The 142,475-nt window shown below is 37.7% G+C and overlaps 1 protein-coding gene across 11 annotated transcripts; it reads right to left on the minus strand.

Moving 5' to 3' along the window:
* Window positions 1–14,100: 14,100 nt before the first annotated feature.
* Window positions 14,101–68,117, minus strand: LOC136218525 (oligoribonuclease). Of its 11 annotated transcripts, none has more exons than XR_010683820.1 (11): window positions 67,646–67,918; window positions 67,440–67,572; window positions 67,107–67,217; window positions 57,171–57,247; window positions 52,892–52,973; window positions 52,764–52,819; window positions 35,784–35,870; window positions 25,538–25,628; window positions 24,494–24,626; window positions 23,061–23,246; window positions 22,721–22,943 (listed from the first exon to the last, which is right to left on the minus strand). XR_010683820.1 is itself a non-coding variant. In XM_066005444.1 (11 exons), the coding sequence occupies exons 3-10, from the start codon at window positions 67,543–67,545 to the stop codon at window positions 24,508–24,510; spliced, it is 729 nt and encodes a 242-aa protein (XP_065861516.1). In that variant the 5' UTR covers window positions 67,546–67,572; window positions 67,646–67,749; window positions 67,962–68,103; the 3' UTR covers window positions 22,721–23,246; window positions 24,494–24,507. The 11 variants fall into 11 exon arrangements, 10 of the variants coding, with proteins under 10 accessions (XP_065861518.1, XP_065861516.1, XP_065861514.1 ...); XM_066005444.1 differs by adding an exon at window positions 67,962–68,103 and having other exon boundaries at window positions 22,721–23,246; window positions 67,646–67,749; XM_066005442.1 differs by adding an exon at window positions 67,958–68,102 and having other exon boundaries at window positions 22,721–23,246; window positions 67,646–67,749.
* Window positions 68,118–142,475: the final 74,358 nt, after the last annotated feature.

Raw genomic sequence — 142,475 nt, forward strand, 5'->3', positions numbered from 1 at the left:
AGACTCGGGGTATAAATAGCACACAAGTGGCGACACACGAGGTATGTGCCAAAAGTTAACTTATACTTGAAGCACAAGCATCATAACATTTTATTTTTGGAATACCAATGTGTTATGAAACATGGTGACATATATGGCATGCCTTACTTGGTTTGACTACTCTGAAGGTACATCAAGTGTGCCTAAAAAGGTAAAGGACATATGGGGGGTACATCAGTACAACATCGTATTTTTGAAATGTTGATGCCTTATGTACAGTGTGGCGACATACGGGGTACATCTTGAGGTACAAATAGGACATGATGATAACTTACGAGATATATGTCGAGTGATTAATTTGAACTCGGGGTACAAATAGTACAACATCGTAATTTTGAAATACAGATGTATTATGTACGATGTGGCGACCTACGTGGTATGTCTTGAGGTACGAATAGGACATGACGACAACATATGAGATATGTGTCGAGCAGTTAATTTGAACTTGGGATACAGACAGTACAACATCGTAATTTTGAAATACGGATGTATTATGTACAACGTGGCGACATACGTGGTATGTCTTGAGGTACAAATAGGACATGATGACAACATACGAGTTAAGAGGTTAATTTGAACTTGGGGTACAGACAACACAATGATGTATTTTTGAAATACGGGTGTATTATCTACGACATGGTGACATACGTGGTATGTCTTGACTCAACCATGTTGAAAGTACGTGAGGTATGCTTCATGATGCAAATGATATAAGGGGATACATCGTGACAAACGAGGTATGACTAACAAGTGTTTTGGACAAGGTAAAGACGTATAAGATGTTGGGGTTTTTATGTCGTATAGACAATTGTTTTACGATATAAATATTTTAAATGAATTGTTCTTTTACATCATTTGTTTTAATAAGATATAGTATGTTTAACTATATAAAGGCATTCATCTTTTCGAACTAATTAAGTCAAATAAAAGAAAATCCCGAAGTTTATTTAAAGTGATTATAAAGTGTTCATACAAGCATGGAGTGAGACCAAACCTTATAATAAACTAATAAACTTAAAACCACCCCAAGTCAAGTAATGTGTTTACGGGATTAACATAATACTATTGAGACTTGCATGTAATAATGTCGTCTATTATAAACAGAGAGTTGATCTCATAAGCTTTAGATATGGAGATATCTAGACAGTTACATGGATCCGGTGAAGGAGTTCATTAGGATTAGGGACCCGACTTGAGATAACAGGATGGATGGATTTATCCTATGTCATTGGTATTAGTAGGTATAAGTAATTCTCAGACTCAAATAAATATCAATTAGTGATTCTGGATTATGGAGTGTGACGCTTTGACTCTGTTCAAACACAATCCATAACATGAAAGATCCTAGGGTGTGTGCGGGCAGGCGTTGGGTATCACACAAAGTAATTGCGGAATAGTTAATATTAGATTGAGCATTCATCACTCCTGATAAATGGGAGATGTATCCATGATTGCTTGTGGAGATTTGACTCTAAATCCTTGCAAGGTGATATATTAAGAGTCGAAATGTAGATTTCACTTAATCTCTCTTTTCAGAGTCAACTCGACCTGAACAAGTAAAATGAACGTATTGTTATATGTAACTTGACACTATCCATAGTTACAAGATTCGTTCAAGGATATAGCTGGTGAAGGATCGAATTCTACTAAACCTAATACAAAAAGGTCAATGATGGAATCAACCTGTCTTCTTATGACTCTGGGGGAATGTTTACGGTTCTGCTATTCACAGTCCGCGCACTCATTTCGATATACAATAGGTTGAATGTAATTTTGGAAATTAATTCAACAAATGTATACGGCTAGTAGCAATAAGAACCTAATGGGTCACACATAAGACTTGGAACCAAAAGAGGGTAAAATAGTAATTATTGAATGGAGAGAGAGGGGGGCAAAATATACATATAGTATGTATATTAATTTTGTTTAATTAATTTATTTAGATAATTATAATTAGATTATAATTATGGTTAAATTAATTGTAGGATAAAATTAGTTAGGTGATTTAATTTGATTATATCCCTAATTGAAAATATTATCCTATCACAAATAAATAATAGTATGTATATTTTGTTTAATTAATTTATTTAGATAATTATAATTAGATTATAATTATGGTTAAATTAATTGTATGATAAAATTAGTTAGGTGATTTAATTTGATTATATCCCTAATTGAAAAATATTATCCAATCACAAATAAATAATATAAATGTTATTTATATTATATTAGATATAGATATAGATAATATTCATATTATCTAATTAGAAGTATTATTTGGAATATGACTCTAATTAAGTGTTTTAATTCAATCTAACTAGGGATTGGAATTAAAAGACTATAAATATACCCCCCCCCCCCCCCCTTTTACCAAAAGAATTCGGCCAACACATATTAGGGAGGAAGAAAACTCCGCTCGTCTCCATTCAATTAATTCCTATCTTTGTTTTCTCTATCCTTGATCTCGTGTTGATTTATTAGAGGCAATTTTCTTTGATTGCTATTCATCGGTTGTATTCTAATCGTTTACTTGTTTGTTTTATCTGTGCTCATGAAACTCGGGATTAAGAATTGCGGGCACTTCGTTTGCAACTGTAGATAGATCATCAATAAAGGTATTTCTTTTTATCCCTCTTTATATAAAATAACGTTTAATGGATCTTGGGTTAAGGGAAATAGGTAAAAAAATTTATATTTCCGATGTGCCTGTGTTTGCGTATTTTCCGTCATAAGATACATCACAATATACGTGGTATGCCTCATGACTTATGTATAAGATATGGTAAAGACATACGAGATACGTCACAACATACGTGGTATGCCTCCTGACTGGTGTATATGATAGGCTAAAGGTGCATGTGATATGGCATGACATAGGTGGTATACCTCCTGATGGTATATAATCTCACATAGCATGCAATTAGATCGATCTCTTCCAACCTTATTCCTCCACCCACACGTGGTTCAAGTCCCTTTCCTGGGATTTTTGGCTTAGGCTCATATTGCATTATCTGGAATGCGTGATACAATGTATTTGCGAGAATTAAAACACTCATCAAACAATCGTGACTCGTTTGGCGTTCTGATGCTTTATGGAGTCTATGTCGATCGAATGAGGTTATTGCTTAAATGCATCATTTTAAATTGACCCGCGAGACGAATTACACTTAGGCTTAACCCTTTTAAATGCGTCTCGGGCTTGGATAAAGAATGAGTCATTTTAAACAAGATTGTGTTCATTAAAATAGCTTCGTTCCATAGTTGTATCGTCATTTGTCCAAGTAAATTGTATTTCATTTTGATCCAATTTTGTATTATGACGGGATTAGGACTTTGAGGGTCTAATCACGTGTCTTTTCATTCCCATTTCATTTAGATTCCTCAGAACAAAGCTATATTAATGAACACATCTGTTTCTTTTCAAAGTGATATGAAGTCTAACGTAAAAACTCTTTGTGTGATTCAACGTAGACAAATTGTGAGTCTTAGATGTTGTTTGACAAAACTGAAAATTAAACGCTGAAAAAATAAGTACTGAATTTTAAGTGTTGAATATTATAAGTGCTGAAATTATTAAATGATATAAGTGTTTGATAAATATTAAAAATAAGTGTTGAATATTAAAATATTAGTTGATAATGTTTAACTTAAAATTTTAAGTTAAATATTTTGACTTATCAAAATAAGTGATATGTAGCTTAATTGAATAATTTAAGTGGTTAATAAAAGACCATTACCAAACACACTTAAACTAAATAAGTGCTTAATCTAATAATTTAAGTGATTTTTGTTGTTATCAAACATGGCCTTATTTAGCAATTGACGAGGCTTTTATTTATGACTTAGATCATCCTTGCTAGAAGTGAATCTCGCTTCTCTCGACATGGTTCATGTTATCCTAACATGGTTAGAGAATTTGAATACAAATATCTGCTTGATTTTATGTTCATTAAGACGGGCTATAGTCATCCACATTAACAAATGCAACTCAACTAAATAGTCGGAGCGATCGAACTATTTGGCAAAAGCATATTTTCGTTCATATGACATGATCACGTATTTTTAGTTTGACTTGGCTTAATAGTTTTAGGCGGCATATATACCGAATCGAGGAACATATTGACGGGTCAATTCATTTTCTTTAACCATGTTGGGATTGACATGTACTATGACAAAAAAGGAGATATAGGTCGTACATTTACCAAAGCCGTATCAACAAACACACACACCTGTTTCTTTTTGGAACGAAACAAAGTCTAGCGTTAAATCCCATTTTGCTTGATTCAGCTTAAAAAGACAGATGGTCTTAACGAGGTTTATTTTAAGACATTCTTAGTAAAAACGAACCTCGTTTCTCTTTGACATGATTCATCTGAACTTAATATGGTTAGAGAGTTTGTATACTGACATCCATTTTATGTTTGTTAAAACGGTATAACCACCCTTATTATCAAACGCAACTCCACTAAACGTTCATGAGTCGGACCATACTTACCGAAAGCGTGCATTTTGGTAATAGTCGGAGCGACCAAACTATTAGGCAAAAGCATAGTTTCGTTCATATAATACAATCATGTATTTTTAGTTTGACTCGGTTTAATAGTTTTGGGTGGTATACACACCGTATTAAGGAACATATTAAAGGGTTCATTCATTTTCTTTAACCATATTGGGATTGACATGTACCATGGCAAAATGGAAACACGAATCACACATATCTCACATCAAAATCATTGTAATGGGTAATCCTAAGGGAAACTTCTAAGGCAACTATAAGTAGGCTTGGAGCGGAGGGGCCTCATAACGAAGGCCAAACTATCCCTTATCGAATGGAATAAGATATCTTGGCACTTGATCACAAGGGGGAACTTGCGCTAGATTCTTTCGAGTGACAAATGGACCTCGATAGAAGTTTTGTGAAAATTACCCAAAAGGTTTGTATAAATGAGTATGCTATACGAAAAAGAATAACATAATCTGTCCCTATTAGTGCTTAATAAGTGTTTTTCAGAATCAATTTCTCAACTTCCCCAGTAGAGTCGCCACTGTAGATTTCAAGCCTCGACTAGCAGACTCGGGGGAATGAAATCGTTGGTCGACCGTGTGTTATCAAAACGAATTCGATGTGGTCAAATTGCTAGACAGGACCGAAGTTTGGAGGCTAGTAGAGTTGCCACTCAGTTTAAACAGGAAAAAGTAACTGGATTCCTTGCAGGAGAAAATTGGGTACGTTATGGGAAGGCTAGAATTTTCACAAAAAAAAAGTAGCTATGCACCCCATTACCGCCCGGTGAACCACCAACCTCCTCAGCAATGCCGATAAATCCATAAAATCAATCTTGGTTGGAGAAAGGGGGAAGAACGATCATTCTATACCTGGAAGATTGACATTATAAAAGATGGGGGGCATTGTCAATGCTCCCTGGTAACCATTAGCCGCTTTATCAAGTGGAGCAAGGAAAAATCCACCTTTTTCTCGGCCATGGCCACAGTAACGAAGGTCATTGACAAAATCAGGGTGGACAAAGGCACACAATTTAACTCCACAGCTCTTGGAACTTACCACCCCAAACAGAAAAATAGGCTTCGGTTCGCTTCCTTACCATATTCCCGATCCAATGGGATGGTGGAAGTCACGAACTAAAAAGGTTAGGACTCAAGAACAAGAATTGGGTGGATAAGCCGCTACCAGTTACATGGGCTTATGATCTTTGGAAAGTAATAACAGAAACCCCAATATCCTCTATGCTACATATCAGTAGATCTCGGAGGAAACTAGCCGAATGGAGCACTGAAGCCTCACATGAACCCAAAAGGAAGGCCCATTCCAAAAAACCCAAGTGTATTGATATATACACTCCACGATAAAAGAGAATGGGCGGAAGGCTAGCATCCAAACATTCCTATACAATAACACTTAAAAATTACTATCAATTGAAGGTTCGGCAAATACCTCGTTTATTATGCTTTATTTAAACATAGTGACATGTGCTCGTTCATATTGCTACGAATTCTCAATAAAAAGACATTTTACAATCATACTACTGAGTAAATTAATCAAGAATTCCTTAATCAACCATATTAAAGGTCAATCCTATGCATGCTAAAAGGATTTCGATCAAAGGTCTTAAGTCGAAAAGATTCTTCGATATAATACACTCACTCTAAAAACAAGATACATGAGGTATTTTCTCAAAATAACCATTACACAAAACAAACGAATGGACCATATGGTTAATAAGGGATGTTTCATACACACTTGTAAAAGAAAGCAGATGATTAAAAAATGCACTTCATTTACAAAAATTGTTCAGTACAATGTAAAAATGAGGTTACAAAAAGAAGAGCAATAAAGAGATAAGCTCTAACATCCTGGTCCAATACCATGTAGATATTGTCCGCTTTGGCCCAAATCCAACACCTTGGGCCTCACGGTTTCGAAACGCGTTTGCATGTATTGGATACACATCTACTAATAAGCCCCAATCACTCCCTATCCACTTCCGATGTGGGATTCAGTTCATTCCTGTTGTAGACGAAGCCTGCCTCGACAGGCTTTCACCCACAGGAGGTCCGTCATGACTACTACGGTGCTGTTTGGACTCAAGGTCCACTAGAGAAAACGACTAGCTCGGCAGGGCCGGTGTCGGAGAAAGAGTCGCCACCCAGATTGTTGGTCCGAAAATGTTACTGAGATTCCTTGTGGGAAGCAAGTGGGTTCGGGAAGTTAGGTACGCTTGATATCTCCTCGAAAGGAAATATTAAGCACCCCCAAAATCGCCTGGTGAATCCACTGGCCTCCTACTTAGCATTTCTAAATACAATCAGGCTATTAATAACTCTTTTAAGCTTTTTAAATTCGTTTTGAATATGATTTGTTTGGAAAAAATCATTTTTTTACATGTCATATTTCACATTTGTATACAAAATCAAATAAACAACAAAATATTACAACCTAAAAGCAATGAAATAAGTGCAAAATTAAATACAATTACATCCGGGCATTCCCGGGTCTTCAATCCGCACCAAAACAATATCGTCACATACTCATATCCACCAAAATAAAAGGTTAGAAAGAAATAACATAGTTATATAATTAATTATGGTGTAAAAATGGACAAAAGACTAAATTGAATAAACTTAAAAAGTTTATTTAGGGACCTAATTGAAAGAAAAAAAACTTTAAATTAAGGACCAAAGTGAATAAAAGATAAAGTTCTAAATTGGGGATTAAAATGAATAAAACAAGAAGTTCTAAATCAGGGACTAAAACGAATAAAATAAAAAGTTATTAGGTTAGGAGTTAAAATGAATAAAAATAAAGTTATTAGATTATGAATTAAAAGAGAATAGAAATAAAGTTATTAGGTTAGAAATTAAAAATAAATAGAAAAGAAAGTTTATTATAACTACTGGTACCTAAACGATCGGGAGATCAAATTTATCTCGAGTTGATTCGTTTATCCCAAATCATTGTTATGAATAAAAAGAATCAATTAGATCAATAATATTAACTTGTAATATTATTAATATCAGAGTAAAAAATAGAAGTACAAGAAGGGTACATTAATTGGAATAAATGAAAAGGCTCACAACAAATGATTTAACTGATAAATCATTGATTTAGGGTTAAATTAAATCAATTTTAGGGATCAAATATATACATAAAATATATTTGACAGCCTATTGACAATAAAAATCAACAATAAAAATAGAATAAGAAAAAGGGATCAACAATTAATATTTTACAGTACCAAATATTAAATAATAGACAAGATTTGTCCCCCAGAAACCTTTACCAAGGTTGTGGGATGATTGGAAAAATCACAAATAATGGAACACGGGTGATGAACGCAAAAAACTAGAATTTATTCGGAGTAGTTTTGTAGAATTTCGGCTATCTATCAGTGTATATCCGTCCTATTTTCCTCCTATTTTTCATCCTCCTTAAAGCTGATCTAAGAGCTGCTATTTATAGGCTTAAATTAGGGTTAAGGGTTGAAATTATAATTATTTAAATATGACAGGGGCTAAAAGGGTATTTAATCAACCTTTTTAAAAGGTTGTTGCGGAACCAAAAGTGAAAGGAGGAGGGGACAAGACTGACGTCATCCTTGACGCCGTCTGCCATGTGTCTGGCACGGACCAGTCACGCGCCGACACGTGACCTCCCTCCTCCAATCACTTTTCAGATGAGTTTTGAGGGGTAAATTTCATCAATGGTGTACAACCTTTACTCTATTTCACACTTTGGTGTACAACCTTCAATTTGTCTCACTAATATATACGAATTTATAGGTGACCTCCCACTTTGGTATACAGCAGGTAAAAATGACCGGTCAATGTAAAGTCAACGTGCCACGTCACCTAATATAAATTTACTTTTATACCCTCTTCTTCCCCTTTCCTCCTTCACCTTTCCCTTTCTCTCTCTCTACCTTATTTTTCATTAAATATTTCTCTTTCCCAACTGTTGTTGAAAGTATTTCCTTTCCTTTGATCTCAACAATCACCATGATCTTGGAAGTGGCGAGGAGGATAAAATTCTTGGAAGTTGTTGCTGATAATAAATACTTTCTTCTTTTAATTAAAATATTGATCCATGAAAAATAATTGAAATCACAATGTTATCTTAATGATGGAGTCCAATAGATTTATATGAAAATAAAATAAAAAATTATAGAAAGACAAAAGAAGTATTTGCAGTAGATTACCTAGAAAATGGAAAAGCTAATAATAATAATAAAATATCCTATGCTCATTAGCAGACAAAAGAGAACCTGATTACTCAACAAAATCGAATGGATTTCGACATAATGGGAGCTGGTGGAAGAGCAAGCCTCATTCAAATTCCATTATTAATTCCTTTTTCATCCGGAGTTTTGTTACTTATTTTCACCTATAATTTTTAATAATATAATTATGTTTTATATCATCTACAGTATGTTGTGTTCTTCAGCTATTAACTGTTCCGATAAGATGAATTTCATGTCCATAGTTGCTGAATATGACCTTGATTTTGGACGGAAGAATTAAGTTGGAGATGGAAAGTTGGAATCAGAGATCACTGTGTTAAGAAAGGGAAATATTTAATGAGGAGAAACAAGGAAGGGAGAGAAGTTAGAAAGAGAAAGGGAAAGAGTGGAGGAGGAAGAAGAGGGTATAAAAGTAAATTTATATTAGGTGGTCAAAGTTTGACTTTTTGACCGGTCAAACTGTTGACGTGACACGTTGACTTTGCGTTGACCGGTCATTTTTATCTATTCTATACCAAAGTGTGAGGTCACCTATAAATTCGTATATATTAGTGAGACAAAGTAAAGGTTGTACACCAAAGTGTGAAATGGGGCAAAGGTTACACTAATGATGAAATTTACCCGAGTTTTGAGTCCAAAAATACCTTTAAAGACCTCCGTTTTCGATGATTTTTGTTCCATTGGCCTCGTTTCAACGAGACGGACATTTTGTGTCTAATAACCTAAGGCTAAAACTGACCCGAACTAAGGTTATTTTTTATTTTATCCCGAATTTCACCTAAAAACTTCAACTAGTCATAGATTCTTCGTTGGACCTCCGAATTGAGCCCGGAAAAATTCGTTGTAACACTCTCCGAGGATATGACTCACTAAGATATCCAAAAGTTCTATTTGTTACTCTAAAAAAATGTGGTTTTGAATGGAAAAAGGTTGACTTTGACTTTCTAACGAGGGATTTTTCCGTGATCCACTTTCGATCATATTTCCAATCATCTTTAAAAGGTTTTCATCACAGGGCTACGACTCCAGTGTCTACAGTTGCCCCTACTTTATCATGCATTGTGAGTTGTGTGCATTTTTAGAAAACTGAGTTCAAAGCAGATGTTTTGAAAAACGGTTTTTGCCCATACTTTGAAAAGGTAGAAAGAAAATGTGTGTTATGGAACAAAGAATGATAAAGTAAATACTCATCTGGAGTTGGAGGATGTTGTGATTGATTCATTGATCCAGTCTCTTAAACGATTGGGGAGAAAATGTACATCTGATTATTGATCCCTTCAGCGATCTCAGATTGTAGGTCTCTTCAATGACCTGCTGTTGTGGATCTCTTGAACGATCTCTGATTTTGGTCTCTTCAACGACATGTGTTTGTAGATCTCTTGAACGATCTCTGATTGTAGGTCTCTTGCACGACCTATAGTTGTAGATCTCTTGAACGATCTTTGATTATAGGTCTCTTGAACGATCTGTAGTTGTAGATCTCTTGAACAATCTGTAGTTTTGGTCTCTTCAATTACCTGTGTTGGTAGATCTCTTGAACGATCTTTGATTGTAGGTCTCTTGCACGACCTATTGTTGTAGATCTCTTGAACGATCTCTAGTTATAGGTCTCTTGAACGACCTGTAGTTGTAGGTCGCTTGAACCACCTGTAGTTGTAGGTCTCTTGAACGACATGTAGTTGTAGATCTCTTGAACGATCTTTGATTGTAGGTCTCTTAAACGACCTGTGATTGTAGATCTCTTGAACGATCTCGGAATTTAGATCTCTTGAACGACCTGTGATTGTAGATCTCTTGAACGATCTTGGATTTTAGATCTCTTGAACGACCTGTGATTGTAGATCTCTTGAACGATCTCTGATTGTAGGTCTCTTGAACGACCTGTAGTTGTAGATCTCTTGAACGACATGTAGTTGTAGATCTCTTGAACGATCTGTAGTTGTAGATCTCTTGAATGATCTGTAATTGTAGATCTCTTGAACGATCTTTGATTGTAGGTCTCTTGAACGTCTGTGGTTGTAGATCTCTTGAACGATCTCTGATTGTAGGTCTCTTCAACGACCTATGATTGTAGATCTCTTGAACGATCTTGGATTTTAGGTCTCTTGAACGACATGTGATTGTAGATCTCTTGAACGATATCTGATTGTAGGTCTCTTGAACGACCTGTAGTTGTAGATCTCTTGAACGATCTTGGATTGTAGGTCTCTTCAATGACCTGTAGTTGTGGATCTCTTCAGCAATCTCGGATTTGTAGGTCTCTTCAACGTTGTAGTTGTGGATCTCTTCAACGATTCCAGATTGTAGGTCTCTTCAACGACCTGTAGTTGTGGATCTCATAAGCGATCCTGGATTGTATGTCTCTTCAATGACCTGTAGTTGTGGATCTCTTCAATGATCCCAGCATGTAGGTCTCTTTAGCGACCTGTCCCAAAAGTTGATCACTCTTGTCAAATAATCCACTTGTGAGCTACAAAGCCCCACTCTCCCTTCGGGAGCCATCTGGCTTTGCTGAATAATTGATGATAAATTTTTCATGTGCCCCAACTCTTCCTTCGGAAGCCATCTGATCTACAGAAGACCAAACCCCATTCTCCCTTCGGGAGCCATCTGGCCTTGTTGAATTGATGATAATTTTTCTTGCGACCTAACTCTTCCTTCGGAAGCCATCTGATCTGCAGAAGACAAAACCCCACTCTCCCTTCGGGAGCCATTTGGCCTTGTTGAATTGATGATAATTTTTCTTGTGACCTAACTCTTCCTTCGGAAGCCATTTGATCTGCAGAAGACAAAAAACCCCACTTTCCCTTCGGGAGCCATCTGGCCTTGTTGAATTGATTGGAATTCTTCTCGTGGGCTGACTTTTTCTTTAGGCCGCTATTGAGAGAATTTTTCTGCCTGTTGACAATTCTGTTTTTTTCTTAGGACTAAATTTTCTCATTCAATGCCCCTAGATTCTCTTGCTTCAGAAGATGTTGTTTTCGTGACGATCCCTGGAGTTTCAGGTATTCCCTGCAACAAAGCAATATGCCAATTTTCTCGTAGAGTCGACATTGAATTAATTGACAAATGTGTAGTGATGCGTATGTAGCCTAATGTATGCATGTATGCATGAATGAATGTGTGTGCTACACGTGCATTTTACTCTGTGTCGATACATTGGTACATGTGTGAAGAATATGCATGAATGGATGAAATGATTCCATAGATTCTCTTTTCCAAACTCGAGAGATGGGGCATCTTTAGGATCAATGAATGATGTTTTGATGATATGCCCCAGTTTGTGAGAGCTTATACTATCTACAAATGACTAGGATAGATAAGACTGACATGAGAAGCTCTAGGGGCAAGGTTTCAGCTTGATGAGGATAGATAGGTCTGACATGAGAAGCTCTGGGGGCGAGGTTTCAGCATGATGAGGCTCATATCTTTTTTCAGGAAGTGTTGATATATTCGTTTTCCCCTAATTTTTGCCTGAGTCGCCCTTTTCAGGTCTTCAACTCAGCGGGATCTCTCTGTTGTTCTCTATATCTCTTTTTGCCTGAACTGCCCATAGGGGTTTTCAATTAACCTTTTTAACATCTCATAGTTTTTTCTCTATCTCTCCTTTTGCCTGGACTGCCTCTTTTGAGGTTTTCAATCCAACATTTTTTTTTCTTTATTTTCATAGATGCAAGAGAAATTGGGTATTTTGAAGTGCATGGACCCAAGAGTCATTTTTTGTTGATTTACATACTTAGCATCAAAGGTGAGTTGGTTCTCAGTCTTTTGACCAGTGGAGAATCCTTCTAAACGGGCTGACAGTTGATCAGATCATGTGGATGTGCCCCTAATGGAGATTGCAATTTGTGTGCTAAACAGAGGTTCATGTGGGTGGATGCCCCTGAAAAACCTGAGGTGAGGCCTCATTTGCATGTATATTGGGAACACCACCATTGGTAGGGAACCCTTGTTACACACTGCGTTGGCCAGCCTGTATATACTGATAAGGAATGAAGGAAACGATATGTTCCTCAGTTTGGACCGAAGTTCGCTACCCTTGATGATTATAGAGGCGAGATGTCAAAGTCGACTCTTGAGAGGACAACAGAGGAGCAGAGAGACCAAGCTTCAAGGAGCATATAGAGGGAGGTATAGTCTCTTCTATCCAGATCTTATTTATTTGATTTTCTCCTTCTTCTTTTTTGAAATTTCACTTGTGGTGAGATATCTATTGATTTAAACATTTCATCGTATATACAGCTTCTAACTGTTCAACTCAAACAAAACACTTGGCAAATATACATTGAATTGTTCCTTGCTCAGATTCCTAACCACTGTTAGTGAAGTGCGCCTTTTTAGGTTTTTACGTTTTAGCTATTTTATTTCCTCACTTTTGTTCCCGGAATTTTCAAATGAATGCTTTTACAGGTTTTCGCTCATTAGGAAGTCCCTTATTGTTGCATAGGTCGTCCTTTAAGGATTTTCAACCTATCGGGATTTTTTAATTTTTTTTTCTTTTTTGCATTTTTTATGAGAAGGATTTCTTGGCTTCACTGAGGGTGATCGTCTTCCTGAACTTGTGGTCGTCCTTGTCTTCACTTAACTGCACTCTTGATCTTGGCTTGAAATTTCCATGTGTGATATGAACTTTTGAGAGCATGATTGATAGACTCCAGATTTTCTTCCTTGACTAAAATGAGCTTTTTCTTGAAGACTTGATTAGCCACATGTGAAGCAGTATTGATCTTTTATTTTCCTTGAAGCCACTTAGTTGACTGTGTTGACTTTTAATCTCATTCGAATTCTGAAGGATCTTCTTCCAAGATGGCTTTGGATGACTTCATCTTCATTTATTATTGTTAGACTTTGCCCCTAAATTTTTCTGGCACCTTCTTTGTAGTCTTGGATTATCACATCATGGATTTGGACCCTGTTGTTCATAGAATAGGGTCAATTATCATCTATGGGTCGGTTGATCCTTTATGCTTCAATATGAATAGGGTACCCATGGAATTGGAGGTGGCCTTCTCACAGAAATCTTAGTGCTTGAGAGTAGTATGATTTCGGCTTACTACTCACCTCTTTGAGCCCTCAATTATTGGTTGACCTTCTTTGTGTGCAAGTAGGTTAGAACTCTTCGCTTAATGAATTTAGGTATGGGTTATCATTGTAAGGCCAAGGAAACCCTTCTCATGATTTATTTTGTTTATTCACTCCATTAATTTTCTCGCTCAGTGGTTAAGTTCTAAGCAATAAGTATGTTTTTGGGATTTTCGTCCGTGCCATGATAAAAATGGAAGTGTTTCAAATGAGTGAATGTCAAATGCTGATATATGGTGCAGATGAGAATGTACAAAATTATCAATATTGCACAAAAACAAAATTTTATTGAGAGTAATTCATGATGTCTTATTGGACAAAAACAAAGATAAAAGATAAAGACTAAAAATGCAATCCTCCATTCTCATGCTGCTTCAAGGAGCTTTAGGTGCCTCTACTCCATTAGCATCCTCAATCTTGAGAGCTTCTTCTTCAGCTCCTTCCGCTTCATTATAGAGTTCCTTTGCTCAAGGCATCGTTGGAGGATTCACTTGCGGAAAGAATCTGGATCACTTATCTTCCCGCATCAATGAGATCTTGAATCTCATGCTTCAGCCTACCACAATCATCTGTCTTATGACCATATTGTTGGTGGAAAATGCAATATCCATTTTCCTTAGCCTGAGTAAAAGGTGTACTTGGGCAACCCGTTAAGGGAGAGAGCAACCCTTTTTGCTGCAGTCGGTTCAACATCTTTGATAACGATTGATTAAAATTGGAGAACCTCCTCCCAGTTACTGCATGAACATCCATCACCTTTGTAGACCCACTACTTCCACTTGTACTTCCTTCATAACTAGCCCCGATCCTTTTAAAAAACGGCTTCTTTCCTAGCTCAAGATCTGATTCTACTGATAGGCCACAATCATACATCTCTTTGAATCCAGAGAAAGGCATATATCTTATCTCGTTCCTGATGAATGGTAGAGAATTTTTTTACCACCATTTGAATCTGATCGGCTCCCTCGGGCTTGGTTTTCATTAAGGCTGCCTTAGCCCTCCATCTCCTTACATAATCCGCGAAAGACTCACCTTGCTTCTTCTTGGTGCTTTCAAGCTCCTTCAAAGTCACTTCTAGTCCAGCATTGAAGCCATATTTCCCCACAAATGCCTTAGTTAGCTCTATCCAATTCTTCTTGATTGAGGGGGACAAGGTGTGGTACCATGTCAAGGTTGGGCCTTCTAGATAAACATTGAAAAGATCTACAATTTGATCCTCTATCAGTGTTGTCAAGAGCATGATTGTCATATAAAAGGTGGCATGAGCAGTGGGGTCACCTGATCCATCAAACTTCTTAATATCAGGTAGCTTGAATTTATTTGGCAGACCGCCCCGGGCCAAACGACCCCTCCAATTGAAGACCTCATCATGAGTTGAACCATCTCTATTCAGGTTTTGAACCTCATTCAATATTTCTTCTTTTAGGGCTTTATCCCTTGCAGCAGCATTCCTCTTGATCAAGTAATCAACCATGTCTTCCTCATCTTCGATATGAGTCTCTGGTCCTTTAGATTGGGGACCTATGTTATTTTTTAGAACAAGAGCGATGACGGCTTCTATCTGTGCCCCCAGAGTGTTGAACCTGTCTTCCATCTGTTTCATTTTCTCCTCCATTGTGTGGTCAGCCATCTGATTGATAGAATTATCTGAGTCTGAATGGTAAGCTGGTGTGGTTGAGCGGACTAAACGAGAGCCTTCACGAACCCAATGAGAATATATGATGGCTGCAACCACAAGGTATTAGATATACACGTGATGCATGACTTAATGCATGATTCGTGGTGTGTGCTTTTTTTTATTTTTATAGAAAGAAAGAAAAAAGAAAACAAAACCAGCAAACAGTTAGTCATAACACACATAACAGATATCACAACATTATTCCTTCCAACCTTATTCCTCTCATACACGTATTGGTTCAGGTCCTTTCCTAGGATTTTTGGTTTTGGTTTGTCTTGCATCAACGGGGGATGCACGAAACCGATGATATGAATAACTCTCAAAGCAATGTAAATCAATCATCATACAAGGCCGGACCTTAGTTCGCCTTTAAGATAGACTGTATCAGTTTTTTTAGGTCACGTGGGACCATGGGATACGACGTGGACTATCTTAATGGTTAGGGTCATGTTTAGGACAAACTATACCAATCAAGTCTATAGAATTCACATGTTTCATCATTTGGAGTTTTAAGCCTCCTCAGGGTGATTTCCAAAACTTGGATATAGCAAAGGTCGTCCTAGACAAGTCGGTGTCTTTTAAAATAGGTTATGTCAACTTTATTTTGAAAGTACCCTTAGGATATAAATGAAATCTCTACTGGGGTTTTCTCTCGTTTCAAGTATGACACGTGCTACCTTTAAATGACATGTTTGTTTCGTTTACTATAGGTTGTACCAACCTTGACCTCCATTATCCTTTTGATTTGATAGAGGTAAAAAGCTCTTTTGAGTAAATGGAGACTTCGGGTGTAGTACACACTATACTAAAAGACTCGAAACCCTATTCTTTTGACATAGATTATAGCAAACTGAAATTTCAATTCTAATATGACATGACTTGGACAAAAGATGCCAAAGTGGTCTCTTTGAATCATGGTTTGTACCAACCTTAGATTTCATTTTCCCTTATTGACGAAAGAGGTAAAATCTCTTTTGGGAAACGTGAAATTTTAGGTCTAGTATAAGTCATGGTTAAAGAGACTACTTAGTTCCTTTCAAAATATGTCATACTAGATTAGAATTTTGCTCCTTTCAGGTTTGAACAAAGAGGTAAAATCTCTATGAAAGAGGTATGAAATTTCAGGTATGTTATAGGTTATAACAAAAGACAAACAAAAGGCCAAAATACAATTGAAAATCAAATCATTATTAGGGTCATGCTTTATCCTAGAGGAAGTAACTAAAGCCATTACATGAGGTTTGGTTGAGACATGGGGACCATTGCAAAAAGATCAAACTATTCCTTTCGAATGGAGTTAGAATAGTCCAAAACTTTTTACAAAGAGGCATTGACACTAGGTAGGCCCCAAGTGTCGAATGGATATTGGAGAACTTTCGTGAGAATTGCCCAAAAGGTTTTCTTTTGTATGCAAATGTTATACGTGCTTAAAAGAGAGTAAGAATAGTTCAAAAAGTACATAAGAAATTACTTTTCGGAATCAACTTCTCTTTATCCCCAGCAGAGTCGCCACTGTAGACAAAGCCTACCTCGACAGGCTTTCACCCACGAGAGGTCCGTCATGACTACTACGGTGCTGTTTGGACTCGAGGTCCACTAGAGAAAACGACTAGCTCGGCAGGACCGATGTCGAAGAAAGAGTCGCCATCCGGATTTTTGGTCCGAGAATGTTACTGAGATTCCTTGCGGAAGCAAGTGGGTTCGGGAAGTTAGGTATGCTTGGGGGAAGGTTAATATCTCCTCGAAAGGAAATATTAAGCACCCCCAAAATCGTCTGGTGAACCCACCGGCCTACTACTTAGCATTTCTAAATACAATCAGGCTAATAATAACTCTTTTAAGCTTTTTAAATTCGTTTTGAATATGATTTGTTTGGAAAAAATCATTTTTTTACATGTCATATTGCACATTTGTATACAAAATCAAATAAACAACAAAATATTACAACCCAAAAGCAATGAAATAAGTGCAAAATTAAATACAATTACATCCGGGCATTCCCAAATCTTCAATCCGCACCAAAACAATATCGTCACATACTCATATCCACCAAAATAAAAGGTTAGAAAGAAATAACATAGTTATATAATTAATTATGGTGTAAAAATGGACAAAAGGACTAAATTGAATAAACTTAAAAAGTTTATTTAGGGACCTAATTGAAAGAAAAAAAAGACTTTAAATTAAGGACCAAAGTGAATAAAAGATAAAGTTCTAAATTCGGGATTAAAATGAATAAAACAAGAAGTTCTAAATCAAAGACTAAAACGAATAAAATAAAAGGTTATTAGGTTAGGAGTTAAAATGAATAAAAATAAAGTTATTAGATTATGAATTAAAAGAGAATAGAAATAAAGTTATTGGGTTAGAAATTAAAAATAAATAGAAAAGAAAGTTTTATTATACTAGTGGTACCTAAACGATCGTGAGATAAAATTTATCTCGAGTTGATTCCTTTATCCCAAATCATTGTTATGAACAAAAAGAATCAATTAGATCAATAATATTAACTTGTAATATTATTAATATCAGAGTAAAAAAATAGAAGTATAAGAAAAGTAGATTAATTGGAATAAATGAAAAGGCTCAAAATAAATGATTTAACTGGTAAATCATTGATTTAGGGTTAAATTAAATCAATTTTATGGAACAAATATACACATAAAATATATTTGACAGCCTATTGACAATAAAAATCAACAATAAAAATAGAATAAGAAAAATAGATCTACAATCACTATTTTACAGTACCAAATATTAAATAATAGACATGATTTGTCTTTCAGAAACCTTTACCTAGATTGTGGGATGATTGGAAAAATCACAAATAATGGAACACGGGTAATGAACGCAAAAAGCTAGAATTTATTCGGAGTAGTTTGGTAGAATTTCGGCTATCTATCAGTGTATATTCGTCCTGTTTTCTCCTATTTTTCGTCCTCCTTAAAGCTGATCTAAGAGTTGCTATTTATAGGCTTAAATTAGGGTTAAGGGTTGAAATTGTAATTATTTAAATATGACAGGGCTAAAAGGGCATTTAATCAACCTTTTTGAAAGGTTGTCGCGGAAACCAAAAGTGAAAGGAGGAGGGGACAGGGCTGACGTCATCCCTGACGCCGTCTGCCACGTGTCTAGCACGGACCAGTCACGCGTCGACACATGGCCTCCCTCCTCCAATCATTTTTCAGATCAGTTTTGAGTCCAAAAATACCTTTAAAGACCTCCGTTTTCGACGATTTTTGTTCCATTGGCCTCATTTCGACAAGATGGACATTTTTGTGTCTAATAACCTAAGGCTAAAACTGACCCGAACTAAGGTTATTTCCTATTTTATCCCGAATTTCACCTAAAACCTTCAACTAGTTACACATTCTTCGTTGGACCTCCAAATTGAGCCCGGAAAAATGCGTTGTGACACTCTCCGAGGATATGACTCAATAAGACATCCAAAAGTTCTATTCGTTAGTCTAAAAAATTTGGTTTTGAATTTAAAATGGTTGACTTTGACTTTCTAACGATGGATTTTTCCGTGATCCACTTTCGATCATATTTCCAATCATCTTTAAAAGTTTTTCCTCACAGGGCTACTCCAGTGTCTACACCTATCCCCATCGTCATCCCTTAGGACCGCTCCTTGCTCAGGTCGTCTACCCCGGCGCCACCCACTCCTGACCAGGTTGTTACTGGCCCACCAGCTTCTGCCTGGTTCGTCCCCCAAACCACACATCGTACGTGGAGAGTCGGCTCTAATATCAATTGTAGTACCCTGGTCCAATACCATGTAGATATTGTCCACTTTGGCGCAAATCCAACACCTAAGGCCTCACAGCTTTAAAACGCGTCTACTTGTATTGGATATTCATGCCTTACTAATAAGCCTCAATTACTCCCTCTCCATTTCCGATGTGGGATTCAGTTCATTCCTGTCCTCATCGTCATCCCTTAGGGCAACTCTTTGCTCAGGCCTTCTACCCGACGCCAACCACTCCAGACCGGGTCGTTACAGACCCATCAACTTCTGTCTGGTTCATCCCCGAACCACACATCGTACGTGAAGATTCGACTCTGATACCAATTGTAATACCCTGGCCCAATACCATGTAAATATTGTCCACTTTGACCCAAATCCAACACCTTGGGCCTCAAGACTTTAAAACGCGTCTACATGTATTGGATTCATGTCTTACTAATAAGCCTCAATCACTCCCTCTCTATTTTTGATGTGAGATTCAGTTCATTCCTGCCCCCATCGCCATCCCTTAAGGTCGCTCCTTGCTCGGGCCTTCTACCCCGGCGCCACCCACTCCGGACTGGGTCATTATAGGCCCACCAGCTTTCGCCTGGTTCATCCCCAAACCACACATCGTACATGGAGAGTCAGCTCTGATACCAATTGTAACACCTTGGTCCAATACCATGTAGATATTGTCCATAAGGCCCAATGGGCCTCATGGACAATATCTACATGGTATTGGACCAAGGTGTTACAATTGGTATCAGAGCTGACTCTCCATGTACAATGTGTGGTTCGGGGACGAACCAGGCGGAAGCTGGTTAGTTAGCCATTTTGTTAAAATCTTAACATACTTAATACAACCTGACCCTTAAGAATTTAACAAAATTGTTAACTTATCATTCATATTGGTTGAGATTTCACTAATTTTGATATGTCGGAGGAAAATGTTACTAAATAATATATGAGAAGACAAAAGTCAATATTTTGAATAGATCAGAAAATAAATATCATGAAATAATAAGTCAGAGGGTTAAAGACCAACATTTTGGTTATTAATTAGGAGGCTATTAATGCTTGAAGCCTTAACAAGAATTATATGACCTTCCCAATAAAAAAAATCAAATGATCCCATGATATCGGCGAACTCTTAAATCAGAAAAGATAGGAGGAAGGAAAAAGTTCATAGAAAAGAAGAACTAGAAAAAGTTCATAGAAAAGAAGAATAAGAAAGTTCGCTATTTTCATTCATATTCATTAGCTAAAATTACATAGGTTTATAACTGTTTACACCTCGAGAAGCTAACAAACTGCATGCATGAATGATGGACTCATGTAATCGTCCCTAACAGACTCAGGTACAAACACAAATTTAAATACTCTAAATGACACTAATTCCATTCTCCTCAAGGTTCGCATCTAGAAACTGTTTTATTATGTCAAAAGCAAATTCTCAAGTAGTATCTAAGACTTCTTCTGTCACACCATTAAATTAGGACCTCGCAACTTAGTTTCCTTTTTTTTCTATTTTCCTATCTAAGACTTCCACTAAAGTACGAGTATGAGCTACAAGTTCAGGTAACTGAGTGGAAACCCTAGCTTGTTCTTCCTTTGTAGGGACATGGGGAAGACTTGGATGAATTGAAGAGATGTTGGGTAATTTGATCTTGAGAGCAACTTACCCCAATTATATCTTCTGCTTGTAAAGACCAAAATACAAAGGTGACAACTTTTGATTGGTGTGTTGATTGCTTTGTACTTTGCTGCATGTAAGGTTGCAACTTCACAAACACCCAATCTCCAATGTTGAACTCCTTATACGTTCTGTGAGAACCATATTACTTACTGCTTCATTTTGTGTTGAACTCTATATAACTGATGTTTCATTACTTGTAAGGCCATCTCCATGTCCTTTAGAAATCGATCCTTTGATTCCATAGGAATCTCCAGGAAAATAAGAAATGTGGATTGGTGGTGTGACTTTATATACACAATTTCAAAAGGAGTCATCTGAATGGATGTATGATAATTGATGTTGTACCACCATAAAGGAAGCTCATTTTCCATTGTTTAGGATTTCGACTACGCATACACCTAACACAGGTCCATAGGCACCTATTCACCATCTCAGTCTGGTCATCTGTTTGAGAGTGGTAGACTACTAATAGACTTTAGCAATGCCACTCCATGCAACTTGAAAAGTTGTCTAAAAAGAACTTAGGAAAATTAGGTCTGTATTACAAACTATGGAGGCAAGTAAACCATGAAACCTAAAGATGTTGCCTAAAACCAACTGACCGTTGCAATTGTATATGGATAGGTCAAGCTAATATGTGACATACTTGCTCAACATGTCCATTACCACCATTACAACCTCCTTCCCATTAAACTTAGGTAAACCTTCAATAAAATCCAAACTTATCCAGTCCACATGTCCTCTGTTATTAGCACTGGAGGAGTGCTTATGTTTTCATATTTATAAGTCTAGCAAATTAAGAAGTTTTTAATATAGTTTCTTGCATCTTTCTTCATGCCCTTCCAATAAAATAGGAGTTGTAAGTAGCGTGGATGCCAAAAAGCCCCTAATGGCTAAGTCATGCATTAGTTGAAGCAACTTGGTTTCACTCGAGCAGATGAAGCTGTTGGGAAGTAATTATATTTATTTTTTTTTGGGACATTTTTATAATTATATATATAAAAAAGAAAAAGTACGAAAAAATGCATACGGCTACCCCAATTTGCGAACAGAAACATATAATTTAAAACATTATTTACAAAACAAATTATTGCAAATTGCACTATTAAATTCTAATTGCAACAAAGCATTTTTATCTTAAAAAAATATTTTTACATATCAATTCGATTTTTATAGTTATACAGCTGCAATTCAATTTTATCAATATGTAAATTTATTTTAAATAAAATTAAAAATACCTCTATTTGCAATTAGAAAAACCACATGTATTTTTTTTTCATACTTCACTTTATTTTCTTTGAAAGTGATGTTTCACAACAAGACAAAAATAAATAGTCCCTTAGTTCAAAATAACTACGCTAATTAACTAAATTTTCTTATTTCATATTATTTGTCAGATTAAATTTTCAAGGCAATATGTTCCTATTTTACCCTTTTTAATAAATTTGACACTAATTACTCCATCTTTATCTTAATTAATGAGTGGAGGTATTCTAATCCATTTCCTATAGATTTAATTCAAATCAATAATCTCCTTAATATATACAATTTGGTTAAATGTGATAATTGTTTTAAAACTGAGAGAATAAATATTAAAATGAGTACTCACACTTCAATTTTGGAAGATTATTGATATGATAATGAATTTTATAATTACTTATTTTAATGATTGAACATTATTTTTTTTATTTAAAATGACATCATTTGGTTAACCATTATGAAAAATGAGTAAAAACTGTGAACCAAAAAAACCAAACTGAAAGTATCAGTTAATTGACATTAATGGACCGGTTTTGATTTTAATAGATCAAAAGCCTCTATGTATTCTAACAGAGATGTAGTTTGAGTTAGGCGCTTTAGATTTGTCATTAGCTCCTCTTCATACACCCCTTCACCAACCCTTCACTGCAGTGGTGTACTCTTCCCAACAGGGATCATCTAACCTTCATGACTGTGTTACTGAACCAGAGGAGATTGGTTTACAGTTGGATTTAGGTGAAGATTTAGAAGAATCTGAAGTAAGATCCTTAATATGCATATTGGAAAACAAGACTTTAAGCTCATCAATTATTGTACCATGCTATTTAGTGATTAGCTCACTAAACACCTGCTCCTGCTTCTCGTTGCTCTCCATGAACATACTCTTCACTATTGATTTGATATTCTCCTCGATTTTCTTAAGGTCCTGTGACCGACTATTGTTGTCCATGGTGGTTTGGATATGGCGAGAGCAATGTGAGTTTTGGTGAGGAACGAACTGCTCTGATACCAAATGATATTAGTGAAACCTTAAACTAGAAAAGGGAGGAGGAAGGAAGAAGTTCAAAGAGAAGGAAGTTCTGTATTTTCATGCATGTCAATTAGCTAGAATTACAAAGGTATATAACCATTACCTCGAGAAGCTAACTAGCAGGATGCAAGAATGACGTCCTAACATACTCGACTAACGACAAAAACATTAGAATGCAAATTCAAATGCTCATAACAACAATTTATTGCATTCTTTCTTACATCATCCTAATAAAGAAGTTAACTTGTTGAATCAATGATAGTTAAACATCCACGAATATGATTAAAGTTTCCAAAAAATCTAATTGTCCCATCTCAAATTCCAATCGGTAAAGGGTGCAAATTTGTCATTCAATGTAGAGTCCTATCTCTTCGATTTGTGTGGTCACTAGCAAACTGTTACATCAACAAAACTGTCTCCAAGTTGGCCCTTCTTTTAATATTTATATTTGCTATCAAATTTCGATCAAATTACTAAAGAAGCCTGTTAATTATTACTCACTTCATTCCTTTATACAAGTCATTCTAGGGTATCTCACATAAATTAAGAAATACAATTAATATAGAATCAAATTAATGAATTTATATAGGTTAACTAAAAAACAATTCTTTCTCATGTAATGGTTGGAGAATAAGCCTTGGAATGTTAAAAAAACACAGATCAAGACAAAATTTTAATGCTTAAATTTTTGGAATGCTAGAACGAGTTATATTTGTAAAAGACTCATTTGCTACAAGAGATGATTTTGACATTAAAATAAGCAAGTTCAAGAGGCTAATATAATATAGATCACTGTAAGCAAGTTCATGGAACCAATAGGTCATTTTAAAAATACAATTGACCAATAGGTCACTTTAAGCAAGTTCAAGAGACTAACGTGACACTGTGTAAGTTTAGAGGGGCAATCGATTTAAGTTCAGGAGTTCTCTAATGTATTAAGCCTAACATTTATGTTATGGTAATTTATGGTGGACTAAACTATCATGTTTATATTAGAATGCTAATGCTATACAGGATTGGAGCAAAATGTCAATGCCACCATAGCTATCAGCACATAAATTTACCAAATAGACGCATGCATGCATGTTTTCTCTGTGCACACAAGTATCATATTTCCATAAGACTGCTAGAATTTGGATTCTACTTCTAGGGCCTATATTCTGCACAGTTAACATTAAGAAAGAACATAAACTACTTAACAAAAGCTTGCATATATCACCTGAGCTTTTCACATCACTTCTTGGACTTAGCCTTGAATATGTTCTCCTTGTAGTATCTGAGCTCCTCAATGCTTTCTCTAATATCGGCCAAAGCCCTATGTTGGTTTTCCTTTCGAGGGGATCGCTTATGATCTGTACAGTAATTATCATTCATAATTAAACTAATTTAGTACATCAGGGCATTTTTGTTCATGTACGAGGAAGCATATCTCACCAGCTATAATCAATCATGCAAGAGGAAACCATTTCAGTCATCAACCTTCACATTTCCAATATGAGATTTGATATTCCAAGAAACTCTTAAAAAAAAACTAAAATTTCTTATTGCAGTAATTATGCATTCCCTAAACAAGTGATTCGAGAATATGTCAAACTTTTTGACCAAGATAGAAATACCACCTCCATGTGTACTTTCAGCAATACTAGCATTAGATGTGTTATGCACTAAAAATTTCTACAACTGGTTAAATGAACTTTGTTCTAGTAAAGAAATTCTCTCTCAAATTTACAAACATTAGCCAACCAAAGACATAAAATTCAAAAACATACTAAGGTAAAATTGCTGAGTCATTACTCCCTCTATTCTTTTTTATATGCCGTTTAAGGGTTTTTCAGCAAAACCAATTAAGTATTAATTACTCTATTCTTTTTATATGCCGTCTAAGGTTTTTCAACCAATTAAGTATTAATTACGGTATAAAAATGTTTGATATATCCTTATACTTTTATCCTGAAACTCTACTTTTCATGTTAAAATTCTTCCATATAATTTATTCTTGCTTGATTATAGATTTTTTTTTTTTTTTGCATTAGCACTAATAAGGGTAAATTTGAGAAATTTTGTTTACTAAAAGTGCATAGGTGATATAAAATGTCATATAAAAATGAACAAATTAATAAACCTAAAAAGTAAAATAATAATAAAAATAATAAAGAAGGGAGTATATTTCTCCCTCTGCCCACACAATGACACAAGTCACAGTACAACACTCAATCCCACAAGTATTTATGTTACAGGATGTGCATGATGATGTAGATATTACCTCTTGGATACCAGCGGATGCATAAAGCCGTAAGACTGCTGACATCAACAAGTTGATGAGAGAAGAGACTAGCTAGATCAGGCATGTATTTCTACGAAAATAGAAGGTGGCAAACGGTTTAGGAGGAGAACAAAATAAAGTTGTACTAGAATTTGACAAACAAAAGCTGGTGAACAATTTCTTAAAACTGAAAGAATATCCAAGATTAGCATCAAGGTAGCAGTTATAGTCCACCCTTTTCCTTAACAAGTAAGAAACAGAAATCAGGAAAAGCGTATTCATACATACAGTTATTGTAACAAAGGCCTAACTCACCCCAAAAGGTATGGATTGCCTCACATATTTAAGGAGCCATATAGCTTCTTCATTTAGCAATGTGGGATGTCTAACACGCCCCCCTCACGCCCAATTCATTTGGTGCGTGATGCTAATATCAGCGGGAGCCCCAACATTGAACCATGGCTCTGATACCATGTAAACAAAGGCCTAACTCACCCCAAAAGGTACCTCAAAGGGTAAGGATTGTCTCACATATTTAAGGAGTCATATAGCTTCCTCATTTAGCAATGTGGGATGTCTAACAGTTATGATGAATAGCTAACCACACATTGATCATAAGCCCTAATTTTGAGAAATTAGATGAATTCTCACATTTGTAAAGAGAGAATTAATTCTTCTTTCAAACCAGAAGTAGTTCAGCAAACTATTTTTATGGAAACTGGATAAAGATTGTACTTGCATTAAAAATTAATCATGTAATATATTAAATCATGACCATGGGGAAAATTGCAGGGTTTATAGATTAACCTTCTTAATAGAAATGTTTTGGGACAACTGACTGGTGGATTCAGAATCAGGCCTGTCCATACAGAACCCTTACTTCTCAGCCTGTTTTAATGAGCTTGAATACAAATTATACGTCTTTAAAGACAAATTCTGGGTGATCTTACCTCTTAAATACTTATGGAGTTACCCATCCAAAATTTCACATCGAATTTGATCAAATGGTGTTAAGTTACTATTATCACAAGCAACACTACCACTACCCTTGAGATGGATCTTTGGCTTGCTTTAATTATTCTCTCTCTAGAGTCTCCTACTTGGACGATGCACTATTTCAGACATGCATCTTTCCCCTCATATCATCTAACATTATCTGCTTGGTGACATGTACTAACATCTCCTCCTGACCATAACCTATCTGCTTCGTGGGAAGAAGACTTGCTTCATTCAGCACCCATTACTATCTATAGTCCCTTGACTCACTCTCGCTTAACTATATCATTAATTACCAAGAAGCATACTTATCACACTCACATTTTCCATGAGAAAGCCATGAACATATGATCCTCTCTATATTGCCTATCAAATGGAGACAACTTATAATACAAACATGCCAATTAGAAATTGCTTGATCTTCCTATTACTATGATGCCACATGTACCACGTTACCTATGTTAAAAGATCCCTAAACTTTCAGTCCATTTTCATGTGACAAAGTTTACAACTTTGAATTAAGTCTTACTAATTGATTATTAAAAGAGTAGCTGGTAGACCATATACAAGAGGTGTATATTAAAGAAAGAAAATGAATTCACTCAAACAAAGTCCATATTGATCCCTACAAGAAGTTTAAATATATAAAGAAAAATGTTACGTACTGAAATCTGACGTAAGAATTTAGAATAGTAGGAAGAGAAAGAAAGAAGAAGAGAGAAGGGAGAAGAATTTAGGAAGAAAAGAAATACTTCATTAATTAATTGAAGCCCAATATCTACAGCAATTCCTCCTAAATAGGAGAATATGGCAGTTACAAGTACAGCTGTAACATCCCACCAACTTGTTATAACATCCCACTAACTTGCTAATACTAAATACAACCCACGAAATAACAGAATAGAACATAAGAAACACAATAATGAAATAATAAAAATAGAATTGCAATAGGAAAATTTCACAATCAGTCCTTAGACTTTTCCCCTTCGCTGATATGTGACAATACCCCCTCCTGTACTGCATTCTTGTCCCCAAGAATGATAGAATTGAGGAAACTGAGCAGCCACGGTATCTTCGGACTCCCAAGTGGCATCGATAGAAGGCATTCCAGCCCACTGTATCAACATTTGAGGCACAGCCTTCCCTGCAATTATAGCATTCCTAGTATTTACTACCTTAGCTGGTTGAATCACAAATTCTCCCCCAGAAACCGGAGGTAGAGTAGTAATTGGTGAGGCAGTGGTAGCAGGCTTCTTCTTCAAAAGTGACACATGGAAAACATTATGGATTCTGCAATTAGGAGGTAATTCCAATTGATAAGCAACCTTCCCAATACGATTTAGCACCTTAAAAGGCTCATAATACCTAGCAGATAACTTCATAGACTTCCTGATTGCCAGAGTGACCTGCCTGTAAGGTTGCAATTTCAAAAACACCCAATCGCCCACTGCAAACTCTCTGTCTGTCCGTTTCTGAGCTGCAACATTGGAAGTCTGAGAAGGCAGGATGGGAAGTTGGGGAGGAACTCCATAGAGAGCTTGGAAAGGTGACATCTTAATAGCACTGTGATGAGTACTATTATACCAATATTCAGCGAGACTAAGCCATTTAGACCATTGTTTAGGCATTAGAAAACACATGCTTCTCAAGTAGTTTTCCACGCATTGGTTTAATCTTTCAGATTGACCATCGGTTTGAGGGTGATAAGCACTACTAAATAACAATTGAGTGCCTAATGACTTCAACAACTCTTTCCAGAAAACCCCAGTGAAAATCATGTCCCTGTCAGACACAATGGATCTAGGCATACCGTGAAGTTTAAAAATGTTATCCAAGAAGACTTGAGCTACTGTGGCCACGTTAAATGGATGAGTTAAGCCAATAAAATGGCCACCTTTGGAGAATCTATCCACTACTACCAATATGGTATCATACCCGCAAGACTTGGGAAGCTTCTCAATGAAGTCCATTGCGATGTCCTTCCATGCTTCATTAGGAATAGGCAAGGGTTGAAGAAGGCCAGGGTAGGCTAAGTGGTCTGCCTTGCACCTTTGACATGTGTCACATTGGGAAACCTAAGTTGTCACTGTTTGAGAAAGCTTAGGCCAGTAGAAATGTTGTTGTAGCCTTGATAAGGTGCCCTTCATACCTAAGTGACCTCCCATAGGCGAATTATGACAAGCTGCTATTATCTTTTCTCTCAGGTTAGTACTAGATCCCACATATAGTCTAGAATGATACCTCAAGAGTCCATTAGAGTAAGAATAAGGAGAATGTACCGAAGGTTGGACCAGTAATTGAGGAATCCATCTAGAAGCTATCTCATCCTTGTCATAGGAGAATTGAATTTCTTCCATCCAACTAGGAATCCCCATAGACAATGCATGTATGCAGCAACTGTTAATTTCCTGACCCTCCTGTTGTCTAGATAGGGCATCAGCAGCCCTGTTTTCACTTCCCTTTTTGTATTGAATTATATAATCTAGACCCAGAAGCTTTGATATGCCCTTGTGTTGCAAGTAAATATGTAATTTCTGTTCCAGGAGATGCTTGATACTCTTATGGTCAGTCTTAATGATGAATGTGGTATTCTCAAGGTAATGTCTCCATTGTGTACAAGCTTGCAAGATGGCCAACAATTCCCACTCATAGGCAGAGAGTTTTTGATTCCTTGGGCTAAGAGCCTTAGATAAGTAGCAAATTGGTCGTCCCCGTTGCATCAATACTGCTCCAATGCCCATACCGCTAGCATCACACTCGATTGTAAAAGGCTGGTCAAAATCAGGGGTAGCTAAAACTGGAGCTTGAGTCATGATGACTTTAAGCTTTTCAAAAGCTTCTTGGGCCTCTACTGTCCAATGGAAATTATCTTTCTTTAAGAGCTCGGTCAGTGGCTTACTGAGTACGCCATACCCTTGGATAAATCATCTGTAATAGCCTGTTAAACCCAGAAATCCTCTTAAACCCTTCAAGTTGGTAGGAATGGGCCAATATTGCATTACTGCTACTTCTTCTGGATCAGTAGATACAACTGCAGCAGAGATTATATGGCCTAGGTAGGCGACATGGGACACCCCAAATTCACATTTGGATGCCTTAGCAAAGAGCTGGTTGCTTGATAGCAATTTGAATACCAACTCTAAGTGCACCAAATGGTCTTCCTCTGTATGACTATAAATAAGGATGTCGTCAAAGAAGACCAACACAAATTTTCTCAAATAAGGCCCAAAGATTGTGTTCATTAAGGACTGAAAGGTTGCAGGAGCATTAGTGAGCCCAAATGGCATTACAAAGAATTCATAATGTCCTATATGGGTTCTGAAGGCCGTTTTAGGAATGTCCTCGGTCTTCATTCTAATTTGGTGATAACCGGCCAACAGATCGATTTTAGAAAAGATTTTGGCTCCCCTCAACTCATCAATAAGTTCCTGAATGACTGGAATAGGAAACTTATTTTTTACTGTAGCTTTATTTAATTCTCGATAATCCACACAAAACCGCCATGTTCCTTCTTTTTTCTTAACAAGAAGCACATGGGAGGCATAGGGACTTGAGCTAACTTGAATTACCCCACTGCTTAACATTTCAGCCACCAACCTCTCAATCTCATTTTTTTGGTGGTGTGAATACCTATAGGGTCTAACATTAATGGGGTCAGTGACATTTTGTAGAGGAATGGCATGGTCATGTGATCGTGAGGGGGGTAGGGTAGTTGGTTGTGAGAACCTGGTGTGATGTTGCACTTTAGGAATTTAAGGTTGTTCAGGTGGTGGTTCAGAATGTTCAGTAACAGTCATCAAGAATAACTTAGAGGTAACCCCTTTCCACCCCTTGGTTACTAACTGGTTGACACTTTTAAGAGACATTTGTTTAAACTTAGGTGCTTCAGTCATGCCCTGCAACTCTATAGGTTTACTATCCTTGTGAATGACGAGTCTATTAAATTCAAAATCAAATGTGACTGGTGTGTGACTTCTCATCCAGTCAGAACCGAGTATGAGATCATAATCTCCTAACTCTAAAACTCTCACAGGGAAATGAAATTTAGAATTAGTCATACTCCAATAAAAATCATTACATTTTGAATTTACTCTGTTGTCTTCCATCTGCCACTGTCACCGCTGCAGGCTTAACTGTGAGAAGTGGTAATTTGGCCTCTATAGCTACCTTTTGATCCACGAAGCCCACTGTCTATTAGGATCATAATGGCTCGTCTTCCGAATGCTCCCTTCACCCTTAAGGTATTGTAATTTACACCGCCATCAAGTGAATTGAATTCCTCAACATAATTGGCCTCTAATGTCTCTACTATCCTCATCTTCCTCGTCCAAATTCAGGGCATGAAGCTTTTTGGTAGTACACTGGTGTCCAGGGAAGTACCTCTTGTAGGTAAGGGCCGGTAAAAGGGGTTTTGGATCAGGTGGTTTTGGAATTAATGTGTTTGAGGCATTCTGAGTAAGGTTAATCTCCTTAATATGGCTCTCCTGCAGTTTAGCCTTTTTGATAGCTGTATAAATGTCTGTAGGTTCAAAAGACCTTAACGCAGATCTTAACTCAGGCAGGGTGCAGTGGCTCCATTTTGAGTTTTAATGCTTCGAATTGATCCTGGTACTCAGCCACTATGGTAGACTGCTTGAGGTAGGTTAGCTGTTCCACCACATCTATGGTATCAGTATCCTGGAACCTTGATCCAATTCTTAAAACACTTATCTGCTTTTCCTTGTAGATAAATCCCTACCAAATCCAGTTTTTTCTCCTCCGCAACTTCGAAAAGCTGGAAGTATTTGATGCACTTACTGAGCGAGTTTTCCACCTCAGCTCCTTCAAAGGCAGTAGTTCACATTTAGGGAGCATTTTGTTAAAAAAACCGAGCTTTGGGCATATTCTCTCCATTAGTGTTTGGGGTTCTAAGAAGTCCTCTGTCAGTATGGCCCGAAGAGTTTGGAGAGCCTCCTGAAGAAGAACTAGGGTTGTTTCGAATCAATTGGGTGAGAACAGAGATGGAGTTGAGTTGTTCTTTCCTGAACTGATGTTGTTCAAGGATGAAAGCATCGATCTTCTGGTTCTGTGCAATCTGCACGTCCCGAAACACAGCCTGTATGGTGTTCAGTTGAGTTGCTGTAATTTCAGCTTGCTCCTTCATCTGGGCGGTTATCGCTTTCACTTGTTGATCGAGATTCTCCATGGATTTCTTAACAGCTGCTCTGGTTCGTTTAACAGCGATCACTGACCATCCACTAAGAATAGGCCGGAGGAAAGCTATCTCTGATACCAATGTTACGTACTGAAATCTGACGTAAGAATTTAGAATAGTAGGAAGAGAAAGAAAGAAGAAGAGAGAAGGGAGAAGAATTTAGGAAGAAAAGAAATACTTCATTAATTAATTGATGCCCAATATCTACAGCAATTCCTCCTAAATAGGAGAAGAAGGCAATTACAAGTACAGCTGTAACATCCCACTAACTTGCTAATACTAAATACAACCCACGAAATAACAGAATAGAATATAAGAAACACAATAATGAAATAATAAAAATAGAATTGCAATAGGAAAATTCCACAATCAGTCCTTAGACTTTTCCCCTTCGTTGATATGTGACAAAAAACGACATCCTGTTCATATTCTCTGGTTTGAGATCAATTCACTCATTTTAGTCCCTTGAGCACCGATAAGTTCAATTAGTATCCACTAGTTTTGTGATAAATTACATTGTTGATTTTTATTTACTTTTTGGAAATAGTAAATTTTGTATAACCTTTTTATGATTAAATCATGAGTAACTTTGAGAGCAGTACACAAACTAAGATAAGTATATATGTTTTTTCCTGTTCAAGGTTTTCATTTTTGTTACGGATCCTATTCTTGTTTTGAAAATAAAAGCTTCATGTTAGTTTTCTAAGTTCGAAGTAATTTATAAACTATAATTTTGAAGTAAGAATATTTCCTTCGAAATATTGTTTTATGACCTTAATTAAAGTAAGAATCTTCGAGTCCAAAATATTGTTTCCTGGTATAGTTAAATACTAGGAGAAGTAACAAAAATATAAAGAAAAAGTTAGGTTCATACTTTATTATGTCAACCATTTTTCAATAAGATTCTTTCAAATTTATTTTGGAGTTTATATGTGTATGAAGTAAATTGGACTCCTTTTAACGACATAAATTTTTGAATCATCAGAAATATGATGGATTAAACACTGGAATCATGACCATTTGGGACACAAAAACACATTTCAAAAGTTGGACGACCAACTGTGCAAATTACCCAATTTGATGCATTAATCCAAAAGTTCCTCACTAACTTCCCAAAAAGAATAATGCAAGAAAGCATAGTATGACTTACAACAAAGGAAGGATTTTTTGTTCTTTTATTCACATAACGAGAACACACTAAAATATACATCCTGTTTCAGAGAGAAACTATATGAAAAATTACATTAAAAATCAGAAAAATACCTAAACTAAGATGATATGAGGGATTAAAAAATTTCTCATGAAAAATAAAAGGGAAAAGTACAAAAATAAACCTTGTGGTTACACCTGTTTTCGATCGGCACCCTTGTGTTTTAAAAGTTTGCAAAATGGTACATTGAGGTTCATTCCGTTACCAAACACAGGCCAAATTGACTAACGGTGTTAAAAGTCAAAGGGAAAAGAGTTAATTTAGTCCTTATATTTATTTATTTTATAAATTAACCCCTCTTATTATCTAATTATCACAAACAAATCCCAAAATTAAAAATAAAAATCAAGTACACTATCTTCTCCATCTCGCTTTAATTTCTTTTCTTTCTCTCTTTTCTCTCTCTCATCTTTTTTAGTTTCTCTCTCTAAATACAATTGAATTTCTATCTCTTTCTAAATCTAATCTTTAATTAGTTTACTAATTAAGGATTAGTTTACAAATTTATGCATATCAAAACCATGTATCTTTCTTCTTCATGATCATCATTCCACGTTCCTCCTTCCTAAAACCCGATTCTTAAGAGACTTTCCCACCCTTTTATCTTCAAATACCCATCATCACCTCTTCCACTAATTCGAACTTCACGAAGATCATACTCCTCTATTTCGCCCCTAACTTCAAACAATTCATACTCAAACCTCACCGAAATTGCAAGCGGTTAATAACTGTGTGCATTGGTTCTAGCTCAGAAGTAATCGATGAATTAGAGCCCCAAACTGCGTTAGATTACGGAAGTGAGTCTGGTGGAGAAGAGAAGAAAGTGGAAGTTGTTAGGTCTAAGAGAGCAGAACTTTCGAAGCAGAGCTTATGGAGATCAAACACAAGCTTCGCGGAGCCAGGAAATTGCAATTGGAGATCAAACACAAGCTTCGAAGAGCCAGGAAATCGTAATTGGAGATCAAAGACAAGCTTTGCAAAGCCTGGAAACTGAAATTGGAGATCAAAGACAAGCTTTGCAGAGCCAGGAAATTGAAGAAAAAGAAGAATCTCCTTCACAAGTGGCGATTGACGCAGTGTGGCTAAGTTCAATGGAGGAAAAGTCAAAGAAATTACCGAAATTGCTGAACATCAAAGATGGGTAGCACTTGTTCTATCTTCCGAGTTCCTAAAAACATTATGAAACTCCACTCCCTCTTTGTCACGATTAATTCTAGTTTTTTAGAAATAGAAATTCAATTGATTTTAGAGGGAGAAATTAACGAAGAGGAGAGAGAAGAGAGAGAAAGAAGAACAAAAATAAGAAATTAAAGAGATGGAGAAGATGGTGTATTTGATTTTTAATTTTTATTTTGAGGTTTATTTGTGATAATTAGATAATAAAGGATTTTAATTTATAAAATAAATAACTATAAGGACCAAATTAACTCTTTTTCTTTTGACTTTTAACACCGTTAGTCAATTTTGTAGGTGTTTGCTAACGGAATGAAGTACATGGTACCATTTTGTAAACTTTTAAACCACACGGGTGTTGTTCGAAAACAGGTGTAACCACAAGGTTTATTTTTGTACTTTTCCCAAAATAAAATAATTACTGTACACACTCTAAATAGTTTGGCTAAAATAATTATACAACAAGGTGTTCTAGCAGATTTGTTGCAAGTATGAACGTGTGTTGAGACAATTTTTGATGGGGCTAATCTTTAGGTTTATATAAAACTAGTAAATTGCTTCCAGAGGATATATAATATACTGGTAAAAGCTTGTTATTCTATTGAACATGAGCTCCTTTTTCCTTGCAACAGTTCTTTGTCCGGAGGATATATAGTATATCCTAAATTTTTTTTTTCAGGAGGGAGGGGGAGAGGGAGAAAAAATTGCAGTAACATAACATAGAAAGCAAAAGAAAATAGCGCAATGTACTGAAAGCCCACAATTAATCACACACTTCGATTCTTGGAAAAGTAAATGCTATAAAAACATATCAAAATTCTTTGCAAGGAAAATATTATTATCAAAATCCCCTCCAGTCTATAGAGTACTTAATCCCATGAATATAAGAGGTGCACTTCACCAAGCATGTCATTTATCATATTTATGAGGAAAGACAAAAAAAAAAAAAAAAAGGCTATCTATCAGGTATATCCAATAGACACGCAGATGGCTATTTAGATGCTATTACCGATAGAGATTCTAGGATAGAAATCTACAAGCCATTAACAGTAACAAGCATACCTAGGGTCACAGTTGGTGTAATAGAGAATCGATACTCAGAACTCACTTTAACACGTTAGTATCAACCAATGAACACACAAACAGGCACAAAGAAGAGAAGGAAAAACTGAGATATTGTATTGATAGTAGAACTATAGAACATAAGGATTACAGTAACAGAAAAGGATAAATGAACTGAGATGAACCCAATCCCCCTCTCTAGCAATAATGGCAGAGCCTCTGCAAAGCAGCCAAACAGTAATATTATCATAATCTTCAATACCTAAAACATAACTAATTCCTACTTATACTCAACCTATTACCCAAACTACCCTCCAACTCATCTTCCCAAATAACCAACCTCTGCTAGACAGCTCATTCTCTACAGCTCACCCCTTCCACAACATTCCTACCAATGGCTGGGCCATCTCTATCAAGGACTAATATAATTTTGCTGGGCTGAGCTATTCTCTACTCAAAGGGTGTATCAAGTGCCCCTTTCAGATAATATGAAACTCTGCACACCTTAGTATGCCAATGTACTTCAGGAAATCATTTTGATAAAAATGCATTGACAAGCAATAATATTAACTAAATCTACTAGATAGAAGTGAAGGATATGAGCCAAGTACCTTTAAAAATAGGAAATCCATATATACTGAATTTCCTGCTAAAAGGGGTGTATACGTACCAACATGTCTTTTAACAAATTCTATAACCTGCATGATCACACATATAATCATATCAAATCTGTTTTTCTTTTTCCTAAGAAGCTCTTAAGTACATAATTTTCACCATTAAAAGGAAAAAACAAGAAAACACAAATAATAAGATAAGCTGAGGAGACGATGGTAAACAAAGCAACAAAAACTTCCAGAATCAAATCCCAAATAGACTCAATATGAAAAAGGAACAAGAGTATTATTGGTCGGGTGGTGCTTATAGAAACATTACAAGTTCTACTACAAAATTATCTTTACATCACAGAGCAAATTAACTTGTTTTCTAAAAGATACAATCTTATAATTTTGGGAAAGATATCAACTTATACTCATTTTGAAAAACAATAAATAAGTAAAGAAAATACTAACATACTTGTTCCTTGCAAAGAAAGAAAACTACTGGAACCAAGGACGAAGATAACAACAAAAGTGAATGATGCATAATGCATCTACAAGCTATAAAACCATATGATCCATTTATCATCAAGATCCACTATATAATATATATGTATAATTAAAAACCAAAATAAAAATTGGAGTTAATAACGCACAGCATGCAGTTAAATACTCTCAGATGATTGTGTTGTGGTTGGAAAGAGTGGAGAATGCTCAAGTTTAAGTACATTTTCAACTGCAATTATTCCCAAAATCTTATTGTTCTTATTGTTAGGAATCTGTTAATGAATTGGCACTTCTTACTAGGTCCGATGCCATGTCTACAACAATGATGGTCAAGAAAGCATTTATTGCAATGGTTGGCAACATGGAAACTATACTGTATAGGCATAGTTGTTAAAGGCGCCAAGGGATCCTGGAGCCTAGGCGCAAGGCGAGGAGCGTGCCTTAGAAACACGAGGTGCATAAAATAAAATAAAAATATATACTCTTTTACTAGTTAAGCATAAAAAAAAAAAACACATAAAAAGATAATACTAATAAATGCAAAAACACCAAATTAAGTTCATACTTCATAAAGACACCTATACTTTACTTCTTAACCTAAAATACCTAACTATAACTAATACTGCTAAATTAATAACCATTCATTGTCAATCAAAAAGAACACACGACAAAACTAAGAATCATCATCATCAAGATCATCCTCCAAATTAATATGGTCCTCTCCATATACTTAACGTGACTTCTTCTCCTAACATATACTTAACATGACTTATTCTCCTAATCTTTCTCTATTCTTTATATATTTAATTATGACTGGGACGCTTCATATTCTTAATTAAATTAAGGGTTAAGATTAATCTTATTTAAGTTAGATTAGTGGTTGAGATTAATAAAGCGGTTAGTTTAAAAAACTGTAAAAAAACCCTAAGTAAAACTGCCGGGCGCACCAGGCTCCAAGGCGCGAACGAGGCGCACAAGGCGAGAGCATTTTTTACAGCGCCTCAATTTTAAGGTTCAAGGCTCAAGACCTTGAAACTTGCTCGAGGCACGCCTTTAACAACTGTGTATAGGACAGCAAACTACTTTAACTGCTTTTACTCAAAGCTGTTACCTTGGAAATTCTAATTTCATCACTACCCATTATTCCAGAACAATCATTTCTTTCAACCAGTTACAGTTTACTTCACAGCCTGCTCAATGCCCAAACAAGCTATGAAACCCTAGATTCTTCCTAACAGCCACTACTAGGAAACAAAGGAAACTTCTTTTGCCCCATTTTCTAATGATTAATTCTTTTCAACCCTGAAAACAATAGTGCATGCATAGTCCAAGCTAAAAGACCTTAAATGAAAGCAAGAACTGCAGCAGAGTTATATAGCTGTCTGCCATTCCCAGTTCTGACTTGTAATTTCCTAAACAATTAAAGATTCCACCATTAAGCAGGTTTCCTAAGTGTAACTGTAAGACTTCTTCTATATCAAAGCATGTTGCCAAATATTTGCTCTTGCACGGTATGGAATGTTTTGTCTCTCAATTTGCTATCAATCACTGATGGAAACTCTCAAATAGAATAAGACTTAAGTGACATATAGAATAAGAAATAAGAATAAGAATGAGATGAGCAAAACCAGATTGCTTGTATTGATTAGGAAAATGGAAATAAGAAGGAGATAGAAACCAGATGCTAAACCAGCACCTCCCAGGGAAATCCTCCCTCTCTCACCAGGAGCCAAAATAGAATATAAGATTTGCCCAACTTCTCACACCTCACACATACCCATATATCAACCCAGCTCAGCTCAGCTCAACTCCTAGGATTTGTAACTAACTTATGTCACCTCACCATTCCTTGCTGTCATCTTCCTTCTAGAATAAACATGAAATATCTTTGGGCCATTTGTTGGTAGCACTTCTCTATCAATACCCCTCCATTTTGACTAGTCTTGTCTTCAGGACTTACTTCAGGAAACTGACTACGGATGGCAGCAGAGTCTTCCCAAGTTGCTTCTTCTTCTGCTTTGCCCTTCCAACAAACCCGCCACTGAGTTATGGGATCGCCATGTTGGACCACAGAACGGTGAGCAAGAATGGACTCTGGAAAATAGAAGTCAGAAGAATCCAGCTCTAATTCAGAGGGAAGAGTGGCCTCAATTTGCTGAGAATGAACAGCTTTCTTTAATTGGGAAATGTGGAAAACAGGGCCGGTACTAAAGGCTGCAAGCCAGATGACCCAGTTTAGCAACAAGCTGAAAGGGACCATAGCATTTAGCGGACACCTTCTGATTGGAACGATCTGCGACGGATATTTGGCTGTAGGGATGGAGCTTGAGATAAAATAAACCCATTCCACCACAGAAAAAGAAACATCCCTGCATGTTTTCACTTGCGCTTGTGCATGATATAAATGAACCTTAAGTTGACGGAAAACGTTTCGATCCTGTAATTCCCTCCGGACAGATTCCACCTGAATCTCACCTGGGAGGAACTGAAAGGAGACAATCCAGCAGAGCTGTGGAAAGTCGAGTTATACCAAAATTCGGCCAAGGCCAACAGCAAAGCAACACAAATATGATTCCATACAACGGTTCAAGACCTCTGTTTGCCCTTCCATTCCAGGATGATAAGAAGAACTCGTGAGGAGCTGCATTCCTTGTAACTTAAACAGCTCTTGCCTAAAATGGCCAACAAAAATCAGGTCCCGCTCACTCGAGATTGACTTGGGAATTCCATGATGCCGAACCACCTCCCGGACAAATATTTCGGGATGTTTTTGGCTGAATAAGGGTGTTTCAGCAAGATAAAATATTTTGACAAGCAATCCACCACAACCAACAAAGCATCATATCCCCTAGATTTTGGTAATCCAAGAATAAAGTCCATCTAGACATGTTCCCAAAAATGAGCTCACGCATTTCCAAGGGTTGTAAAATGCCTTCGAGAGCTAAGGAACTAGCTTTACACCTTTGACACACATCACACGACTGAACAAACATTTGAATTTCAACAGCTATGCCCAACCAATAAAGATTAGTCGCCAAACACCTAGAAGTTTGATAATAACCCGAATGCCCTCATGTTTTGGTACAAGGAAACACTTCAATCAACTTTGGGATCTGTAATGTATGTAATTGCATATAGATATTAGTGTAGGGACCTATAAGCATATTAGTTCAGGGACCTATTAGCATCTATACCACTTTGTATATAAATACCTATTGTTCCAATAATACACTATTGAGTTTTCTCAAACTACATGGTATCAGAGCCTGCCCTAGTGTGCAGCGTTTTTCTTTTTGTGTTTGCCCTAGTGTGCAAACTGATTTAGGGTTCCACCTTCTTCCGATTAGGGTTTTTCCGGCCATCACCTAGCCTCACCGCCCAGCCCAGCCGTCTACCCATCCTCCGATCGGCAGTTTCGCGGCGGCCCGGCAACATTCCGACCGGCGAGTGCACCGCACGCGCCATCTGACTCCGGCGACTCTCCTCCACGCGCCGGCGCGTGACGGCGCGTCCGGCCACCTCCGGCCACCGATCCGACTCCGACCAACATCGTTGGCTTCGTCTCCCTCCGATCGGCCTCCCTGTCCAGTCGATTTTGTGTTCCGGCGACTTTTGTTTTCGCACCCGTGAAGGTTGGTCCCTGTTTGTGTTTCCTTTTTGCTGAAACTTGTTGGGTTGTGTTTCTTCTTTGCTAAAATGGCTCAAGACAAAGATAAGAAAGTTGAATCTAGTAAAAATGTGATTAGTAGCATTATGATCTCTCCTAAGATTACTGATCATAAATTGACGGGTTCCAACTATTTAGACTGGTCTAGAACAATTAAGATTTATCTGCGTAGCATCAGAAAGACCCGTCATTTAATTGATGATCCTAAAGCAGATGATGAGGATTGGATGGGAGATGATGCCTGTTTGTTTTTGGGTATCAAGAACTCGATTGATGCGTCTATTATTGGTTTGGTTAGTCACTGTGAGTATGTCAAGCAACTTATGGACTATCTGCAAAATATGTATGCTGGGAAGGATAATTTGTCTCGCTTATACGATACGTATAAGTCCTTCTATACTACTGATCGTCAGGGTCAATCTGCTCAGGATTACTATATGCAGTTGAGGGCAATTTTTCAGCAGTTGAATGAATTGCTGCCTTTGAGTACTGATATAAGAGTGTTGCAAGCTCAACGGGAACAAATGTTTGTTCTTCGCTATCTGTGTGGACTTGGTTCTGAGTTTGAGGGTGTCACTTCTCAGATTCTCTCTAGTGCCACCATTCCTGATGCTGAGGAAGCTCTTAGCCGTGTTTTGCGAAGTGGGCTGGTTCTGTCACCCACTCCTGTGGTTCCTGCTTCCAGTGTTCTAGTCAGTCACAAGCCTTCATCTGACCGCTCTTATAAAGGTCCGACTAAGGGTGGTACTCGGGATACCAGATATCCAACTGAAGGGAACAGAGTCTTTCGGGACACCAAATATCCAACTGAAGGGAACAGAGTCTTTGAGTGCTATTACTGTCATGAGCAGGGTCATACCACGCGTACTTGTCCCAAACTTAAGGCAAAGGGGCAGCACAGGCACCGGTCTGCTCATGTTGTTACTAGTGATGCTACATCCTCTGGCCCGATCTACACCCTTACTGCAGATGAATATGCTAAGTATCAAGACTCATTAGCTCCTCAGCATTCTACTTCACCTATCACTGCTATTGCTGATTCAGGTAATTCTAATAAATGCCTCATCTCTTCGTCTTCAAAATGGGTCATTGATTCTGGTGCAACAGACCATGTGACAGCTAATTCTGAATTGTTCACCTCTCATAATAAAAAATTTCCTTCACATGTTGTTATAGCTGATGGTACACATTCCCCTGTTATTGGTTCTGGCACTATTAACCCAACTTCTTCTCTTTCCCTCTCTTCTGTTCTTAATGTGCCTGGATCTACATTCAATCTAATTTCTGTGAGTCAGCTTACTCGTTCACTTAATTGTTCTATCTCATTTTTCCCTGATCACTGCTTATTTCAAGATCTCATGACGAAGCAGATTATTGGTAGTGGACGGGAATCTGGCGGTCTCTACGTCTTGGATACAACTGTTAGAAGACCGGTTGCCCTCTCTAGTGTATCCACACCTTTTGATGAACATTGTCGGTTGGGACATCCTTCTCTACCACTGTTGAAGAAATTATGTCCTCAATTTCAGGATTTGTCTAGTTTAGATTGTGAGTCGTGTCAGTTTGCTAAACATCACCGTTTGTTTTCCCCTCCCCGAGTCAATAAAAGGTCAAGTTTTCCATTTGAATTAGTTCATTCTGATGTTTGGGGTCCTTGTTCCGTTGTGTCGAAAGCTGGTTTCAGATATTTTGATACTTTTGTGGATGATTATTCTCGAACTACTTGATTATATTTAATGAAAAATCGTTCTGAATTATTTACGCATTTTACTACCTTTTGAGCTGAAATTAAAACACAGTTTAATGTTTCTGTTCATACACTCCGAAGTGACAATGCTAAAGAATACTTTTCTGGACAATTTCAGTCTTTCATGATCCAGAATGGTATCCTTCATCAATCTTCTTGTGTTGATACACCATCCCAAAATGGTGTTGCTGAACACAAGAATCGTCACCTTCTTGAAACTACTAGAGCTCTTTTGTTTCAAACACGTGTTCCTAAACATTTTTGGGCTGATGCTGTCTCTACAGCATGTTTTCTGATCAATCGTATGCCTTCTTCCGTGTTACAACGTGAGACTCCGTATGGTACTCTCTTTCCTCATAAACCTGTGTTTCCTGTGTCACCTCGTATTTTTGGGTGTACTTGCTTTGTTCGGGATGTTCGTCCACAAGTCACTAAGCTTGACCCCAAAGCCATTAAATGTGTCTTCCTTGGATACTCTCGTCTTCAAAAAGGGTATCGGTGTTTTCCTCCTTCTCTTGATAAATATCTTGTGTCTTCTGATGTCACGTTTATGGAACATCTTCCGTTCTTTTCCATGGCGTCTGATATCTCCACAGGTGATACTGATGTTGATGATGGGCTGGTCTATCAAGTTCACCAGGTCTCGGATGGCTGTCCCCCTAAGCCACCTATTACTCAGATATATTCACGACGTGAGAGACCTCCTGCTTCTGATCCAGTACCAATTTCTGCTCCGCCTTCAGATCCTGCTCCTGAGTCAAGCCAAACCACTGATGAACTCCCCATTGCCCTTCGTAAAGGTAAAAGATCTTGCTCCCATCCTATTTCTGCTTTTGTTTCCTATGAGCGCTTATCTTCTCCTTCACAGTCTTTTGTTGCTTCCCTTGACTCTACTACTACTCCTAAATCTGTATCTGAGGCGTTATCCCATCCGGGCTGGCGCCAGGCCATGATTGATGAAATGAATGCTTTGGATGCTAATGGTACTTGGGACTTGGTAAATTTACCTGTTGGTAAGAAACCTGTTGGATGTCGTTGGGTGTTTGCTGTGAAAGTTAACTCTGATGGTTCTGTTGCTCGACTAAAGGCTCGTCTGGTTGCAAAAGGCTTTGCTCAGACTTATGGGGTTGATTATTCTGACACTTTCTCTCCAGTGGCTAAAATGGGCTCTATTCGTCTCTTTATCTCCCTGGCTGCCCACTCTAATTGGCCCTTGCATCAGTTAGATATCAAAAATGCTTTCCTACATGGGGACCTTCAAGAAGAAGTTTACATGGAGCAACCACCAGGGTTTGTTGCTCAGGGGGAGTATGGCAAAGTTTGTCGTCTCCGCAAATCTCTATATGGGTTGAAACAAAGTCCTCAAGCATGGTTTGGAAAGTTTAGTCAAGCAATTGAGGTTTTTGGGATGAAGAAGTGTAAGTGTGATCACTCTGTCTTTTATAAACATTCTGCTTCAGGCATCATTCTCTTGGTCGTCTATGTAGACGATATTGTTATTACAGGTAGTGACAGTTCAGGAATCTCGTCTTTGAAATCATTTCTCCATGGTCAGTTTCATACCAAAGATCTAGGAGCTTTGAAGTACTTCTTAGGAATTGAGGTGTCAAGAAGTAAGAAAGGAATTTTCCTGTCTCAAAGAAAATATGTTCTTGATTTGTTATCCGAAACTGGAAAATCTGGAGCTAAGCCATGCAGTGCACCTATGACACCGAATGCGCATCTCACATCAGAAGGAGAGCCCTTTGAAGACCCTGGAAGATATAGGCGCTTGGTTGGAAAGTTAAACTATCTTACAGTGACTAGACCAGATATTGCCTATTCTGTCAGTGTTGTTAGCCAGTTTATGTCATCTCCCACTGTTGATCACTGGACTGCACTGGAACAGATCTTATGCTACTTAAAGGGAACTCCTGGCCGGGGCTTACTTTACAAGAATTATGGTCATACCCAGATTGAATGTTTCTCCGATGCAGATTGGGCAGGAGACAAAGATGATAGGAGATCCACTACCGGTTATTGTGTTTTTGTTGGAGGTAATTTAATTTCTTGGAAGAGTAAGAAGCAACATGTTGTTTCTCGCTCTAGTGCAGAATCTGAATACCGAGCGATGTCTCAATCAGTGTGTGAGATTATGTGGATTCGTCATCTCCTCTCCGAACTTGGTTTCGACGTCACCACTCCGGCAAAATTATGGTGTGATAATCAAGCAGCGCTTCATATTGCTTCCAATCCTGTGTTCCATGAACGTACTAAGCACATTGAAATAGATTGTCACTTTGTTCGTGAAAAGCTAGAAGAGAACATCATTGCTACAGCCTACATTGGCACAAATGAACAGCTCGGAGACATTTTTACCAAAGCCTTAAATGGGGTTCGGGTAAATTACATTTGTAACAAGCTGGGCATGTCAAATATCTATGCTCCAGCTTGAGGGGGAGTGTAATATATGTAATTGCATATAGATATTAGTGTAGGGACCTATTAGCATATTAGTTCAGGGACCTATTAGCATCTATACCACTTTGTATATAAATACCTATTGTTCCAATAATACACTATTGAGTTTTCTCAAACTACAGGATCCAAGTCGAGTGTCTGGAGATGACTAGCCGATTCTTGCACATCTAGGTGCCATTGAAAAGAGAATAACGGGATGCGAGTTAGGATCCTGTTGCAAATTAGAAACTATTTACTATAATTGAGAATCGTTCTTAACCTCATCAAGCAATTGAGCCCCTTGCACCCAAACAATGGCGGTTAATTCCTCAACTTCAATAGAGGAAGGAACTTCTTCATCAACACATTTGGATAAGGCGTCTCCTATTCCCTTTTCCAGGCTTGTAACAGATTGAAAAGTTATAGCAAAGTACTTTGGCTACCCAATTTTGTTGATATGGAGTAGTAATCCGCTTTAAGAGGAGATGTTTGAGGATCTTCTGATATGTAAATATAGTAAATTTTGATCCCAAAAAAGGTAGGGTCGCCAATGATGGACAACCAAAGCCATGATTTCTGCTAAATTACAGTACGAGAGGGACTCATTGAAAAAAGCAATCGGCCTACTATGTTGCATCTTATTCCACGGCTAGAGGCATCACATGCCACCACAAAAGGAATTGAAAAATCTAGTAAGGCCAATATCGAGGCAGAAATTGTGGCCAACTTCAATTGGTTGAAAGTGGATTGCGCTTCAGCAGACCACTTGAAAGCATTTTTCTTTCTTACCTCAGTTAGAGGGCGTGTAATGCTCCCATAATTCCAGATAAACTTACGATAATAACTGGTAAGGCCCACGAAACACCGGACTCCTTTCACCTGCTTAGGAACCTGTTATTCTTCCACTACTTGAACTTTCTTAGGATCCATGGAGTCATCGGAACTAGTAATGATATGTGCCAAATATTCCCCAGATAATTTACCAAACTCACATTTCTTCTTGTTAACGAAGAGTTGGTTCTTGGAGAGCAAACTCAAAACCGATGACGAACGTGATAGTGTCATTGGCTATTGTCTACCGGTATATCGTCGAAGAAAACCAGAACAAAGTGTCGCAAGAAGGGGCAAAATAAATCATTCATGATGGCCTAACATGTGGGACAACGCGTTAGTGAGGCCAAATGGCATAACAAAATATTCGTAGTGACCATCGTGAGTACAAAAGATTGTCTTCTAAATACTATCCTCTTTCATTCGTATCTGATCAAACCCCAACTTCAAATCCAAAGTGAAAAAGGTAGCCCCTCTCAACTCATCAATCAATTCATAGGAATAGGAAATTTATCTGGGACAGTTACCTTGTTCAAAGCTCTGGAGTCAACACACTATGTCAAAAGTTATCCTTCTTTTTTACCAAAACTACGAGACAGGAGAAAGCACTTTTGCTTCGACAAATGACTCCGATTTTAAGCAACTCCTGAACTTAACAATCAATCCCCACCTTATGATAGGCACCGATAGAGATGAACACAAACCAAGCCCTGTGCAAGTACTAAATGGATCGGCAATCCCGAAGATTCTTAAAAGACAAATAGATTTTGGTAAGCAAGTCAACAAGGCTAGTTTGTTCTGTAGGAGCGAACCTCTATGTTGCTGATTCAAGTCTGTGTTTCTCCTCTCCAACACTTGCAACGTTGAAACTTAATCTTCAAAGTGAGTTAACCACTTCTTCAAAGATGAATCCTGCACCAGACTCTGTGTGGTGTTTTGTGCCCTGGGACTTAAAACGCATATAATGGAGTTCCCAATGGCGTGTAACCTCTCCCAAAGTCTTTAGCCATTCTATGCCCAAAACCATATCCAAACTACCCATGTCGAAAACTAGAGCCTCTACCGCACAATTAAACGCACCAAAACTGATTAGAAGTGACATTTTTTTGAAATCCGTACTCGGTGTCCATTGTCCAATTTGATCATCAACCCCACGAATTGGGTAATAGGAATATCTAGAGCTATAGCCAATTTCCTGGATAGGAAATTATGAGTTGCGACACTATCGACCAAAATGTCGATCGGAAAAGCCTTCAATTATGCGTTTAATTTCAGAGTTTGAGATTGAGTCACTATGTGCTACCATGCTATTGAACTCAAAAAATTTACTCACCACCATCATCTACTGGAGTAGTTTCTTCTACTTCCTCCTCTATACCAAGAATTTCACCCTCATCGGAAAGAGCTTCATCGTCTGCCAACAAAATTACTTGGAGCTTCGCCTCTTGATGAAGAGCGAGTTAGGTTAGGGGCTGAATTAGAAGATGTAATGCCTTGGATATTGAGAGAAATAACTCCTCCATATGAAACTGTCTGTTGAAGGATACGGTTTGGAGGTTTAGATTTAGGTCGCGGGTTATAACCCGTTTTCATATCAAAATGGTTTAAATAGGAGAATGGAGGGACTTACAATTCATTGCATCGGAACGAAACTCAAAACACAGATGTCACGCTGAAAACTCTTGCTCGAACGGATACAGAAATGCTTGAACGTCTTTAGCAACATACATCGTTGCCAAGCAATTCAAGCCGATGAGGACGCGCAGTCACTTGATTTTGTCTTGCAATCCTCCTAAAAAATATCCCAAGGCAAGTTATTCTAATAAACAAGGAACCAAGGAAAGAAGATACTCGAAATCTTCTATATAATCTTGAATGGTGCCTCCGCAGAGTAGAGAGTTGTTCACAGGGGTTCTGGATATCCAATCCGCTAAATCGCTTAAGGAGCTCGATGGTGAAATGCTCCCAAGTCAAAGAAGCGTGAACCTCTCGTACTAAAGCAAACCAATGTTCTGCCACACCAATCGAAGTTACACTGTGGAGTTTCATATATTGAAATCCATCCACGGGGATCGTACCCATTGAACTTAGGCAACTTGACCTTCTTAGTGACTAGCTAAAGTCCATCATTGTGTCTTTTCGAATTGTGTTGGGACAACTCATGGTCAATGGACTTGTGGAGCCCGGAGTAATGAGTACCTTCGTCATCAAATGACTTTCCTTGGTGCTTCACCCAATGCATCATGTAAGCCATGAACTCATTCTGTTTATCTTTCTCTGCCTCAATTGAGTATTTGATGCCCTTCACATCGATCAGTAAATCATGTACATCATTCTGCAATTCCTGAATTTGTTCCTCATGAGCATCCAATCGAGTTTGGGTTCGTGTTTCCATGGTTGGATCAGTTCTTCTCCTTCAACGAATCTGACAGGTCGGACCAATGATGGAAACTCGCAAGTAGAATAAGATTTAGTAACAGATAAAATAAGAAAGAAGAATGAGATGAGCAAAACCAAATTTATTATATATATATAAAATGAGGAGTCTAAAAAACACTTAGCAGAATATTGGAGCTTAGCAGGAGGCTTAAGTGTCGTTTTAATAGAATTTTGGATTTTCTGATTCTAAATAAATAGAGTTTCCTGGTATACCGGCTCCTTTTCTTAATACTGATATCAAAATAAAAAGACTTATTAGATCAGATTTCTCTCAATCTTCCACGAACGTTCACAACACTGCCGTTCTACTCTCATCCTTTATCTTGAACAGTTTCTAGAGACAGAGAGTTATTTTAAGTGTTTATCCCTAGCATATAAAGTGGTTGGTGGTGTTTCCTCAGATCTTCATATGGTTTCTAGCCTATTTCAACACATACCGCCTTTCTACTTTTTATCTACTCTCATTCTTATACCTATCAATAACCATCAATCTCTTCTCCCTGACTAGATCTCTTCATCCATCAGTTGGCCTTTGTAAGGTAAGGTTAGTTTCTCTAATTACTTTTTTATGTTAAGATTCGGCTTAATAGAAATCTAATTTTACTCTGATTGTTTGTTAAAAGTATTTTTGGTTATCATTAGAATTTATTTATTCTACTTATTAATTCTGGTTTGGGCAGCTGCATGATAATCGGTTACTTCAATCCAACTTCCGCTATCTAAATTCACACTCTGATTGTCGATAGGATTGCCGCTTCAATTGCTTAATGGGATTGATGAATGCTCTGAATTATGGTTTTCTTAAATTGAACTATGCTCATGGAGGCTGCTAAACCTTTACGAACTCCGGCTTCATCCGCTTCTGGTTCGATTCTTATCCCGATGATGCTTTGGATGTTTTTTGCAACTTCTCTACAATTCTTTGGGGACTTTGACATAAGGTAATATTTTTCTAACATTGGCTACAAATTTATCTGAAATGTTGTTTTTACTACTGACTGTTAATTCTTTTTACTAGGTCGGGTTGGAATTGTTTCCGAGAGATTATGATATGGAATGCCCATATCCTTTCAGAAATTTCATTAGGTTGATTATGCTCAAACGGTTGATTATGCTTCGTTATGTTCTCTTACGAGGATTTTTTCTTTTTACAGAGTCGATCTTCAAGGTAATTAAGAAATTTGGATCCTTTGTTTCTTTCATTTGATTTTGTTCTGATTTTTACATTCCCATCCTTGATGTTCTCTCTTTGTTTTTATAAATGGTTTTGTTTTTTCTTCTGTTATGGATTCTTTTGGTTTGTTGTTGGTTGTGACATAAGGTTTTCCTCTCCCTCTATTCTCCTTCAGGGGAAAATGCCAATCGACTCCATTCTTTATCCAAATCATGGTCAGTCAGTTCGGTAATGCGTTTAATTAGGGATTTTGGATTCCTGGTTAAGGCTTATTGATTCAAGTGACTTTGTTTTACATCTCATTATTTGAAATTTGATTTCGTTTTTGCCTTTCACAGGATTATACAGATGAGTGGTTTTCCTTTCTCTCAATTTTCGACTCATCTCCGTTAAAGAAGTGATTTATGTAGTTTCAGTAGAATGTAATATGGTTCTTATGTTTTAATTTATTATCTCCATCCAATTAGCATTATAAATTATTTTGAACTGTTTTCAAGGGTTCATTTTGCTTTACCTGAAATTGGAAATAGCAATTTGGACATCTATCTTTGTGCACATGTGATCACCTCTTGGAGCATGTTATTCTTGCATGTTTCCTGTTATATGTAGTTTAAATCATTTGCCCCTTTTTGTATTGTTATATCCGGGAAATGAAATAATATGTGCAGTCAGATCTTAGAAATCAGCTTTCACTCCTTATTTGTCCAATGCAATAGGTAATAACTTATGTCCTTAATCATAATGAATTGTATCAAGCCATTCGTTGTTATTGAATCTGATTTTCTTTTTACACCTCAAAAGAAATTTGATAATGAGAGAGTCGAACATTGTCTCTCCTTAACTTCCCAGTTCAAAAACTAGCAACTCTATTGTTCATATTTCACTAGATACTGGTGAAATGGTGGAATACGTTGGCATTTGTGGTATTGTTCATATTTGAATCATGTATTCTTTGGCTTCATCTTTGCCTTCTATATCAAAACATTGAATTTCCAACAAATATGACGAGTTCTTGAATTTAAATTAATTATCATTACGATTGGAGTCCATCAAGGTTCCGCACTTAGCCCATTTCTTTTTGCCATCGTTATGGATGAACTAAAGAGTTCACTTCAAGATGGTATACCATGGTGCATGCTGTTTGCGGATGATATTGTGTTGGTTGATGAGACGAAAGAAGGCGTGGAGAGGAAGCTGGAACTATGGAGACAAACTTTGAAATCTAGAGGCTTTAAGTTGAGCCGAAGTAAGTCAGAATATTTGGAGTGTAAGTTTAGCGGCGATAGGAGTAGGGAGGCAGGGACAATCATCCTAGATGGGAGAGTTGTCCAGGCCTCGGATTGCATCCGGTATTTACGGTCTATTATCCGAACGGATGGAGAAGTAGATGGAGATATTGCTCATAGGATTAAATCTGGTTGGTCGAAATGGAAGAGTGCTACGGGTTTCCTTTGTGACCCCGGCATGCCTAATAGATTGAAGGGAAAATTCTACCACACGGCAATCAGACGAGCATTATTATATGGTACGGAGTGTTGGGCAGTGAAACACTGTCACATTCATAAGTTGTCGATGGCGGAGATCCGTATGTTGAGATGGATGTGTGGTCATACGAGAAAGGATCGGGTGAGTAATGAAATAATTGGGACAAAAGTAGGGGTTACATCTATTGAGAATAAAATGAGGGAAAACCGACTAAGGTGGTTTGGCCATGTAAGACGAAGAGTGCTTGATGCGCCGGTAAGGAGGACTGAAGAGTGGGAAAAGGATGTAGTGGTGAGGGGTAGGAGAAGACCTAAGCAAACTTGGAAGAGGGTGATCGAGAGTGATATGAGTTTATTGGGGATTGAGGAAAATATGGTAGTGGATAGGACAGAGTGGAGGGAGAGAATTTGTGTCGCTGACACGACTTGATTTCACAGTTTTATATGATGGTTCATGTTAGCCGACCCCGTATCACTTCGGGACTAAGGCTTTGTTGTTGTTGTCGTCGTCGTCAAGTTTGTCTTGTCCTTAGGCTATTGTACTATTATTGTCAAGTGTTTCTGCAAAAGTCAATATCAAATTATGATGTACTTCAGGGTCAAGCAGTCAGTTCTTTTACTTATGTCCTTAATCATAATGAATGGAATCACGCCATTCATTGTTTACTGAATCTGATTTTCTTTTTGCACCTCAAAAGAAATTTGATAATGAGAGAGTCAAACTTTGTCTCTCCTTAACTTCTCAGTTCAAACACTAACAACTCCGTATTTTTTAGTATTTCAATGTATACTAGTGAAACGGTGGAATACGTCGGCATTTGTGGTATTATTCATAGTTGGATCATGTATTCTCTTTGGCTTCATCTGTCTTCTATATCAAAACATTGAATTTCCAACAAAGATAACGAGTTCTTGAATTTAAATTAATTATCATTCCTTCAATTATAATTAATACATATAGTTTATGTTGTCCTTAGACTGTTGCACTATTATTGTCAAGTGTTTCTGCAAAGGTCAATATCAAATTATGTTGTACTTCAGGGTCAAGCAGTTAGTTCTTTTTACTATATATGCAGAAAAACCATATCTAACTTTAGTTATCTTTTGTAATAATTTTTTAATAATCTAGCCCTTGACTAACAAATTTCTTTATATATGTGGCTCTCTTATATATCCTTGCACATTTTATACTCAAACCTTTATATTAAAGAATTATCTATGGCTAGGCAAAGCAATGTTTTGGCTAGTGGAAGCATTCTGTTTTTGGTAAATATTTTTCCTAAACTACTCTCCACCAAGAAACACCAAGAAACAGTGGCCATGGGCTGTCTCAACATAAACCAGCAGCTATTAACAATATATTACCAGAAGCAGAATGCTTTCAAAGAATAGAATTAGCTGAGGAACGAGTTAAAATGAAAGATCGTCTGTTAGGTGGAAGGCGGTGAATGATTCTACTTGCATTTACTGCAATTTAGCTCTTGAGAACATGCAACAAAGAAGGTGGGAGAGCTAAGAGTAAATCCTTGCTAGCTACTTTGGGAAGATTAATGTTTTTAACATGTGCTTTCTTTCGGTGACACTAAGACTTCACCATAAAAAAAAAAAAAAAAACTTATCATTTTATCCCGCAACGCTTATATTCTTTTCTCTTCAATGTTTCTACTGTTACACTTTTTTTCATATACAATACATAAAGAAATATATTTATAAAAGTAACAACATACTAACATGAAACAATTACACATTTTTGGCATACATAAACTAATATAATATATTTATAGAAGTAACAATATACTATAAAAGTTTAGTATTTTATAAAAAAAAAATTGGTTTTAATTTTCATTTTGGTTCAAAGGGATAAGGGTCAAATTTAACCCTAACGTTTCAAGCCAAGTGCAGATTTAGCTCTAATGTATGAAATAATGCAAATGTAACCTTAAAGTTTCCAAGCTATCAATTTTAGGTTTATGCTTTCGAAAAGACGAGTTGACTCGGATCTTCCAAACAAGTTTGTTGCTACATACATTTTTTGTTGGTTTTTCGTAATTATATTAATAATACAGTAAGTATTTTAACAGTTTGACAAAAAAAATTGTGCTTAACTTATATGTAGCGTATTTAATTTTTTAGCATTTTAACAGAATTTTTGTAATTTTGTTAGTAATTGATTGGCTCAAAATATGAATTATTGTACATTCCGTGCATTGCACGGGATTAAAGCTAGTTGATTATATCGATTAGCAAAATGGAAATAAGACAAGATAGAAACAAGATGTTAAACCAGCACCTCCCACAGAAATCCTCCCTCCCTCACTATAAGCTAAAATAGAATAATAAAACTTGCCTAAGTTCTCACATCTCATGCATACCCATATAACAACCCAACGCTACTCCTAAGATTTGTAACTAACTTACCCACCTCATCATTCATCTCATTCAAAAACAAAGGCAAAACTAACATCTTGCTCATATTATCAATTAATAATACTCCAAGATAATCCTTTTGGAAAGACAATTTCAATAAAATCATGCCCTCAAACATAAAATCTTCTTTATAACTTGCTACTTAATCATAATGCATGATAACAATAAAATGCCAGGACTCGAGCATGTTGCTGGATCGACAAAAAATGCATCATATGCAGCCATCTCTAGAAAAATGTAGTTCCAAAACAAAGACTTTCGGTTGATAGATCATGCATACCTGATTTTCCGCTTGTCTTTCACTCAATGTACTTCCAACCACTTTCTCTGTCAAACCTAGAAATTTGATGACTTGTAAAATTGCCTTGAGAAAAGTATCACACGTGTACTCCAATAATGTGTTCTTACCACTAGCTGCATGATGACTTTGACACCATTCTCCCATCTTCTCTAAACAATCTTTAGTCTGATGGACAACCAGATCAGGACCCTAAAAAAAGAGATTAGTGACCAATAAGTTGCAGTTCATCACATGTATATTGTCGAAAATCAATTAAAATTCCCAACCGGGATATTGCAATTGCTACATGATAGGTCTTAAATTGTACACGAAATGAAAACATAGTAAACTAATTTATATGCACACAAAGCTTAATTAACATTCTAATGTACTTTACAACAAATAGTTCAATTTCACCATATCTGAACATGAAAAATTATAGCAAATTTAAAATGCATATTTTACAACTTAAGAACCAACAAATGACGGGCACGTGACTTGTATCCTACATTACTGAGGCGCTTGTCCTAAATTGTACACCAAACAGAAAACATAGTAAAATAATTTATTAGCACACAAAGCTTAATTAACATTCTAGTGTACTTGAAAAGAAATAGTTCAATATCACCACATCTGAACATGAAAAATTATAGCAAATTTAAAATGCATATTTTATAACTTATGAACCAACAAATGACAGGCACGCGACTTATCTTACATTACTGAGCCGCTTGTTAAGGCTTGAATGAATTATCTTAGAGCTCTTATTCTAAGGACATACCCTGTTCCAGCCTAGGAAGTACCACTGCAGGTACTCGTACAGGTGCAGGTATGACAAATGGCATTTTTTCAAAAACACGACTCGTACAGATACAGGTGCAGGTATGAAAAATACATTTTTTAAAAATATGACTCTGGTATGACAGGGATATGCGAAAATTTTACATATGTACCAATAGAACTAGAGAAGAAAAGGGAGTGACCGGGTCGAATAATACCATCATCTCAACACACTATTTTTCAATTTCAATTTTTTTTTTTTTTTGCACACGAGTACACCAATATGGACACACCACAACAAGTTCAGTTCCTTGCAGCAGGGTGATTTGGTGGTCACAACCTCGGACCGGAGGAAGCCCCTTTGGTTCGCGAAATACATCAGAAAAATCCGCTTATAGCCTATCCACCGAGGTTGTATCCTACACCAAATGAAGTCCCAACTTCTTTGTTTGGATGATCATACCCTGCCATGGACCTGCTTCCCAAAAACTTAAGAGTTGGTGGTGATCTCTTTAATTAAAAGAACCATTGTTCCTAAATTAAGAAAAATAGGTACTCCAAGGAGGGGCAGTAACAAGAACAAAAAGATCGCGCTCGACTTCCCAGTGGAAACACCCGTGAAGAGATCCTATTGGCGGACCCATAACAACAAAGTCCAAAGTGGAATAAACTTTCTTAGCTAAAAGACAGCTAAGCGACCTACTAAAATAAACTACTGACAAAACAGGAAATAGGAATAAGAAATAAAGACTAGTAATAAAGAGGAAATAAGACATCTTTCTATCACACGCTCCAAATGATGTCGGCGATATTGCTGACCCAAAAAAGCATCCACAACATTTATCGCCCCAAAAAAGCATCCACAACATTGGATGTCCTTTTTACTTCATTCCGTTATGAATTTTGAGTAACTTAACTACATGAGCCAAATTGTCAAATACTAGCAGTCCAAACAGTGAAATAATATGCAATGTTTTCCAATCTGTCACTAAAGGAAAATTAACATCCAAAAAGATGTATGAGTTAAAGATACATGCAACGAGGTAGACCTAAAAATCACTTGAGATTGGTTTTGGAAATGATTGTTTCAAATGATGAAGGCAACATGCAACGAGGTAGACCTAAAAATCACTTGAGATTGGTTTTGGAAATGATGAAGGCAATTCTTGGTGTAAAGACAAAAACAACCACACATAATTATTGCATCATGGCGACTATGGCAATACATAAAATCACACTTAATCATCTCAAGAACCAAGCTGAAGTGCTAAATATTGCAAGTACGCGAGGAATAAAGCACGAAGTAGCTTGATGTTAATGTGGTCATTATAATTCAGCCCAAGATATTTGGCTTATATTTAACAAAGGTTGAGCAATAGTAGTTATATTAAAACAAGAACAGAAGTTGATTAATTTTCTTCATAAAGATACCAATTGTTTGCTATTGAATTTATAAATATATTCAGTAACCATGTGTAAAATACCCAAGCTGGATTGCCAAGAACCAACAAGAGTGGAACCTTCTTTTGGGCTGAGCTGGAAGTTCAGACACATTGGCCAAATCCAAGCCCAAATAAATATAGATAGACAAAGGAAGAACATTACTCCTTTTTTCCTAAAAGACTTTTTAATGAAGGTCTTCAAACACCCTCTAGCACCAACTTTTATCAGTTGATATAGGACACGAAAAAACTGCCATTGCTAAACCAACCAAAAACTGGTTATAGCCCCATTCTGAAGGAACTAAAACCTCTTAATTCAACTTAAAATTACAAAGGAATCTGAATAGTTCCAATGAATGAAGTATTATAAATGAAAAAGGTGGGAAATCTAAATCCAACTTTCTTCCTGTCAGATTTTAATATGAATTGGGCCTTCAACAATCAGCTTGAGATTTTAGTTCAATTAGTTCTATGACATGGTATCAGAGCCTAGTGCACGCTTCAAGCCTAGTGCACATTCGCGTGCGTGGATGTGTCACATATTAATATGAATTAGGCCTTTAACTATCAGCTTGAGCTTTTAGTTCAATTGGTTCCTTGACACTTCCCAATATCATATATTCCAAGTTGACCCACCAATTATTCAACATTACATTTTGGATTAACCTAAAAATAATTTCCATTTGCACCTTAATGGTCAATTTTCCAACTTACACATCTTTGTTGAAGTATCTACTAGGTGACACGGGTACCTTCATGTACCCAGTTTCACCACCAAACAATTAGATTACTTAGAATCTATTATTCATGATACAAGAGATAAAAATGATATAAGCATAGAACTAAAAGCAAGATGGTTGAACTGAAGAGGTGCAACAGGGTATTATGCGATAGAAATGTCCCTATAAAACTAAAAGAAAAAAAAATTATAGAATCATTCAACTAACAATGCTATATAAAAGTGTAGCAGAGATAAGAACGTTGAGATTGATGATGAGCACACGCAGATAAGAGTAACAATGAATATATTGAAGAAAAGTTAAGTGTGGCAGGTAAAATAAAGGAAGAACATTTGAGGTGGTTTATACATGTTCAATGTTGGCCAACGAATGTTGTCATGCATGTGAGAGGAATCCATATAGGTGACCCCAGCTAGTTGGGACACAGGCTTGGTTATTATTGCACACATTTTTTATGTTGTCAAAATCCAAACCATTCTCGGTTAGAACTCTAACTTATATTAAAACTTGGGTTTTTAAGAGATGAAATGAAACAGGCTTCATTGAAATATTGAGTACACAACCATGAACCATCTGGCTGGTCCAGGCTCAGCCCTTAATTAATAAGTTTGGCCTCAATTTGACTTTCATATTTTCTTAACAATATTGACAATGAAATCATGACTGCTATCAAATACTAAAAAGGCATGACTTATAAGTTCCTAATTACCCTTATCTCTATTTCCCAAAGCATACCAGTAGTTTGCAAGAACATTGCAACTGCCAATCATATTGCCAACCACTTCTGTATCAAATCTGGAATCCGATTTTCTTAACAATATTAACAATGAAAACATGACAGCTATCACTAAAAACGAAAAAGGCATGACTTATAAGTGCCTAATTACCCTTATCTCTATTTCCCAAAGCATACCACTAGTTTTCAAGAACATTGCAACTGCCGATCATATTGCCAACCACTTCTGTGTCAAATCCAGAATCCTATAACTGACTTTTATGCAAATCGATGCTGTATGTTCTCTACTTTCTTAAGTTACGTGATAATAGTTACTCTTTTTGTATCAACGAAAAAAACAGAGGAAGGTCAGTAAGTTGAAATACTAAAGAAAAAACCTGAGATCCAATTAAGATGAGCACAGGAGTATTTCATTAGCATTAGCCACCATGAAAACAAAGTAGTCAAATACTGCAATACTTCTACCATATACCTATAACTGTGATGCTTCCTGAATGATTGATTTAGAAAGCTAAGAAAATAAATTCATGAAGACAAATTTGAAACAGAAAATCTTCCAAGGGTAGCATGCATGCACATATGCAAATGGCAAGTTACATAACCTATGACAACAAATGATAAAACTATTTTAACAAATAAAAGATTAAAAGTTGAATGCAATAAAAAATGAATAAACCAAACACCATAACTGCTACAGACTGAGAAATACCTCAACTGATTTAGTCAAATTGCCATCCGTAATTATACAAGCAATTTCCAGAATTCTATCAACTTCGACATTCAAACCTGCATATAGGCAAGGAAAAGAAGTGCTCTAGTTTCACACCACTGGTATCATCAGTTGAAAACCAGAGTTACTCGTACATGGAAAAAAAATATGAAAGAAAAAGGCAGCTCATGTCGTACTTTCAAGCACATATTATATATCAGCTCTCAAAACATTCCATAAACAATGCTAACTTATTTCTTCAGGTAAGAAGTCCTTGTTTTTCTTCAATTCTCTCTTTTTCTTTGTTTCAAAGTCACAAGCTACATTGATCCCAGTTCACTCATACTCTAATCAACCTAATACCACCTTAACCTATAAAAAAATATTGTCATTTTGATTAAGAATGTGTCGCTATTGACGAGTTTTTTTCTCAGAGGTTTCTTTTCCTCTTTTTGTTTTTTCTCCTTTCTCTCTCGGATCATGGAATACATAAATGAGGCATGTGCAAAAATAACTTTGGAAGAAGATAAGGACGCAGGGGTAGTTGACAGTCCGCCTTTTACGTCTGATGTGCTTATCACTCAAGGCATCAGTATCCCGGAATCTTTGAGCTGGTTGAAGGATAATGGCTTTCAAAATGTCATTGTGGATTGGATTCTCAACTTTTAGTCAATACTATCAATGATTAAGAGAATGTGAATTCTATGTTAGGCTTTATTGTTTCTGATTGTAAATCCCTTACAAGGGAAATTCATAACTGTTGTGTTCAGTTTGTCAAGAGATCTGCGAATCTAGTAGCTCATACTTTAGTTAGGGCGATTATATGTTAGATTACGGGGATTGGGGTGCTTTACTCCCTCCTTTCTTGTTTCAGTTTTAAGAAGTGATTAATAGATTTCTTCTTTTCTTTTCAAAAAAAAACCTAATACCTCCTTCCTTTCACAACTATTGTGATTTGACGATTGCCACCATAAAAGAATTAGATGGCAGACGAGGCATCTTTATGGGTCAGGTTTGGTTTTTAGTTTCCACATTTTTCACTTCACTTAGTTGGGATTCGGTTCTAAACAGTTTGACTTTACAAAAAAAAAAAAAAAAAAAAGTTATTATTAATAACTGAATCAAACCAATTACGACTATTGTGTTGTTTGGCTGTTATAAAGGCGTATAAAAAACTAAATTCAAAAAAATAAAACAAACAGCAGACCTACACCATTGGCTTTGTTAATTTAATCTTTTGGTTCAACTTTTTCTGTTTTTCAATTTATTTTAGAACTTGTATTATCAAGCTGTAAGGCTTGAACCCATCTAACAACAAGAAGGTTTGTGGAGTTATCAACATTAAAGTTTCTCACACAAGCTTGAAACCAATTCCAATCGAAGACGGCTACTATGCTAGACTTCGAATTTGGAGCTCAAAGTCTAGTTCAAACACAACTTAGCAACTGTTTAATTTTTCCGTTCTTCATTTTTCCTTTTTATTCTATGTATTGATGTTCCTGCATGGAGTTTAAGAATAAACCAATTTTGAAGTATTCAATTTTGAGTTTCTATTTTCTTGGATCACTCGTGAGAACATATTTTGATTTTGATCAATCTTGTTTTTCATGGATGGCCTTCCTTTTCTGTAGGTATGAAAGAGTTCATCTATGCACAAGTTCAATTGTTTCCCTTAAACATTGTAGCTGTCATTCTCTACACCAATTTGGCCTGGATTATAGCAGGACATGAACAATTTGAGGGAGACCTAGCTATTGATGGAGTAACTAATTATCCTTCAAAAAATGCTAAACATGTAATTTTTTACTTTTTATTTATGTTACTTTTATGACTAATTTGATCATAGTTAACTATGTGTTCACTTTTTCTTGGCCAACTGGAAGCTTGCATCAATTAAATAACTAAAGGTGACCTTCAAAAAGATATGCTTACCAAAGAAACCAGATGATTTGACTAATTGAACATTTATTCAGAGATATTTTTGTAAGTTTAAGCACACATATATGTGCTATTTCTACACATTCATGAAAATGCATTATTATGGCGTCAATAGAAACTTTCCTTGATGTACACAAAATTTAAATAGTTAAATAGAATCAGTAGGTCCCAAATGCATTGAACACAGATGATAATTTAGCTATGGATACAGCATTCTATAAGCATATTACTTTTCAAAAAACTGAAGTAACGAAACACTTCTAATTGATGTAAACTTCTATTATATTGTATGCAACACCGTCAGAAGAGCCCAAGTTCATGATAATTTTCCTATTATTTTAGCAGAAATGTTTTATTTACTTAGATGGTAACATTTACTTTCCTATTATTTAGGTAGTAGTATTTTATTTTAGAAAAAGATATGACAGTATTTTTTTCTAAGGAAGAACTCTTTCCGATTGAAACGTCTCATGTCTCCTATAAGAGGCAGCAACGTTTTCAATTAAAAAAAAATGGCCTAATGCTCCCCCAGCCCCCTTAATTTGTACAAATTGGTCATTTTACCCTTCCAACTCATCGAATGTCCTATTTACCCCCTTAACTCCATAAAAGTGGTATTTCTCACCCTCTCAACTTGTCCATTTACCTCCCCAACTCATAGAATGTCCTATTTACCCCCTTAACTCCATAAAAGTGGTATTTCTCACCCCTTACAATCCATTATCGATGTCTAAATTGATACCCTTTTTTAAACGTTAAACCTATATTGGTGCTATTTTGTACGTGAAACCTAAATTGATACTTTTCCAAAAACCATAGGCCTATTTTGATACCTTATCCCTACATATAATGTCTTTAACTTGTTTATATTAATGTTCTTGTTATTTGTATCTTTTATTCATTCTTTCTCTTTTCAATTTTTTTTGGCTAGTTAAATTTTGATTATCTAATTATTGTAATACAATATTATTGTAATAAACACATGAAGTATCAATATAATTATCAAATTAAAACAAAATAAAAAGTTGATATTAAAAATATATATTTTCAAACTCATTTGAATAAGCCCTATTAATTTTGCACTATAAAGGGGTAAGAAATACCACTTTTATGGAGTTAAGGGGTAAATAGGATCATAAGGGGTGAGAAATACCACTTTTATGGAGATAAGGGGGTAAATAGGACATTCGATGAGTTCGGGAGAGGTAAAATGACCAATTTGGACAAGTTAAGGGGGTGAGAAATACCACCTTTATGGAGTTAAGAGGGTAAGTAGGACATTCGATGAGTTGGAGGGGTAAAATGACCAATTTGGACAAGTTAATAAGGGGCTGGATGAGCATTAGGCCAAAAAAAAATTAATCTTTAACCTTCGGTGAAAGTCAGAATTAGGGAGTTAAGGTAATCTTTTACAAATCACCATCCAGTCCAAAATATAGGTCCCTCAAAAAACAGGAAAAACAAGGGAAATCAAGAGAATCTTCCTGTGAATAAAACTGAAGATATCATCTTCATGGGCCCGCAATAATTTGGTATCAGAGCAGTAGTCACAGGTGATATTGATCAATTGATGGCTAGAGTTCATGATCGAGAGCACAAACTTGTTGCACCACAAAGATACAAGGATGAAATCAAGGAATTGGGAAGCCTTACACAATCCCATTTCCCAAGCAAAGACAACAAAAATGCAAGAGGGACCAGTGATGACAGTCCGCCACCTATTTCCACAGAATCCTCTAGAAGGCAATCAACTCCTATGCAGGGCAAAACAATCATCCCTAGATTCAACAGGTTGGATTTTCCTTCCTATAATGGGATAGGGGATCCTTTGGGATGGTTATACTGATAACAATTCTTTATCAACCAACAGATTGAAGAGAAAGGTAAGGTGGTGCTAGCCGCTTTCCACATGACAAAAGAGTAGCAACTTTGGTTTTACCAATTGGAGCAAGCAGAACCTAAGCTCAGTTGGAGCCAATGTAAAAATGATTGCCTCCTTAGATTCCGCCCTCCTCTCACTAATAATCCTTTGGGCAAATTAATTAATTTAAAGCAAAAGACCGCTATTGAGGAATATCAATCTCAGTTCCAGACCCTTTTAGAGAGAGCTATTATAGTTCAGAGACAGATCAACAAGTTGATATGTTGACGGAGGAATTGATAGAGACTCTAAGGGTAGATGTGGAGATGCAGAATCCTCCTAATTTAGTCACTACTATGAATTTGGCTCGAGATTTTGAAAGGAAAATGCAACTCAATAGCGGGAGTATCAGTATAAGGCAGCCTCTAGTAGCATGGGCAGCTTCAAAACCACCAGTAACTACTCCGATTTCAGTAGCCAACCAAGAACAGAAAACACGGACAACATTTTGGGACCAGGTCAAAGAAGCAATATTACTGCTCCACACCTATAAGGCATTTTTCCAAGGCTGAGATGTCTAAAGAAGGGAGAAAGAACAATGTTTTATTTGTGATGAACTTTACCCACCAAGGCGTAAAAGCAAGAAACTCATCTACCTTTTGATGGATGAAGGAGGGCGACAGTCAACAGAGGCGAACTCCTTCCTAAATTCGAGCTTGCCGACAAGCTCTTAGTCCAGGGGGAGTAATGTTATGAAACATCGGTAGAAGATCTCAAATTCACGATAATTATCTTATTCTTTTGGCAGAAAACGTTTTATTATACTTGTTTAGGCAGTTATGTTTTATTTATTTAGATGGTAAAATTACTTGCCCATTAGGTAGGCAGTAGTATTTTATTTTAGGCAAAGATATGCTAGTATTTTTCCTAAGTAAGACATCTTTGCTATTCCTATAAGAGGTAGCAATGTTTTCAATAAAAAATCAATCTTTCATCTTCAGTGGAAGTTAGGGTGTCGTCTTACAAATCACCATTGCATCCTAAAGATAGGTCCTCTGAAGAACAGGAAAAACAAGGGAAATCAATAGAATTTTCCTGTGAATAGACCGATGATGAGATCCTATTGGTGGGCCCATAACATATATCAAGGGAATTTTCATGATGTGTACTTGAATTGTTGCATCGTAGATCTGACACAGCTGACAAATAAGCAGTTAATAGCAGGTTTGATTACATGATAAAAGAGTTTTGTTGCCAAAAATGATTTGTCCATTATAGTCAAGTCTGATATGACAACACAATTTTCCCATTTCATAAGAATAGGCCTAAGCCCAACTAAGTATATTCCCCACCAAGCCAAAACTATGAATTTAACTAAAATAGAGGACCCGAAAGGCCTAAAACTGAACTACATAATATTTGGTTGTTTTCCTTCCGACTTTGCATGGTTCAATTCTTTATATTTCATGTGTTTCAATTTTCTGTATTTTTCAGTTTCGTTACTTTGAAACCAAGTTTGACTAATAAACACCCTAGGAATCCTAATGCTGAAACCATAGTTGTTAGAATAGTACGATTCGATCCGATTCATGAAGATTTCTAGTCGTATCTATGGTACGACTCGAACTCTTCATGAATCGGCCGAATCGGTGGTGACTCGGCCGAATCGGTCGATTCATGACACCATTTTAAAAAAAATTGTTTTCCATTTTTAAAAACTTAAAAACGTCTGGAGAAGAAGTTATTAATAAGAACTAACAGTATTTAATAAAAGTTATAGAATAGAAACGGTTGACTCTTGGCTTTATAAATTCCAAACCTTCCTTCTTCACATCTATTTATTTGTTATTTAACTGTACTCTCCTCTGCGCTTCTATTTATTTATTTAACTGTACTCTCCTCTATTCTATTCTTGGATATTAAAATTGCATTTTTAGACTAATATTTAAAGTTAAATACGGTTAATATTTTATTTTTTATAATATTTTGAATTTGATCCGAATCTTACGATTCGGTTCGATTCACGAGTTCTGATTCACAAAAAGAGATTTCGAATTGGTTGAAACTGATTGAATTGGTTGCCAGTATAGCGAACCTTTTTAAGAGAAACAAAGAAAACTCACTAAAAAACAAAGCTTCGTTTCACCCAACAAACTATATAAGATGATGCACCATGAATCTCAAATTGAAATTTTTCTACAACTTATCATTTTTTCACAACATATATCCTATAAACACCCTAGGAATCCCACATTACCTTGTTGTTGTTGAATGGGATTTGAAAAACTAATGTGGAAACTGATTGAATTGGTTGCCACTATAGCGAACCTTTTTGAGAGAAAACAAAGAAAACTCACTAAAAAAAAGAAAAAACTTGTTTCATACTACAAACTAGATAAGATGCTGCACCATGAACCGCAAATTGAAATTTTTCTATAACTTATCATTTCTTCACAACATATATCCTATAAAGCTGAAGAAAAACATCACATATGTAGGGACTTTAAAATTAAATTAAATACTTAGCACTTTATTTAATAACAATAAAAGATGAGTGAAAAATAACAATAAAAGGGTACAAGAAGAAGAGTTGTTTCCCCTTCTTGTTTGTTTGCATGTACCAAAAATGCCAATATAATGAGGAATTACAAAGGCACGTATATATTTCCATCCCTTTGCATTATACAAAATGCTTTTTCCAGGCCCAACAATGAAATTTGGCGACAATTTTGAAAGTCGGTCGCCTGGGTAGCCTGAGGCGAGAAGTGACCCAAGCGATCCTTCCAATGCCTTCTGCACTGGAAGGCGGTCGACCTACAAGAGGCAACCGCGTGACCTCCTCGGGCGAAAGGCGGTCCGAGGCGAGAGGCAGTCGCCTCTTGAAGGGCGGGGCATTAGGTCAGTTTAAAAAAATGAAAAATAAAAAAAATAAATATAAGTTGGGCTAAAACAGAACTGTACATCGCATTCAAGAAGCAAAACAGCTAGAATAGAACTCTTCTCCACACTGATTTGCTTTCAGCCTCTTCACCCACCGAGCTCTGCTATCGCGGGCAGCTGGCCTACCGTAATCGGCAGCACTGGGAAAGGTATGTTATTCTTAATCAGCTCCTTTTTTTACTTTGTTTTTTCCTCTTCTCTCTTGCTTCTCTTATATTCTCAGATTCTCTGCTCTTCTCTTCTATTTTTCTTTCCGTCCTTTTTACGGATCCATTATGTACTGTTATGCTGACCAACTTTGGGATTTCATTATAAGTTTATGGAAGTTATGAAGGTTCATGAAAGTTATAAGTTTATGAAAGTTTAACAAATATTCTTTTAGTTGATTCTGAAGTGATCACTAGGCAGTAGCTTACTTACTTCAAAACGAGTCACAAGTACAAAAATGAATGCTTAACCAACTAATCGAGATGTGACTCACTGATGTTATATATCATAGGGTAAATAATTTTTTACTCCCTACATTTTTACCTAACACACTGCTTAGTCCTTAACCTCCGTTTTATTCAACAGTTTAGTCCCTTATAGATGGACGAAACTACTTAATAATTCAAATTTTTGAGGAACTAAACGGTTGAATAAAACAAAAGTTAAGTACTAAACAGTGTATTATTAAAATACAAAGACTAAACAATGTGTTAGGTAAAAAATACACGACCAGTAAATTATTTACCTTATATCATATATATTATTTTTACTTAACTAGGCTTATATAAGATTGCTTGATAAAGATATGATATTAATAAAAAAAAGTCCAAATTTTGCAAGGTTTTGGACATGAGTGCTATTAATTCTAATTCATCGAAAGCGAATGCAAGATTGGATCTCTGTTGGAAGTATGTGCGAGAAGCCAAGCCACCTAGTACAAATGATCTCATTTGTAAAAGGTGGAATATTTCGAGATAAACATCATAATGCTAGAGAAAATAATAATGTTAAACATCTCGAAAAATGCCGAACTCGTGTACGTGACAAAATTCGAGATTATATCGCATCCAAAAAGGAAAGTAAAATGGTTGACGTGGATCATGTTGATATTACCAATCTAGATAGTTTTCATGATGATGAGACGGAGCTTGATGATCTTGGAGAGCCTACTAAGAGTGGGAGTATTAAATCAATGCATAGGCCAAAAAAAACAAAGATAAAGGGCCCGATTGATGTGTAATTCACTTCCAATGCTTAAAAAGCTGAGAAAGATAGAAAGATGAGAAAACAATCATCAATGAAGCATGCAAACAAGAGTTGCAAGGAAAAGCTTGTGTGGATATAGCTAGGTGGATATATGATGCAGCAATTCCTTTCAATGTTGTAACTTATCCTAGCTTTGTTGTTGTGATGCTTGAGTTTGCTAGACAATATGGTGTTGGAATGAAGCCGTCTAGCTTACATGAAATTTGAATCCCTCTTTTGGAACAAGAAGTTAACAAAGTGAAATGAAATCATATGAAGAAGAATGGGCAAAGCATGGTGCTCAATTATGGATGATGGTTGGACAAACAAAAGACAAAGAACTTTGACTAATTTCTTGGTAAATTCTCATAAAGGGACTGTTTTTATTGCATCTGAGTATTCAAAGACTGGGGAAAACTTGTGTGAATTATTTGTTCGGATGCTGCTCAAAGTCGGGGAGTAAAATGTGGTTCAGTTTAATCAGTTTAAAAAATGTGTACTATTATTATTAATTCTTATTAATAAGTTTCTTATTTGCAATCTTTTATTGATTATTGTAATTATATCTCTATAGAAACTTTTGGAGGTAAAGAGGTATTGGACTCCATTTGTTGCTCACTGCATTGACTTGATGTTGAAAGATATTGGAAAGTTGACAATGATGTCGAATGGTTATAGTTGTACACATCCATTTTTTATGACTCATACCCTTACAACCCAGCCATAAAAGAAAATTATTGGTAAAGGTGCACCTAAACCATAGTTAAGCCAAGCTCCACCTCCTCCTTTTACCGCCACCTCTTTTCTTTTCTAATACTAGTTTTCGTTACTCAATATAGAGGAATATAAACCAAAATTGCTCACACCCTTAGCAATAAAAAAAGGGCACCACACATAATATCATGCTAGTACTACTCGTGTAGTGTTACAGTCTAAGCTTTATAGCAACTATAAGTGACAAAAAATGAAACGGGGGCCATCATTGTTAATTGTTTTCAACTTATTGGTTACATCCAATTTAATGTACTAAAGTTATGCAAAATCAAATCTTTGGACCTATTAACCTTCCAATACCAATTTTGCCAATCTCCAATTTGGAGAACAAACAATGCAAGATAAAGATTTTTAAGTTGTTACACCCAATTACTTCCTTTTAAATTGAAACTCCCGGATAGAGTGGTGTTACATGACAAGACTTTTATTACATTGGTTCACTTTTTTCTGACTTCCCTTTCCATCACTCAAAAACTCTCATGTAATGTGTAAGTTAGACGACAATAAGAACTAAATTTTAAGGACCATATATCTAATGAAGGCAAATAATGAACGGTCATCTTATATCCAATGACAATTTTTCTTTTTTGGATGACATAAAGAGTAGAACTTTGAGTTCAACATTATGATACTTATATGTATTATGGTTTACGCTTATAGTAAATATTGCTTTTGTCACAATCTTTCCATACAAATCACTTTCATTGAAATAATTTTACAAGTATCCTTTTATGTAGTTTTCAATTTTGATGTACCATAGAGGATTTATTGTTCCAACATATCAGTATATTGGTAATTTCTTGGATACTAAATATGCACATGGCTTTCAATAGATACCAAACCCCGGTAATATTCTCACTCCACTAACAGAAAGCGTGAAGGACTAGATACCATTAGCACAGCACTCCAACTAGATAGCCTTAGAACTCTCAAGTTTTCTTCATCTTGATTCTTGTCAATAGTATTTTTTGTGAAATTTTAACGTCTCCTACTCATTTATTGACAATTTATATATGTGGTTATATAAACATGTTGAAAGATAAAAAGTTTTAACAGCATAATCCTATTATAAATTATTTCAAAACATAAGTTGTTTAAAATATCATTTTCTTAATGATTGTTTATGCATCACTCTGTACACACAAAAGCAAATAGAAAATAAACATAAAGCACACTAAATGAGCACTGACCAGTCATTTCCAAGTCAATCCAAACAAGGGGCATTTTGTATAGTGTCGAAGACATGTGTTCACACTGTTTCTTCTTTTCTACCAAAGAGCCATTTACTTGGCTTGTACTCCCTGCCACAAACAAAAGGTAGTATCAAATTCTCCGCCACAAGTACACCAAATTTTTCCTATCCATCAAAACAGAAGAAACAACTAGTATCTTTTAACTTAGTGTAATGAAATAATTCTCAGAACTAAACAAACTGGTAACTTGACAATCAAGCAGTGAAAAATTCTAAACCCAAACAGCACAAAAATTGACCTAACTATGTACAAGCACAGTGTCGTCAATACCTGTACTATTGGTAGAGACTGGTATAGCTTTGGAGAAAGAAATGTCCACTTGATCATTTTCAGCCTCAATCTCTAACACAGAAAATGCATTGGAAAGGCCATCCATGTTTAAATTTGGTGGAAATAGGTACGGCTAGTCAGAAAAGAGAACGATCAAAATCAGGCAACATCTATCAAGACAATCCAAACCTAAAATAACATCATACATTAGAACCAAGAAGACACTCAAAGCATGAAGAAAGGAAGGGCTGCCAGTTTGGAAACAGAGAAGGTGGAGGGAAACGCTAACTCTGGTGAGTTGAGAGGCAACCTACAGATTCAGATTCAGATTCAGCAGAACTAAATTCGAATAAGGCACAAGAATTTCACATAGTATAAGCAAAATCAACATGCTTAGAAGCTAAAATAGCTGGCAAAAGCAACAAAGCAAAACCAGAAGACAAACAACCAAGAAACAGGAGAACACGCTAGAGTTTCAGATTCAGAGCGGTCTTTTTAAAAAAAGAAGTACATATAACCTGCCTGACAGCTGCCGCGTGAAATGGTTGATGCAAGTAGCTGAAAGGAGACGCTGAAAGTAGAGGGTCTTGAACTGTGATCGTGGGGACGCTGGGGCGTCGGCTGATGATGGTGGATTGAGGAACACCGATGGAGGGGAAATGTGAAAACTGAACGGAAGCTTCTACTTTCCCTTTTCTTTTTTAGGTCTAATACACAAATAACCCCTTGAACTTGTCCAAATGTTGCAATTGCCCCCCTCAACTTTCAATTGTAACAACTTACCCCTTAAACTTGTTCAATTGTAAAACGTAACCCCAAATTGGGAATTTTTTTACCCCGTACTTGAAGCAACAGTAAAAGCGTTTCCCCGGGTTCATATCACGCCAAAGATCTGATTATCACACTCCACGAACGTTGCAGATTTTGCATTTCACGTGTTTCCTCAATTGCAGTCCATGTTAGCAATTTGGGGTTATATTTTACAATTGGACAAGTTTAACGGGTAAATTGTTACAATTAGACAAGTTCGAGGGGTAAGTTGTTACAATTGAAAGTTGGAGGGGGCAGTTGCAACATTTGAACAAGTTCAGGGGGTTATTTGTGTATTAAGTCTTTTTTTAATTATACTTATGAGAGTTTTTGTTTTATTTTTTTTTTGGTAGGGAAGGGAACGAAAAACAACAAAAACCAAAACCTAACCCGGGATTAGCCTGGGGAAGCTAATCCCCACCCGATCATCCGACAGAATCTCACAAAGGAAGTTCGGAGGAGAAGAGAAGGTTGAAATTCCCGGCATCCTTCTATGGCCTTCAGCCGCAAGGCGATCCGCCACTCTATTCTGTTCCCTGTAAACATGACCAAAGGAGATGGTCTCGAAAAAAGAGCACAATCTTCTGATCTCATTAACAAGGTTTCGGCTACTCAAGCACATAGCTTTGTTATTAGTAATCATGTTAACTGCTTCCAAATTATCAGAATCCACAAGCAGTCTTTTAAGCCCCAGGTCGATAGCCAATCTGAGACCAGAGAAGATACCCCAGAGCTCAGCAGAGAAGGAGGATTCCATCCCCAGATTCTGAGAAAATCCAGCCACCCAATTGCCCCAGCGTATCTCAGAACCCCTCCAGCAGCAATTCTACCGTCTGCAAGATAAGAGCCATCGGTATTTAGTTTCACCATCCCTTCCCTCGGTCTAAACCAGCCTAAAAGATGCTCCACAGATCTCTGGCCAGTGCTGGCTAAATAGTCCCCTTTGTAACTATTGATAATAGTGATAACTCTCATGGAGAAAAAATCAGGCAAATTAGGAATCATAGTAGCTTTACCATCAAACACCTCAGTATTCCTCCACTTCCACAGATGGTGGCAGACAACGGCAAGGAGGATAGCACCATGCTCCAAATGAGGCAATAACAAGCCATTTATACCATCTAATAACCAATTGTTATCAGAGTAGGCAAAGAAGTTAGAAAGCAACTCCATCGGGATCACTTTTTCCCACACAACCTTACTCCTCGCACAATCTCTTAGAACATGACAGGTAGTCTCTACCTGCACTTTGCACCTACAGCAAGTATCGGCCTCAACAAGATGGCGCCTCTTCCTTTCCACATTAGTTAGCAACCTATTCTTGGCACTAAGACACAGGAAGCTCCTAATGCGGTAAGGAACTTTTAAGGCCCAAATACTATTCCAGGAAGCAGAATGAGGGATATCCAAGTTAGGACTGAAAGCTTCAAAAGCCGATTTGCAGGAATAAGTACCATTGTTAGTCAAGGACCAACAATGGCTATCCCTATCCTCCTCTTTACAACTAACTTTAACTCCACAGATTTTAAGTAGCGATTCAAGATTAAGGTAAAACTCAAATTTCGACCAAACCCAATCGCCCTCCGAGTTCACTACATCAGCGATACTCCAATTTCGGATATCTAGAGGCAAATGAGAACTACACACTTCCGATAAGGGAGTCTTATCAAGCCAGGTATCATTCCAGAAACTAATAGATCTGCCATTGCCCACCGACCACCCAATCCTAGAGCAAAATTCAGCGAAAATAGCGTTAACCCTTTTCCATAAGAAGGAACAATTCGGAGCTCTCTCTTTCGGGCCCCCAAAAATCTTATCCTTTCTGTACTTCCCGCACAATAACCAAACCCAAAGAGCGTCCGGATTCTGCCACATCCTCCAAAGAAGCTTCATTAAAAGAACTTTATTATTATCTTTGGCTTGTCTGATTCCTAACCCACCCTTATTTTTAGGTTGGCAAACCTCTTTCCAGGGAACCAAATGAATCTTCTTTCCCTCTTCCGAATCCCCCCAAAGGAACCGACGATTTATCTTATCAAGCTCATTCAGAACCGGCTCAGGCAACCTGCAAGCTTGCATTAAATGATTCGGGGCAGCACCATTCACAGATTGGATCAAAGTAAGACGACCCGCAAGGGAGAGGGTCTTAGCTTTCCAATTAGCACAATTTTTATTCGTCCTATCTAGGATATCCTTAAAGGAGGCTTTTGAAACTCTATCACTATGGAGGGGAACCCCCAAGTAGTTACCGAGAGAATTGGTTAGAGGAATACCTGAAATGTCACTCAACTTTCTGCCACTCCTTGGGTTCATATTTTTAGAGCATAACATTCTAGATTTTTGGATATTAATCTTCTGGCCTAAGGCAGAACAAAAGTTGGTCAGGATATCCATTATCACACCAATTTGTTCCTCATTCCCTTCAACAAAGATCATAACATCATCGGCAAAGAATAAATGGGTGATCGGGGGACAGAATCTATTAATAGTAACCGGATGAAGCCTTCCAATGTTCACAGCATCTTGGATGAGATGAGATAATCTCTCTATAGCGATAACAAATAAGAAAGGGCTTATAGGGTCTCCTTGACGGATGCCCCGGGAGGGAGAAAACTCCTCAGACAAATCCCCATTAATTAAAACTTGGAAGATAGGGGAAGAAATGCAAGCCTCAATCAACCTCCTCCAGGACTCCGGGATCCCAGCTTTATCCAAACTATCCAGAAGAAATCTCCAGTTGAGCCGATCATAAGCTTTCTCCGGCTCCAGTTTTAGGGCCACAATGTCATGCTTACCCTTTTTAATCTTCATATAATGGACCAATTCCTGAGCTATAACAATATTATCCATCCTTTGTCTACCTGGGACAAAGCTTCCTTGATTTTGGCTAATAATAACAGGAAGGATACCACAGATCCTATTAGCGACAATTTTGGTAATCACATTATAAAGGACATTACACAGACTAATAGGCCTCATTTGCATGAAGGACGACGATTTCTCCACTTTAGGAATCAGGACCAGAAGTGTATTATTAACCATCCCAACATCCTTTGACCCATCAAAAACTGCCTTGACGAAATCATAAACACCATCTTTAACCGTATCCCAGTGTCTATGGTAAAAGCCAGCCGGAAGCCCATCAATCCCCGGAGCTTTAGTAGCTCCAATGCTGAACACCGCCTGACTAATCTCTTTTTGATTAATAAGGTGAAAAGCATCAATCATCTTGTCCTCATCAACCATCGGAAACGTAGACCTGGTACGAGCTTTCTCCAACTCCACCGGCTCCTCTTTAAATAAGTCTTGATAGAAATTGATCGCCAAAAGACGAATATCATCCTCCTCATAAACCCAATTTCCATTAGGGTCCTTGATAGCTTCAATCCGATTCCTTTGTCTCCTAATAACAGTGGAAAGATGGAAATACCTCGTATTCCGATCACCATCCTTGATCTAAGCTTTCCTCGATTTCTGAAACCAAAGTAACTCCTCTTGCCTTAATACCGCTTCCAACTCATTCTGGAGAGACCTCAAATGACAACTCAAACTATGATCAAATCTGTTCTCCAAGATACGCTGAATGCCTTCCATCCTGCTCAAAATTTTCTGTTTCCTTCTAATAATGTGGCCAAAAATGTTTCTATTCCAATCCACTACCTTCCTTCTGAAACCTTCCGCAGCCATAAGCACATTGGACTGGGGTTTCCAGTTGCTATGAACAAAATTTCTGAACTCGGGATGAGATTCCCAAGCCACCAGATACCTAAAGGGTCTTATCCCTTTAGAACAAGGAGCTCTTATCAGCTTGACTAAAATCGGACAATGATCAGAATGACGGAAAGGAAGATTCAACACAGAAGCCTCCAGAAACCTACTCTGGGCCACAATGTTAGCATAAACTTTGTCCAGATGAACAAAGGTACTATTGCGTTTCCAAGTAAACTTGTGACCAGCCGAACCGAGATCGGACAGCCCACAAAGATCCATATTCTGTTTATGATTGAGGCATCGATTAATATAATGATTCCCTCCCCCTCGTTGATCACTCATAAGGGAAATATCATTAAAATCTCCAACAATGAACCAGGCATCCTTCATACACGTGCTTAAAGAGAACATAGCCTCCCACAGACGTTTACGATTAGCAAGGATAGGATTAGCATACACCACGGTGATAAATAAGGGTTTATTACCTAGATAAGTAACTTTACTGTGAATAAATTGCTTATCCACCAACAGGATATCAAACTGAACCAGATCCGCCTTCCAGAAAAGCCAAATCCCACCAGCCTGACCTGTGGCCTCCGACCTGACACAATTCCAACTTTTAAATAACCTAACTACCTCATCAGCTTTAGCTCCACTAACTTTGGTTTCTAATAACGCAAAACAAGTAGGGTTAAATTGTTTAATTAAATCCTTAACATGGATACGGGTCGCCTTGCTAGCCGCTCCTCTCACATTCCAAACAAACAGATCCATCAAGAGAGGACAAATGACCCAGGCCCGCCTACCTAAGCCAGATATTTATTTGGGGCTCCTATGAGCCTAGTGGAGGTTCCTGCCGCCCCCCTTTTCTCCAAGGTATTAAAAGAATTTTGGGAATTCTTTTGGCTACCTTTTAGTTTCTTCATTTTCATCTTATTAACCCCCATGGGTTTCCTATTTATATTCTCAATATTAAGTTTAGAAGGACTAACCTCTTTATTCTTCTCCAACACTGGTGAGAGGTGAGCCTGAGAATAAACCTGATGATCGTCTTTGGAATCAAACAAGGGGGTGACCATCTCTACATTATTGTGGCCAGGCTCATCCGGCTCTAAGTCTGGCATAGCCAACTCAGTTTGCACATCAATAGAATCAGGGTCATGAACCTCTTCTATCAGTAGCGCCCCAAATCTTGATCCAAAGTACACCTCCAAAGGAATGTTAGGGACAGCACAAACCTTTGGGTTAGGCGCCTCATTTACTTCACTAACCTTCTGAGGCAGATTCTGATTACTATTAATATCAAGAGGAAGATTATGGGCAACTGGAGCACGCGTCCTCCTTCTCCCAGAACGCTTAGCTACCATCCAAGGACCAAAGTTTTTCCCCTCCCCCTGGATTCCCTCTTCCCTAATCAAACTGGCCTCTGCGACAATCTCGCAATCCTTCCTTCTCATAGGGCAACCTTCATAATTGTGCCCAAACATCCCACATTCATAACAAATGTTATGGATACCTTCATATTCAATGAAATAGATTGTATTTTGAAGACAGAATTTAGACAAAAGAGGTTTTGCTAGGTCAATATCTATACAGACCCTAGCAAACTTGCCTCTTTCAGCTCCAATTGTAGTTTTGTCCACATGATGAACATTCCCCACCAGCCCTGCAATCTTTTTAAGGAAGATTTCATTATAGTACTCAATTGGGAGACATGGGAATCTTACCCAAGTTAGAATCCTGTTAACTGAGCTATCCCTTGGATTAAAATTAGGTACCCAAGGCCTGATAGCAAGAACATGGTTAGATATAATATATGGTCCCCCATTAATAACTGTTTCATAATCCTCGGCCTGTGTAAATTTAATTATATAGTAATCATTTTCCAAGTCCGTTATACTAATTTTCCCTTTCCTTGCCCACTGAGCACGAATTCTCTGTGCAAAGTAGTTAAAACCAATTTTCCTTCATAGGACAGTCACGATTAAAGATAATTTCCACTTAGAACGAAGGGAACGTTTATCTGAAGACGATAAGCGTATAACAGGGCACCGTGGGTCTTCTTACTCATCATCCTCAACATCTGAGTCTGAAAGAAACTCATCCCATTCCTCGTCCTCCAACCTTCCATCGGTGGAATTCTCTTCCTCTACAATCCCCATAACAATATCCTTCCATGATAATTTTAGGTTCCCTGTGTATAAGGATTTATTACTAGCCTCTGCAAGATTAACCATAGCCTCATTATCGTCAGACGGCTCAAACAAGCCCTTCCCTTCAGATCTGGCATCACCGCCAGCCTCATCCCCTCCCGTTATTTGCGTCAATGAATTCCCCAAAACCCCCTGCACCGATAAAGCCGCCGGAACAGGAGCCGGGACAAAAGCCGGAACTGACATAGGCGCTGGATCAGAAGCCGGGTCACAGCAGCGGCCGGATCCGCCACTGTCAACAAAGGCGCTGGAACAGACGCCGGAATCGCAACAGAGACCGGATCCGCCGACCCCAACCCCCTTGCCAAGCCGCCAACAGCGCCTCCCTCCACAACACGAGGCCCCCCGAACCACGCCGCAGCCTCCGTACCCGACGCCTCACGCCCCCCTTTTTCCTTCAGGCCTACCAGTCGGGACGACACATCCCACACCCCGCCCGCGGCCCTCTCCCCTATCTCCGACCGACCCTCCCTAGCCGGCGTCGGACCACCACTAGAGCGGGATCTCTCCCTCCGCCGCTCATACGCCTTATCCCTTGACCTATCAGAGCTCGTTTTTTTCCTTTTTGAGAGACCCAAACAAATTATACCCTAATTTTATTAACTTGAGTTTTTGTTTTATTAATTTATCATTCTCTTTATTAGAATCCTAAGGTGGAGATTCAAAGTATACTGAGACTTAGATTTAATAAGCCTAGATCTAACGGTAAATGAGCAAATTCACTTGCTCATTAAGGTGCATGTGAAAATTCCTGCAACGGAATAATATACCTTTGATTCCTTTTGTCGTGGTTTGGTTCAAATGTGTTAATAAACTAGAGTTGTATTTTTAACAACAATTTCTATACATACATGTGTCTATATTAATAAAATATAAAAACTTAAATCAAGTAATTTAACTATTAAAATAAAAAGACGATGAAACAAGCGGAACTGAAATAAAATTAATAAAAAATACATAAACATTCTATTTTAAAAAGAAAAATAATTATTTTAAAATAATTAAAAATAAATATTAAAATGGAATAATGTGATAAAAAAATTGGAAAAAATTATTTTTTAGGGTAAAAAAATAAAAATAAATAAATACATTGATCAGAAATGAATTTAATATATAGATAAAAAAAAGTATAAATAAATAAGTATAAGAATCAAGATAAAAAGCAAAAGCAAAACTTTTTTTTTTTTTTGAAGAAAGCAAAAGCAAAACTTAGTGAAAAATATTTTTTAAGGAAAAAAGTTAAAAATATATAAGTACAATGATTAAAAATGAAATTAATCTAAGTATAAAAAAATAAAAATAAATACAAGAGCCAAAATTAAAAATAAAATAGAGAGTAAAATAGAATTTTATAAGAAATGTATAAGTTCAAATTAGTAAAAAGAGAATAAAAAACCTCCAATCTCTTACTAATCTAAATTTTTACCTTATTTATAAAATTCTACTTTACTATATATTTTGTTTTTATTTTTTATTTTTTTCTTTTTAATCATTGCATTAATCTCATTTTTTATCTTTATACTTATATTTTTTTTTATTTTTGCCTTAAAAATATTTTTGATTAAATTTTACTTTTTGATTTTTGCTTTCATCCTTATTTTTTTATTTTTTTTATCTCTGAACTAATTTCACTTTTGATCATTGTACTTATTTGCTTTTACTTTTTTACCCTGATAAATAATTTTGACAAATATTTTTTTCTTATCATATTATTTGATTTTAGTATTTATTTTTAATTATTTTAAAATAATTATTTCCTTTTTAAAATAGAATGATTATGCATTTTTTTATTTTTTTATTCTAGTTTTCTGTTTCATCGTCTTTTGGTTTTAATGGTTGAAGTAATTGATTTTCATTTTTGTATTTACATGTGATTAATTTATTAATATAGACGCTTGTATGTATAGAAATTATTATTAAAAGCACAACTCTAGTTTATTAATTTATTTGAACCAAACAACCACAAAGGTAATCAATGGTATATCTTTCCCTTTTGTGGAACGGAAACAAACAGACAAGAGAATTTAGGGTCATTCTATTCCTTTCTCCTTGTTTCCCTTTCTTGATTCCATTTCGTTACCCCTGAGCAGATCAAACGCCTCCTTAAAGTGTTAATTGATATCTATATACTATATATCATCGTGGAAGCTGAGAGAAAATAAAGAAGTTGTTTGGAGAAGGCTTTTTTGATGATGTGTGAGCATACAAATAATTACTTTTTTTAAATACATACAAAATTTTTTTTTTAAGAAAACTAGAAATTAATGTTTTTTTAGAAACAAAAAGTGAAGGTTTCCTTCACCGTCTCTTAATTAATTACGGTTATTAATTAATGGAGAAAACTAAAAGTTACTCCATTATTATTTTCTAACTAATTACACTTATAATGAGCAAATGAAAAGTCGTAATATATAACTAAAAAACAAAGCAATTGTTATCTATGATGGATTTTGTACCATGTTTGTTCTGTTTTTGCTCACTTATATGGTGATTTATTTTTTTACAAAAGTAATATGCGTTTTTCTCGGATTGGAGAAGCTATTGTTATTGATATAAGTTTTTTCTGGCATATAAAAAACAAAACAATTGTTATCTATGGTGGATTGTGTACCATATTTGTTCTGTTTTTGCTCACTTATATAGTGATTTTTTTACAAAAGTAATATGTCAGTTTGTCTCGGATTGGAGAAGCTATTGCTATTGATATAAGTTTTTTCTTAGCACAATACATATCCAGCCCCACCCCACCCCCCCCCCCCCCCCCAGTTGTCAAAAACAACAACTCACCTCTGAACTTCAAAACGTTGCAACTAACTCCCTGAACTTGCTTATTTGAAACAAATAACCCCAACTAACCCCTACTATCACACGCTACCACATGGAATTCAAGGGGTTATTTGTTCTAAATAAGTAAGTTGATGGGGTTAGTTGTGACGTTTTAAAGTTCAGGAGTCAGTTGCAATTTTTAGACAATTTGAGGGGTTGAGGATGTATTAGGCCTTTTTTCTTCAAATTTACTATCCCTGCATGTTTAAGAAAGCAATATTTATTTATCTACAATATTATACAATTCTAAATCCCAAAAGTAATTTTTAAGAGTGAAAACTTAATAATTTTTAATAATAATGTTACATACTATTGTTTTTGTTTGTAATTTTTTTCTCCTCTGTTTTTTTTTACTATGTTACATAAACCTTAAATCCATGTCTAAAAAACAAGTTTCCTATCTTTCATTGTAACGAATATGCAAAGAAATTCCATGATTATCAAATCCACGGAGATTATAATCACTTACCAGCTATGGAACCGCACGTGTTAGCACCCATTTGGCCGTTTGCGGCTTGGGGCATTGATATCATCGGGGAGGTGAGGCCTAATGCGTCGAACGGACACAAATTCATTGCAGTCGCCATTGATTACTTCACCAAGTGGGTAGAGGCAGAATCATTTAGCAAGTTGGGGTCTAAGCAGATGAGGAAGTTCATTGAAAAGCACTTGATCACCAGGTTCGGAGTGCCTCATCACATAATCACGGATAATGGGGTCCAGTTTCAGGGAGAGGTGAGAAGTCTCTTCCAAGAGTACGGTATTGAGCATCATAGGTCTTCTCCGTATCGCCCGCAAGCTAATGGGGCGGTAGAGGCGGCTAATAAAAACCTTAAAAGGATTCTTGTAAAGATAGTGGAATCACACCGGAATTGGCACGAGCAGCTTCCACTCGCTTTATGGGCTTATCGCACGACGGTTAGAACGTCGACTGGGGCAACACCGTTCTCCTTGGTATATGGGGCCGAAGCCGTCCTCCCAATTGAGATTGAAAATCGATCATTAAGAATCGCAGTAGAAGCAGAGATTCCCGAGACGGAATGGGTGAAGAAGCGATATGAGCAATTAGCATTGGTGGACGAGAAAAGGATGGAGGCTCTTTATCATGTGCAGTTATATCAGAGAAGGATGGCCCGGGCCTTCAACAAAAAGGTCAAGGCCAGCCCCATCAAAGAAGGGGACCTGGTGCTGAAACAGATCCGAATGACGCACACCGACCCTAGGGGCAAGTTCAGGCCAAACTGGGAAGGACCATTCCTCATGAAGAAAATCCTAAGCAAAGGGGCGGTGAAGCTAACTACTATGGACGGCATGGAGTTCTCCGAACCTACCAATCTGGATAGGCTTAAGAAATACTTTTCGTAAAAAAAAATAATAAAAAAAAAGAAATGAAAATTCTCGATAGGTTGAAAACCCGCAAAGGGCCTATGCAACAAAAGGGACATCCCAATGGGTGAAAACCCGAAAGGGCACTCGTTTGAAAATTCCGGGATAATAAAAGGAGAGTTGAAAAATCGTTGGGATCTGAAAACCGAAAAAGGCGGGTCCTGGTAACAGTGGTTATATTTTGAGCAATTATGAAAATAATGTATAAGCGGCTAAGTATTTCTGTTGTTTGTAAATAAATAAAGGCATGAATATATTTGAAGAGAATGATTGGAATCATTATAATCTACTTAATGCATTGTATTATGAATCATGAGTTATACATTTCCTACCTCTTTCACATAAAAAGCCTACGTCCTATCCACCCCTCTCCCTATATACAAGTTATACATCAGGGTAATACTAATGAGAAAACTACAAATAATGAGCCTAATGAGGAGGAAGATCCCAGAAGTCCTCAAAGTCTCTCAAACGAGAAGCCCGCTCCGCAGATAAGGCCTCCTCGGCAACCCGACGACCCTCCTCGGCGGCAAGGCGCCCCGCGGTCTCCACTCGCGTCATCTCCTCTGTGGCAAGACGCCCCTCGGTCTCCACTCGCATCATCTCCAACCAATGAGCATTTCTCTCTCGATAGACTTGCCCGACCCTAGCATCGGCATCCCGCTGCGACTCACTGAGTCGCTGCTCGTTTGCATGAAGATCGCTCTGCAAATAAAAAAAGAAGAAGAAAAAATGTATCAAAACAGACAACAACTGAAGTCATACATACATATATGCATCACACGCATACATTTCACTACACTAATACAGAATAAGAATACTCACCAGGTGGCCGGCGCAGCGTAGGTTGAGCTGCTCTTTGAAATAACCGAACAATCCCATGTAATCGGTACACGTCTCCCTTGAAGTATGGAGGGCATCAGGGGGATCGAACGGCATCCTCGAGGTAAAAACCAAAGGGGCTGTCTCGATGCCAGAGTAGGCCACGCCCGCCTCGCCGTAATGAATCACCGGAAAATCTCTCCCTAGGATCGGGAAGGGTGTGCCAATGTGAAGCTGCTCTGGTCGGGCAGCGCCGGAGGACTCGCCCGCGTGATAAGAAGCCTCGCTCGCCGACGTCCGGGCTTGAGCACTATCGAAAAAGTCTGACGTCCGAGCGCTCCTCAAGGAACCCTCCTGCACGTAAAGACACAATAAATACCCATAACCATCTCGTAAATAAAGAATAAATAGGACAAATCACTCATCGGAATCTCCTCCTGACCAAAGACCGCAGCAACAGCCTCCGCTGAAAACACGTCATCCGTAGGGTCCACATCCATCGCGACCTCGGGAGGATCCAACGGGGTCAACAGAGTCGATAAATAGTGGACGCGACCCCCTGCGTGGTCCCACACATCTCGAGGGGCAAATCAACGGGTCAAATCGTGACGGATGTCCGACAAGGGCATGACCCTCACCGCAAACATGGACACGGGAATCTCACCTGGCGTCCAATGTGTGGCGCTAACCCCAGTAAAACCCCGGTCGCCCAAATACCATGCTCGCACGCACGGGCCGGTGAGCACACACTGCTGCCCCTGAATGCGGGTGACATAAGCATAATCGGGACCAAAGTCGAGGTCGTCCCATCTGAAGGAAATCTGAAAAACAAAAGAAAGGTCAGACAAAATCAAACAAAATCCATCATGGTTAGGAGATGTTCACCTGTCCCAAGCTCCGCGTATCGATCCATGATAGGAGTCGGGCCACCGTCCGGCTCCTCTCAGTACGCAAATCAAAGTCACTCCACCTCGCCATAAGTGGAAGCCTAACCGCGCGCGGCCTACTCCTGCGGGTGCACGGAAGAATCCGCCTCTCATAGGCCCAAACCTGCTCGTAGAAACGGATGTCAGAAACAGAAATCGCAGAAAGAATAAAGAGACAAGCCAATGATAGGGGGCGTACCAGGAGGGCAAAGGTGTAACCGCCGAAATCCTTGCGCTTCCGGCAAGTCAAGTCCAGGAATTTATATTGAAAAGCCAAGCCGGCTCCTGCCCAATCGTAGGACGACACCGCATCCAAATCACGGAAAGCCTGGATGAGACCCGCATGTATGGTTCCGCTCTTAGTGCGGAAGATCGTCTCGCCTAAAGCGTACAGAAGGAAGCTGCGAGTGGCCTGATCCGTGTCATCTCGGTCACAGAAGTCCCTACGACTCAATAATCCATAGGTGGTAACAAACTTCACCGGGGTGGACTTGACACATGTATAGACTCCGGGTCCGATCAAAGCAGATATCGCAGCACGGTCAACCCGAGGACGCACCATGTCTAAGAAAAGCGGGATCGGGATACCGCTACCCTGCAATCCAGTCAGCAGGGAGAAGTCGCGGGGCGAGATCATCATCTCCCCAAAAGAGAAGTGAAAGGTGTGGGTCGAGTCTACCCATCTCTCGCATAAGGCGCGCAGGCCGAGCCGGTCACACACTCCGTTGGCACGAGGCAGCGCCAGGATGAAAGGCTCGAAGCCCAACTCTCGTACCCGGGCTAAGCATGGCATGCCAGATATGAATGTCCTCGGTGGTCCCTGAAATGCCAATGACCTGGAAGGAACGGAACGGGTAAGGCAAAGGGCCAAACTAAAGTCATTACTCCTCGAGGACCTCGCTTCTATGCATACGTCTAATAAAAGTTTGTTAACTTAGTTATTCTTTCGGTTATGTTTAAATCTAACCTAGAAGTTCCTGTCAGTCAAGATCGTTACTCTGTGAGATTTCGTTCGTAGGATCATTTGTATAGGATTTGGTTAATTCTTTATTCTTTGGTGTTCCACTCTCCCGCTTGTTTGCGAGGAGCTTAATCTAATTCTAACTTGGGTTAAAAGTGTTTAATTTAGTTGTTTACGTTTTTACTATTCACGTGCACTATTCACGTTTTTACTATTCACGTGCACTATTCACGTTTTTACTATTCACGTGCACTATTCATGTTTTTACTATTCACGTGCATTATTCATGTTTTTACTATTCACGTGCATTATTCACGTTTTTACGGTTGGCATGCATTGTCCATATTTTTACTATTCTCATGTATATAGCTCATATTCTTTCAACAAACGAAAAGCATAAAGCATTGTTCACGTGCATAAAAATTCACGTTTTCTAACTAAAAGTCTTCTAAGCAGCTTAAAGGTTAGCATGCAAACGACGTTCAAAATGGGGCTGCTAAAGCCTAGAAGTCTTGTCAAAGGATAAAAAAATAAGGGGGTACTTACCGGATTGATGTTGGTCCGGCTCAGATGAGAAGCAGGATGCTGAAAAGGAGCCACTCTAGTCAAGTTCTCAAAACCCGCATCCATACCCTTCGTGCCATCGTGTCTATCCGAACCCATCGAGAATGCTCTAAGTTTAGTGCTAGAGAGAGAGAGAGAAGAGAGAGAAGGTGTGGGGTTGAAATGAAACCTCACCACCTTATATAGGAGAAGGGAATGACATTCCCGTAAATAGTGAAAAAGGTACGACGTGACATAAAGGTAAAAAGTAAATAATTAATTACCAGGTGCACAGACCTCCGATTTACAGTCCACAAGGATATGACTCTAGACGACAGCCGAAATTTTACAGAACAGTGGCGCCAGTCAAAATACAGACAACAGTCGACGGAAAAATAATTTTTAGTCTAAAATGTTCCCGACAAAGAGATAAGGACGTTCCTATCAACAACTCAAATACCCGAGACGATAGCTCCAGTAAAAATACAGACAACGATGTTAAAATCCAAAATTGCTAGAGAGAGCCATTTTACCTATGGTCGATTTAGAGACCAGGGTTGCTATTAAGCCATTTTACCCACGGTCGTTGACCAGAGTTGCTATTGAGCCATTTTACCGGCGGTCGTGGACCAGGGTTGCTATTGAGCCATTTTACCCACGGTCGTTGACCAGAATTGCTATTGAGCCATTTTACCCGCGGTCGTGGACCAGGGTTGCTTTTGAGCCAATTTGCCTGCGGTCGATTTAGAGACCAGGGTTGCTTTTGAGCCATTTTACCCGCGGTCATGGACCAGGGTTGCTATTGAGCCATTTTGCCTGCGGTCGATTTAGAGACCAGGGTTGCTTTTGAGCCATTTTGCCTACGGTCGATTTAGAGACTAGGGTTGCTATTGAGCCATTTTACCCACGGTCGTTGACCAGAATTGCTATTGAGCCATTTTACCCGCGGTCGTGGACCAGGGTTGCTTTTGAGCCATTTTGCCTGCGGTCGATTTAGAGACCAGGGTTGCTTTTGAGCCATTTTACCCGCGGTCGTGGACCAGGGTTGCTATTGAGCCATTTTGCCTGCAGTCAATTTAGAGACCAGGGTTGCTTTTGAGCCATTTTGCCTACGGTCGATTTAGAGACCAGGGTTGCTATTGAGCCATTTTACCCACGGTCGTTGACCAGAGTTGCTATTGAGCCATTTTGCTTGCGGTCGATTTAAAGACCAGGGTTGCTATTGAGCCATTTTACCCGCGATCGTGGACCAGGGTTGCTATTGAGCCATTTTACCCACGGTCGTGGACCAGGGTTGCTATTGAGCCATTTTGCCTGCGATCGATTTAGAGACCAGGGTTGCTTTTGAGCCATTTTACCTGCGGTCGATTTGGAGACCAGGGTTGCTTTTGAGCCATTTTACCCGCGGTCGTGGACCAGAGTTGCTTTTGAGCCATTTTACCCACGGTCGTGGACCAGGGTTGCTTTTGAGCCTTTTTTGCCTGCGGTCGATTTAGAGACCAGGGTTGCTTTTGAGCCATTTTACCCGCGGTCGTGGACCAGGGTTGCTATTGACGAGACAGACAAGGCAAAGATCGAAGAAAAGGCCGGAGCATGCGGCATGGAGATCAGGTATTCTTCCTCCTACTCTATACGTGTCTTTTACTTTAATATATTTCCATTGCATGTGTTGCGTTAGCAAAAAACGTTTTCAAAACACACACATCACTGTCAAAATAGGAAAGTAGGGGCAACTGTAGACACCGAGTCGGAGGACCTGTGACGAAAACCCATAACAATGGTTGGTTCCGATAATTTAAAGCAAAAATAATAATAAAAATCACGAGAGGATCTGTAGGGGTTGCGGTCGTCGAGTGGACGGCTCGCGGATGCTCAGCGGCGTTGGGCGAGCGCCTAGCGGCAGCCGGCGCGTGCCCGACGGCAGTTGGACGCGTGTCCGACAGCGCGGGGCGCAAGTCCAGCGGCCGCGGGGCGCGTGTGCCCAACCTACGTGGGGCGTGCGCCCAACATCCGTCGGGCGGACACCCAACGACGTTGGGCGAACACCCAATTTCTGTTGGGCGTACGCCCAACATCTGTTGGGCGGGCGTGCGCCCAACAGAGGTTGGGCATCCACCCAACAGAAGTTGGGCGTTCGCCCAACACTGGTTGGGCATAGGCCCAAAATTTTTGGGGCGCCCAACATCTGTTGGGCGGACGCCCAACATCTGTTGGGCGCACGCCCAACGTTGGTTGGACGCGCGCCCAACCAAGTTGGGGGTTCGGTTGGGCGTTCGACCACCACTGGTTGGGCGTAGGCCCAAAATTTTTTGGCGTAGCCCGACGCCCTTCGGGCTACGCCCAATTTTTTTTGGATCCGTGCCTATAAAAGGCACGGATCCCCATGCATTTAGGAGGAAGGAATTTTGAGAGCTTCTCACTCTAAAACATTTTTTAGAGAGAGAAAGTGATTTTTTTGGGAAAAAACATTTTTTTTCCTAAAAATTTGGAAATTCCTAAAAGTTAAATATTTTACCAAAACACCGAAAATCACGTCGTGGAATCAACCGACTTCAACTGTCAATACCGATCTTGAGGTATTATCCGAGGACTAGACTCGTGTCATTTATTTTAATTATTTTGTTCATTTATTTTTATTGTTAGTTTTTATTTATTTATTTATCATGTTTATTTACTTTCCCGTATTTATTTAATTCTCGTCTCGTATTAAATAAACGTTTATTTGGGTTTTGAAATAAAAAACCTCGTCTTAACATCCCAATATGAACCGTGATCCCGTTTGAGGGTAGTTCGGGAATTCCGACGTTGTATACGTATAGATTTTAGAAAAGCCTTTCTAATTAACGTTTTAAAAATAAAACATCGTTTTAGGGGTCTCCGTTATAGACTATGATCCTATTTGGGTAGTTCGGAGGTCCAAAACGATAGAATAGATCTAATTTAAAGTGTTTGAACAAATCTGGAATGTTAGGTACTGTTTCTGTAATTTTCCATTTTCTGTCACAAAGGGCAGTTTGCCGACGGAATTTCCGTCGGTAAAGCTGCTGAAATGTAAAAAATGCTATTTTGGTCCTTTTTTCTCAACTTTTAGACTTTTGGTCCTTTATATATATATATATATATATATATATATATATATATATATATATATATATATATATAATTACGTAATATATGAATTCAAATTATTTTTAATTATTTTGTATATATATTTATTCAACATGTTTAGATATTATTTTTCATTAATTTGATTTGATAAAATTATAAGTATATATATATTTTTTCCTTTAAATTCATCTAAACTATACATATTTGTCATTTTGGGATTATTAAGGGTTATTTTCTATATATACTTGTCATAATAGTTGTTTTGGGGTTAAAAGTTAATTTCTTATCATTTGTGAATATTAGTGTCATTTTTATCTATTAATCATAGTCTTTATTATTTACCTTTTCTTTTAAATGTATATGTATAATTATCATTTCTATTAAATATATATATATATATATATATCTTTCTTCCCTTTTTAAATTTCCTATATGTATATATGATTTGGAAAATGTTTTGGTTGGGTGAATTTGGATTTAATTTATTAATTGTTGTCATTATGTTCAAGTAAGGGCTAATTGAGTAAAAAGGGGTAAATAAAAGACAAAAAGAGATTTCAAGTTGTTTGTTTAAATTAAAAGCTTTTCTAGATATTCCTAAAGTGTAAATAACGTTTTTTGTCATTTTCAAACCGTTTCCAAAACATCACGTTTTAAAACCTTAATTCGTTCCAACGACGGACTAAGCGAACATTGTAATTAAAATTGTTTCATTGTAAATAATGAAGTTTTGAATTGTTTTCCTAATTAAATGGTTTTGTACAAAATAATTTGACTTGTATGCTTAATCACGTTTTTAGATTAAAACTGTTTGTTCAACGCTTTCAAACGCTCGAGTCGTTCCAACGGCGATTCGAGTGAACATCATTAACGGGGTTTTGAAACGTACCTAAATCATTCCAACGATGATTAAGGTATGAATCATGTAAATAAACTCGTTTTTGGGAGTGAGATTAGCGTAGATGTAATATACGATATAAAGCATAAATCACACTGTGAATAAATCAATTCTTTCTTCTCCCCCTCTCTCTCCTATATACTTTAAATTTATGCAAAATGGGTGATTCTTTACTAAAATGGCTTTTAATGACATGCTCAAAACGGTTTTCAAAACGAGAAAGAAAAGGTTTCAAATGAATTTTAAACTTAAAGAAATATGCGATTAGTCCGTTATCGCCTAACACGCTGAGTAGGAGGCCGGTGGTTCATAACCGGGCGATGTCGGGGTGCCTAGTAGCCTTTCTCCAGAAAGGAGCTAGCCTTCTCAGCTCGTACCTAAGTTTCCCGAACCCTCACCGGTCTCCCGCAAGGGATCGGTGTTCATTTTCCCATTCGTGGGTGGCGACTCTTCCATACTCCAGGCTCCGGTCCTGTCGAGCAGCTTGATTCCATGATTGGTTGCTTTCGACGCCAATCACCGCTTACATCGCCATGAGGTGTCCACCCCCCGGTCCGCCCGGGCGAGGCCATCGGCACCTTGTCTAACAATCTGTCAGCTTTTTGAGTTTGTAACCGACTCCGCCTTAACTCCTATTCGAGCTATAAATCTTCCACCAATACTCTCCTAGCCGTTTTCAAACTCTTTGCCTCTCTTTCTTGTTTTAAATACGCCCTTTCCACCTGAGGATCTCTACCTCGTTTTTCAATTTTCCAAAGGAAACTCAACTTCTTCTTCCCTCGTGCGACTTTCTCATTCCGGTAAGCTCCGTCTCTACCTTCTCTCTCTTCTCTTATTCGCTTTTGGCTTTGATAACATCCGTAATATTATCACCAGGACCACGCTGGGAATATTCTCTGAAAGGTGGATCAAAAGGGAGAAAAGACATAAAAGGGTCTGCCAGCTTAGTATATATGGCGTACAACTAAAGGTGGGATACGCATATGGTGACACGCCTTTGACCATCCTGAGATCCGCCACATAAGAGGATACGAGGTCCGTCATATAACGCGAGCCGCCAAGATAAGACACTAAGCTGTTACACTGCGGGATCACCATCATTAATGAACATTAATGATACCTTGAAAGCAATAACAGTTCATAGGTTGAGATCAGAGTTAAGTTGCATTAAAAGAGCGTTACATTTCATGAAAAAGGCATTAACGGGGAGTTATTACGGTTATCACTCAAACCTATATAAATACCCCTGTAATAAGGTGTCAAAAGGTACACACTATCTAAACCCTACTTGTGATTACAGTTTATTCTCAAGTACATGACTGATTTATGAAGGAAAATAGGCAAACGTTTGGCAGCGGAAATATACATTTTTTAACCTATTTCCTTTTCCAAAGATCCGTTAATCGTTATTTCATACAAGGAAGGATAGAAGTAAATACCTTTTAGATGAACTATCTACTGTTGCTAGCGAAGTGCCCTCAACTCTAGTTCTGAATTCACGAGCACAAACAAAACATGAGATCAAACAAGTTAGAATCTTAACCAGGAATAACAATCAAAATAGATTGTCTCTAACAAATCAACACAAGATAAAAGAGAAAGAGAAAGAGATAAAATCAATGGAATGGAAGCAAGCAGTGGAAATATCATCCTCTACGGTAGCGGTCGAAATTTCTCTCTCATCGGGAAGGACTAGGTTGGCCGAAGTATGTAGTAGGAGGGGGTATTTATAACCTCTTGTATCTAAACCCTAGTTATATAGAATTAGGTTACTAATTAAGAGTTGTATCCGGAATAAAACTCTTATTTATTATTATCTATAATTATATCCAAATATATATAAAGATAATATTAACTTATTTGATATGATAATAATTAGAAGTTATTTAATGACAATAAACCTTCTAACTAAATTATCATATAATTAATTTAATCCACAATTATAATCTAATTAAAATTGTCAAAATTAAATTAATTCTCACATGTGTCTAATGATACTAAATTTCGCCCCCTCCATTATTTGGGCCTTAGTGGACTTAGTTGGGCTTCCATCAATTAATTAATATCCATTCCTCTTTTTGGTTCCAAGTCTTATGTGTGACCCATTAGGTTTTTATTACTACTAGCCGTATACAACCATTAAATTAATTTCACAAAATTACATTTAATCTTTGTATAACGGAATGAGTGCGAGGACTGTGATAGGCAGAACCGTAAACATTCCCCCAGAGCTATAAGAAGACAGGTTGATTCCGTCGTTGACCTTTCCGTATTAGTTACAGTATAATTCGATCCTTTATCAACTACATCCTTGAACAGAATCTTATGACTATGGATCATGTCAAGTCACATATAACGAGACGTTCGTTTTACCTGTATAGGCCGAGTTAACTCCGAATAGATAGGTTAAGTGAAATCTCTATTTCAAGTCTTAAGCTATTACCTTGCAAGGATTTAGAGTCGAGTCTTCCACAAGCGATCCTTAGACGTATCTCCCATTTATCAGGAGTGACAAATGCTCAATCCAATGTTAACTATCCTGCAATTACTTCCTGTGATACCCAATGACTGCCCGCACACACCCCAGAGACATCTCTGTTATGGATCGTGTTTGAACAGAGTCAAAGCATCACATTCTATAATCCAGAATCACTGATTAACATTCCTTTGAGTCTGAGGATTACTTATACCTATTAATACCAATGTGATGAACATGTGACAAAGGATAAATCCATCCATCCTGTTATCTCAATTCGGGACCCCGATCCTAATGAACTCCTTCACTAGATCTATGTAACTATCTAGATATCTGCATATCTGAAGCTTGTGAGATCAGCTCTCTGTCTTGACAAAAAATATTGTTACATGCAAGTCTTACAGTATTATGTCAATCCCTATTCAAAACATATTACTTGACTTGGGGTGGTTTTAAGTTTATTAGTTTATTATAATGTTTTGTCTCACTTCATGCTTGTATGAACACTTTATAATCACTTTAAATAAACTTAGGGATTTCCTTTTATTAGACTTATTTAGTTCTTAAAAGTAATTGCATTTATATAGTTTGGAAAACCATATCTTATTAAAACAAATGATATAAAGAACAATTCATTTACAACTGGTTTATATCCTAGAACAATTGACTATAGGACATTAAACCCCAACATACTCCCACTTGGACTAAAGCTAATTGTTTCTACAACTTATCCTAGTAGAACTTAGATGACGATCATGTACTTTCTGGGTTAAGGGCTTCGTCAACGGATCTGCTACGTTGTCCTCTGTAGGTACTCTTTCTATTCTCCCATCTCCTCTTGCAACAATCTCTCTTACAAGGTGGTACGCTTAAGGTAATGTTTGGATGCATTATGAGACCGTGGTTCCTTTGCTTGTGCAATGGATCCATTGTTATCACAGTACAAAGTAATAGGATTCACAATGTCAAGCACCACACCAAGTTCAGTGATGAACTTCTTAATCCAAACCGCTTCCTTTGCTGCTTCTGTAGCTGCGATGTACTTAGACTCGGTTGTAGAGAAAGCCACGCTTCCCTGCTTGGAACTCTTCCAACTGACTGCGCCCCCGTTCAAGATAAACAGGTATCTTGATTGGGATCTAAAATTGTTCTCATCCGTGAGATGACTGGCATATGAAAATCCCTCTATTTTCAGTTCCCCTTCTCCATACACTAGGAACATGTCTTTAGTCCTTCTCAAGTACTTAAGAATGTTCTTGACAGCATTCCAGTGCTCATCACCTGGATTTCCTTGATAGCGACTCGTTATGCTTAACGTGAACGCTACATCAGGCCTAGTGCAAAGCATAGCATACATAATCGAACCAATCGCACTGGCGTACGGAACTAACTTCATCCCATGTCTCATGGGTAAGTTACCTCTTTTCGATTCAAGCATGCTAAACCGCTTTAGCACCTTTTCAATGTATATAGCTTGTGAAAGACCAAGCAGTCTTCTTGATCTATCTCTATAGATCTTTATCCCTAATATATAAGTTGCTTCACCTAGGTCTTTCATGGAGAAGTTACCTGATAACCATACTTTCACCGACTGTAGCAGAGCTATGTCATTTCCCATCAGTAATATGTCGTCCAAATATAGTATGAGAAATGCTACTGAGCTCCCACTAATTTTCTTGTAAATACAAGCTTATTCGCAGTTTTGTTCGAAACCAAATTGTTTTATGGTTTCATCAAAACGCTTGTTCCAGCTCCTCGATGCTTGCTTAAGTCCATAAATGGATCTCTGAAGTTTGCAAACCTTGGTTGCATCATTCGATGTGAAACCTTCAGGTTGCATCATATATACATCCTCAAGCAGGTTTCCATTTAGGAAAGTTGTTTTCACATCCATTTGCTAAATCTCGTAATCGTAGTGAACAGCAATAGCGAGCATAATTCTGATTGATTTGGACATGGCTACTGGAGAGAAAGTTTCGTCATAATTAACTCCTTATTTCTGACGGTATCCTTTCACTACTAACCTTTCCATCCATGTCGGTCTTCTTCTTGAAGATCCACCTACACCCAATGGGTTTTATCCCTTCGGGTGGATCAACCAAAGTCCACACTTGGTTGGTATACATGGAATCCATTTCAGAATTCGTGGCCTCAAACCATGCTTTGGAAGCTGGAATGGTGAGAGCCTCTTCATAGTTCTCGGGTTCATCGTCTAACACGGGAACCTCATCATCATCTCCCACTAGAAAACCATATCTAACTGGGAGTTCACGAACTCTTTGTGATCTACGAGTAGGTAATGGCACTTGAGTCTCATCTAATGGGACTGTCTCGGGTTCCTCAATCGCCTCTGTTGTTTCAGCTGGTGTTTCTTCTTGAACTTCCTCAAGTTTAATCATGCTTCCCGTTTGTATTTCGAGAAACTCTTTCTCTAGAAACATTGCATGTTTGGATACTATTACTTTCTGCTCATCTAGATGATAGAAGTAATACCCTAAAGTTTCTTTAGGGTATCCTATAAAGAAACACTTATCAGATTTAACATCCAATTTATCTGATGCTACACATTTGACAAATGCTGAACAACCCCATATTCTCCTAAAAGAGAAGACAGGTTTCCTACCAGTGAACAATTCATACGGTGTGGAACTGGCGGATTTAGTTAGTACTCGATTTAGGATAAACAGGGCAGTTTGTAAGGCATAGCCCCAGAACGTCTTTGGAAGTAATGTTGTGCTCATTATGGATCGTACCATATCCAATAAGGTACGGTTTCTCTTTTCGGATACACCATTGTGTTGTGGTGTATAAGGAGGTGTCCATTGTGAGCGAATCCCACATTCAGTTAGATAATTCAGAAAATCATCTGAAAGATATTCACCACCTCGATCCGATCGAAGTATCTTACTTTTCTTTCCTGTTTGATTTTCTACTTCATTCTTGAAGCATTTGAATTTCTCAAAAGCTTATGACTTGTGCTTCATCAAATAAACATAACCATATCTAGAATGGTCATCTATGAAGCTATTAAAGCCATCATCAACAAGACAACTAATAGAAATAATGTTTTCGAGACATCTCTGGAACATACAAAACAGTTCCTTAATTCTATTACAAGCCCAGATGACAAATTTAAAACATAATCTCCAATTGCGAGTGCTCCAACTCTTGCTCCATTCCCTACTCGCAAGTTTATGTCTCATTTCTTCAAATCTCTAGGCTGCCTTAGTTCCTGCATATTTGTACAAATATGAGATCCACATCCGATATCCAATACCCAAGATTCAGACTATGAAATTTTATTGATTTCAATATAGAACATACCAGATGTAGAAGCACCGTCTTTTCCCTTCTTGAGGGAGGCTAGGTACTCCTTGTAGTTCCTTCTCCAATGCCCATCTTTACCACAGAAGTGGCATTCTCATTTGGGCTTCTTCACTTGCTTCCCCTTAGCTTGAGCTGGCTTGGACCTCTTGCCTTTCTTGGGATGTTTAGGATTGGGAGGGTTCCCTTTCCTCTTCCTTGATCCCTCAATGACAAGAGCATGTATTGCCTTGTCTTTCTTCATATTGGGCTCAACTGTCTTGAGTATGTTTGCAAGCTCTTCAAGAGAAGTTTGCAAGTAATTCATTTGGTAGTTCATGATGAAATGTGAATAACTCTCTGGGAGGGATTGAAGAAGTAAGTCCACACTTAGTTCATGATCCATCGCGAATCCAATATTAGAAAGTTTGGTAATATAGCCAATCATCCTGACACAATGTGTCATCACAGATGTGCCCTCTTGCATCATGCAGCGATACAACAGCTTTGAAATCTCGTAGCATTCGCATCGAGTCTGTTTCCCAAACAACTCTTTCAGGTGTGCGACAATGGAATAGGCATCCATCTCCTCATGTTGCCTTTGCAATTCCGGTGTCATTAATGCAAGTATGATGCATCCCGCGTGATCGTCATCATCAGACTTATGCTTCTTGTAAGCATCGATCTCTTCGATGGGAGCATCATCAGCTGGGGTAGGGGGTATCGATGTATCAAATACATACCCTATTTTATCGAACTTCAAAATGATTTTGAGGTTGCGATACCAGTCGGTGAAGTTTGAACCGTTCAACCTGTTATCGCTAAGTATATTTTACAGATTGGTTTTAGTCATGATTTTAGGAGTGTGTTTTAATTTAACCTGAGAGTGAGAAAGAGTAAACGTATGTTATTCATTTACTTTAAAGTATATCAATTTAAAATTATAGGACTTTTAATTTTATTTTAAATTGCTCCCACTATTTTGCCAAATTAATAGCCCTCCATATTAATTCGAAGAATTTCACAAATCCTTTAGCGAGCTAGGATCCTAACTCCTGAAATTTCGCCTTGAGTTTGCTCAACAAGCTAGTCTCATTTGTTAGGTAGATTCATGTAATCAATCACATCAACAATATGATTCCTAGGTTATTGGGTTACCAACCAAATTAGTAACTAATATGCATTTATATTAATCCCAACCATTTTGCCCATTAGTTTATAACAACATGAGTTTGCTCATCAAATTATCATAATCTAATTTAAGTATTACCCCATATTCGTGAAAACAATTTTCAATAATTCAGGTGTTACCCATAAGACCTGAGCTTGAGTTTGCTCAACAACCCAAAGTCCCCAGATACTGCAGGCTGAATTATAATATTAGGGAGGGGCAACCGATTTCAATAACTTGCTTATTTACTTAACTTTTAATTAGTGAGGGATTTTTATTTTAAGTCTCATAATCTAACCTAGTCTTGTTTTAGCATACATCAGACACATACAATTTATATTGGTAGTTATGGACATATTATCTAAATTATTCCGTTGAGGCAAAAACGGAATAAAAGGTCAAACCTAGGGAAATACTAACTATTACATATTTCTCTTTAGGTCCTCCGTCTTCTCCATGACGCCTTGAAATTACATCAATATCAATTTCTATGCTACTAAAGAAAACTTCAACTAATTTGAAGGGAATTAGATGAGAGGAGAAATTACAATAGATAGTAGATAGACATGACACGCAGGCCCTATTTTCCAAAAATATCAAAACACTAAATAGAGGGTCCAAATATGTCCATAACTCCAAACATGCATAGACTCAATTAAATAAATTTAATTGGTTGATTACATAAATTATTTATGTAATATTTAGGTTAATCACATTAACTTTTCAAATTAACTTTCATCCAATTTTAATTCCATTAATTTTGTATCCCTTATATCTAATTTAATCAAACTATAACAATTATATATTAGATTAATATAACTATACAAAAATCATATTATGCATATCCCAATTAATTCGTAAACTTCATTTAACACTTTGATTTACATATATCAAATATTAAGTAAAACAAACCTTTAAGTAAATTCATTTTGTTTGATAATCAAAAATAGAAAACTATTTATTTCTGAAACGTATATATAAATATATTTAAAATTCTTTTATTTCAAAAACGATTTTTAAAATATACATCGTTAGGCCGGGCCCATAAAGGGCCCAACCCTAATTAGTTGTTGCCGTTCAGCAGCAGCATTGCGGCTGGCCCGCTGCTGCCTTGCAGCAGCGTCGACCAGTCACCCCTGGTTGCTGCCGCGAGGCAACAACCATCGAACAACAGTTCGAGTTGCTGCCTCGCGGCGCAACCCGAGCCGTTGTTCCCTTTTTTTTAAATATATATATATATTTGATATAAAACGATTTTAAAACAATTTTCAGAATATCAGAAAACATTCAAAAAAAATTTGTTTTATCTTTTAGATTCAATAAAACAAACTTTTATTAATCTAACCATAAAACTATTAGTTTTTGTTATAATGATTATCAACCAAATTAATCAGGAACTTTTGCATAATCAATTTTAATTATCAGGTAATCAAAACCCTTTTATATTTAGATTAATTAATCAAAATAATTTTATTAATTAACCTAACAATAAATATTTATTCAATCTGATTGAAAACTATTATTTTCATATATGAAATAACGGATTTAACGCATGCTCTGATACCATTGAAGGAAAATAGGCAAACATTTGGGAGCGGAAATATAAATTTTTTAACCTATTTCCTTTTTTCAAGATCTGTTAATCGTTATTTCATACAAGGAATGATAGAAGTAAATACCTTTTAGATGAACTATCTACTGTTGCTAGCGAAGTGCCCTCAACTCTAGTTCCGAGTTCACGAGCACAAACAAAACACGAGATCAAACAAGTTTGAATCTCAACCAGGAATAACAATCAAAATAGATTGTCTCTAACAAATCAACACAAGATCAAGGATAAAGAGAAAGACATAAAATCAATTGAATGGAAGCAAGCGGTGGAAATATCATCCTCTACGGTAGCGGTCGAAATTTCTCTCTCTCCTCGGGATGGACTAGGTTGGGCGAAATATGTAGTAGGAGGGGGTATTTATAACCTCTTGTATTTAAACCCTAGTTAGATAGAATTAGGTTACTAATTAAGAGTTGTATCCGGAATAAAACTCTTATTTATTATTATCTATAATTATATCCAAATATATATATAAAGATAATATTAACTTATTTAATAGGATAATAATTAGAAGTTATTTAATCACAATAAACCTTCTAACTAAATTATCCTATAATTAATTTAATCCACAATTATAATCTAATTAAAATTGTCAAAATTAAATTAATTCCCACATGTGTCTAATGACACTAAATTTCGCCCCCTCCATTATTTGGGCCTTAGTGGACTTAGTTGGGCTTCCATCAATTAATTAATATCCATTCCTCTTTTTGGTTCCAAGTCTTATGTGTGACCCATTAGGTTCTTATTACTACTAGCTATATACAACCATTAAATTAATTTTCTAAAATTACATTTAACCTTTGTATAACGGAATGAGTGCGAGGACTGTGATAGGCAGAACCGTAAACATTCCCCTAGAGCTATAAGAAGATAAGTTGATTCCGTCGTTGACCTTTCCGTATTAGTTACAGTATAATTCGATCCTTTATCAACTACATCCTTGAACAGAATCTTATGACTATGGATCATGTCAAGTCACATATAGCGAGACGTTCGTTTTACTTGTACAGACCGAGTTAACTCCGAATAGATAGGTTAAGTGAAATCTCTATTTCAAGTCTTAAGCTATCACCTTGCAATGATTTAGAGTCAAGTCTTCCACAAGCGATCCTTAGACGTATCTCCCATTTATCAGGAGTGACAAATGCTCAATCCAATGTTAACTATCCTACAATTACTTCATGTGATACCCAACGCCTGCTCGCACACACCCTAGAGTTATCTCTGTCATGGATCGTGTTTGATCAGAGTCAAAGCATCACATTCCATAATCCAGAATCACTAATTAACATTCCTTTGAGTCTGAGGATTACTTATACCTATTAATACCAATGTGATGAACATGTGACAAAGGATAAATCCATCCATCCTGTTATCTCAAGTCGGGTCCCCGATCCTAATGAACTCCTTCACTAGATCCATGTAATTGTCCAGATATCTGCATATCTGAAGCTTGTGAGATCAGCTCTCTGTCTCGACAGAAAACATTGTGTAGGAAAATAGACAAGCCTAGGCGTAGCGGAATAATAAATTTTATCTATTTTATCTATTTCCCTTTTCCAAGATTTGCTAATTGTTATTTCATATAAAGAGGGATAGAAAGTAATACCTTTAGTGAAGAACTATCTACCGTTGCAAACGAAGTGCCCACAACTTCTTATTATCAACTCGTGAGCAACGAACGTTTTTGTTCAACACAGAAAAACAAAACTAATCAGTAATCAACCTTTAAAGTAAAGCAATCGCAATGATTGCCTCTAACAAAAATCGATACGAGATCAAAGAGGGAGTAAGAAAACAAAGTAAATTAGCCGAGACGACGACAGAACGATTCCTCCTCTTGTTCTTTTTGTGTTGGCCGAATTTCCTAGGCTAGGGAGTCTATTTATAGACTTCTCAAACCCCTAGTCCTAGTTGTGTTAGGTAATTAATTAATTAGAATCTTATTCCGAATAGGATTCCTAATTAGATAATTAAATAAACACTTTACTATTATCTAAATAATAACTAATTATATCTAGATAATTATTATTAATCAAATTAATAATTAATTAATGTTATGGATAATTAATTAGAGTTTCAATCACATAAAAACTTCTAATTAATATTATTAGATAATCCTTTAATTTAATTCTTAACCATAATCAAGTTATAATTATTAATCAAATTAATTTATCCCCAAATTAATATGTAAATTTCGGCCCATACATACATGTCCCACTAATTACATTTTCGTCCTCCGATTCCAATTCCCATATGCGACCCATTAGGTTCTTTATTGCCACTAGCCGTATATATCCTTTGAAATTATTCATCGCGATTAATTCCAACATATATATAACGGAATACCGTCAACAGTAATATGCCAACCCCTATAACATATTACTTGACTTGGGTTTACTTTAAGTCTATTGGTCTATTATAAAGTACAGTCTCACTTCATGCTTGTATGAACACTTTATAACAACTTAAATAAACTTAGGGTTACTTTCTTTATGAAAGATTTGTGCCTTTATATATAGTTACATTTTAATGCTATATATCTGATTAAACAAATGATCAAATAAACAATTTATTCATTAATATTAATATCCTAAAACAATTGTCTTTAGGACACTAAACTCTAATATTCTCCCACTTGGACTAAAGCCAATTGTTTCTGAAACTAATACCAGAAGAACTAAGATGTTTATCGTGAGCTCTTTGTGGTAATGGCTTGGTCAACGGATCTGCAACGTTGTCCTCAGTAGGCACCTTTTCTATTCTCACATCTCCTTTGGCTATAATCTCCCTAATGAGATGATATCGCTTGAGATAATGTTTGGATGCATTATGAGACCCTGGTTCCTTTGCTTGTGCAATGGCTCCATTGTTATCACAGTACAGAGTAATGGGATTCACAATTTCAGGCACCACTCCTAGTTCTGTTATAAACTTCCTAATTCAAACAGACTCTTTCGCCGCTTCTGCAGCTGCGATGTACTCTGATTCAGTCAACGAGAAAGCAACACTTCATTGCTTGGAACTCTTCCAACTAACTGAACCTCCATTTAGGATAAACTGGTATCCTGATTGGGATCTATAATCATTTTCATCAGTCAGATGACTAGCATCTGAATATCCTTCAATTTTCAATTCTCCGTGTCCATATATGAGGAACATGTCTTTAGTTCTTCTAAGATACTTAAGAATGTTCTTGATAGCAATCCAGTGATCAAATCCTGGATTCCCTTGATATCGGCTCATCGTACTCAATACAAACGCCACATCAGGTCTAGTGCAAAGCATGGCATACATGATCGAACCAACCGCACTGGAGTAAGGAAATACAGCCATGCGTTTCTTATCATTGTCCGTTTTAGGACACTGATCATTTGATAACTTGACACCATGGACCATTGGCAAGTTACCCCTTTTCGATTCATGCATGTCAAAACGCTTTAGGACTTTGTCAATATATGTAGACTGGGATAGTCCAAGCAGTCTTTTTGATCTATCCTGATAGATCTTAATCCCCAAGATATAGGCTGCTTCTCCCAAGTCTTTCAAGGAGAAATTACTCGATAACCAAACTTTTACTGATTGCAACATTGCAACATCGTTTCCTATAAGTAGTATATCATCAACATATAGTACTAAGAAAACGACTGAGCTCCCACTTATCTTCTTGTAAACACAAGCCTCTTCAGAGTTTTGTTCGAAACCAAATTGTTTTATGGTTTCATCAAAACGTTTGTTCCAGCTCCTAGACGCTTGCTTGAGTCCATAAATGGACCTTTGAAGTTTGCAAACCTTGGTTGCATCCTTCAATGTGAAACCTTCAGGTTGCATCATGTATACATCCTCAAGCAGGTTTCCATTTAGGAAAGCTGTTTTCACATCCATTTGCCAAATCTCATAGTCAAAATGAGCGGCAATTGCAAGCAATATTCTGATGGATTTGAACATGGCTACTGGAGAGAAAGTCTCATCATAGTCAACTCCTTGCTTTTGACGATATCCTTTCGCTACTAACCTAGCTTTGTAGGTACTAACCTTTCCATCCATGTCCGTCTTCTTCTTGAAGATCCACCTGCACCCAATGGGTTTTATCCCTTCGGGTGGATCAACCAAAGTCCACACTTGGTTAGTATACATGGAGTCCATTTCAGAATTCATGGTTTCAAGCCATGCTTTAGATTCTGGACTAGCAAGAGCTTCTTCCCCTTTAGTTTGGACTGTATGCCCAGTTACCTCTAAAATATCCACGATGGTTGCTTCCACCTGCATGGGATCTATTTTCAACTTCGCAAATGCACTTCTCATAATCACATTACACGAACTTCCAGTATTGATCATGACTCTTCTCATATCCCATCCTTCAATGGTCATCATGATCACCAAAGCATCGGCATGGGGACCTTTCGTCGAGCCCATCTCTGCAAAAGGTTTGTTAAGGGCCACCCTGTCTAAAGCGCACATTTTTGCTTTTTTGGCGAGCAGTTGGTATCCTGGTCCGCTTGCAATAACATTAATGACTCCTTTGCCTTTAGCTTTAGAGCCCTCTTTTTCTTTTCCTTCGCTATGTTCGCCTTGCACGAACCTATCACGCACACCTCTCTCGATCAATCTCTCAATTTCTTTGTCCAATGCAAAACACATGTTGGTGTCGTGACCCTGTCTGCTGTGGAACCGGCAACATGCCTTTGCGTTTTTTTCCCATTGGGATATGCTCCCCTCCCTTCAGATCGGGATATGTAATGTCCCGCTTGAATCTACTCTTCTCCAGCCATAGTAGAACTTCATTTTTAGGCGTATTAAGTGGCGTGAAGTTTAGGTTCGCTTTCCTCTTTGATCCGCCCATCTGTTCTCCCTTCTACCGGATCCGCCACGATCTCTTCTTTCAGGCGATCTGGTGGTTGATGATTCAGCAGCTCGGTTTATGTCATCAATTTCCATGAACCTCTTATAACGTTCCACTAACTCCACCATTGTTTTTGGCTTATGGATATCCAGTTTTTCCTGCAATCGTTTAAATCTCGTGTTTTCAATTATTGCTTCAACCGCCGTATTAACATCAACATTTGTTATGTCAATATACAGTTTATCAAATCTATTGATATAGGTCCTTAGGGATTCGCCCTTTCTATGCTTAAGAGCATAAAATGTTCTACTGGACACCGTAGGCGGGATGCTACCTGTAAATTTAGCACAAAATTCCCTGCCCAATTGCTCCCAGCTGCATATAGATCCGGCCGCCAAGGATTCGAACCACCCATAAGCCAATCCACTTAATGTAGTGGAGAACATCCTGCAAAGAATTCCCTCATTTGCCCCATATATGTCCATCAATTCCCTATACTTCCTCGTATGCGCCTCCGGATTGTCTTCTCCTTTAAACTGTAGTAAATTTGATGCCTTGAAATGTCCATCCATCTTGTATCCCATAATGTGGGCAGTAAAAGGCGAATGCTTATTGACCTAATGAGCGTACCACTCCGCGTTTTGATTTTGCCTTCGTGATTCCTCTTGGAACCGTGTTTCTACTGTCGTAGTGAATCGTTGTGGAGAAAGGGATCCCCCATTTAGAAACTGCCCTATTTACCTTAAAATGAATTCCAACCAAATCCGCGAGTTCCACACCACTCGAACTGTTCGTTGGTAGAAAACCCATCTTCTCCTTCATGAGAATATGGGGATGTTCAGCATACGTCAAACGTATTGTGTCAGATAAATTAGATCCCAAATCTGACAAGTGTTTCTTCATTGGATACCCAAAGAAAACTGTGGGATATTACTTTTATCATCCAAATGATCAGAAAGTAATAGTATCCAAGCACGCAGTGTTTCTAGAGAAAGAGTTTCTGGAAGAGACATAAAATGGAAGCGTAATTGAACTTGAGGAATTTCAAGAGGAATCACATGTTGAAAACGCGGAAGAAGTTGAACCCGAACCCGTTTCACTAGATGAAACACAAGTGTCATATCCCACTCGTAGGTCTCAAAGAGTTCGTGAACTCCCAGTTAGATATGGTTTTCTAGTGGGAGATAACGAACTAGTTCCCGTGTTAGACGATGAACCTGAAATCACGAATGGAGATCAAACTTGGAAAGGAGAGCAAGAGTTTACCATCTTAGATGGTCGGCTTGCGTATAATGTCATTTTAGGAAGACCTTTGCTTTCGGAGGCGGCTACTTTAATCTTGGTACGCCATTTAACCATGTACGCGCCAACCGCAAAAGGTGGAATAATGATTAAAGGAAGCCAAAAAACAGCTCAAGAAACATATATGGCATCCCTAGCCATACGCCTGCAAGAAAATGAAGAAGAGGTGGATGAGCAAGATACCAACACCGCGGCACTATATGACACGGAGATGTGCCTTATTTCAGAAGGTAAAAGAGTGAAAATTGCAAAAGGGCTCCAGCTAGAGATCAAAGAGGAAATTGTAAGAACCCTGGTTGAATGTCAAGAAGTTTTTACAGGGGATAATGAAATATTAAGAGGAGTGAGCTTGAATCTTATCACTAAACATTACGGAGGATGCCACACCCGTCACACAAAAAAGACGGAACCATGGACCTGAAAGACAAAAGGCAATATAAGAAGAAATTGCGAAGCTAAAAAAGGCAGATGCCAGGTTGGCGAACGTGGTTCTTATCAAAAAGGCTGGAGGAGCCTACAGAATGTGTATTGATTTTACAGATTTAAATAAGGCATGCCCAAAAGACAACTATCCATTACTATGCATCGATATCTTAGTAGATGGAACCGCCGGGCATGAAGTCTCCTCCTTTACGGATGTAAAATCCAGCTACCATCAGATACATATGGATCCCATTGATAGGATTAAAACGTCATTCATCACACATCAGGCTACCTATTGCTTTAAGGCGATGCCTTTTGGCTTAAAGAATGCAGGTGCCACGTATCAACGAATGATGAATAAAATTTTTGAAGATAAAAAAGGCGATAAATTTCTCCATATAAGTGGATGACATGATCATCAAAAGCAAAACAATGAAGGAGCATGTGGCAGATATCAAAGAAGTATTGGATGTGTTGAGAACCCATAATATCAAACTCAACCTAGAAAAGTGTACATTAGGGGCAACATCCGACAATTTTTTGGGCTATATCATTAACAGCTAAGAAGTCACAACCAATCCGGAGAAAATAAAGGCGGTGCTAGAAATGAAGCCACCCAAAAATCTTCGGGAGGTACAACGTCTAAATGGACGAATCATAGTCTTGGGAAGGTTCATATCTTGTTCTGCCAGGCGATGCCTTCCCTTCTATGAGGTGATCAAAAAGCAAAATTCATTCGATTGGAATGAAGATTGTCAACAAGCCTTCGAAGGAATTAAGGAGTTCTTATCCAAACCGCCCTTGATGAGTAGGCCAATTAAATGGGAAGACCTTTATTTGTATGTATCAGTTACAGAAAAGGCGGTGTGTACAGTGATAATTCGCAAAGAGGAAGGGAAGCAATACCCTATTTATTATGTGAGCAAGGTGTTAAAAGATGCTGAAACAAGGTACTCAAAATTGGACAAAATGGCCCTGGCGGTAGTAGTCACTTCCATTCGCATGCGTCCATATTTCCAACCCCATACCATTGTTGTACGAACAGGAATCCCAATGCGAAAGGTGTTGCAACGACCAGAAACATTGGGAAGGCTGATGGAATGGTCGATACGCCTAGGAGAATTCGACATTCGGTATGAAGGGCGGATCGCGCTGAAAAGTCAAATATTGGCGGATTTTGTCAATGAGTTCACAGAGGAATTCACAAATTCACCAAGAGTCCCGAGGGCAGAATGGACCATGCACACAGATGGAGCCTCTTTTGAGGAAGGTGCAGGTGTAGAAGTCGTGATAAAAGGGCTGGAATATATCTGAGTCTGCTATGCGGCTAAATTGGATTTCTCCATTACTAACAATGCAGTGGAGTATGAAGCTTTGATTCTCGGGTTACAACTGTTGAAAGATATTATTCCTGAGCATGTAGTGATATATAATGATTCAAAGCTAATGGTGAACCAAATAACGAAAAATTTCCATATCAAGGATGAAACCTTGGTGAAATACGTGGAAGAAGAAAAGCAGACCTTGTCCATCTTGGAAAGCAAAGACGTGAAGTGGGAAATAGTGCATATCCCGCGAGAGTCAAATGTCGAGGCGGATCATCTGGCCAAGACAGCCTCAAGCAAAAATCAATGGGAAGACCTTACTTGCCCCTTTATAGTAAGGATGAGGCCGACATTTGATAAAGAGGTAGTGGCGATCATTCAATTACCCCAAAATGACTGGCGAACCACCCTAATCAGGCACTTGGAGGAAGGAACTTTGCGTGAAGACAAAAATCAAGCAAAAAAGGTGGTCAAGAAAGCTGCTTACTATGCTGTTATGGAGGACCAGTTGTACAGAAAGTCATTTAGCCAACCTTGGTTAAAATGCATTGCCACAGAAGAAGGACATGATGTCTTGTGGGAGTTGCATGAAGGAATATGTGGGCCACATGAGGCGTACACCACTATTTTCAAAAAATCAAGACTTGCAGGGTATTATTGGCCTACGACGGAGCAAGACGCACGAAAGTTAGTAGAAGCATGACATACTTGTCAAATCCATGCAAATGAGACACATGTGCATAAGGCACTTCAAAGGCCAATTGTAGAAGGATGGCCATTCACCATATGGGGATTCGATATAGTGGGACCCTTTCCACCCACCAAGAGACAATGCAAATTCATGATAGTGGCTGTAGATCACTTCACAAAATGGGCTGAAGCCGAAGCTGTCTCCGTCATCATAGCCAGGCGAATGATCGATTTTGTCCTTGACAACATTATCAGAAGATTTGGCGTACCACACATGATTGTTACAGATAATGGAACACAATTTAACTGTGAAGAGTTTAAAAAATATTGCTCGGACTGGGGAATCACCAACAATTTCACTTCTGTTTATTATCCTCAATCCAACAGCATGACTGAAGTCATGAACATAACCATTGTCAAGGGAATCAAGAAAATGTTAGGAGAAAAGAAGAAATACCGGGCGGATGAATTAATGTCAGTTTTATGGGCGTACCGGACCACTCCTAGAGTGGCCACTGGAGAAACAGCATTTTCCCTTACTTATGGAGTTGAAACGGTCCTTCCTATAGAGATAAAAAAATCCGAGCAATAGGGTTTCCTTTTATTGTGATCAACAAAATGGAGAAAGGCTCAGGAAGAGTCTGGATGATCTAAAAACAAGAAGGGATAGAGCTTCTACTCGGATCGCCGCCTACAAGCAGCGGATCGTCTCTTATCATGACAAAAATGCCAAACTAGTGGAATTAAATAAGGGGGATTTGATCTTAAGAAAGGCGGATAAAATTTAGTCGGCGGATGGAAATGGAAAGTTGGGCGTAACCTGGACAGGTCCATACCGCGTAGCGGCAAAAATTGGAGCCGCCACCTTCAAGATAGAGGAAATGGATGGAAAGGAGGTACCAAGGACCTGGAACATCCAAAATCTCCGTAAATACTTTCAAAAGTAGAATGTAACACAAGACCTTGAGTACTCTTTTTCCTTAGAACAGGATTTTTTCCCAATGGGTTTTTTCTTGTTATAAGGTTTTAATGAGGCTCATGAAAAGGCCATCCACCGTTGTAATAAAGGCAAGCCATTTCTTGCTCATTGAATAAATTACTCTTGATTACTAAAATTTTGTGTGATATTTCTTTTTTCAGCGTATAATACATAAATGTCTTCTTACCAAAAAGGAGGGCATGGATTCAGATTCTCTTCTCCGTGAAGGAATCTTACACAAAGTCCATCCATAGGGAAGATTCTCTTCCCCGTGAAGGAATCTTACACAAAGTCCCTTCCAAAGGGCAGATCCAATTAAAAGTCTCATTACGGATAGATTCACTTCCCTGAGAAGTGGTCATTAAAAATCCTATCAAGGGCAGATCCAATTAAACACTTAGAAGATATTTTCAAAAGATCAAAAACATGTGATTCGGTGGAATAAGTTTAAACACTTAAAAGATCTTTTCAAAAGATCAAAGATATATGATTCGGCGGAATAAGTTTAAACACTCAAAAGATCTTTTCAAAAGATCAAAGACATATGATTCGGCAGAATAAGTTTAAACACTTAAAACATGCATTCTCAAAATCAAAGCATGTAAATAAAAGAAGGAACAATGGAACTTCTTAATGCAAAAGAACGCAAAAATAGAATGTGAAAAGCTCGAAAGCTCATAAAAAGTATTATAGCATTTTTACATAAGCATGATAAAGTCTTAAAAACAAAAGCTAAGCAGGGAGGTCATCAATCTTATCTCATATGATGGGATCATCTGAAGTAACTTCGAGAGGTTTAGTGGTGGGCTCAATAACTGGATCATGTTGACCTTCCGCGATTTGGTTGGAAAGGTCCGCCTCGGGTGAAGTATCGTCGTCCTTGGCATCGTTCTTGGTTTCCACATCAGGAGCAATCTCCTCCAAGTCAATAACTCCATTTTTCTTCGTCGTTGTCGTGGGAAGAGCAAACGCTTCCTGGTGGATAACAGCTCTAACATTCTTCAAAGTGGTGTAATGAAAGGCCTCATTGACAGAAGGCACTTCCATTTCGGGGTCGTCAATCCCAGAGTCTGGAAAATCTCTCTTGAGAGTAGCTATAATACGCTCGCCATAATAATACACACGGAGCCCACACGCCTCCTCCAGATGTTCCCAGTCTCTCTCCCATCGAGCTTGCTCGGCTTTCAGATCATCAGACAACCTGGTGGCTCCTACCTTCTCCTGCTCAAGGTCCGCCTCTAGTTGGGCTATCTTTTGCTTTAGACCATCCGCTAAAGCACTTGCTACATGAGCGTCAGATCTAGCTTTGGATGCCTCGCTTTCCAATTCTTTAAGGCGAGCCTCCTTCACCGCATTCATGGCTATGTCCACCTCAACGATGTTAACATGATCAATGGCCTAAATCGAATAGAAGCAATGAGTTAAGGCGAAAATAGAAATGATGAAATAAAAAAACTGAATAAAGTCACTTACCGCCAAAGCCCTGCGCTTGATCATTTTAAGGTGAGAAAAAGTCTTGTACTTAACCCTCGTCTCCAAGACATTAGGGATTTTCCCAATAGCTTCTTCAATGTCATGCATCACCACATCTGATGCAAGAACCAGCTCGGGACCATGAGTAGCCACCCAGTAACCGCCAACGTCTAGCTTTGTTGGCTGAAAATCATCATCAATCTCCTCGATGATTGGAGAATCATCTAGTGGCCTGCTGGTGCTTGGGTCTACTAGAGATCTTCCTTGTCTGAAAATTGTTTCTTCTTTAGCCGGACTCATAGAGATCCTCTTTGGCATCCCTAGCTTGCTTCGTCCGATGAATTTGATTGGGCCTATCTCCCTTCTATATAATTTGGCATCAATTGTATCTGACACTGCCACGAATGGTTTGTCGTCTGCCCAAACTACCTCCACCTCGTTCCCTTTCCAGAACCACAAGAACTAATAGAGAGAGGATGGTACGCACCCGTTCGAGTGTATGCAGTCTCTCCCCAGCATGACTTGGTAATTGGCTAAAGAATTCACCACAAAACAAGCGGATAAATCTAACTTGGTTCCCACTTTTACCTCGACAGGTAAAATGCCCAAGGACTTGGTGACTTCTCCATTGAATGCCGATACTATAACCTCTGTGTTAATGAGATCTGCCTTCGTTTTCCCCAAGGCTTGCACCATCTTCCACGGCATGATGTTCATAGCTGACCCATTGTCTATCAACACCCGGGAAGTGGGTCTTCCATTGAGGTGGGCTTTGATATACAATGGTTTAATGTGTTGGGTCATCTGGATGGAAGGCTTCTCAAAGACTACTTTCTTGGGGCCACCATTTGTAGGAGCTTGGATGGTGATTCCACTACTGATTTTGGGCACTTCCTTGGGTATCTCCCAAGCTTCAAACTCCGTTGTCACTTCGAACACTTCTGGCTCCTATACTGTATAGTCTTTCCTATTGTTCTCTCCTTGGAAGTCTGTGGGTAGGGTCAGTGATATTGCGTTGATTGGGATCACAAAATCACATATCCTTATTGATACGAGTAAAATGAGTAAGTTTATGAGGCTAAACATTCATGGGAAAGAGCTCTAGAGTTGTAGTTTTCAACCAGAAATGGAAGAAACAGGCAGAAATTACAGTTCAAGAAGGATTCCTCATGAACAGCTACGAAGAAGAATAGAACGGCATAAACAACAGCATAAACGGGTCAACCTAGAAGGATATGGATATATGCGCGGGTCGAGCAAGCTAAAGGAGAGAGCAAAAACGTGGATAGCAAGGCAGCATCCATCTTGTTCCAAGTGGAGGGTGATAGTTTAGTTGTCCTTTGTAGTTTGTTTTTAGTACTATTTTACCCTTGATTTTAGGGTTTATTTTGTGTCCTATAAATATTGAAGTAGTAGTAAGAAAGGGGGCGCCTCATTTTCAGCCACCTTTCCTTTTTATTCTGTGTTGTTACTTTTATTGTCGGAAAAATATTTTGGGAGGAACAAGCTGTTCACTCATGAAAATGAGTGAGTAATTACCTTACAGGCCTAGCCAGCCATAATACGGCGACTGTAAGTAACTATTTTGATTAATGAAGTATTTCTATCCATGAATGATTGTCCATAGTATGCATAATGAGTAGATTAGGATCCAATCTACATGCTAGTTGCCGAAGATGGCACGACGGTGCTCCGATGTGACTGAACTAACTATGTGGCTTATATTGTAGTGGACAAAGATGAAAATAACCATATATTGAGGTTTCATTTATGAATGCTTTCTGAATCTTAATGCTTGCTTGTATTTTAACACAAGGAGACTTGGTTAATATTGCTTGCTTAGAATCTTTAGAAATGGGAGACCGGACCTTAGTGAATATTGAGAAAGAAACTCAAATCAGGAATATGGATTTACTTCATTGAAAAGGAATAGTTTAGTTACAGTTGTTCATAGGCATAGCGCTAGGTCTGTGCTTGTTTAATCTGTGATTTATCTTTTCTTTTATCGTTCTCATTTTTCCTGTTCATGATTAGTTATTCTGAAAATCAAACCAACCAACTATTCAATTCTAACATTTAAGGTAACTCATTTAACCAACTTGTTTCAATCCATGTGGAATACGACACTTCGTCTTACCAAATACTCCATCCGATCTAGTACACTTGCTAGCGTCCATATTTAACACACCAAGTTTTTGGCGCCGTTGCCGGGGATTGTTAAATCTAAGATTGGAAGAATTTATATGCTTAATTTGTTACCCGATAACCACCTGTTTGTCCAGTTTTTCTGTTTCGAGTTCTAACTGTTTATGCGAAGAATAAGTATTCCTATTCTACCTATGGACCTCGAAATCGAGAGAACCTACAAAAGAAGAAGGAGGCTGTTCAGACAAGCTAGACTTGCCAGAATGAATCGCGAAAATGAGTTACCAGATCCTGAACAACCAGAGAACCATGAGGAGGGTCATGTTGAAAACAATAACAACAATGGAAATCAGAGACTGCCGATGAAGGATTATTCCAGACCATCTACTGATGGCCATTCGTCGTGTATCGTACTACCCAATGAAGGAAACCGCCTGTTTGAAATTAAAGCTTCAATGATTCAGATGCTACAAACAGTTGTGCAGTTTGGCGGATACCCGAACGAAGATCCAAATGCACATATTTAGGACTTTGTCACCATGTGCAACACATTTCGCACCAATCGAAATGAAAGCGATGATGTGATCAGACACAAGTTGTTCCCATTCTCTTTGAAAGATAAGGTGAAGGATTGGTTGAAGAATTTGCAATCAGGCTCAACCACTAATTGGGAGGAAATGGCTACCCTGTTCTTAATGAAATATTTCCCCCAAGACAAGCAATCAAGCTAAGGAATGAGGTCTCCAATTTCTTTCAAGAGGAAGACAAATCACTATCTGGAGCATGGGAAAGATATAAGGAGCTATGGAAAAGAGTACCGAATCATGGCATACCCATGTGGATGCAGGTTCAAAATTTTTATAATGGGGTGACCAATGCATATAAAATCCAAATTGAATCAGTTGCTAATAGGAATCCGGAGGAACTTGAACCCCAAGAGTTGTACGAGCTAATTGAAAGTGTTGTAAACACAAGTTACAACTGGCACTCGGTAAGAAGTAATAGGAAGAGAGCCACAAATGATGCAAACAGCGAAGCCATCATAAGACTTTCCTCTCAAATGGACCAGTTGGTCAAAACGATGGGAAAAATGAATGTTTCTGCCGTTCATACACAAACACCTATTCTAGTCGAAATACTATCACCTGAGGGTTGGGATTTATGCAGTGGTCCTCACAGACCCACAGATTGTCCAGGAATCAAACCAGGAGTGTCCATGAAAGAACAGTGTGATTTCATCGCTCGACAACCACCTAACTCCTATTCAAACACGTATAATCTTGGTTGGAGAAACCATCCTAACTTTTCATGGTAGGATAACTAGAGACAACCAACTGCTCAACCATCGTATAGGCAAGATAATCAAAGAACAACTTATCAGCCACAACAGGGCAGCACATCCAACCAACAGTACCAAAGGCAAACAACTGCTCAACAAGAAGGCAAACCTGATTTGGAATCTATGATGATGCAGTTCATGAAACAGACACAGTCATCCATCAAAAGCCTTGAGACTCAAATGCAACAATTTGCAACAGTCATTGCCTCGAAAGAAAAGGGCGCACTCCCAAGCAACACTGTGACCAACCCAAAAGAAGAAGTCAATGCTATCACTTTAAGAGGAGGTAAAGAATTATCTAATGCTTTTGAAAAAATTGATGCAGGAAAAACAACTGAGCCAAGGATGCAAACAGTTGAGCCATAGTAAAAGAAAGATAAACAACTGGTTAATGACGAACCAGTTGTACCCCAATACGAGGCACGAGTACCATACCCTGATCGATTGAAACAGCAGAACTGTGAGAAGCGACACAAGAGCTTTCCTGAGCAGTTGACTATTCTACAAGCCAAACAGCAACTTCCAAAGAAACTAAAAGACCCAGGGAGTTTTTCTATACCCTGTTGGATAGGAACACTCACCATTAAAAATGCCTTCTGTGATCTAGGAGCTAACATCAACCTTATGCCTTACTCCATCTATATGCAATTGGGGTTAGGAGAGCCAAGACCTACTAAGGTCACGGTTTAATTAGCCGATCGATCCATTCGATACCCCAAAGGCATAGTTGAAGATGTATTGGTTAAGGTCGGAAATTTTATTTTACTGGTTGATTTTATGATAATGGATATTGCTGAAGATTTGGAAGTCCTGATAATCTTGGGACGACCATTTCCAGCCACCGGAAGAGCTGTCATTGACGTGCACAGAGGACATCTTATTTTGAAAATCAATAATGAAGAAGTAGTATTTAAAATGCATGAAGATGTTCGTTATGCATCTGCTTCTGACGATGCATGTTACTTTCTAGATACACATGATGAATAATATTTTTTGCAGGAACAATATGATGTAGACAAGACTGAAGAAGCTGAGCAACTGTTCGAATCAGAACATAATGAGGAAGCAGCTGAAAGCTGCATTGAAGAGGAAGAAGAGGATACCCTTCCAGAACCGAACATTGGGAAGAAGGAAGAATGAAGGTGTCCAGAATTAAAGCCTCTGCCCGATCATTTAGAGTATGCTTTCCTAGATCCACTAAACAGCCGACCAGTTATCATCTCTGCCACACTAACAAAAGACCAGAAGGAACAGTTACTCACCATCCTGAGGCGACATAAAGAAGCTTTATCATGGAAGATTGAAAACATAAAGGGAATCAATCCAACCATATGTATGCATAAAATTCTTATGGAATAGGATCATCGACCAACTGTTCAGCCACAGAGAAGGCAGAATCCCCACATGAAGGAAGTGGTCAAGGCTGAAGTGATAAAGCTAATCGAAGCTGGAGTTATCTATTCCATCTCAGATAGTGTATGGACCAACCCTGTATAAGTTGTTCCAAAGAAAGGAGGAACCACTGTAGTCCTAAATGAAAAGAATGTGCTCATCCCTATGAGAACAATCACAGGATGGCGCATGTGCATCGACTACAAGAAGCTGAACGAAGCAACATGAAAAGACCACTTTCCGTTACCTTTCATCGACCAGATGTTGGAGCAACTAGCTGGTTACCAATTTTACTGCTTCCTTGATGGATATTCAGGATATAATCAGATCCACATCGCCACTAAGGACTAGAAGAAGACTACCTTCACCTGCCCTTACGGAACTTTCACATACAAACGAATGCCCTTTGGGCTGTGCAATGCCCCTACAACATTCCAGAGATGTATGATGGCCATATTTCATGATATGATCGAAAAAACGTTTGAAATTTTCATGGATGATTTTTCAGTCTATAGAATGACATTCGAAGCCTGTTTACGAAACTTGGAGGTTATTCTGGAAAGATGCACTGAGACACAGTTAGCCTTAAATTGGGAAAAGTGCCATTTCATGGTATCGGGAGGAATTGTTTTGGGCCACAAAATCTCGAGCAAAGGGTTAGAAGTCGATAAAGCTAAAGTGGAAGTAATCGAAAAGCTGACTGTTCCAACAACCGTCAAGGATATTCGAAGTTTTTTGGGACATGCTGGGTTCTACAGACAGTTTATCAAGGATTTTTCCAAAATTGGACAACCATTATTTGCACTATTACACAAAGACACTAACTTAATTTTCGATGAGAAGTGCAAAGAGGCAGTCGAACAGCTGAAGGACATGTTAACACACGCACCAATTCTAATTGCACCAGATTGGGGTGCACCATTTGAGCTCATGTGCGACGCCAGCGATATAAGTGTATGAGTTGTTCTTGGACAACGAGTTGAGAAGAAATTCAAACCCATATACTATGCAAGCAAAACCTTAAACGAAGCTCAAAAAAACTACACAACCACCAAGAAAAAGCTTCTAGCCATAGTTTATGCATTTGACAAATTTTGTTCCTATCTCGTACTGTCCAAAGTAACGGTTTACACCGACCACTCTGCATTGAAATACCTGTTCGCCAAAAAGGATGCCAAGCCCAGGCTGATCAGATGGTTGTTACTTCTCCAAGAATTCGATTTGGAAATAAAGGATAAGAAGGGCTCTGAAAACTTAGCAGCTGACCATTTATCAAAAATTGAGGCCATGACGGAGCATGAACAGGCAGATATCCTCGATCATTTTCCTGATGAACAACTGTTTGCCATTACTACTCTTCCTTGGTTTGCTGATATTGCTAATTACTTGGCTTGCAAAATAAAACCTTTCCGTTATTCCACTAACCAAAAATGGAAGTTTTATTCTGAGCTAAAGTACTATATTTGGGAAGAACCTCACTTATTTAAATTATGTGCAGACCGACTAATCAGAAGGTGTGTGAGTCAAGAAGAAGGCAAAGAAATCTTACGCCAATGTCACGCCTCAGAGTCAGATGGTCACTTTAGAGCAAATTGAAAAGTCGTGAAAGTATTTCAAGCCGGATTCTTTTGGCCAACCATCTATAAGGATGCCCAAAGGTTTGTGAAAAGGTGCAATGAATGTCAACGCACAGGTAACATCTCGGCACGAAATGCTATGCCCCTTAAACAACATAGTTGTTTGCGAGGTTTTTGACTTATGGGGCATAGATTTCATGCGGCCATTTCCAATTTCTTTTGGTAATCAATATATACGTATTGTTGTTGACTATGTAAGCAAGTGGGTTGAAGCAAGTGCATACCCATCAAATGATGCAAAAGTAGTCATTAAATTTCTAAAACAACTATTCACCAGATTCGGAATGCCAAGAGCAATCATAAGCGACCAAGGCTTTCATTTCTGCAACACCCTGTTTGAGAAACTCTTAAAGAAATATGGGGTCACTCATCGTGTAACCACCCCATATCACCCCCCAAACAAGTGGGCAGGTCGAGTTACCAAAGAGGGAGTTGAAACAAATTCTAGAGAAAACAGTCAATTCCTCCAGGAAAGACAGGTCTCTGAAACTCAATGACGCCTTGTGGGCCTACCGGGCTGCCTATAAAACACCCATCGGGATTCCCTTTTCGACTTCTGTTCGGAAAGGCATGCCACTTGCCGGTAGAGCTGGAACACAAGGCATATTGGGCACTTACATTTTTAAATTTTGATGAACATGATGTTGTTCGGAATAGGTGTGCCCAGTTAAATGAAATGAATGAATTCAGGTTATTCGCTTACGAAAACGCGCTCAATTACAAAGAACAGACGAAACAGTGGCATGATCGACGTATTCAAGCTAAGGTATTTAAGGAAGGCGAACAAGTCCTCCTATACTACTCACGCCTGCGACTATTCCCTGCAAAGCTGCGCTCCAGGTGGTCATGACCATTCACCGTACATCGAGTATTCCCCCACGGAGCAATAGGAATTCAGAACAATGACGGGGAAATCTTTAAGGTCAATGGCCAATGCTTGAAACACTATCTAGCCCACGAACCTCCAGGCACAGTGGGGATCACCCATTGTTTGAACACACCATAACAATTTGGCGAGGAGGTAAGTAATTATCACAAAAAAATATAATAATAATAATCAAAATATAATATCGTAATTTACTTTACATATTTATTATTATATTTTTAGACTTTCCATTTTAATTTTTTTTAGTTTATGCTTAAGGGTTTAATAAATACTATCGTAAGTACATATGGACGTACGAACAATCATTCCTATACCCACCTTCCACCACTCAAGGGACAGCCACCGCCCGAGCCGTCTTGTCCTTTAATTGGGAATTGTCAGACGTCAGGCTGCATTTCACAACGGTCACAAGGCATTGATGCGGTTACCTTTGTTCCCAAACACTTTGAGGGAATTCCCTATTCTCGCGGTGGAATAAGGATTTTGATTGGTTAAATCCAGTTGAACCACCCATGATGGTTCAGTAACTTTCTCATTTTGTGTTTAAAAAGGCATTAACTTTACAGTACCGTCACATTTGCACCACCATTCTCAAGAGAATACCTTCATCTTTTCTCCTACGCCATGGCTCGAAAGAACACAATGTCCGCCACTGCAACCAAAGGTAAAGAGAAGAAAGCGGATGTGAGCTCTAGCACACAAGACTCCATGGTACTGTCCAAGCAACTCTTAACTTTCTCCGACGAGATCGAGCAAAAGAAGTACGAAGCCTTTCAGAACACAGAGCTCTGCGCCACACGGCAAATATGTTGGGAAAGCCTATGAGAAGTTGGGTTGGAACCAGAAGTCAGAATGATGATAGAAGGTGCAAAGTTGGCCAAATTTTTAGCAATCGAGGAGTTGACTTACCACGAGCTAATGATGGAGTTCATTTCCACTTTCCAAAGGGATGTCAAATACACAGATCCTAACCACCACAAGCGCTATCAATTTCGTCTCATGGGTAATCATATGAACTGCTCGGTGAACAAGAGGAACATATTTCTCGGCCTTGTCGACCAGGCCAAACTGGAGGAGGAACCCTACCTGTCGGCTTACCGTGAAATCCCTAGAGAATTTGATGCCACTGCTTTCTGGCACTCTATCATCGGTCAAACTGACTATAATCCAAGTTCGTCGAAGGCCTCAGGTATCGAGAGTTATTCATTGAAATATTTGCATCGCTTACTCACTGGCTCACTTTTTGGCATGGCACATTAAGCAACTATTCCGTCTGCCGACCTATTCGCCCTAGCTTGCTTGCAAGATCAAAAGCCGCTGAATGTCGGTTATTATTTTATGGAGTACATCGCCTCACTGCAGTAGAAGAAAAATGTCGCTGGTCTATACTATGGACCGTTCATCACGACCATCACTCAAAATCTTGGGTTCTTTGATCCTAAAGTTACTACACCAACGATTGGTCCATTTATCGAACCTTTAAATTTGCAGGTCATGAAGCGCATTGAAATCTGCTGTGATATCAAGGGTGTTTGGTACCTATGGAGAGAGGCTGAGCACCATAAGAAGAAGGGCAAGGAACCCGCTGGCACTTCCAAAAGAAGGAGATCATAAGACGGAATGCCCCAGCCTGTGCATGTGTCACCAATCCGTGCATTCCACGAGATAATACCCAGTGACGACGATGACAAAATCTTTCGAATAATAGCCCGAATGAGCATGGAGACCATCCTGATCAACATGAGGGTCATGGAATAGTGAATCAATTCATATGAGCAAGAAGTGGAGGCCCTACATGCGCGAATAGCTATTCTTGAAGGCAACAGTAACACTGCCCTGAAAACAACTGTTTCAGATGATTCACATAAAAGCCCCGTCAAGAACAATAATGCAATGTAAGAAGGGATCACACCACCAATCATGAAAGCGAATGCTGAAGAGGAGGCTGAGTCCTCCCAATCTCCAACCGTATAATCAGTAACTCTCTCTCTCTCCTTTGTTCGACTTGCTGATGTTGTTGTTTTTGCGTGATCTGTTGGCGTTTGTTCTTCCTGCCCAGTTGTCTTTCATTGAGGACAATGTTTTGTTTAAGTTGGGGGTAGGAGAACAATGTCTTAGCATCTGACTAGCTGTTCGTGTAAATTTGCTCACCCCACTGATCATGCATTTCCTCTGCATCACATCACTAAACAACCTACATTAGGTCTCTAATTTAATCAGATTCGACTCGCAATATGTACCTAGATGATATTTGAATGAGTTAACCCAAAAAGGCAAAGCATAAACAGAAGAGAAATAACAATCAATTGAAGAAATTAAAACTTGAATTAATATTAAAAATGAAACTATAGTTTTTCACGAAGATACAATTAGCCTAGGATCCATAGAATGGATCAGAGGCAAATAGATATAAAAGAGAAGAAATCCCTTTTAGGGAACCCGTTGACCAGCGCAGTCGTCTTCCTAGGACTTGAAGGATGATTAACTTTGAATAATCCCTTGGAGCACAGAGGTTGGTGTTCTTCAATGGCAGACGGAGGAAGGAGAATGATTCTTCAAGGTAGGGTTAGGTCTATTTTTACACAAAGCTAAAGATATTAAAATACAAGGTAAAATGTTATATTTATAGTAGTAGTTGTTCCTAACCCTCGTCTAACTTGTTTCCCAATGCAGGTGGAAGAGTGGGGGCATGAACGTGGAGTCGTGGGGCCAGGAATCAGCTAAAAAGCTGATTCCCACAGGCCAGCTCACCGAGCTGGCCTATAGAGGCCAGTTCGATGGGTTGGTTCTGCCGAGTTTGTCGAGCGACTCCCGAGGGTCCCCAAGATGCGATTTCTTGCCAAATTTGATCCTATTCAACCTGCACATACACACATCAAACTCCGAAAACATTAGTCCAAAAGGCTAAATTGACCCACCAGTCGTTAGATTTGAGTGAAAACCCCTTTTGGAGTGACCTTTGGTGGATCAATTGCCAAAATAAATAAGGTGAAGTTCAAGTGTGTGCTGTTTTGGCAATATTTTGCCCAAAAACACTTAGAAACGGCTAGAAACTACAAAGATAAATGAATCGTATGCGAAAACTAAATAACAAGTACACATGCATAAAAGTGCGAGAAACGCTCGCTTATTACCCAAAAAGTAATCAAAACTACCTTAAAAACCATACCTAAAAATAGGGGTTTTCGACCCTATCAAACCTCCTCACACTTAAAACTTTACTTGTCCCCAAGTAAACTAAAATCTAAACCCGCAATCACTGGCCAAGCTAGAAAAACCTCCTAGTTTGACTAGGTGTCTGACACAATTTCAAACATCTGTAATTACATGCATTCAGAAGCGCAAGTTAGAGACACGATGTCCAAAAGCCGTAGTTCAATTATCGCATGTCATATTTTTAAGAAGAGGACACATTTTCTATCAAACGAGCTTTATGGGATAACTAGGTAAAACACCTCACCATTGGTAGTTCACTCAATTCATACGGTTTTTCAGTGGCTTAAGTGTTTACTCTCGGCTTATGTTCTTGCTCAAGACTACGGTTAATTTGCACGTTCATTCGAGTACCTCTACTTTGCTACTTGACTCCGACAGTATAAAAAACAACCTCAAAATTGGGTTGTAATGTGGTTAGAAAAGGGTATAGGTACAAAAAGGGTTAAGAATTTTAGCACTAGAAAAACAGGGTCTAAATGGCTTTTAGCAAACACAAAGGCTTTTATTTTTCTTTTTTTCCTGAGACTTTGATTCAAAAGTCGGGGAATGATGTTTTTCCCCTTTGTTTGTCTCTTTTCTTTTTCTTTTCTTTTTTTTTCTTTTTCCGGTGTGGACGGTTTGATTGGTCCTTTTGAGCAAATGTGCTCGTTCACCTTTTAGACTTTCGGTTTGCTTTTAAAAATGCCGTAAACAAAGAAAAAGTGCTAAAATAAAACAAAAACTCTACTTGAGTTTTGCAAAAACATGGGTTAGGAAACAAACTAAGTGATAGTTTGCAAAGATAAGGGTTAGGAAAGAAGAAAACTATAAACTACAAAAATTAAGGCTCAAAGGGGCTTCCTAGAGTTAATGAAAAAGATAAAAAAAAAATAAGGTAAAGAAAAAGGTTAATTCTAAGGAGGCTTGTTTCATCGTTTACTGTCTCAAATCAGTGTGTGCAGACTCAACTCAGTATTTAGTGCAAAATCTGTAATCCTTCACAAGTCAAAGCATACACACACAAATATCAAGAAAAAAAGCTTTTTGATGTTCGCTCTTGGGCTCAAATTCACCTCACAATTCATTGGGTTTCAATTTTTGTGCTTATTAGTTCTCCCCAAGCTCAAGTTTAATATCACATGCCTTCAATTCTCAAGTTATCTACCTAAGTAATGATTTTATCATTTCTTCCAAAGTAGGGTCTAGATATGATCTTAGCTCATGCTTTTACAAATACAAGGATTGTGTCCTACAACTAAACTAGTTAGCATGCAATATTGGATTCGATTCTCAATCCCTAGGGACAAATAATGAAGTTTAACTTCGAAGGAAGTTGGTTTTTAGGTCCTAAAACAAACAAAACACACAAAACCACTTAAAACACCATAAAACTAAACTAGACACGACGCAACAAAAATTTGAAAAATGTACAAGTATTTGTAAGTTTGTCTACCCCTCCTCCTCACACTTAAAATTTGCCATAAGTTCCAACATTGCAATTTTAATCAAGAAAGTGCAACATATAAAGAGTTAGGGTGGAGAAGACAACTTACTGATCGGCCGGGGCCCAGGGCCACTGTATGTTGTAGCGGGTGCAATAGTCCTCCGCTAGTCAAGATAACCTCTGATCTAAGTTATGCTCAAATGTCGTTAAGTGCTAATCCATATATTGAACCGTAGCATAGGTCTAGAGGTTGAGATTTTGCATCTCATTCATTATATTGGTCATCGACTGCAGTTCAGTCTGAACCATCGACCCTTGCTCTTCCTCTTGGTACTCTTTTTCTGCTCCTTCGGCTTCTTCTTCCTCTTCGCTCTCTTCCTCTATGACCTTTCATGGTGGTGGTCTCTTTGCTCTTTTCTTCGGATTGCTACTTGTACATGCTTCTGGGTCTTGGACCCGGCGAAGCACCGTTTGGAAGGTGGACCTGCCAAGAAAATCCTTGCCAATAACACTTGGTTGATGTGGACCAACCTCATCAAAGGATATGTTTTTCCAATAGTCTTTGACAAAGTTGGTCACTAAATACCCTAACCCGATAAATGACTGCTTATGGCTAAGCATTTCATGAAAACAAGTAAAAATAGCTTCCACACTGTTAGTGGGAATTTCCTTGGACACGCACCACAGCATAAAGACCTTAATACTGGACACTTTATTGCTATATTTCTTTCCAAGCAAGTCATGGGCTATGAACTTGTGGACTAGATTGAGAACTGGGTCTCGTAGGGACTTGGGACTAGCAGAGTTTGCAGAATAATGATGGTCCCTAGTCAGTTCAAGCCATGCTTTTTCAGCATTCATGGGCTTTTCAAAGTACAACATAACCCGCACTCTTATTTTCTACACCCATTAAGGATGCTATAAATGACTATGACAGACGATAGAAATACCACCCTTTAAGTGGGAAGGAATAGAGGTCGCCATTTTGCAACCCCTCCTTGGTCAGCGTACTTAGAAATTCTAAAATAATGCTGTCATATGTGACTGTTTTCTTGGTGGATAAATCGAGCCATCCTTGCAATAGAAGGATCTTTCGAAAAGCCCTATCTAAGCCTAGAGTCGCTAAATGACCCATGTCAAAGACAACCCGGGGAGCATGTTGTTGGACAGAAAAATGCTTATATTGCTCCCCTTCTGCCTCACAAGTTAGACCAAAGGGGGTTTTAAACTTATCTTGAAGAGAGGCGATGTAATCAACCTCGGGTGCTTCTTCCTCTTCTGGCTCCACGACCTTGTTCTTTCTTTTTCCTCCTTTTCTTCCCATAATGCCTGAAATTCAGAAGAGTTACCAATATGGAAAGGTTAGTACCCAAGTATGTGCACAAAATTAATTAATAATGCTAAATTACCCAAAACATAACCTCACAATGCATGAATTATTCTACAATTCTAAGGGTTAGAAAATTAGAAACTAAATTCAAGGGTTAGAAAATTAGTCCCTACAAGTTAGCACAATTAGTTCCTTAAAACCCAATCAATGTAAAATTAGCAAAAGTCAGCGACCTAAACATGTTATGGTAGTACATTAATAACCCTATTGACAAGTTTTTAGCTAAACTAAAATGGTTGACCTTTGAAGCAAAAGTGATGGAAATACCCAAATTGATGGGTTTTCCTAAAAATCCAATTTTAGGGGATCAAATCACAACCAAAACATGTAGAAGTAACTAATTAACAACTAAATCATCAAGAATTGAAGGAACATATGCAAATAAACTATAAATTAGAAAGTTGAAAAGTTAGGGTTAGCACAAAAACGAATTTAGAAAGCACAAATTAGAAAACTAATGTTAGAATCATGCATAAAACCTTAAATGTTGATTTTGGGGAAGAAATAAGGTTTTGGGTGTTAGGTTTAGAGAGAGAGATAGGGAGAATGACGAAGGAAAAGAATGGAGGAGAGAGAGGGAGAGTAGGATAAGTGGGGAAGAAGAAGAGGGGGGTGTCACCCCCACTCTTTTTCGATTTTTAGTATTTTTATTTTTGTTATTCTTTTTTTAAGTTCGGGAATCAACGATTCCCGAACTAGCTTGGTCGAGCTGGGCCTACCCTGCTCGCTAGGGCCCAGCTCGCCGAGCATGGGGAAAAATTGCTTGGTGATACACCGATTTTTTCGGGTTTTTTTTAATTAGAAGGCAAATGAAAGGAAAAAAATGAGTTTGATAAAAATAGCAAAGCGAAACAAAAATAAAATGAAATAACAGAGAAAAAACAAAAGCAAATAAATAGTTTGATGTTTCATCCAAAAGCCGGAACAACCTTACTATCCTTTCCCGCCGCCTACTCCTTTCTCTAAAAATTTTTGGGTTCTTTTCCGTGGTACTTGGAAGAGAAACTTGTGGCCTTTCCTCCCTCTTTCCAGAACAACCAATCCTCACCAACACTCAATGGCCGACAGTTCCACAAGCAAACGGAAACAGCTGGCAAAGAAATCCAAGGCAGCTGAACAACCACCATCCGTCGCCACGCCAGCTCCACCACCTTTGACCATCGCCACAAGATTCACGAGGAAGGTCCGCACAAGTCACGAACCTTCGAAGCAACCAACGATTGCAGAGAAACCACCCACTCCGCCACATGACTCTTCCTCCGATTCCTCTTCCACCGAAGCTTCAGATAGTGACGACCCTGACCAAATTTTGACCACCATTTCCTCCGATGAGTCCGAGGAAGAACGACAACCATGGAGGCAAAAAAGAAAAAAATGGGCAAAGGTAAACCCCGTTATGTTTCGCCCATTCAACACCGACCTCACATTCGACAACGCCGAGCACACATCAAGGTATGAATCTATTAGACACTTAATAATTGTCAAAACATGAACTGTCGATAATACTACTTTGGTGAAACTTAAGTTGTATGATGCTTTTTACGAGTTAGTCGATCGTATTGGTTGGGGGAAATTCTTTGACCTACAGTACCCTGTGTTTGATGAGTTTGTGCATGAATTTTATAGCACTTATAAATTTGACCACAAAGCCAAAGACTTTTGATTTGCACACACCCTCGATCACTTTTCGGTTATTAGGCACCCACCACACACTATCTGTGGCCGAGTTCAGTGAGGCCTTAGGATTGGTTAGTCTTTATGACATCCATGACTACACATACACCAGCATGCTTTGTGACTACCCTCTGGAATTCAATGATGTAGAAATCTATAGGGTCTTGACTAGACTAAACACCATTCTGTTTAGACCAGCCCGTTCCAAAGCCAATCTGATAATTAACGAAGCTTTTTGTTATATGCATCGCATACTGGCTTATAATACATCTGCTAGGAACAATGACACAACAGTCATTTTTAAGTCTGAACTATTTTTCCTATGGTGTATGATGGAGAATAAATCATGCAACTTGGGTATTGGCTTGCTTTAAAATTTAAGAAATTATGCAAAAAGCCCAAACAATTGTTTTTAGGCCATTTAATCACTAGCAATGATGTTCACTTATGCCAATTTGACCTCACAAGCACCACAAAGCACATTGCTTGCCATAACTCTGTCCTAGACATTGCAGCTTTACATGATATGCGCTTGATCCGTGTGGGCGAGGATGGTTCTTTCTATTTTGTGAATTCAAGTGAACTAGCCCCCTATGGTGAACGTTTTGAAAAACGTTACGCAAACAAAAATCCTAAAGCGTCTACCTCGGCACCTCCACTGCCACCATTTTCCCTATTGGAACATCCGGAGTACTTACGCCGGCTCGAGAGGTTGACTGATGTCGTTGGCCAACTGACAACTGTTGTCAAACAACTTCATGCAAATCAAATCGTCTACTTCAAAAGTATGGGGTTCACAGCCCCATATCAAAACCAGCAATAGAGCTCTCGGCATCTCTACCACGGGGCAGTAAAATTTCTTCAACTCTACACTTTTTAAATGTTTACTTACTGCCTTCGCCCCAACATTTGATTAATTCCGCATTGAAGACAATGCGAGGAGAAAGTGGGGGAGGGGATTTGTTAGAAGTATGTTGTGTGACTGGTTTGTGATTGATGGAGGTGGTTCCTTTTTACTATGTTGTGTTATGTTCCCTTTTTCTTATGCTGATTTTGACATTTTGAAAACTTGTTGTAAGTCTGTTCTTTTGATCTATTGATAGTTTTTATGAGAAATGGATGGAGGGCGTAATCTCTAGAAACTGTGACCCTACACTCGTCAGCCTAAGTTTTTAGCTGCCCAAATCAATTTTTTTATGCTCTTTGCTGTCCTAGAAGCTGTCATTGCTAGCTCATATTTCTCATGCTAATAGGATCGAAAATCATGTGACTTAGTACCCCAAGCCCCCATGTATTATTTAGACCAAATTGACCATTTTAGAAGTGACAGATTATTATTTTTATCCATTTGCACATCCAGCTTGAAAGATCTCCAATTGGCATGCTCAAATGTTTGAAAAAGTAACCATGGAAACAACACCACAAATTTAGACTAAGTCCTGGATAGTATATTTGAGCCTACACATGACACGGAGCAAAACACTTCACTTTGCTCCAAATTCTTTTTTTGAGTGATGTCGACATAGATTGAAATTCTAGAACTTGCCATGTTATACATTTCAAGACCACACTATGAGTTCATAAATTCAAGGTTAGAGGAACCTAGTATTTGCCTTGTACATATTTCTTTGCCAACTTAATTTGCTTTCCTTCATCACCTTGCGGTTAACCGTCCCATTTTTGTTTTTGATAAGCCGATTTGTGTGCCACACAACCTACCCTTGATCAATTTTTGTGATTTATCGACAAAAGCTATGCACATATCATATGCCTAAAAAGTGTACTTTTTGTGTCATTTCAAATAGATTTCTCCTGCGAAGTACTTTGCACTATCACATTCTCACATCATCTATAGAGTGCAAAAAGGTTTTCATAATTAAACCTGGGTCAACACACCTGATCTTCATCCTTGTCCACGTCTGTTTTGTGTGACCAATGGTATACTTGCTCTATTTTGTGTCATCCATTCCTCATTTGTGAAAAACATCCAAATTAGTTAAGAAATTCCTCTTATTCAAGTTCAAAACAGAAAGAGAAAAGTTAAAAAAAAGAGAGAAAAATCAGAAAAACACAAATAGCTACAAACTGAAAAGTGTTCATTCTCCTCCTTTATCTTAACTGTTACTGAATTGCTTTCACCTTTTTGTATAAACCTTCCTTTTTGCTCAACCAACCCCCCGTACTAGGATCCTTTAATTTTCCAAACTTGAACTCATACATAGTGGTGGCGATTTGATATATTGGCAAGTCTATGGTAATTTCTTTCTATGTTGAGACTTGTGTGAATATTAAAACATGCAGAAATAATTCCCATAAACACTTGTGAGATTGTGTGATCCACCGAGTGAGTGCTGTTGATTTCATTTTGGCCTTATCTTGCATAAATGACTTACCACATTTGTTGAGATCTTTCAAGTGTTGGAGTTTTATGTCCCATAGACAATTGTTTTAGGATATGAATATTAATGAATAAATTGTTTATTTAATCATTTGTTTTAATAAGATATGGTATGATTGAAACTATATATGAAAGGCATTAATCTTTTGTAAATAAAAGTAATCCCAAGTTTATTTAAAGTAGTTATAAAGTATTCATACAAGCATGAAGTGAGACTATACTTTATAATAAGTTAATAAACTTAAAATCAACCCAAGTCAAGTAATATGTTAAAGGGGTATATTACTATTGATACTTGCAGTAACAGTGTTTTCTGTCGAGACAGAGAGCTGATCTCACAAGCTTTAGATATGAAGATATCTATACAGTTACATGGATCGAGTGAAGGAGTTTATTAGGATTGGGACCCGACTTGAGATAACAGTATGGATAGATTTATCTAAGTGTCAATCGTTCATCTCATTGGTGTTAGTAGGTATAAGTAATCCTCAGACTCAAACAATCATTAATTAGTGATTCTGGATTATGGAGTGTGATGCTTTGATTTTGTGCGAGCACGATCCACTACAGGTAGACCTGTCCACGGGCCCGGGTACCCGCCCAGGCCCGTGTCTTTTGGGCCGGTCTTGGACAATGAAATTTACTCTTAGGCCCAGCCTGGCCCAGGCCCGCTAAAGCCCGCCTATTTTTTGGGCGAGCTTGGGCCATATGGAAATATCACGGGCCGGCCCAGCCCGGTCCGCCTTATTAATATTAATTAAAATATTATATATTTATAATTAAATATTTATTTTAAGTATAAATTTAATTTTTTATAATTAAAAATTAATAATATTTTTTTAGGTCGGCTTGTATGGGTTGGGCTTGGGATTTGATTTTTAAGCCCGAGCCCAGTCCGGCCCGAGCCCGTCTAAATTAATACTGGGCTGGGCTTGGCACGAGCACTTTTACACAAAAGCCCGTCAGGCCCGGCCCAGCCCGACCCATGGACAGGTCTAACTACAGGGGAGGCCTTGGGGTGTGTGAGAACAGGGTTGGGTATCACATAAAGTAATTGCAGGACAGTTAATGATAGATTGACCTGATAAGTAGGAGATATATCCAAAGGGCCGCTCGTGGTGAATTGGTTGAAATCCTTGCAAGGTGATAGAGTTAAGAGTAGAAAAGGAGATTTCACTTAACTTATCTTTCAGAGTTAATTCCACCTGGATAAGTATAACAGACTATTCGTTATATGTAATGTGACACGTTCCATGGTTATAAGAATTGTCTGAAGGATATAATTGATGAAGGATCGAATTATACTAGACCTAATACGGAAAGGTAAATGTCAGTATTCAACCTGGCTTCTTATTACACTGGGAGAATGTCCAAGGTTCTGCTAGTAACAGCTCGCGAAGTCATTCTGTTATATATAAGTTGAAATTAATCAAGATGAATTAATTCGAAAAGATATATACGGCTAGTAGCAATAAGAACCTAATGGGTCGCACATGAGACTTGGAACCAGAGGACGAAACTATAATTTAGAGGGACTTACTATATGGGCCAAATTTTGTAGTGTATTTTAGGGATAAAATAATTTGATTAATAATTATAATTAGATTATAATTGTAAATTAGATTATATGATTATCTGATAATATTAATTAGAAGTTTTAATGTGATTATAACTCTAATTAATTATCCATAACTTAAATTAATATCTAATTGAATTAGAATTATTATCTAAATATATTATGATATTATTAAGATAATAATAAGTATTTATTTAATTATCTAATTAGTAATCCTATTCTGAATTGGATTCTAATTCATTAATTAAATAATACAACTAGGGTTAGGATTTGGGAAGTCTATAAATAGACCCCTACCCCTAGGAATTTCGGCCATCACAAGTTCAAAGGCTAGGAATTATTCTGAAATCATCCCGTTTAAATTACTCTCTCCTTTACTCTCTCTTTGATCTCGTGTCGATTCCTTTAGAGGCAATCAATTTAGATTGCTATTCATTGGTTGATTACTAATCGCTTTTCTTTTCTGTTGTGATCATTGTTCGTGATACACGGATTAAGAGTTATGGGCACGTCGTTTGCAACTATAGATAGTTCATCAATAAAGGTATTTCGCTCTATCCCTCTTTGTATGAAATAACAATTACGGGCCTTGGAAAATGGAAATAGATAAAATTTTATTATTTTGATGTGCCTAGGCTTGTCTATTTTCCTTCATTGGTATCAGAGCCTACGTTAATCTGTTATTTTATATATGAAAATAAAGGGTTTTTCAATCAGATTGAATACATTTATTTTTAGGTTAATTAATAAATTTGATTAGTTAATTAATTTAAAGATAAATAGTGATTTTAATTATTTGATAATTAAATCTGATTATGCATTAACCCTAATTTGTTCGATAATCATTAAAACGAAATTAAAGGTTTTATTGTGAAATTGTTTTAAAACTGTTATATATATATATATATATGTCTATATCGGGTTGGGGTTAGTGCCATGATGCAGCAACCCCGAACCCGCTGTTGCGGGCTGCTGCCTTACAAAAGCAACCAGCAATAGCTGGTTGGCTACTGCCTTGCGGCAACAGCTGTAAGGATACACTATGCCATTTTCCCTTTCACATGACACAAGATACATGACAGAGATTTGTTTTCGTGTCGTCTGATTGTTTTTCGTGACAGTATATTAAAATTCTGTCATCCGAAAGCGTAAATGTAAATCAGCTCAATTCAAATGTGGCCTTCTGATGACACAACTCTGTCATCTGAAGAAAGCGCACGTTTAAGTCAAAATTTACTTAATCATCAGATGACATTTTTTATAAATGACTGTCATTGTATGGGGAAAATTAAAAAAAAACGGCAATGAAATTTTCACTTACGCGGCCAATAAAAACTGATGTGAACTTTATCACGCTCAATAGGTTTGACTGAAATTACGGCTCATATATAAACCCCTCTCTCATTCCAAATACCTAACTAGGTTTCGCGCAGCTCATTTCATCGCTCTCGCCCCTCTCTTTGGCTATCTCCGGCCGGTTAGTTTCTCACTAGGTCAAAACAAGGTAATGGTAAGCCATATTTACTTCGTTCCTGGATGTATTAGAGTTTCATTGTTCCTTACTATTCATTTTCCTCATTCGATTTACTCTTGTGTATGTTGATTTCAGCAGTTGGAAAAGATATCTATTAGTTTCCAGACATATCGTTGAAAAGGTTAGATCTCTGGTCTTTATCTTTTTTTAACCTAGGGCAATATATACTTCGTGATGCTATTGTGGGTGATGCTGACATAGGTAAATATTGCTCTTTTTATTTGCAGGGATAGTAAGAGTGCTGAAGTATATGGGACGGCTGATGGAAGAGATGTTTTCATGCCTACAACATATGGGAAGATTCCTTTAACGTGTTGAGTACATGTATTTTTATGTTGGTTGCATGTATGATGTTGTCGTATGCCTTAGCCAGATATAAGTATGTGATAAAGGGTTGTGTATAGGAATTGCCATGAACTGAATTCGTTTGTATACAATAGTCAGACATGAGTATGTGATAAACAATGGTTGTGTATGTGTATTGCTATGAAGCTTATGGTTGATGTTTTGTTTAGATAGCTAGAACTGACTATGAGTATGTGTATGTGTATGAACATGCTTAGTGCTACTTGTATATAACTTAATCAGTGAAGTATGGTGATATAGTCAACTGTTGCTATCTGTGTCACTTGAATATACATATAGCATGTTCTGTGTCACTTGAGTATTGTGCTTGGCATAGTCATATGGTCAACTAAATCTCCATCACTATGTATCGTGTCACTTGGCTTGGTATGCTTATGGAAAAGCATTCAACATGGTGATGAAGTTATATGGTTCTAACACCACAAGTTTATGACTAAGCTTGTGGTGTTAGAACCATACACTTTATCACAGTGCTCACTTTTCATGAACTATACAATCCAAGTAGCATGTACATAGTAAAAGAGATTCGAGTTTATGGTTGATGTTCTGTTTAGGAAACTAGAATTGTTTGAAGCATATTCTGTTTAGGATATACATATGTCTAGTTGAACATGTTTGAAGCATGTTGCTGTTTGGTTGAGTATTGTGATTGGCCATACTTATGCTATGAATGTTCATTGAGTGAAATAATGTTCATGCCTACAACATATGGGTTGTGTATAGGAATTGCCATGTACTAAATTTGTTTGTATACAATTGTCAGACATGAGTATGTGATAAACAAGGGTTGTGTATATGTATTGCTATGAAGCTTGCATGTATGAAGCATAGTCACCACAGTGAAGCATAGTCATATGGTCAACTAAATCTCCATCACTATGTATCGTGTCACTTGGCTTGTTATGCTTATGGAAAAGTATTTAACATGGTGATGAAGTTATATGATTCTAACAAAACAAGTTTATGACTAAGCTTATGGTAACAGTATCATACACTTCATCACCGTGCTCACTTCATCATGAAGTGTATAATCCAAGTGGCAGGTACATAGTAAAGGAGCTTTCAAGTATCATACCCTTCATCACCGTGCTCACTTCATCATTATATTGTGTCTGCTTTATCTATAGCATGTTCTATGTCCCTTGTATATATTGTGATTGGCCAAACTCATATGCTATGAATGTTCATTGAGTGAAATAATGATGCAAGGACTGAAATGAGTATGTGTATGAACCTGCTTAGTGTTACTTCATGGTGCTATTGTGGGTGATGCTGACATAGGTAAATATTGCTCTTTTTATTTGCAAGGATAGTAAGAGTGCTTAAGTATATGAGACGACCGATGGAAGAGATAGTTTCATGCCTGCAACATATGGGAAGATTTCTTTAACTTGTTGAGTACATGTATTGTTATGTTGGTTGCATGTATGATGTTGTTGTATGCCTTAGTCAGACATGAGTATGTGATAAAGGGTTGTGTATAGGAATTGCCATGAACTGAATTTGTTTGTATAGAATAGTTTGACATGAGTATGTTATAATCAATGGTTGTGTATGTGTTATTGCTATGAGGCTTATGGTTGATGTTTTGTTTAGGGAGCTAGAACTGACTATGAGTATATGTATGAACCTGTTGCTATCTGTGTCACTTGAATATACATATAGCATGTTCTGTGTCACTTGAATATATATATATATATATATATACCATGTTCTGTGTTAGTGAAGTATAGTGATGGATTTATGATGCTATCAGCACAAGTTTTATATCAATTTAGGAATAGACATGTATACACGAATAAGTTGTCTACTTGTTATATAGCATGTTCTGTGTCACTTGAATATACATATGTCTACTTGAATAAGTTGTCTACTTTGTATTACAAAAAAATGATAGTGTGCAAGGGGGGCATGATGATGTGACGTGCGAATAGCGTGCAAGGGGAGGCGTGATGTGCGAATAGCAACAAAGGTGATCTGGATGCTAAACAAACATTGGAGCTGGATGGTGTGGAGTACAGGAGAGGCATGGAGCCAACATTGAAGATCAGATTGATTACCAAGTAGATTTGTAATCAGTAATCATTTCGTTCTTCAAGTTTGGCTCATGCCTCTAGTAGTACACACCATCCAGCTCAGTGTTTGTTCAGCATCCACACCTCCTTTGCTGCTATTCGCACATCATGCCTCCCCCTTGCATGCTATTCGCACGCACATCATCATGCCCCCCTTGCTTGCTATTCACACATCATCATGCCTCCCTGTATGCTCTTGAGTCCATCTCTTGGCAGTTGCTACATAACCTGCCCTGTTGTTGATGTATTGCTCAGCAATTCGCTCTTGGCCAGGAAATAGCCCCTCAATGAAGGGTTCTATCAGCATTCTATAAATATGCCACAACAGCTAGAAAATGTATAGATAAATTAGATCCCAAACATGCATAGATAAATTAGACCCCAAACATAGGCAAATGCATAGATTTATAGCATCATCTTACCATGGAAACACTATAGGAAGGGCAATCAAGTAGTTGGGACATAGATACAGGTCCCAAAGGACTGATATTAGGATGATAAATACTAGTCCTGAATATGAACTGAGAATAATAGTAATATCATGAGTGTATATGTATATATATGAACTGATTACTATGTATTAATAAGTTCATGTTATTACACCTAGAGGTGTGGAGGGGAAATCGACAGGGAAGTCCATATCGACTATGAATACACCTCCTTCATAAGGGGTGTTTGGAGGGCCCTTCATCACGACAGACCATTGCCGACGGACCTACATATATAGCAGCAAGCATACATGAGTTAGCAGAAATAGAGAAGGAAGAACAATACACAACTGGGTGAGTAAGATACATACCTGTAATATTAAGAAGCCACCTGGGTGACTCTTGCCGGAGTAGGGAAATCTGCACCTCAACACGAAAATGGACGCCCTTCGTATGATTATCCATGATCAATATAACTAGGGTAAAGGGTAAATGTGTTATTAGGTCTCTCTGTAATACGATATGTAATTAATGAAATGCATTTGGTTTTGCAGATATCAAGACTTGGGGATTCTAGGCCTAATAATGACTTAGATATGCAGATCAAGTTGGATTTTGCTTCCAACACCACGCCAAATTGAAAGATTGAAAGATTAGAGATGTATTGCTTATTGTTTTTACCTGATATTAATTACATTCAGAAATTTATCTAGTTCAAATGTAAACAGATTATGAGCATTAGTCTCCAATAAATTTAAAATCATTGATATACAGAAATTCTTGTTCATTTGACTATGTTTCATTACCAAAAATTCATTCGAAGAAGAAGGCAAAGAGTGACATTTACGTTAAAAAAATGCCATCTAAACAACAATAAAAAAGACATTAAAATAAACGAATCTGTCATCTGAAAATAAATTCATTGACATGATTGATTAAGACCTATGTCATCTGAAACAAGCTACAACGAATTATTATAAAAATTGTCATCGCGAATACCAATATGTCAATTTCCCATATATCTTCTTGATATTTTTAATTATTAGTATGTCATGTGATGACATTAAAGGTGACGGTAATAATAAATAAGCTGCATCATAACAAGATTAATATGACAGTACGCAAATAGGCTAATGTCATGTGTCGTGCCTTCACATGACAGAACCTAACTGTCGTCGGAAGGTGCAACAGACGGCAGCGAGCCCCGTGATAGATTTATATCTCGTGGGACGACGGTTTTTAACCGTCGTTTGAGAGGCTATTTAGCGTAATGATAAAAGGTCGGGCCGTTTAAAATGGCCCGGCCCGACAATTTTGGGATTGTTTTAAAAATTGGTTTTAAAACGTCAAATTTTATAAATAAATATATATACGTTTCAGAATATAAAATAATTTTGTTTTACATTTAAAAGCTTGTTTTATTTAATATTTGATATAGGTAAATCAAAGAGTTAAATGAATAATACAAATTAATTAGAATATGCATAATACTAATTTTGTAAGGTTATATTTATCTAATTTGTACTTGATACATTTTGATTAGATTAAATATAAGGGATACGAAATTAATAAAGTTTAAAATTGAATGTGAATTAATTTGAAAATGTTAATTTGATTAACTAAAAATATTACATAAATAGTTTATGTAATCAACCAATTAAATTTAATTTAATTGAGTATGTGCATCTATAATTGTTATTTAGTCTTTTGGTATTTTTGGAAATAGGGTCTGCATGTCATGTCTTATCTACTCTCTATTGTATTTCTCTTCTCATCCAAATCCCTTCAATTAAGTTGGAGTATTCTAGAAATTGTATATTGTTGTAATTTCAAGGTGCCAAGGAAAAGACGAAGGACTTGAAGGAGAAATATGTAATAGTTAGTATTTCCCTAGGGTTGACCTTTTATTTCGTTTCTGGCTCAACAGAATAAATTTAGATAATATGTCCATAATTGCCAATGTAAAATGTATGAGTGTTTGATGTATGCTAAAGCAAATCAAGACTAGGTTAGATTATAAGACTTAAAATTAAATCCCTCACTAATCAAAAGTTAAGTCAATAAGTAAGTTATTAAAATCAGTTGCCCTCTTAATATTATAATTCAGCCAGCAGTATCTGGGGGCCTTTGGGTGTCTGAGAGTCTCAAGGCTCAGGGTCTTATGGATAACACCTGAATTATCGAAAAATGTTTTCACGAATATATAAGGTTAATGACTTAAAGTGGCTGAGAATAGTTGGGCGAGTCGTCTGGATTATTTAAAGCTATTGGGCAATATGGTTGAGATTAATATTAAAATGTATTAGTTACTAATGTGGTTAGTAACCCAACAACCTAGGAATCACATGGTTGATGTGATTGATTGCATGAATCTACCTATTAAAGGGAGTGAACTTATTTGAGTCATTCAAGGTAAGCTTCACGAAATAGGATCCTAGCTCACTAAGGGATTTGTGAAATTCTTCGAATTAATATTGAGGGTTATTAATTTGGAAAAATAGTGGGAGCAATTTAAAACAAGTAAAGTCCTACATATTTAAATTAAAATGAATTAAAGCAAATGAATATCATATGTCACTCTTTCTCACTTTCAAGTTATAATAAATCACACTCTTATAATTATGTCGAAAACGGATCTACGTAACATCCTTACCGATAACAAATTAAATGGTTCAAACTTCACCGATTGGTTTCGTAACCTCAAATAGTTTTGAAGTTCGAAAAGATAGGGTATGTATTGGATACACTGATACCCGTTGTTCCGGCTGATGATGCTCCCATAGAAGAGATCGATGTTTATCAGAAGCATCGGTCTGATGATGATCATGCGAGGTGCATCATACTTGCATCTATAACACTAGAACTTCAGAGGCAACATGAGGAGATGGATGCCTATTCTATTGTCATGCACTTGAAGGAGTTGTTCGAGAAACAGACTCGTTGTGAACGCTATGAGATAGCAAAGTTATTATTTCGCTGCAAGATGCAAGAGGGTACATCTATTGTGACACATTGTGTCAAGATGATTGGTTATATTACCAAACTTTCTAACATTGGATTTGTGGGGGATCATGAACTAAGTGTCGACTTACTTCTTACGTCCCCCCTAAAAAGTTATTCATAGTTCATCATGAACTACCAAATGAATGACTTAAAGACCTCTCTAGAAGAGCTCATGAATATGCTCAAGTCTGATGAGCCCAATGTGAAGAAAGATAAGGTAGTACATGCTCTTGTTATTGAGGGATCCAAGAAGAGGAAAGGGAACTTTCCCAATCCCAGATATCCCAAGAAGAACAAGGGAGCCAAACCAGCCCAAGCCAAAGGAAAACAAGTGAAGAAGCCCAAATGGGAATGTCACTTCTGTGGTAAAGACGGGAACTGGAAGAGGAATTGCAAGGAGTACCTGGCTTCTCTCAAAAAGGGAAAGGATGGTGCTTCGACTTCTAGTATGTTCTATATTGAAATCAACTCAATTTCACAGTCTGAGTCTTGGGTATTGGATACCGGATGTAGATCTCATATTTGTACAAATATACAGGAACTAAGGCAGACTAGGGACTTGAAGAAAGGAGATATAAATTTGTGAGTAGGAAATGGAGCAAGGGTTGCTGCACTCGCAATTGGAGATTATGTTCTACACCTACCATCTGGACTTGTAATAGAATTAAGGAACTGTTTATATGTTCTTGAGATCTCTCGTAACATTATTTCTGTTAGTTGTCTTGTGGATGATGGTTTTAATGTTTCAATTAAGAACAATAGTTGTGAATTTTATAGAAATGGCATTTTTTATTTTTCAGGAATATCATTAAATGGGATTTATATTTTGAATGATAAAGTTTCTGTTTTCACAATTGATACCAAAACACTTAAGCTAGATAATTCAACTTACTTGTGGCATTATCGTTTAGGCCATATAAACAAGAGGTGCATGCTTAAGCTACATCAAGATGGGCTTATAGACTCAATTGATTGTGAATCAATGGGAACGTGAGTCTTGTTTAAAAGGAAAGATGACAAAGACACCCTTTAGCAATAAAGGTGAGCGTGTATCAGACACTCTAGGATTAATACATTCAGATGTATGTGGTCCTATGTTAGTCCAAGCAAGAGGAGGTTTCAGATACTTCATTAGCTTCATAGATGATCATATTAGATATGGTTATATCTATTTGATGAAGCACAAGTTACAAGCTTTTGAGAAGTTCAAATGCTTTAAGAATGAAGTAGAAAATCAAATAGGAAAGACTATTAAAATACTTCAATCAGATCAAGGTGGAGAATATCTTTCAGAAGATTTTCTGAATTATCTAACCGAATGTGGAATATGCTCACAATGGACACCTCCTTATACACCACAGCACAATGGTGTATCTGAAAGGAGAAACCACACCTTATTAGATATGGTACGATCCATGATGAGCATCGTATCCCTTCCAAAGACGTTCTAGGACTATGCCTTAAAAATTGCTCTATTTACCCTAAATTGAGTACCCACCAAATCCGTCAGTTCTACTCCATTCAAACTGTTAGTTGGAAAGAAGCCTGTTTTCTCTTTCATGAGAATATGGGGATGTTCAGAACATGTCAAACGCATAGTATTAGATAAGTTGGACTCTAAATCTGATAAATGTTTCTTCATAGGATATCTTAAGGAAACTGTAGGATATTACTTCTATCATCCAAATGATCAGAAAGTAATCGTATCCAGAAATGCAGTGTTTCTAGAGAAAGAGTTTCTAGAAGAGACACGCACTAGAAGCATAGTTGAACTTGAGGAAGTTCAAGAAGAAACACATGTTGAAACTGCGGAAGAGGTAGTGGAAGCGAGTCTGTTTGACTCGATGAGACATAAGTGTCGTTACCCACTCGTAGGTCTCAAAGGATTCGTGAACTCCCAGTTAGATATGGTTTTCTAGTGGGAGATGACGAAGTGGTTCCCATATTAGATGATGAACCCGAAACCTACGAAGAGGCTCTTGCTAGTCTAGAATCTAAAGCATGGCTTGAAGCCATGAATTCTAAAATGGACTCCATGTACACTAACCAAGTGTGGACTTTGGTTGATCCACCCGAAGGGATAAAACCCATTGGGTGCAGGTGGATCTTCAAGAAGAAGATAGACATAGATGGAAAGGTTAGTACATACAAAGCTAGGTTAGTAGCGAAAGGATATCGTCAAAAGCAAGGAGTTGACTATGACGAGACTTTCTCTCATGTAGCCATGTTTAAGTCCATCAGAATATTGCTTGCAATTGCTGCTCATTTTGATTATGAGATTTGGCAAATGGATGTGAAAACAACTTTCCTAATGGAAACCTGCTTGAGGATGTATATATGACGCAACCTGAAGGTTTCACGTCGAATGATGCAACCAAGGTTTGCAAACTTCAAAGGTCCATTTATGGACTCAAGCAAGCATCTAGAAACTGGAACAAGCGTTTTGATGAAACCATAAAACAATTTGGTTTTGAACAAAACTCTAAAGAGGCTTGTGTTTATAAGAAGATCTGTGGGAGGTCAGTCATTTTCTTAGTACTATATGTCGATGATATACTACTTATGGGAAACGATGTTGCAATGTTGCAAACGGTGATAGTGTGGTTATCCGGTAATTTCTCCATGAAAGACTTGGGAGAAACAGCTTACATCCTAGGGATTAAGATCTATAGGGATAGATCAAGAAGACTGTTTGGACTCTCCCAGTCTACTTATATTGACAAAGTGCTAAAGCGTTTTGACATGCATGAATCGAAAAGGGGTAACTTGCCAATGGTCCATGGAATCAAGTTATCAAATAATCAATGTCCTAAAACAGACAATGATAAGAAACGCATGGCTATAATTCCTTACTCCAGTGCGGTTGGTTTGATCATGTATGTCATGCTTTGCACTAGACCTCATGTGGCGTTCGCATTGAGTATGACGAGTCGCTATCAAGGAAATCCAGGATTTGATCATTGGATTACTGTCAAGAACTTTCTTAAGTACTTGAGAAGGATTAAAAACATGTTCCTCGTATATGGAAACGGAGAATTGAAAATTGAAGGATTTTCAGATGCTAGTCATCTAACGGATGAAAATGATTATAGATCCCAGTTAGGATACCAATTTATCCTAAATGGGGGTTTAGTCAGTTGGAAGAGTTCCAAACAAGGAAGTGTTGCTTTGTCATCGACTGAATCAAAGTACATCGCAGCTGCAGAAGCGGCAAAGGAGGCGGTTTGGATTAGGAAGTTCATAACGGAACTAGGAGTGGTGCCTGACATTGTAAATCTCATTGCTCTGTACTGTGATAACAATGGAGCCATTGCACAAGCAAAGGAACCATGGTCTCATAATGCATCCAAGCATTACCTCAAGCGATACCATCTCATTAGGGAGATTATAGCCATGGGTGATGTGAGAATAGAAAGAGTGCCTGTTGAGGACAATGTTGCAGATCCGTTGACCAAGCCATTGACCCAAAGAGCTCATGATCGTCATCTTAGTTCTTCTAGGATTAGTGTCAGAAACAATTGGCTTTAGTCAAGTGGGAGAATGTTGGAGTTTTATGTCCTATAGACAATTGTTTTAGGATGTAAAATATTAATGAATAAATTGTTTATTTAATCATTTGTTTTAATAAGATATGGTATGATTGAAACTATATATGAAAGGCATTAATCTTTTGTAAACAAAAGTAATCCCAAGTTTATTTAAAGTAGTTATAAAGTGTTCATACAAGCATTAAGTGAGACTATACTTTATAATAAGTTAATAAACTTAAAATCAACCCAAGTCAAGTAATATGTTAAAGGGGTTGGCATATTACTGTTGAGACTTGCATGTAACAGTGTTTTCTGTAGAGACAGAGAGCTGATCTCACAAGCTTTAGATATGAAGATATCTAGACAGTTACATGGATCCGGTGAAGGAGTTCATTAGGATTGGGACCCGACTTGGGATAATAGTATGGATAGATTTATCTAAGTGTCAACTGTTGATCTCATTGGTGTTAGTAGGTATAAGTAATCCTCAGACTCAAACCATCATTAATTAGTGATTCTGGATTATGGAGTGTGATGCTTTGATTCTGTGTGAGCACGATCCACTACAGGGGAGGCCTTGGGGTGTGTGAGAGCAGGATTGGGTATCACAAAGTAATTGCAGGTTAGTTAATGATAGATTGAGCATTCATCACTCCTGATAAGTAGGAGATATATCCAATGGGCCGCTTGTGGTGAATTGACTGAAATCCTTGCAAGGTGGTAGAGTTAAGAGTAGAAATGGAGATTTCACTTAACTTATCTTTCAGAGTTAATTCCACCTGGACAAGTATAACAGACTATTCGTTATATGTAATGTGACACGTTCCATGGTTATAAGAATTGTCTGAAGGATATAATTGATGAAGGATCGAATTATACTGGACCTGATACGGAAAGGTAAACGTCAGTATTCAACCTGACTTCTTATTGCACTGGGGGAATGTCTAAGGTTCTGTTAGTATCAGCTCGCGAAGTCATTCCGTTATATATAAGTTGAAATTAATCAGGATGAATTAATTCGAAAAGATATATACGGCTAGTAACAATAAGAACCTAATGGGTCACACATGAGACTTGGAACTAAAGGACGAAACTATAATTTAGAGGGACTTACTATATGGGCCGAATTTTGTAGTGTATTTTAGGGATAAAATAATTTGATTAATAATTATAATTAGATTATAATTGTAAATTAAATTATATGATTATCTGATAATATTAATTAGAAGTTTTAATGTGATTATAACTCTAATTAATTATCCCTAACTTAAATTAATATCTAATTGGATTAGAATTATTATCTAAATATATTATGATATTATTAATATAATAATAAGTATTTATTTAATTATCTAATTAGTAATCCTATTCCGAATTGGATTCTAATTCATTAATTAAATAATACAACCAGGGTTAGGATTTGAGAAGTCTATAAATAGACCCCTCCCCCTAGGAATTTCGGCCATCACAAGTTCAGAGGCTAGGAATTGTTCCGAAATCATCCCGTCTAAATTACTCTCTCTTTGATCTCGTGTCGATTCCTTTAGAGGCAATCAATTTAGTTTGCTATTGGTTGATTACTAATCGCTTTTCTTTTCTTTTGTGATCATTGTTCGTGATACATGGATTAAGAGTTATGAGCACTTCATTTGCAATTGTAGATAGTTCATTAATAAAGGTATTTCACTATATCCTTCTTTCTGTGAAATAACGATTAACGGATCTTGGAAAAGGGAAATAGATAAAATAGATAAAAAAATTATTATTCTGCTATGCCTAGGCTTGTCTATTTTCATTCATTATACACATACACTAACCAATGTATCCTCTTATTCTCAGGTTTGCTTCAGGACTAGGATCTATCATTTTAACGTGGCTCCTCAAGGGATGATTTCTCTTCCCATCTCCTTTCTCACCCTGCCTATCCTATTGCCACGGTATAGATCTGCCATAATTTATCTAGTTCATTTGATAAACATTTAATCATGTTTGTGATCTAATTAGTCTATGCGTTTTGTAGTTGATGTGGCATATAGGAAGTTGCTGAGAAATACCTCAACAACAGGGCAGATTATGAGGGGCTCGCCTAGAGATAGACTGGGCAGCATGCAATATGGATATGAGCTCCAAATGCAGTTCTCCTTGAAATTCCAAATCTCCTTTACTATCACATAGTAAAGGAGATTTGGAATTTCAATGATAACAGAATGGCAACACTCACCCCCACCCCCTTTTGTAATATAATGTAGAGAATGTTATTCAGTTCATATATATATATATATATATATATATATATATATATATATATATATATATATATATATGTATATATGTATGTATGTATATTCAAGTCACATTAAAAGACATCTTATCATTTGCAAGCCATATCAGAACATACAAGTAGCCTAAATTGACCCTTTACTACATGCTCAATGACCCTTTTACAATGTTCCTGGTGTTGGTCCCTTGTTATGTGAGAAATAGTTCCTGGGGGGAGGGGAGGTTAATGGAACTATTTAGGATTTAAAAATTTAGCCAAGTATAAATACTTCTCACAGCACAATAACACGATTCAGAGTATAAATGTTAAAGATTCAGAGGCAACTTTAGTTGATCAACAACTAAGATTGCTTCTGTCGTTAGTTCGAAAGATAACGCCTAAATAGACTTCCAAACTTAGCACGTTTAAAACACAACTCTGACTAGTTAATATTTTTCACTTCCGAATTAAAAGCAAGCAGTTATAAGGAGTAAGAGTTATAAAATGATACTCATCAGTTTTATCCTGGTTCGGCCTCCTGCCTACATCCAGTCCCCGGAATTCATCTTCCGAGCTACAATCCACTATTGAGCTCTTTATGGTAGAGCACAAACTCTTACAATAGCTGTTGAGCAATTACAGAGTACCTTCCTCTATAATCCTACACTCAGAACTATTTAACTCTGTTTGCTAAATACCGAATAAACATAGCTTCCGAACTAATCTATAAGATTGATAATGTTGTTCTAATCTAATAACACTTTGAGAGATCTAAAGAAAAGATTACACAGAAGAATAAGGAAGTTTGTGTAACAGTTCTTGCTTTGTTTTGCTTTTGACTTGCTTTGAACTTCAAGAAATGATTCACTCAGAATTTTTGTGCGTTGAAGATCAAGTTCCAAAGTTGCAAATGAGGGGCCTTTTTGGTTGACACCTGAAGGCTGGGCATTTCGAATTTCAAAATAACCATTGGGAGGGAAACGTTCAGCTGTCGCTTTCACTCCTCAAAGGCATGTGTCAACAACCAATAATCTTCTTTCTTTTACTGTTGGTTTGTCTGTTGTGTTGGGCTTCAGAGTTGGTCAGAAGCAGACTGGTTGGTCTAACCAAATTAGGCAAAGCTCTCAGGTTGACCAAGAGACAAGCCGTCTATTGGTTCTGAATCTTTCCTTATTTGGTGAGGCTTTGTCAGTTGCGCAGAAGTCAACTCTTGATCTTGTCCAGCGTGGTTGATCTTGTCCAATATGGCTTCATCTTTGTCTTCCGGATTGATCTTATCTTTGAGACAGCTTGGCAAGCTTCTGGATCCTTCTGCCTGTTGGGTTGGAGCTTGATCCATAAGCTTTTGTGTAATGAGCTTGGATATAAAGGCTTAAGGCCTTTTCTAATATCTTTGAACTTAAGCTTAAATCATCAAACACTTCAACAAACACATTAGTATAAATAAATCAACATTTAATTTTAATGTGTTATTAATTATGGAGATATTAATTTAATTGAATATTTTTGTCATAATCAAAATCAATGTGGAAATTGTGTTTCAACAAACTCCCCCATTTTGATGTTGGAAAAAATATATAACATTGGAACACAATAATAAACTCCCCCATAATTGTTGAACTTACTCAACTTCTGAGTTCTCCCCCATAAGGGTTGAGCTTCTGAAAAATAATTTTACTTAGACAAAAAATAATTGTTAGAGTTCAATAGTAAGAATTAAGTTCAGAGTCAGAAGCATGTTTGATCAGACTTGAAACATATCAAAGACAGATGTTGATACTTAGATATAATCTATGTTAAACAAAACTTAGGTCAAAACATTGTTCGGAGTCTTGTTGTTAATGTCTTTGAATTGATTCATGTATCAGAGTCTGTATCAGAGCCTTATGTGTGAATGATGCTCAGAGACTTAAAATACTTAAGTGTTCGGAGTTTGGTTCAATGCTCAGAGGATCATACTTGACATATATATCTTTGATTTGTTTTAGTTCACGTGTTGTTTGATTTAAGTTAATAGCTTATGAGTCAGAATAATAAGTTCAGAGTTCAGAGATTAAGATCAAAGCATAAGATAGTTAATCAATAGACATGGAAGCGATATTGGAAAGGTAGAAGTATATAGATAGGTCAGCACATAACAAACAAAAGATAAGACTAAACAGCATATAAGCACAGCAATCTAAGTAATCCTACACAGTACTAGTCACTATCTATCAATGTTTGATATTGGCTCAGACTAGGTTAGTTTTCTTAGACTTAGAAGATTGCCGTTGAGATTGTTGTTGCTGAGATAAATTCACGGACGATTGTCCAGAAGTTGCGGCCTTGTCAGTTTTTGCATTGTGTTCTCCCTCAGAGGCTTTGGCTTTCTCCCCCTTTTTTGCCATCATCAATGATGGGGAAGGTGCCCGGAGGGGTTGAGTGGCTATGAATATGTCTGGAGTTAAGCTATTAGGTGTACTCTGAAAGCTTCTTGGTGCTTGTATTCAATCCAGCAAACAGTAATGAGCCATTTTGTGTTTGCGAAGGAGGAACACCACCGGAACTACTCATGCATGTGATGATGTATTGGAAGGCTTTGGTATGCCAGACAACACACTCAGCAAGAGCAGACGTATACTTGTGAATATTCAGCAGTGCATGATCCAGTATACGATTTTGATTGGCCAGAGTCTGAACTTGATGGAAAGTGTCATTGTTCTGCTGGAAGATGGTTGAGGCCTTCTGGTCCAATGTTTCCATTGTTGTTCTGTTGATGTTCAGAAGATGGATGGATTCAGCAATTTGATCAACAGCAGAAGATGAAGATGTTTCAATAGTCTGCTGGATTTTGTTGAGCTCGGAGTTCATTTGCTTGAATTCACTGGCTAGGCATGAAGAAATTTTTTCAATAGACAGCACATTTTGAGGAAGAGCCTGAATTTTGGCTTCGAGAAAATCCATGTGCCGGATCATCATGAGTTGGAGTGCCGCCATTCGTTTAGCAAAGACATGATTGTCTTGCTGAGAGACCAACGCAGCAACACTGTTGAGAAGAGTTTTGATGTTATGGAGCTCGTTCAATAGTTGCATTGTCTCGCTCAGAGTGTTTGACTCGGTAGTGGGCGCAGAGGTGGAAGCGGAGGCTTGAGACTTAGCCATATCTGAGATAAGGTCATAAGCAGCTTTCAGAAGCTTTTGGTCTTCAGCAGTTGCGTTGATGAATGTGGAAAAGGAAGCATGATGCTGAGTATCATCAGCAGATGGTGGTTGGATTGGTTCAGTTATGGTCTCAGAGGCAGGTGCCTTTGTTTGTTCTGGTGGATTTGATGAGGAAGTTGGAGGAATGAGAGGAGTTGTATCCAATCTAGAATCTTGAGCTTCAGTATGCTCAGAAGCATGCTCAGATGTAGTTTGAGGATCTTGAGCAGAGGCTTGGGTATCAGGTGTTTGGCCTTGTTGGCATCAATTGTGGCTTGTTCCCTATAATTAGGAATAGAGGCTTGATTTTCTATGTTTAACTCAGGAGCCAGAGGTTCTGATGGGGTAAAGGTAGGAAAATAAAGATCAAGTTCATTTGGGTCAACAGCAGATTCTGGGTCTGATGGATAAGGTTCACCAAAGCTGACTTAAAGCTTAGAACATTTGACTTTGTACCTTTTCTTTAGCTCAGCTGGAGGGGATTTAGATTTAGGAGAAGTAGTTGGCACAGATGGGAGGAATGATAGGTGATGGTGGAGGAGTGAGATTTTGTTTAGGAGCATTTACTTCAGTATGAATGTAAGGTGTTTCCCTGCTGGATGAGTCATTCTTCTTCTGATGTTTCAGAAAATGGGCATCTTTCGAAATTGCAACCATCAAGGGAGAGGCAGAGATTCCCTGAACATTGAAAGTATTTTTCTTGGGAGGTTGTTCTTCAGCTGGAATCTCTGAGCCAGCTCTTTTAGAGGACTTGCTAGGTTGTGGAGCAGTTGGAATTGCCTCAGAGCCCTGCTTTTTAGTAGTAGTCGTTTCCCGCTCAGAGTCAGTCTTAGAGGTACTGACTCTTGCCTTCTTAGTGTCTTCCCTTCTAGGAGGCTTGGAATGTTTGGATTCAGCATAATTCCTTTTTCTTTCTTTCTTAGGAGTCGCATTAGAAGCTTCTCTTTTAGTTCTTTTGCTTTGCCAGCACACTTGGCAGTAGCTTTGGCCAGAATCTTGGTAGCTGTCTTAGCGTCTTGAACCTTGTTGTGGACCAGTTGGTTCAAAGTCTCAAGGGTTATTTCCTTTCCAGTGCACATTTCCTTCTTATCGAAGTTGATGTTGTAGTCCTGGAGGAATAAGAATCCAATTCCCATAAGTAAGGGAATGACCACGTTAGTCACTTTTTTCTCATCGGAAATCAAATAAAAAACACAAAACTGCTGTAAAAAATTACCATCTATCTCGTCACCTACAACTTTTAATCTTTGTCCAAGTAGACTTCTCTCTTCTACGACAAGAATCTTTGAAACTCAAAATTTGTTGAATGTGATTTCAGTTTTTCTTGTCTTTATTAGTTGTGATTTCTAAGAAAGAAAAAAAGAACCAAAGAAAGACCATAATAGATCTTTGATTAACACTTGTTCGGATGACCCCGTTGAAGAATTTAATCTTGCTCAGATTCCACCATTGACAAGAGAATGCGGTAAAAGATGCATACAAGAAAGAAAAGTTGCACCCATTGAAGAATTTAAAAACCATTATTAAATTTTTTTTTTTGCTTATGTGTAGATTTATAAAACTTCCGATTAAATTTATTATGTGGTTTATAACTTAGCGGATGTTTGTTTCAGCTGTTAGCTGATAGCTGTTGCGGTTGCTTTTAGTTGTTTGCAGTTACAGTAAGTTGTTAGCTGTTTAATTATTAGTGTTTGGTAAAATTATATTGACCTATTATTGTTCGGATTTAAAATGTCTAATATGGACATTTTTAAATTAATCAACAAAGATATTATAAAAG

This window comes from Euphorbia lathyris, chromosome 2, assembly GCF_963576675.1.
Source record: "Euphorbia lathyris chromosome 2, ddEupLath1.1, whole genome shotgun sequence".
In the NCBI taxonomy this organism is placed as follows: domain Eukaryota; kingdom Viridiplantae; phylum Streptophyta; class Magnoliopsida; order Malpighiales; family Euphorbiaceae; genus Euphorbia; species Euphorbia lathyris.

Excerpts from the sequence above, each read along its gene's own strand:
- LOC136218525 (XM_066005446.1), bottom strand. The coding sequence starts at position 67,545 with ATGGATGGCCTTTCCAATGCATTTTCTGTGTTAGAGATTGAGGCTGAA. Across the intron at positions 67,218-67,439 it reads AGTCTCTACCAATAGTACAG|GGAGTACAAGCCAAGTAAAT; the intron begins GTATTGACGACA and ends TGTTTGTGGCAG. Across the intron at positions 24,627-25,537 it reads CATCCGCTGGTATCCAAGAG|ATCATAAGCGATCCCCTCGA; the intron begins GTAATATCTACA and ends ATTACTGTACAG.